Source organism: Ranitomeya imitator, chromosome 5 (genome assembly GCF_032444005.1).
Source record: "Ranitomeya imitator isolate aRanImi1 chromosome 5, aRanImi1.pri, whole genome shotgun sequence".
In the NCBI taxonomy this organism is placed as follows: Eukaryota; Metazoa; Chordata; class Amphibia; order Anura; family Dendrobatidae; genus Ranitomeya; species Ranitomeya imitator.
In genome coordinates this window covers 276,570,392-276,690,332 of record NC_091286.1, presented here as the reverse complement: position 1 = coordinate 276,690,332, position 119,941 = coordinate 276,570,392, and the positions used below count along the sequence as shown (strand labels likewise).

Here is a 119,941-nt window from a genome sequence, read left to right as displayed (position 1 = left end):
GTCTGAGGATGGAAAGCCGAGGAAAAAGACAAGTCAATGCCCATCCTACCACAAAAGGCTCGCCAAAACCTCGAAACAAACTGGGAACCTCTGTCAGAAACGATATTCTCTGGAATGCCATGCAAACGAACCACATGCTGGAAGAACAATGGCACCAAATCAGAGGAGGAAGGCAATTTAGACAAGGGTACCAGATGGACCATCTTAGAAAAGCGATCACAGACCACCCAAATGACTGACATCTTTTGAGAAACGGGAAGATCTGAAATAAAATCCATAGAGATATGTGTCCAAGGCCTCTTCGGGACCGGCAAGGGCAAAAGCAACCCACTGGCACGAGAACAGCAGGGCTTAGCCCGAGCACAAATCCCACAGGACTGCACAAAAGTACGCACATCCCGCGACAGAGATGGCCACCAAAAGGATCTAGCCACTAACTCTCTGGTACCAAAGATTCCAGGATGACCAGCCAACACCGAACAATGAACCTCAGAGATAACTTTATTCGTCCACCTATCAGGGACAAACAGTTTCTCCGCTGGACAACGATCAGGTTTATTAGCCTGAAATTTTTGCAGCACCCGCCGCAAATCAGGGGAGATGGCAGACACAATTACTCCTTCCTTGAGGATACCCGCCGGCTCAGATAAACCCGGAGAGTCGGGCACAAAATTCCTAGACAGAGCATCTGCCTTCACATTTTTAGAGCCCGGAAGGTACGAAATCACAAAGTCAAAACGGGCAAAAAACAGCGACCAACGAGCCTGTCTAGGATTCAAACGCTTAGCAGACTCGAGATAAGTCAAGTTCTTATGATCAGTCAGTACCACCACGCGATGCTTAGCTCCTTCAAGCCAATGATGCCACTCCTCGAATGCCCACTTCATGGCCAGCAACTCTCGGTTGCCCACATCATAATTTCGCTCAGCAGGCGAAAACTTTCTGGAAAAAAAAGCGCATGGTTTCATCACTGAGCAATCAGAACCTCTCTGCGACAAAACAGCCCCTGCTCCAATCTCAGAAGCATCAACCTCGACCTGGAACGGAAGAGAAACATCTGGTTGACAACACAGGGGCAGAAGAAAAACGACGCTTCAACTCTTAAAAAGCTTCCACAGCAGCAGAAGACCAATTGACCAAATCAGCACCCTTCTTGGTCAAATCGGTCAATGGTTTGGCAATACTAGAAAAATTGCAGATGAAGCGACGATAAAAATTAGCAAAGCCCAGGAACTTTTGCAGACTTTTCAGAGATGTCGGCTGAGTCCAATCATGGATGGCTTGGACCTTAACAGGATCCATCTCGATAGTAGTAGGGGAAAAGATGAACCCCAAAAATGAAACCTTCTGCACACCAAAGAGACACTTTGATCCCTTCACAAACAAAGAATTAGCACGCAGGACCTGAAAAACCGTTCTGACCTGCTTCACATGAGACTCACAATCATCCGAGAAGATCAAAATGTCATCCAAGTACACAATCAGGAATTTATCCAGGTACTCTCGGAAGATGTCATGCATAAAGGACTGAAACACTGATGGAGCATTGGCAAGTCCGAATGGCATAACTAGATACTCAAAATGACCCTCGGGCTTATTAAATGCAGTTTTCCACTCATCGCCTCGCCTGATTCGCACCAGATTATACGCACCACGAAGATCTATCTTGGTGAACCAACTAGCCCCCTTAATCCGAGCAAACAAATCAGATAACAATGGCAAGGGGTACTGAAATTTAACAGTGATCTTATTAAGAAGGCGGTAATCTATACAAGGTCTCAGCGAACCATCCTTCTTGGCTACAAAAAAAAACCCTGCTCCTAATGGCGACGATGACGGGCGAATATGCCCCTTCTCCAGGGATTCCTTCACATAACTGCGCATAGCGGTGTGCTCAGGCACGGATAAATTAAACAGTCGACCTTTTGGGAATTTACTACCAGGAATCAAATTGATAGCACAATCACAATCCCTATGCGGAGGTAGGGCATCGGACTTGGGCTCATCAAATACATCCCGGTAATCAGACAAGAACTCTGGAACCTCAGAAGGGGTGGATGACGAAATTGACAGAAATGGAACATCACCATGTACCCCCTGACAACCCCAGCTGGACACCGACTTGGATTTCCAATCCAATACTGGATTATGGGCTTGTAGCCATGGCAACCCCAACACGACCACATCATGCAGATTATGCAACACCAGAAAGGGAATAACCTCCTGATGTGCAGGAGCCATGCACATGGTCAGCTGGGTCCAGTATTGAGGCTTATTCTTGGCCAAAGGCGTAGCATCAATTCCTCTCAATGGAATAGGACACTGCAAGGGCTCCAAGAAAAACCCACAACGCTTAGCATATTCCAAGTCCATCAAATTCAGGGCAGCGCCTGAATCCACAAACGCCATGACAGAATACGATGACAAAGAGCAGATCAAGGTAACGGACAGAAGAAATTTTGACTGTACTGTACCAATGGTGGCAGACCTAGCGAACCGCTTAGTGCGCTTAGGACAATCAGAGATAGCATGAGTGGAATCACCACAGTAGAAACACAGCCCATTCAGACGTCTGTGTTCTTGCCGTTCAACTCTGGTCATAGTCCTATCGCACTGCATAGGCTCAGGTTTAATCTCAGGTAATACCGCCAAATGGTGCACAGATTTACGCTCGCGCAAGCGTCGACTGATCTGAATGGCCAAAGACATAGACTCATTCAAACCAGCAGGCATAGGAAATCCCACCATGACATCCTTAAGGGCTTCAGAGAGACCCTTTCTGAATATAGCTGCCAGCGCAGATTCATTCCATTGAGTGAGCACGGACCACTTTCTAAATTTCTGGCAATATACCTCTATCTCATCCTGAGCCTGACAAAGAGCCAGCAAATTTTTTTCTGCCTGATCCACAGAATTAGGCTCATCGTACAGCAATCCAAGCGCCAGGAAAAACGCATCGATATTACTTAATGCAGGATCTCCTGACGCAAGAGAAAATGCCCAGTCCTGAGGGTCGCCACGCAAAAAAGAAATGACGATCCTAACCTGTTGAACTGGGTCACCAGAGGAGCGAGGTTTCAAAGCCAGAAATAGTTTACAATTATTTTTGAAACTCAGAAATTTAGTTCTATCTCCAAAAAACAAATCTGGAATAGGAATTCTCGGTTCTAACAAAGAATTCTGAACCACAAAATCTTGAATATTTTGAACTCTTGCCGTGAGCGGATCCACACATGAAGACAGACCTTTAATGTCCATTGCTACACCTGTGTCCTGAACCACCCAAATGTCTAGGGGAAAAGAAAGGCAAAACACAGTGCAAAGAAAAAAAAATGGTCTCAGAACTTCTTTTTCCCTCTATTGAGAATCATTAGCACTTTGGGCTTCCTGTACTGTTGTGATAGGCAATTCAGTATCACAATGGACATAGCGGTCAGAGCACATACAGTGATCTGACAATAACCCAAAATAATAGAATGAGCTCTGAGACGTGGGAACTCTGCAGACCGCAATCCCTAATCCTCTCCAAACAACACTAGAGGCAGCCGTGGATTGCGCCTAACTCTACCTATGCATCTCGGCACAGCCTGAGAAACTAACTAGCCTGAAGATAGAAAATAAGCCTACCTTGCCTCAGAGAAATACCCCAAAGGAAAAGGCAGCCCCCCACATATAATGACTGTGAGTTAAGATGAAAAGACAAACGTAGGGATGAAATAGATTCAGCAAAGTGAGGCCCGACTTTCTTAACAGAGCGAGGATAGGAAAGATAACTTTGCAGTCTACACAAAACCCTAAATAAAACCACGCAATGGGGGCAAAAAGACCCTCCGTACCGAACTAACGGCACGGAGGTACACCCTTTGCGTCCCAGAGCTTCCAGCAAAACAACTAGACAAGCTGGACAGAAAAAATAGCAAACAAATAGCAAAGAAGAACTTAGCTATGCAGAGCAGCAGGCCACAGGAATGATCCAGGAAAAAACAAGTCCAACACTGGAACATTGACAGGAAGCATGGATCAAAGCATTAGGTGGAGTTAAGTAGAGAAGCACCTAACGACCTCACCAGATCACCTGAGGGAGGAAACTCAGAAGCCGCAGTACCACTTTCCTCCACAAACGGAAGCTCCCAGAGAGAATCAGCCGAAGTACCACTTGTGACCACAGGAGGGAGCTCTGCCACAGAATTCACAACAGGTGACGTCACCGCTCTGCTTTCTGGCCGCTGTGCTCACAGTGAGTGCAGGAAAGCACAGCGCCGAGGGACAGACAGCCGAAGGTAAGTATGAAGCGTTTGTTTTTTTTACTTTTAGGATGGTATCCAGGGTAAACATCGGGTTACTAAGCGTGGCCCTTAGTAACCCGATGTTTACCCTGGTTACCAGCGAAGACATCGCTGAATCGGTGTCACACACGCCGATTCAGCGATGTCAGCGGGAGAGCCAGCGACCAAAGAAAGTGCTGGCCCTCTAGCCCTGACCAACGACATCACAGCAGGATTCTGATCGCTGCTGCGTGTCACACTGAACGATATCGCTAGCCAGGACGCTGCAACGTCACGGATCGCTAGCGATATCGTTTAGTGTGAAGGTACCTTTAGTCAGGTGTGGAGATTTTTTGTAAACTCTGCGTGGATTTTTGTAGTGTTTTATACTGACCGCACAGTATTCCATCCTGTCCTATCTATTTAGCTAGACTGGCCTCCTGTGCTCATCCTGGTTTCATTCTGTGTATGTCTTTTCCCTCTCCACTCACAGTCATTATTTGTGGGGGGCTAAACTATCCTTTGGGGATTTTCTCTGAGGCAAGATAGTTTTCCTGCTTCTTTCTTTAGGGGTAGTTAGCTCTTAGGCTGTGACGAGATGCCTGGGGAGAGTTAGGTGCATCCCACGGCTGCTTCTAGTGTTGTGTTTAGCTTAGGGACTGCGGTCAGTACAGTTACCACGTCCTTCAGAGCTCGTTCCATGTTGCTCCTAGACCACCGTATCATAACACAGTACATAGCAAGCAGCCTTTCTGGCGACTAATTACCCTAGGTGCAGTACCTAGTCTGACCTGAGGGTGAGGGGGCGCCAGAGAGCTGCAAATTTTCAAGCGGAACTGTAAAGTGGGATATACATAAATCCCTGCAGTTCATAGTATATTGAAGAGCAGTGGCATACCTAAAATAAGCCCCTAATGTAAACTAAGAGGTCAATAGCTTTGTGTGTGTTTTTCATCACATTGTAGCAGTGGAGGGATAACTAAGATAAGCCCCCCTGCACATGTAATAGCCGTCTGTTGGCCTAAAGTCACCCCAATCCGTGACGTATAGGTGACGGTCACGGTGTGAATCGTGACATATTGGTGGCAAGGTGGTGGGATCTTAGAGCATTAGTGATTTGGTTTGAGTGATCATTCCTCTCACTAAAAACTTCTTGCGAGAACTCTGCGCAAATAAGTTTGGAGAATGAACTCAGTGTTTAGTAGTCCTGAGACAATTGTGTGTACTGGTAATTATTCCCCTACCCTTCTCTTTGTTTTTCTATCATATCTTTTATTTTGCAACCATGGCTGCCAAAGGAGAAGCCTGGTACGCCCAGCAGAAGGACACTCTTGATGGGGTATGCACGTACCATGGCCTGAACTCCCAGGGCAAGTCCAAGGCTCAAATGGTCGCTGAACTTGTGCAATTTGAAGCAGACCAAGCCAGGCCACAGAAACCAGAGGCTGCAGAAGCCAGCACAAGCAAACATGGTGCTGCAGCAGAGGTGCAACCACTGAATGCCGGCCCTATTAGCAATCAGGGCGAATTGGACCCCCACCTGCTGGCGGTCTTGGAACTACTCCCTGCCGATGACCGTGTTGGACATCTGCAGCTGATCCAGCAATACCATGAGAGAGCCGAGCGCCAAGCCCAGCGAGAACATGAACGGGAGATGCTCCGGCAGGGGGTGATGCCCTCCACCGCCCGGAGCCGTCAGCCCAGCAGCGCTCAGATACCGAAGCCCCGGCCCGATCACTTTCCTGTTATGGAAAAGGACGTGTACTTGGACACTTTTCTGCGGGCCTTCGAGAAAGCCTGCACACAGTACCAGCTACCTGCAGAAGAATGGGCATGATACCTGACCCCAGGGCTGAGAGGCAAAGCTCTGGAGGCGTTTGCTGCCCTCCATCAAGAACAAGATGGTGACTATGAGGCCATCAAGCAGGCCCTGATAACAAAGTACCAGCTTACACCTGAGGTTTACCATAGAAAGTTCCGGAACCTGCAACAAGCCCACACGACAGTTACAGTGATGTGTTGCATGGACTCAGGACCCACTTTAACCAGTGGATCCAAGGACTGTCAGTGACCACCTTTGAGCAGCTGGGAGACCTGATGATCAAAGACCAGTTCTTACATCTTTGCCCAGCTGAGGTGCGACAGTTCGTGATGGACAGAGAACCCAAAGACGTGACAAAAGCATATACAAATACAAAATACATATACAAAAATCCCTGCAGTTCCTGGTATATTGAAGAGCAGTGGGATACATAAAATAAGCCCCAGCTGTAAACTTAGAGGTCAATAGCCTTGTGTGTGTTTTTTCATCACATTGTAGCAGTGGAGGGATAACTAAGATAAGCCCCCCTGCACATGTGATAGCCGTCTGTTGGCCTAAAGTCACCCCGATCCGTGACGTAGGGGTGACGGTCACGGTGTGAATCGTGACACTAGGTGTAAAGCACTTCTCTGTATCCAGCAGCATGCAGTTCCCATTTTTCAGCCTGCCTCCTTTCAGATACTATTGAAAAACTTCCTCAGTCACCCATTACATACAATGAATAGAAGACAAGAAGAAAGCCAGAAACTTGGCATATATTGGACACTGCATATTATTACTTATTTTTAGAGCACCAGTACATACAAAATACAAATACATTAAAATGAGCAAACTAACAAAACAGTGGAAACACTACAAATGCATGTGCATTTTTAACTATAGATTTTCATTATCTCAAGAGGCATAGCTAGGGTTTCAACTTAGGGGGAGGGGGGGGGGCGAAACACCTGAGTGGGCCCCTAGCCAGCTAACCCTGATTACAGTTACAGTTGCGCACTCTAATTGTGAATATAGTGAAACCTCAGAATATGATCGCGCTGTTATTGAAAATAAATATATATACAAAAACGAACATTGATTTTACCTCCATATTGTGACAATATGCAACTTTGATGGTCGCAATACTCTGAGTGCCCCTATAACAATACAGTAATGCCCACTTTACATTTAATAATGTCCCCTAAGTTCCCTCATGTACTGCTCCATTATACACAGTATGGTGAGCTCAAAGCTTCCATATACACAGTATGATGATTCTATAACTCCCCGAAACACCGTCTGATGTTCTCACTGCTCCCCTTTACACATTATACAATGTGTTCCAAATGATTATGCAAATTGGATTTAAGTGTCATAAAGATTTAATTGTTTTGTTTTTCAAATAAACTTGTGGATGGTATTGTGTCTCAGGGCTCAATAGATAACTGAAATCAATCTTAAAACACATGTGATAATTAGTTTTCCAGGTGATTCTAATTAAAGGAAAACTACTTAAAAATGATGTTCGACATTATTAAGCAGGCCAAAGTTTTCAAGCAATATGAGAAATAAAAAGGATCTCTCTGCTGCTGAAAAGCGTTAAATAGTGCAATGCCTTGGACTAGGCATGAAAAAATTAGATACTTCACAAAAACTTTGTGATCATCATACTGTAAAGAGATTTGTGACTGAAACAGAGCACAGACAGAATTCATGCAGATAAAGGCATTATGAGGAAGGTTTCTGCCAGATAAATTCATTGAATTAAGAGAGCAGCTGCCAAAATACCATTACAAAGCAGCAAACAGTAATTTGAAGCTGCTGGTGCCTCTGGAGTCCCCCGAACCTCAAGGTGTATGATCCTTCAAAGGCTTGCTGTGGTGCATTAATCTACTATTCGGCCACCCCTAAACAGTGTTCATGAGCAGAAACGGTTGCAGTGGGCCCAAACATACATGAAGACTAATTTTCAAACAGTCTTGTTTACTGATGAGTGTCGAGCAACCCTGGATGGTCCAGATGAATGGAGTAGTGGATAGTTGGTGGATGGCCACCATGTCGCAACAAGGCTGAGACGTCAGCAAGGAGGTGGAGAAATCATGTTTTGGGCCGGAATCATGGGGAAACAGCTGGTGGGGCCCTTTAAGGTTCCTGAAGATGTGAAAATGACCTCTGCAAAGTATATAGTTTCTGACTGACAACTTTCTTCCATTGTCTAAAAGCAGAAACGTGCCTTCAGGAGCAAAATCATCTTCATGCATGACAATGCATCATCTTATGCTGCAAAGAATACCTCTGAGTTATTGGCTGCTATGGGTATAAAAGGAGATAAACTCATGGTGTGGCTACCATCTTCCCCTGACCTCAACCCTATAGAAAATCTTTGGAGTATCATCCAGCACAAGATCTATGAGGGTGGGAGGCAGTTCACATCAAAACAGCAGCTCTGGGAAGCTATTCTGACTTCATGCAAAGACATACAAGAAGAAACTCTCCAAAAACTCAAGAATGCAAGAATTGTGAAGGTGATATCAAAGAAGGGGTCCTATGTTAACATGTAACTTGGCCTGTTAGGATGTTTTGGAGTTAAATAGCTTTTTTGTTCAGTGAATGTGAATGTGCTGCAAATTCCACAAATAAGCATTTTCAGTTCTTTTAAACATATCAAATGTATAGAAATTCTACTGTGCCTTATAATTTGGAACAGTGCATTTTGAGTTTTTATTCATTTTGGAGATTATACTGTTATCATTGGGAGGTTTCTTCAATAAAATTTGATGTATACTCTAACGGGTGATGACTTATTAGACTGACTGTCATTTGCACCGACCATTTAGGAAAATCCGAGAAAAATGTAATCTGCATAATAATTTGGAACACAGTGTAATGCTGACAAAGCTCCACTATAGAAAGTATAATGCCCCCCAGAGCTCCCCTATATACAGTGTAATGGGCAAACAGCTCCCATATGCACAGTATGCCTTTGCAATTCCCTATACACAGTATGATGGGGCCACAGCTTCCTTATACACAGTATGGTGGGTCCACAGCTCCCTTATAAACAGTATGATGGGCCCTCAGCTTCCGTCAAACAGTATTATGTCCCTCACAGTTCTCCTGTACACAGTATGATGGAGCCACAGCTTCCTTATACACAGTATGATGGGCCCGCAGCTACCGTATACACAGTATGATGGGCCCGCAGCTTCCTTATACACAGTATCATGGGCCCCAGGGCTGTGGAGTCGGAGTCGTAGAGTCGGAGTTAGTTTTGGTTGGAGTCGGAAGAAATGTATCGACTCCCGCATTAAAAAAAATGTATTAATATTTCAGAATTGAACTTTCATATGAATTTTATAAATGTTACTCAAATATATATGTTCTATCAAACTATGAACAATGATAAGCAGTTCTGCTGGAGATAGAGACATTTCTTACTTCTTGTGTGTCACTGTTCTCCACTGCCCTTATCTAATCTTATACTTGGTTAACCTCATGCTGCCCCAACCCCCCTACTTACAATGTATGAAACAAAGTGAAAATGTGTTGCAAATTCTTAGTAGTAAAGCTCCTCCTCTAGACTAGATGTTTGGTGTGCGTCTTCCAAGCATCTCACAGCTGCTACTCAGAAGAGGAAGACTGTAAGAAGTATTATCCTTTCAACGAACTTTGCATCAGTTAACTGTGAGTACATGAGGAATAACAGTATTACTAACCACTATATCAGTTGTACGACCTGGCAATAATTTTGTACAATTGTTTTTAGGAAAAACAATTGTCATTTGGATTGTGAATGCAGAATTAAAAACCTGAGAATGTCAAAGAAGCGTCACAAGATAGAAAACATTATGTCTGTCAGTGTATGACAAATGATCCAGACGAAGACAAATGCTGTGAAGCCAAGATCAGTGCATATTCAGGCAAAGATAAAAATGCTCCTACCAGAGCTTCTAATCTAAAGAGACATTTACAGCACTTTCATCCAGAAGTACTGAAAGCAGTGGATGAGAAAGACTGCATCCAAAGCAATGAACCAGTGCCCAGCTCTTCCAGCCAAACAAAGGAGCAGAGAACTTTGCTGCCATCAGTTGCAAGATATTTTGTCAGTGACAAGGTTACTGTGACAATGACAGTAGATACATTTAAAACAGATCATAGAGCTTGTTGTAAAGGATAGTGTGCCTATTTCATTATTTTCACGACCAGCATTTATGTGTCTGAATGGGGAAATGGCCCACAAGCTTGGTGTTTCTCTGGAGAGAGAGAGTATTAGAAAATTAGTAATCGAAGAAGCTTTTAAACAAAAGGAAGAACTTAAAACTCTCAAGGGATGCTTTATGTTTCTTAAAATGGATGCCTGCACACGTCACAGAGTGAACTATTTTGCCATCAATGTCCGATTTGTTTGTGACAAAAATGAAATAGTTACCAAGACATTGGCAGTATAGGTACCTTCACACATAACGATATCGTTAACGATATTGTTGCTTTTTGTGACGTAGCAACGATATCATTAAGGAAATCGTTATGTGTGACAGCGACCAACGATCAGGCCCCTGCTGGGAGATCGTTGGTCGCTGAACAAAGTCCAGAACTTTATTTCGTCTCTGGATCTCCCGTGGACATGTCTTCACTGGTAACCGGGGTAAACATCGGGTAACTAAGCGCAGGGCCGCGCTTAGTAACCCGATGTTTACCCTGGTTACCAGCGTAAAAGTAAAAAAAAACAAACACTACATACTTACCTACCGCTGTCTGTCCCCGGCGCTGTGCTCTGCACTCCTCCTGCACTGGCTGTGAGCGTCGGTCAGCCGGAAAGCAGAGCGGTGACGTCACCGCTCTGTTTTCCGGCCGCTGTGCTCACAGCCAGTACAGGAGGAGTGCAGAGAAGCAAAGCGCCGGGGACAGACAGCGGTAGGTAAGTATGTAGTGTTTGTTTTTTTTTACTTTTACGCTGGTAACCAGGGTAAACATCGGGTTACTAAGCGCGGCCCTGCGCTTAGTAACCCGATGTTTACCCTGGTTACCCGGGGACTTCGGGATCGTTGGTCGCTGGAGAGCTGTCTCTGTGACAGCTCTCCAGCGACGCTGCAGCGATCCGGATCGTTGTCGGTATCGCTGCAGCGTCGCTTAATGTGAAGGGGCCTTAAAAGACACCAAATCTCATCACACCAGTGAGTTTCTCCAGGTCTTGGTGGAAAAGGTTCTGCAAGACTATGAACTTAAAAAAGAGCAAGTTCTTTCTGTCGTAACTGACAATGCTTCAAATATAAGTACTATTAAGCTAATGAATGAGAGTAATGATGGTGACCAGCAGCTAGAAGAACATTCTTGGTCCACAGACACAGAAATGTTTGACAGCTGGCTATAAGAGACAGTCTGCAAGAAGGACATGCTGCTGCACTGATTGGCAAGGTGAGAAAATTCGCTACTGTTGCCAGAACCACTAAAGTTGACTCAATTTTCAAGAGACGTGCTGGAAAAGGGGCAATTATTGATCAAGCCACACGATGGGGCAGTACTTACTTAATGATTCAGCGCTTAGTTGAACTGAAAACCTTTCTTGTAGACATGGCTAACCCTCAACTGACGCTAAAAGAAAGTCAGTGGAATCAGGTGACTGAGCTGGAAAAATTGCTAGAGCACCAATTTACAGTGAGTAAAGAATTAACCCTGCTGTTCTGTTCGGGTCATAGTGACCCGAACAGACTTTTTGCGGCCCTGTAGATTTTTTTCTGTAAGTCTCTAAAACTTGAGACTCCTTGACTTTTCCTCATTTGGGGGGACCTACCTATGAGTATTTTTTTTTTTTTGTTTACTTTTTGCTACACGCAAAAAGTTACACTTGTCGTGTTCGGGTCATAGTGACCCGACATCGTTTTTTACAGCTGTGAGGCCATATTTTCAGTGAAATAAAGGAGTTATAACCTCAGTTGGGTCTATTTATTGCATCTACAATTGTATGTCATTTGATTTATTTTCTAAATTATTTCAATGGGGTCGTACACACGCTCTACCGGGGGTATGCATTGAGATCTGCGCACCATAAAAATGGCTTTATATTGATTATTTTTGGTGCGCAGTCTATTCTAAAATGTAGAGTGCATCCGGAGAGATCACTAGGTGTGCACTACACATGTATATTATGCGCAGAATGGACTGCTCAGAACGCGCTGTCTAAGACGTTTTTTTTTGTAAAGCTGAGCTGTAAAGTCTTGCAAATAATTTTTTTTTGCTAAGTAAGTCTGTCTTCTTGGCTTATCTGCTTGTTTTCAGAAGGGTTCTTATCTTCTCTGCTCTTATCAGTACACATATGCTAGCCCAGACATGTTACCTTTCAGTTTCTTTGGAGAGCAGCTGTGTGCTTCTACCCCCATGGCCTCTTCCAGCATCAAAATAAAAAGATGCAGCTATTGCCCTTCTACTTGTGACAAGACGAGTATAACATGTTCTGGCTGTAAAACATTTCTATACAAAAATCATGTGTATTGTTTTTCATGCAAGAATCCGTACATTTATATGATCATGTAAATATATTCACATTGTAATGTTTATTATCTTTAATTTTTTTATCACAAAATGTTTGATTTGATAGTTTGTAAAAAAAACAAAAAAAAAAAACAATGTGTAGTTTTCTATTTTCGTTTTGCTCATTGGATAGATCTGTTTTTTCAGAATAAAAACAAAAAAAAAAAAGATTTCTAGTTCATTTTTCTTTTTTTTTTTACTACCAAACATGTTCACAAACAGTCTAGTAAGCAAAAAGTATAAAAAAAATGGAGTTAGAGTGTCTAAAATCAAGGTTTAATAAGCCGGGTCATAGTGACCCGGAACACTACAAGTGTATAGTAAATGCGAACAAAACAGCAGGGTTAAAAGCAGAGGACTTAACTCCAGGTATTTTCTTAAAGGAGTGGAAGAACCTGATGTTTCGCCTGTCCCAAAGAGGAGGGTTAATTGCAAGTGACATTGCTACATCAATGAAACGGAGAGAGGAGCTACTATTACAAAATAACATTCTTTTGGCAGCTGTTTATGTAGACCCAATGCATCGGATTCTTCTAGATGATCAACAGCTAACTAAAGGAAAAGAAGCTCTGTTTGAAATAGCAGTAAGGATGAAAGGGTTGCCGAACAGTCAGGAGGAACAAGAAGAATTTGGTCGTCCTGCCACATCTTCACCCTCATCAACTGATGAATAATTTAATTTCGAAAAATATTTGGATCACAAGGACCGTGCAAAGCGATCCCGCATAGAAGAGTCATCCCCATCAAAGAACACAGCAAGTACATTTCAGCAGAATTTTTCATGTGCACTAAAAGAAATTGAGAAATTTGACCGTTCATCAAAAATAACAGTGCAACAAGCGATTCCTCTGTATCCTGACATTGTCAGAGATGTTGCCCGAGTGGTTACTGCTTTGCCACCAACACAAGTTAGTGTAGAGAGGTTGTTCTCTGCTCTCAAAATAATTAGATCAGATTTGAGGGCATCCATGAAGAAGGATCTGACAGAGGCAATACTTTTTCTGAGGACAAATTTATAGATTTCTTCTTATTAACTGCATAACAGTGTTTATTGCATATTTACTTACAAGAGTTTAGAAAAGTTTATAAAAGTTATTTGCTATATTCTAATTGTACTCTAATAAATATAGTTTTTGCTCTAAGTGGTCTGATTACTTATATGATGGTGAGAAACTGAATAAGCACGATGTTAATATTTGACAACAGTAAATTTATTGTTACAAATTGGCCATTTATGAAGGAGTCGGAACCTGATAAAATCCAGGAGTCGGAGTCGCAACTGTGGCTTACCGACTCCACAGCCCTGCCTGCAGGAGATACCTCCTCTTAGCCCCTGTATACATCCTCCTGCAGGAGATACCTCCTCTCTGCCCCATATACATCTTCCTGCAGGAGATACCTCCTCTTAGCCTCCTGCAGTAGATACCTCCACTTAGCCCCCATATACATCCTCCTGCAGGAGATACCTCCTCTTAGCCCCCATATACATCCTTCTGTAGGAGATACCTCCTCTTAGCCTCCTTATACAGCCTCCTACAATAGATACCTCCTCTCAGCCCCCATATACATCCTCCTGCAGGAGATACCTCCTCTTATCCCCCGTATACAGCCTCCTCCAGTAGATACCTCCTCTTATCCCCCGTATACAGCCTCCTGCAGTAGATACCTCCTCTTAGCCCCCGTATACATCCTCCTGCAGCCGATACCTCCTCTTATCCCCCGTATACAGCCTCCTGCAGTAGATACCTCCTCTTATCCCCCGTATACAGCCTCCTGCAGTCGATACCTCCTCTTATCCCCCGTATACAGCCTCCTGCAGTAGATACCTCCTCTTAGCCCCTGTATACATCCTCCTGCAGGAGATACCTCCTCTTAATCTTTCTCTTTTTTAATAATCTTTTTATTTTTATATAGCGCTAACATATTCCGCAGCGCTTTACACACACATTACCATGGCTGTCCTGTTATGACCTGGTGGTTAGGAGCACCCAACACGACCTGATGTGGGAGCTCTGCTGACCGCAGGCCCTAATCCTATCACAACAACTAGAAATAGCCGTGGAGCGTTCCTGACTCTCCCTAGACGCCTCTTCACAGCCTAAGAGCTAGCTAGCCCTAGAGATAGAAAATAAAGCCTACCTAGCCTCAGAGAAATTCCCCAAAGGAAAAGGCAGCCCCCCACATATATTGACTGTGAGTAAAGATGAAAGTCACAAACGCAGAAATGAAACAGGTTTCAGCAAAGGGAGGCCAGACTTACTAAACAGACAGAGGATAGGAAAGGTATCTTTGCGGTCAGCACAAAAAACTACAAAAGACCACGCAGAGTGTGCAAAAAGACCTCCGAACCGACTAACGGTGCGGAGATGCCACACTGCATCCCAGAGCTTCCAGCTAGCAAGACAAAATCATGATAACCAGCTGGACAAGGAAACAATGAACAAATAATAACTATCAGGAACTTAGCTTCTGCTGGAGGAGACAGGTCACCAGAAAGATCCAAGAGCTTACTGAACCAATGCAGGAACATTGACAGCTGGCATGGAGTAACGATCTGAGTGGAGTTAAATAGAGCAGCCAACCAAAGGATAAACCTCGTCACCTGTGTAAGGAACCTCAGAAGCAGCAGCTTCACTCACAGCCACCAGAGGCAGTCCATGGACAGAACTCACTGAAGTACCATTCACGACCACAGGAGGGAGTTCGACAACAGAATTCACAACACTGTCCCCAATGGGGCTCACAATCTAAATTCCCTATCAGTATGTCTTTGGAATGTGGGAGGAAACCGGAGTACCCGGAGGAAACCCACGTAAACACAGATAGAACATACTTAGCCCCCATATACATCCTCCAGCAGGAGATACCTCCTCTTAGCCTCCTTATACAGCCTCCAGCAGGAGATACCTCCTCTTATCCCCGTATACAGCCTCATGCAGGAGATACCTCTTCTTAGCCCCCCGTATACAGCCTCCTGCAGGAGATACCTCTTCTTAGCCCCCGTATACAGCCTCCTGCAGGATACCTCCTCTTAGCCTCCTGCAGGAGATACCTCCTCTTAGCCCCTGTATACAGCCTCCTGCAGGAGATACCTCCTCTTAGCCCCGTATACAGCCTCCTGCAGGAGATACCGCCTCTTAGCCCCCGTATACAGCCTCCTGCAGTAGATACCTCCTCTTAGCCCCCCGTATACAGCCTCCTGCAGGAGATACCTCTTCTTAGCCCCCGTATACAGCCTCCTGCAGGATACCTCCTCTTAGCCTCCTGCAGGAGATACCTCCTCTTAGCCCCTGTATACAGCCTCCTGCAGGAGATACCTTCTCTGAGTCACCTTATACAGGCTCCTGCAGGAGATACCTCCTCTTAGCCCCCCGTATACAGCCTCCTGCAGGAGATACCGTCCCTTAGCCCCCGTATACAGCCTCCTGCAGTAGATACTTCCTCTTAGCCCCTGTATACAGCCTCCTGCAGGAGATACCTCCTCTTAGCCCTTGTATACAGCCTCCTGCAGGAGATACCTTCTCTTATCCCCCGTATACAGCTTCCTGCATGATACCTCCTCTTAGCCCCCGTATACAGCATCCTGCAGGAGATACCTCCTCTTAGCCCCTGTATACAGCATCCTGCAGGAGATACCTCCTCTTAGCCCCTGTATACAGCCTCCTGAAGGAGATACCTCCTCTTAGCCCTTGTATACAGCCTCCTGCAGGAGATACCTCCTCTTAGCCCCTGTATACAGCCTCCTGGAGTAGATACCTCCTCTTAGCCCCTGTATACTGCCTCCTGCAGGAGATACCTCCTCTTAGCCCCTGTATACAGCCTCCTGCAGGAGATACCTCCTCTTAGCCCCCGTTTACAGCCTCCTGCAGTAGATACCTCCTCTTATCCCCTGTATACAGCCTCCTGCAGTAGATACCTCCTCTTACCCCTTGTATACAGCCTCCTGCATGAGATACCTCCTCTTACCCCTTGTATACAGCCTCCTGCAGGAGATACCTCCTCTTAGGCTCCTTATACAGCCTCCTGCAGGAGATGCCTCCTCTTAGGCTCCTTATACAGTCTCCTGCAGTAGATACCTCCTCTTAGCCCCGTATACAGCCTCCTGCAGGAGATACCTCCTCTTAGCCCCCGTATACAGCCTCCTGCAGTAGATACCTCCTCTTATCCCCGCATACATCCTCCTGCAGGAGATACCTCCTCTTAGCCCCCGTATACATCCTCCTGCAGTAGATACCTCCTCTTAGCCCCTGTATACATCCTCCTGCAGTAGATACCTCCTCTTACCCCCTGTATACAGCCTCCTGCAGGAGATACCTCCTCTTAGCCCCCGTATACATCCTGCTGCAGTAGATACCTCCTCTTAGCCCCTGTATACATCCTTCTGCAGTAGATACCTCCTCTTACCCCCTGTATAAATCCTCCTGCAGTAGATACCTCCTCTTACCCCCTGTATACAGCCTCCTGCAGGAGATACCTCCTCTTAGCCCCTGTATACATTCTCCTGCAGTAGATACCTCCTCTTACCCCCTGTATACAGCCTCCTGCAGGAGATACCTCCTCTTACCCCTTGTATACAGCCTCCTGCAGGAGATACCTCCTCTTAGGCTCCTTATACAGTCTCCTGCAGTAGATACCTCCTCTTATCCCCTGTATACAGCCTCCTGCAGGAGATGCCTCCTCTTAGGCTCCTTATACAGTCTCCTGCAGTAGATACCTCCTCTTAGCCCCCGTATACAGCCTCCTGCAGGAGATACCTCCTCTTATCCCCGTATACATCCTCCTGCAGGAGATACCTCCTCTTAGCCCCAGTATACAGCCTCCTGCAGGAGATACCTCCTCTTACCCCCTGTATACAGCCTCCTGCAGTAGATACCTCCTCTTAGCCCCTGTATACAGCATCCTGCAGTAGATACCTCCTCTTAGCCCCTGTATACAGCCTCCTGCATGATACCTCCTCTTAGCCCCTGTATACAGCATCCTGCAGTAGATACCTCCTCTTAGCCCCTGTATACAGCATCCTGCAGTAGATACCTCCTCTTAGCCCCTGAATACAGCCTCCTGCAGTAGATACCTCCTCTTAGCCCCTGTATACAGCCTCCTGCATGAGATACCTCCTCTTAGCCCCTGTATACAGCATTCTGCAGTAGATACCTCCTCTTAGCCCCTGTATACAGCATCCTGCAGTAGATACCTCCTCTTAGCCCCTGTATACAGCCTCCTGCATGATACCTCCTCTTAGCCCCTGTATACAGCATCCTGCAGTAGATACCTCCTCTTAGCCCCTGTATACAGCATCCTGCAGTAGATACCTCCTCTTAGCCCCTGTATACAGCCTCCTGCAGTAGATACCTCCTCTTAGCCCCTGTATACAGCCTCCTGCATGAGATACCTCCTCTTAGCCCCTGTATACAGCATCCTGCAGTAGATACCTCCTCTTAGCCCCTGTATACAGCATTCTGCAGTAGATACCTCCTCTTAGCCCCTGTATACAGCATTCTGCAGTAGATACCTCCTCTTAGCCCCTGTATACAGCATCCTGCAGTAGATACCTCCTCTTAGCCCCTGTATACAGCCTCCTGCAGTAGATACCTCCTCTTAGCCCCTGTATACAGCCTCCTGCATGAGATACCTCCTCTTAGCCCCTGTATACAGCATTCTGCAGTAGATACCTCCTCTTAGCCCCTGTATACAGCCTCCTGCAGTAGATACCTCCTCTTAGCCCCTGTATACAGCCTCCTGCAGGAGATACCTCCTCTTACCCCTTGTATACAGCCTCCTGCAGTAGATACCTCCTCTTACCCCTTGTATACAGCCTCCTGTTGTAGTTCACCCTTTTCAGGACCATTATACAATCTCCTGTAGTAAATCACTCCTAAGCCCGTTTGCAGCCCTGTCCAAATCTCCCCTCTATTCACCACCACTGCAACTGTGTCCTCTCCTTCTCTGGAGCTGAACGCTGTAACGCTGTAACATGAAGCTCCGCCCCTTCCCCTGACATCATTCTTTCCAGCAGCAACTTCACTCTACGTGAGACTGAGTTGTTCATTAGCCAACCACAACATGGTCGCCTACTGAGGGAAAGTTCCGTACAGTGTCTTACTATTTATACGTCACATATGGGCGTGTCGCCACTTTACTATTGCCCCAGTAGAACGCCGGATGGAGGTTCTGTACGGAAAATCGTCACTTATGGGCGCGCTTACAGTGTAGAGGAGAAAAGAAACTGAAAAGTGAAGGGGTTTCTGCTGCCTTCCGTATGTGTGTACCGGCATTAGCGCAGGTAACCGCCTGATACTGATTATTATTATTATTGTTTATTTATACTGACAATAATGAAGTAATGTATGAGACCTGGGCACTGCATGGCGTATATATATATATCAACCAAAAAGATAAATAGAAATGGATGGCACTAGAGCGACATAATGTAAGCAGGACTTAAAGCGGAATCCCAAATTGCCAGGTGTCACGCATGCTGGGGGTAGTGGTGCTCTGCACGATAATCAAGCATGAAGAGTTCATATAAGCAGTAGAAAAGAAATCTGCGGCACTCACCCCAATTGTAGCAGTGAAGACGTGAAACTTTAATGGAGAAAATACATCAATATTACATCCATCTGGACATAAGGTAAGCAGGAGGGTGCGGTAATGGAGCTTGGACTAAGTTGTCCAAGCTCCATTACCGCACCCTCCTGCTTACCTTATGTCCAGATGGATGTAATATTGATGTATTTTCTCCATTAAAGTTTCACGTCTTCACTGCTACAATTGGGGTGAGTGCCGCAGATTTCTTTTCTACTGCATATATATATATACTAGCTGAAGAGCCCGGCGTTGCCTGGGCATAGTAAATATCTGTGGTTAGTTATAGCACGTCACTTCTCTTATTTTCCCATCACGCCTCTCATTTTCCCCACTCACACCTCTCATTTTCTCCCTCACTCCTCTCATTCCCCCCTAACACTTGTCATTTCAACCTCACATCTGTCATTTTCTGATCACTCCACTATTTTTCCTCACTCCTCTCATTTTGCACTCACACCTTTTCATTCTCACCTCACACCTCTCATTTTCACCTCATCACCTCAGTATATACATGTTTGTCATCTCCCTTATATATAGTATACATCTGTATGTCATCTCCTGTATATAGTATATACCTGTATGTCATCTCCCCTGTATATAGTATATACCTGCTGTGTGTCATCTCCCCTATATATAGTATATACCTGAATGTCATCTCCTTCTATATATAGTATATACCTGAATGTCATCTCCTCCTGTTTATAGTATATACCTGTGTGTCATCTCACCTGTATATAGTATATATCTGTTTGTCATCTCCTCCTGTATATAGTATATACCTGCATGTCATCTTCTATATATAGCATATACCTGTATGTCATCTCCTCCTGTATATAGTATATACCTGTGTGTCATCTCCCCTGTATATAGTATATATCTGTGTGTCATCTCCTCCTGTATATAGTATATACCTGCATGTCATCTTCTATATATAGCATATACCTGTATGTCATCTCCTCCTGTATATAGTATATACCTGTATGTCATCTCCTCCTGTATATATATGTACCTGTATATCATCTCCTCCTCTATATAGTATATACCTGTGTGTCATCTCTCCTGTATATAGTATATATCTGTGTGTCATCTCACCTGTATATAGTATATACCTATGTGTCATCTCCTCCTGTATTAGACCTCGTTCACACGTTATTTGCTCAGTATTTTTACCTCAGTATTTGTAAGCTAAATTGGCAGCCTGATAAATCCCCAGCCAACAGGAAGCCCTCCCCCTGGCAGTATATATTAGCTCACACATACACATAATAGACAAGTCATGTGACTGACAGCTGCCGTATTTCCTATATGGTACATTTGTTGTAGTTTGTCTGCTTATTAATCAGATTTTTATTTTTGAAGGATAATACCAGACTTGTGTGTGTTTTAGGGCGAGTTTCGTTTGTCAATTTGTGTGTGTTGAGTTGCGTGTGGCGACATGCATGTTGCGACTTTTGTGAGATGAGTTTTGAGTGGCAACATGCGTGTAGCAACTTTTTGTGTGTCGAGTTGCATGTGACAGGTTAGTGTAGCAAGTTGTGTGGAGCAAGTTTTGCGCATGGCGAGTTTTGCGCGTGGCGAGTTTTATGTGTGGTGCCTTTTGAGTATGTGCAAGTTTTGTGTGAGGCAACTTTTGCATGTGTTGCAACTTTTGTGCATGTGGCAATTTTTCCGCGTGTGCAAGTTTTGCGTGTGGCGAGTTTTCCATGAGGTGAGTTTTGCACTTGTGGCGAGTTTTGCAAGAACCTAGTTTTTGCATGTGGCGAGTTCTGCACGTGGCGAGTTTTGAGTGGCGACTTTTGTGTTTCAATTTTTATGTGGCGAGGTTGGTGTATTTGTGGTGAAATGTGTGCTGAGGGTAATATGTGTTCAAGCACATGGTAGTGTGTGGCGCATTTTGTGTGTGTTCATATCCCCGTGTGTGGTGAGTATCCCATGTCGGGGTCCCACCTTAGCAACTGTACGGTATATACTCTTTGGCGCCATCGCTCTCATTCTTTAAGTCCCCCTTGTTCACATCTGGCAGCTGTCAATTTGCCTCCAACACTTTTCCTTTAATTTTTTCCCATTATGTAGATAGGGGCAAAATTGTTTGGTGAATTGGAAAGCGCAGGGTTAAAATTTCACCTCACAACATAGCCTATGACGCTCTCGGGGTCCAGACGTGTGACTGTGCAAAATTTTGTGGCTGTAGCTGCGACGCCTCCAACACTTTTCCTTTCACTTTTTTCCCCATTATGTAGATAGGGGCAAAATTGTTTGGTGAATTGGAACGCGCGGGGTTAAAATTTCGCCTTACAACCATAACCTAACTGGCTTAGTGATAAAAAGCAGAGGGTGGTTATAAATGGTATAGTCTCTAACTGGGTCGCTGTGACCAGTGGGGTACCGCAGGGGTCAGTATTGGGACCTGTTCTCTTCAACATATTCATTAATGATCTGGTAGAAGGTTTACACAGTAAAATATCGATATTTGCAGATGATACAAAACTATGTAAAGCAGTTAATACAAGAGAAGATAGTATTCTGCTACAGATGGATCTGGATAAGTTGGAAACTTGGGCTGAAAGGTGGCAGATGAGGTTTAACAATGATAAATGTAAGGTTATACACATGGGAAGAGGGAATCAATATCACCATTACACACTGAACGGGAAACCACTGGGTAAATCTGACAGGGAGAAGGACTTGGGGATCCTAGTTAATGATAAACTTACCTGGAGCAGCCAGTGCCAGGCAGCAGCTGCCAAGGCAAACAGGATCATGGGGTGCATTAAAAGAGATCTGGATACACATGATGAGAGCATTATACTGCCTCTGTACAAATCCCTAGTTAGACCGCACATGGAGTACTGTGTCCAGTTTTGGGCACCGGTGCTCAGGAAGGATATAATGGAACTAGAGAGAGTACAAAGGAGGGCAACAAAATTAATAAAGGGGATGGGAGAACTACAATACCCAGATAGATTAGCGAAATTAGGATTATTTAGTCTAGAAAAAAGACGACTGAGGGGCGATCTAATAACCATGTATAAGTATATAAGGGGACAATACAAATATCTCGCTGAGGATCTGTTTATACCAAGGAAGGTGACGGGCACAAGGGGGCATTCTTTGCGTCTGGAGGAGAGAAGGTTTTTCCACCAACATAGAAGAGGATTCTTTACTGTTAGGGCAGTGAGAATCTGGAATTGCTTGCCTGAGGAGGTGGTGATGGCGAACTCAGTCGAGGGGTTCAAGAGAGGCATGGATGTCTTCCTGGAGCAGAACAATATTGTATCATACAATTATTAGGTTCTGTAGAAGGACGTAGATCTGGGTATTTATTATGATGGAATATAGGCTGAACTGGATGGACAAATGTCTTTTTTCGGCCTTACTAACTATGTTACTATGTTACTATGACGCTCTCAGGGTCCCGACGTGTGACTGTGCAAAATTTTGTGGCTGTAGCTTCGACGCCTCCAACACTTTTCCTTTCACTTTTTTCCCCATTATGTAGATAGGGGCAAAATTGTTTGGTGAATTGGAACGCGCGGGGTTAAAATTTCACCTTACAACATAGCCTATGACGCTCTCGGGGTCCAGACGTGTGACTGTGCAAAATTTTGTGGCTGTAGCTGCGACGGTGCAGATGCCAATCCCGGACATACACACACACACACACACACACACACACACACACACACACACACACACACACACACACACACACACACATTCAGCTTTATATATTAGATATAGAGGATACTATCTTGTTACCTACAGTTGTGTCTGCCGTTCCCTATATGTATTTCTGTATATAGAGGATACTATCTTGCTATCTACAGTTGTGTCTGCCATTCCTATATATATTTCTGTATATAGAGGACACTATCTTGTTACCTACAGTTGTGTCTGCCATTCCCTATATATATTTCTGTATATAGAGGATAGTATCTTGTTATCTACAGTTGTCTGCCATTCTCTATATATATTTCTGTATATAGAGGATACGATCTTGTTATCTACAGTTGTGTCTGCCATTCCCTATATGTATTTCTGTATATAGAGGATACTATCTTGTTATCTACAGTTGTCTGCCATTCCCTATATATATATACTAGCTGAAGAGCCCGGCGTTGCCTGGGCATAATAAATATCTGTGGTTAGTTATAGCACGTCACTTCTCTTATTTTCCCATCCCGCCTCTCATTTTCCCAATCACATCTCTCATTTTCTCCCTCACATCTCTCATTTTCTCCCTCACTCCTCTCATTCCCCCCTAACACTTGTCATTTCAACCTCACATGTGTCATTTTCTGATCACTCCATTATTTTTCATCACTCCTCTCATTTTGCACTCACACCTTTTCATTTTCACCTCACACCTCTCATTATCACCTCAGTATATACATGTTTGTCATCTCCCTTATATATAGTATACATCTGTATGTCATCTCCTGTATATAGTATATACCTGTATGTCATCTCCCCTGTATATATTATATACCTGCTGTGTGTCATCTCCCCTATATATAGTATATACCTGAATGTCATCTCCTTCTATATATAGTATATACCTGTATGTCATCTCCTCCTGTATATAGTATATACCTGTGTGTCATCTCCCCTGTATATAGTATATATCTGTGTGTCATCTCCTCCTGTATATAGTATATACCTGCATGTCATCTTCTATATATAGCATATACCTGTATGTCATCTCCTCCTGTATATAGTATATACCTGTAGGTCATCTGCTCCTGTATATAGTATATAACTGTGTATCATCTCCTCCTGTATATAGTATATACCTGTATGTCATCTCCTCCTGTATATATATGTACCTGTATGTCATCTCCTCCTCTATATAGTATATACCTGTGTGTCATCTCTCCTGTTTATAGTATATACCTGTGTGTCATCTCCTCCTGTATTAGACCTCGTTCACACGTTATTTGCTCAGTATTTTTACCTCAGTATTTGTAAGCTAAATTGGCAGCCTGATAAATCCCCAGCCAGCAGGAAGCCCTCCCCCTGGCAGTATATATTAGCTCACACATACACATAATAGACAGGTCATGTGACTGACAGCTGCCGTATTTCCTTTATGGTACATTTGTTGTAGTTTGTCTGCTTATTAATCAGATTTTTATTTTTGAAGGATAAGACCAGACTTGTGTGTGTTTTAGGGCGAGTTTCGTTTGTCAAGTTGTGTGTGTTGAGTTGCATGTGGCGACATGTATGTAGCGACTTTTGTGAGATGAGTTGTGTGTGGCAACATGCGTGTAGCAACTTTTTGTGTGTCGAGTTGCATGTGACAGGTTAGTGTAGCAACTTGTGTGCAGCAAGTTTTGCGCATGGCGAGTTTTGCACGTGGCGAGTTTTGTGTGGTGCCTTTTGAGTATGTGCAAGTTTTGTGTGAAGAAATTTTGCATGTGTTGCAACTTTTGTGCATGTGGCAATTTTTGCGCATGTGCAAGTTATCCATGAGGTGAGTTTTGCACTTGTGGCGAGTTTTGCAAGAGCCTAGTTTTTGCATGTGGCGAGTTCTGCGCGTGGCGAGTTTTGAGCGGCGACTTTTGTGTTTCGACTTTTATGTGGCGAGGTTGGAGAATGTGTGGTGAAATGTGTGCTGAGGGTGATATGTGTTCAAGCACGTGGAAGTGTGTGGCGCATTTTGTGTGTGTGTTCATATCCCCGTGTGTGGTGAGTATCCCATGTCGGGGCCCCACCTTAGCAACTGTACGGTATATACTCTTTGGCGCCATCGCTCTCACTCTTTACGTCCCCCTTGTTCACATCTGGCAGCTGTCAATTTGCCTCCAACACTTTTCCTTTAATTTTTTCCCATTATGTAGATAGGGGCAAAATTGTTTGGTGAATTGGAATGCGTGGGGTTAAAATTTCACCTCACAACATAGCCTATGACGCTCTCGGGGTCCAGATGTGTGACTGTGCAAAATTTTGTGGCTGTAGCTTCAACGCCTCCAACACTTTTCCTTTCACTTTTTTCCCCATTATGTAGATAGGGGCAAAATTGTTTGGTGAATTGGAACGCGCGGGGTTAAAATTTCACCTCACAATATAGCCTATGACGCTCTCGGGGTCCAGACGTGTGACTGTGCAAAATTTTGTGGCTGTAGCTACGACGGTGCAGATGCCAATCCCGGACATACATACACACATACACACATTCAGCTTTATATAGTAGATATATATATATATATATATATATATATATATATATATATATATAGTGGGCTCCCGGGAATGTGTCATGTGGGGGCTTCTCTGAGGGTTAGTTTACCTCCCTACACTGCACAGAATGCTGCCACCATAGCTCACTGGTATCTGTACATGGCGGATATTTGGAGATATTTATTTTTTTCTTCATTTGGGCCAACTGCAGACTTGAGACCCCGCAATGCAGCTGTCGCGACGTCCCGCCACCATTGTGCTTACGCCACCTCAAGAACGATGGCTGCGCGGTTCATTTTTGCATTTGCTCCTTTTTTCCTCCAGGTTTTTTTTTTTTTGTCTTTTTATGTCTTATTCTTCCAATTTGTACATTTTCTAATATTTTTTTTATTTGTGCTTTGTTTTTTAATCATTGCCATGGTGCGTAGAGTTTGCCGTTTCCAGACATTTTTGTCTGATTCATCAATTTTTAGTTGATATGTACCCCGGTGCCCCCCACTCCTCTAGGGGGGTTTGATGTACCCATTTGAGTTTTTTTGTGCAAATTTTGTGACTGTGCTAAAAATTAGAAAAAAAAAGCTGGAGACAAAACGACAGAGAATGTTTTATTTTAAGCTAAATTCTTGAAAAACATTCTCCCTTTTGAAGAGTTTGGAACAAAAAAAAGTCAAGAAATACCGCGAGACCCAAAAAGTCCCTGCTGGATTGCTCCAGTGTTTGCTGGGCAGGCCAGAGGTCACTTCTCAATGCAAGTGTATGAGAGGCAGAACGAGGCCTATAGACTTGTGTTGAGAGCTTGTGACCGTTACCTCTGACTTCCGGTCAGTCACAAGATGGTGGTGCATGGCCAGAGCGGCATCGGGAACAGGAGAAGACAGCGTCTGGTACATAGGGGCAGGGAACATGGCTTAGTGATACCAATCCAGCCCAAGAATAAAACAAATATTCTGGCACTGTGCTTTCTGTCATTTTGACCTCAAACCTGTGGGGTTGTAAGTCCTCACCCTACATCTTCCTTCAGTCTCCTGGAACATTCATTTTATAAACATTGAATGTTATAGCAGATTGTCCAATCCAGAAACTAGCAGCACCAAAGGGGTCTCAGCTCTGTGCAGGCCTTTAACATTGGGATATCTGTTTTGACATTATAAACTTCATCGATGTGATCTTCTCATAAGTTATAAGGAGCTGAAGATCATTTTCATTGGAGTAGCCTTTTAGAGGGACAGCTCCGCTAAATGAAAAGCTTTTAGTGGACATCCTTGGATCCAGTTATGTCCACTTGCACCTTTGACTTCAAAACCATTTCAATTTCACAAGTCCATTTTTTTTCGGTACCTGAGATGTCAGTGTCTGTGTGTGCAACACCTGTGGTATACATATGGCAACCGTGTGCTGCGTCAGTACCACACAGACAGCAACCCAAGAAGCAGCGGTACAGTTAGCGCTGTTCCCCGGTGCCAGGTGCTGAAGATGGCTCTCATCATTCTCCCCTGCTATGCTGGCGAGCAGGGGAGAATGATGAGTTATATTCAACTGAAAGATAAGATCAAAACACGGCAACACTCACCGGTCCTGTGATGCCAAGCTTGTCTTTATTAAAGCTTGTGTCGACATAAATCTTCACGGCACGGGGGAGTACGATGGAGTGAGGAGTGAACAGACGAGGACGACAGCTGTTTCACGCCCGATCGATGGACCTGTAGAAGCGCAAACAGCTGTCGTCCTCGTCTGTTCACTCCTCACTCCATCGTACTCCCCCGTGCCGTGAAGATTTATGTCGACACAAGCTTTAATAAAGACAAGCTTTGTATCACAGGACCGGTGAGTGTTGCCGTATTTTGCTCTTATCTTTCGGATGTCTTCACTGTTGATTTACACGCGAGCACCTCCCGTGAGTGCCAGATTCCTGACACACTGACACACAGATTTATGTGGTCTTCTAAAGGCTGTGCTGCTTGCTTTTTTTTTCTTTTTTTAAAGTTATATTCAACTGATGACAGTAACGGCAGGCTGCCACTAATAACAGCGAGTACAGGTGATTAGTGGCGTTGGCTTTTATAGGGATCACCTGATGATAAATCCCCTTTATAGTGTTTGTTCTCCTCCACAGGAGCAGGTTTGGGCTCCACTACAGGATCACACCTCTCTTCCACCTCAGTTTACTGCTTGTCGGCGGACTTTGTGATCCTGATAATTGACAGTTTTGACCAGTGGCATTGATGCGCCACCGGCTCATTCTGAGGACTTTCCAATATTTCACGCAGAGTGAAAGGTCTAGAACTAGTTGGCAGCAGGCAGTAAATGATAAAACTACTTCCTTCCCCCATTTTTATGAAGAAGAGGCAAGACTGGAGGCGTTTTCAAACTTGTTTTGTAAGCACTTCGGACTTTTGACCATTTGTGATGTTGAGAGAAGCCCTTTAACCCCTTCACGCCGCGGCCCTTTTTTGTTTTTGTGTTTTCGTTTTTCGCTCCCCTCCTTCCCAGAGCCATAACTTTTTTTTTTTTTTTTCCCGTCAATATGGCCATGTGAGGGGTTATATTTTGTGGGACGAGTTCTACTTTTGAACGACATCATTGGTTTCACCATGTTTTTGTTTGGCTTTTTTTGCTAGCTTCACTAAATGCTAAAACTGACCAGATATTATGATTCTCCAGGTCATTACGAGTTCATACACTCAATACTGACCTACGAAGCTATCCACAACCTGTCTCCTCCATATATCTCTGAACTAATCTCCCGATATCTTCCCTGTTGTGAATTCTGTTTTCGAACTCCCTCCTGTGGTCATGAATGGTACTTCGGCGAGTTCTGTCCATGGACTCCCTCTGGTGGCTGTGAGTGGAGCTGCTGCTTCTGAGGTTCCTTCCACAGGTGACGTAGTTTATTCTTTGGCTGGCAGTTCTATTTAACTCCACTCAGATCATTACTCTAGGCCAGCTGTCAATGTTCTAGTACTGGTTCAGTTCGGTCTTGGATCTTTCTGGTGACCTGTCTACTCCAGCAGAAGCTAAGTCCCTGCTAGTTTATTATTTGTTCATTGTTTTCTTGTCGAGCTTGCTATCATGATTTTGTCTTGCTAGCTGGATGCTCTGGGATGCAGAGTGGCACCTCCGCACCGTGAGTCGGTGCGGAGGTCTTTTTGCACACTCTGCGTGTTTTTTTTGTAGTTTTTTGTGCTGACCGCAAAGATACCTTTTCTATCCTCAGTCTCTTTAGTAAGTCTGGCCTCCCTTTGCTGAAACCTGTTTCATCTCGGTGTTTGTGACTTTCATCTTAACTCACAGTCAATATGTGTGGGGGGCAGCCTTTTCCTTTGGGGAATTTCTCTGAGGCAAGGTAGGCTTTATTTTCTATCTTTAGGGCTAGTTAGCTCTTAGGCTGTGAAGAGGCGTCTAGGTCGTGTTAGGAGCGCTCCACGGCTATTTCTAGTTGTGTGATAGGATTAGGGGTTGCGGTCAGCAGAGTTCCCACTTCCCACAGCTTGTCCTGTTTGAGTTTAACCATCAGGTCGTTCCGGGTGCTCTTAACCACCAGGTCCATAACACTTCCCTCAAGTGATCTCCGGTCCTCCCAAGACCTCCTTCTCTCCTCCACACTTATTCGCTCCTCACCCAACCGCCTCCAAGACTTCTCCCGAATATCCCCCATCCTCTGGAATTCTTTGCCCCAACACGTCCGACTATCAACCACATTCGGATCCTTCAGACGGAACCTGAAAACCCATCTCTTCAGGAAAGCCTACAGCCTGCACGGACTCCGCTGCCTCCTCATCACTACCGAAGCTACCACCTCATGAACACTGGAGCTCCTGCAGCCCTCAACCTATTGTCTCCATCCCCACCATCCTGTAGAATGTAAGCCCGCAAGAGCAGGGTCCTCGCCCCTCTGTACCAGTCCGTCATTGTTAGTTTGTTTACTATAAGTGATATCTGTAACTTGCATGTAACCCCTTCTCATGTAAAGCACCAAGGAATCAATGGTGCTATATAAATAATAATAATAGACACCTAACATGTCTAGGTTATTTTTTATCTAAGTGGTGAAAAAAAATTCTAAACTTTGCTAAAAAACAAAACAAAAACAAAAAACGTTTTTTTCCAATACCCATAGCGTCTCCATTTTTCGTGTCTGGGGTCAGGTGAGGGCTTATTTTTTGCTTGCCGAGATGACGTTTTTAATGATACCACTTTTGTGCAGATACTGTCTTTTGATCGCTCATTATTGCATTTTAATGCAATGTCGTGGCAACCTAAAAAAACATAATTCTGGGGTTTCAAATTTTTTTTCTCCCTACGCCATTTAGCTATCAGGTTAATGTTTTTTTTCACTGATAGATTGGGTGACTCTGAACGCGGCGATACCAAATATGTGTAGGTTTGATTTTTTTTTTATTGTTTTATTTTGGATGGGGCGAAAGGAGGGTGATTTAAACTTTTATTATTTTTTTTTTCATATTTTTTAAAAACATTTTTTTTTTAAATCTTGCCATGCTTCAATAACCTCCATGGGAGGCTAGAAGCTGGCATAGCCTGATCGGCTCTGCTACATAGCAGCGATCATCAGATCGCTGCTATGTAGCTGAAATTCAGGCTTGCTATGAGCGCCCACCAAAGGGTGGCGCTCGCAGCAAGCTTGCATCAGTAACCATAGAGGTATCAAGGACCTCTATGGTTACCATCCTGATGCATCGCCAACCCCCGATCATGTGACGGGGTCGGCGATGCGCTCATTTTCCAGCCGCGCGTTCAGCGTTTGTCAGCGGCATTTAACAGGTTAATAGCGGCAGGTGAATCGCGATTTCACCCGCCGCTATTGCGCGCACATTTCAGTTGTACAAAACAGACACGACATGCGCAGTACATGTACGGGGCATGTCGGGAAGGGGTTAAAAGAAGCTTCCATATGTCATGGATACAATGTTGGCTGGCAGAATGGCTCATTTCAATACCTAAGGCCTCTTTCACACTTCAGTTGTTTGGCGTCAGTCACTACCGACATAGTGACGGATTGACGGATCCGTCACAATTGTTGAGAAAACGGTTCTAACGGATCCGTTTTTTTGACGGATCCGTTACTTGGGGGTTGTCTGGGAAAAGTAGATACTTTTCGGAGCATGCGCAATTGAAAAAACGGATTGGGGCGACGGATCCGCTGAAAAAACGGTTGCGGCGGATCCGTCGTCCATAGGCTGTCGCGATCCGCCATTTCGGCGTTGACAAAAAACGTTTCAATGTCCGTCTATTTTCAGAAAACGTCCGCCAAATTTCGACGGATCCGTTGCATGGCGGATGGAACGGACGACCATCCGTCACAATCCGTCGCTAATGCAAGTCTATGGGAAAATAACGGATCCGTCAAAAAAAATGACGGATCCGTTATTTGAGGAAAATGGCGGTTTTAGACTGACGCCAAACAACTGAAGTGTGAAAGAGGCCTAAGGCTCCCCCTTCTGTGCAGTACCTGGTAGTGAACCTAAACAATGTACAGATCTGTTCTTCATCCGGAGGTGAATGCAGCTGATCAGTGGGGGTGCTAGGTGTTCAAACCCCCCAAAAATATTGATGACCTATCAATGTGATTGATCATTTTATATTTAGGATTTATTCTTTCCCTATAGTAGCCACAGAGATACAGTACCGCTCATTGCAGTAATAATTTCTGTGTATTGTGGTGGCCTGGCCTGTGAATGTTGGTGTGGTCTTGAAAAAATAAAGAGCAGAGTACTACCATAATATGCACACCACAGCAATAATAGTATAAGAAAAAAATCCACTTTATTGGTACATAGTTAAAACTTAATTAAAACAAACACATCACTTACCATCCCGGGCAAATATCATCACCCCCAGAATTTGGTGTGGTCTTGACAAATACCAGGAGCCAAGTAGGGGATTTTCTGTTTTAATTTCTGTATCATTTGTGAAGTTTTCATCATTTGTCCATCGTTATCTGAATTATAAATTAGAAGAGACGTTGAAGCCCACGACAGCAGGTACATTGTACAGGAAAAGTGTCCTTAAATCTCCTGTGTTTTAATCCTTACTTTCTTTTGCCAGATTCAGGAACTTCTATCTACTTGCAACTATTCGGTTTGAGTGTTGACCCGAAGAGTAGCGCTAGCATGCTGGTATGTGACATATGCACACAGGAGGTGTCCACAGAAGATGACATGAAGAGCCATTTAATGGTGGCACACATGGAACAAGACCGTTGCTGTCCATTCTGTGCAGTTACTGGTCTCGCATACGACGACCTGAGCTATCACATTCACACGGCTCATGCAGACACAATGGAGCCATGGAGCAGTGATGAAGAACAGTCTGAAATCCTGAAGGAGAAAAAGTGTTCCACCAGCAGCGCCAACAGTTCATCAGGCCAAGAACTTAGCACAGGAATCCATAGGATAACTCCTGAAGAGTGCAGAGTTCCTCCAGACGCAGAAAAGAAGAACAATAAAAGACAAAGCAGTGGTAAAGAAGAGGACAACCCCAAAAATATCGCCTCTAACTGTACAATGCCAATGTCAGAAGAGCCTTCACCTGGCAGTGCTATTTTTGTAGAAGGCAATGCTCCACCTACAGCATCTGCAACCCACATTGCTGGCGAGGTTGCTGTGGAGTGCCCTTTCTGCTGCAAATCTAAAAACTCTCTAGATAAACTAGAGCTACATGTAAGAACGGAACATGCTGATCTCTTGGCGTCACCCCCTAAAGGTTAGTGTGATTTTATGTATAGTGTTACTAGAAAATGTGGTGGTTTCATAAACTCTTCTAGATGAGTGTATGAAATGTATGTCATTTTTTTGAATATCCATCCATATTCCATCGATGTGTCTTCTGTATGTCCGTTTTTTTCACATTCATGTGGAATCCATTTTTTTTACATCAGCAGTGACTAAATTTTGCATTACCTAATGCAGTTTCCTATGTTAATACTTGCAATATATCCATTAAAATCAGATTGAATATTGATGATCAGTATTGAATCCTTTTTGTTGTTTCTGCACCCGTAGACTTGAATGGGCGAGTCTTATCCAAAATAGTGCACGCTGTGATTTATTTAGTCACACGAATGGTATCAGTGTAAAAAAAGATAATCTGTTACCTGAACAGCCCTATTGAATAACATGTGATATCCAGCTTTAACGTGGACGGCACATGTTTGTATAATGCATACGTTCGTATAATACACTCAAATGAACGAGCCCTAAAACCTTGATACAAGTAGTTTGGTTTGATCTATATCAGGTAAAGCTGAATGACTGCCTTATAGCAGCTATAGGGACAATTCCAAATATACACATTTTTGTATGAATTATCCATTTGTTTTGGTAGTGGAAATAATATTTTATTATTATATTCTCACATGTTAGCAGAAAAATGCATTAGCAATCATGATTTTTACATGATACTGGACCTCTGATAGTTACTTCAAGTGAATCTGTCAGTATCATTAACCCTTCTAAGCCGTCTATATGGGCATGCAAATCATAGGAAACTGAACATATTTATACCTTTTATATCTACGATCCAATGTCTCATTGCAGAGGAATCCACGTTTTTCTTACATGTCAGTTAACTGTTCAGAGTTTTGGGCCAGACACTGATCTGCATGAGAATCTGCCTCCAGAGCTTATTTTATATAAATGGGTCATTCCCAGTGGGAGACATGTAACTAACACAAGACAGTAGAATTGAACTTTGTCTCCTTACAAACACATTTGCTGCAGTTCTCATAGCTCTGCTGTATTGCAACCTGCAGATGTGTCAGGTATAATAACACACAGCTCTGCAGTGAGATCAGGAGAGCAGACACATCACACTGGCAACTCCCCTTTCATATAAAATAAGCTCTGGAGGCAGATTCTCATGCAGATCAGTGGACATCCCATAGATCTTAACAGCTCATTTACATGGAAGAAAAACGCGGATTTCTGTAGAATAAGACATCAGATCACAGATGCCAGTAGTATCTAGCCTCCTAAACTGTGTATATGGGCATATAGATCATAGGAAGCTGAATAAAATACCTTTCATTTTGTTCAGCCTCCTATGACCTACATGTCCATATAGACCGTGTAGGAGGCTTGATCCTACTTACCTATTTCCTTAAGACAGTGACCCGTTCTCTGAAAAGACCACATACATATTTCACCATTTATTTGTGGCTTCCTCGCTATTTAATACATAGTGGCCCATCTTTGAAAAGAGCACCCACATGCCACTTCACCACTTCAGTGCCATATTTGGAAAGTTATGTGCTCTACATACATTAGTGTATGTGCTTGTATCTTATTTTCTCTTCGCCACGACAGCACCCACTGAGAGAGGGGATCCGCCCCTAGGAACAGGAAACCCTACGGAGAGATAAAAGGGGCGGTCCCCCTCGCTCCCACAGTTTGGTTTCCTGTTCCTAAGGGAACTCAATGGAGAAGAGGATACCTAGCCTGGATGCCGCCTGTGCGGTTTACCTGAGAGGATGGCAGGGGCTCCAGTGCTGGAAGCAGCGTCGGGGGTCCTGGCTTCAGTTTCCCCCCTCCGCTGGCAGGCTCCGTGAGGCCAGGGCTCCAGGTCGCATGGGTCACGGGCAGGAGGACGCATCGGTCGAGCCTGCGGCAGAAGATTATACCCGAACTGCGGCGCCGCTGCTGGCGGTAATTGCGGGGGTATTGCTGCCATTTTTTCGCTCCCCTGGACGCCGGATACATGCATCCAGTGTGGGAGCAGAGGAGAGATGACGTCGGGCAGTGCGGCACGAGATCCAAGATGGCCGCGACCCGGAAGTGGTGAGTACTTCCGGGTTCAACAGGAAGAACATGGCGGCCCCCATGTAAAAAGGACGCCGGCGCTGCATTCCGGCGTCCAAAATGGATTCACCGAGAGAGCCTGCGGTACTTTCGCTAGAGGTTACCACTGTCGCCCCTCGTAGCCATGCCAGCAGCAGCAGCCGCTCTAGGCAGAGCGGATCGTCCAAAAGAAAGCCACCTGCACCTGTGTCTCCTCCTCAGCCGGTACCTGATCGGTCAGCTTCTGGGTGAGTGTGCATCTACCCCACTAGCCTGATTATTGTCCCTCTCCCTTTATATAGGCAAAAAGGAAGGAAAAAGCGAAACACAAGCAGTGTGCGTTATGTATCCAGCCCCTTCCGGATAGTTACACTAAAAGGCTATGTGATTCATGTATAAAATCAACGTTACGTGAGGAAGCCTCAGTTAAATCAGAGGATATAAGGGCCATGATTAGGGAAGAATTACGAGCCCTACAAAGCATTGACAGAGAGCCACGTATTAAGGAGAAAAGAGGATACGTTTCACCTGTATCCAATCAGGCCTCTGAGTTAGAGGATACAAACTCAGATAGATCGCAGCAGGAGGTATCCTCAGATGAGGATCAGGATACGTGCTTCCCCACAGACAGCATTGACAATCTGGTGAGATCAGTTTGCAATACCATGGGCATAGAAGATCCTAAAGTCCCTAAAACACAGCAAGACATTATGTTTGCTGGCCTATCCGAAAAGAAGAGACCCTCTTTTCCGGTAATAACGGCAGTAAAAAGTTTGATCAAAAAAGAGTGGGAAAGCCAGGGGCAGAGGGGGTTACCACCATCCTCAAAGAGACGCTACCCCTTTAATGATGAAGAATTCACAACATGGTCAAAAGCCCCAAAAGTAGACGCAGCTGTGGCGTCTACATCAAAAAGATCCTTACTGCCTGTAGAGGATTCAGGCTCGTTACAAGATCCTCTAGATCGCAAAGCCGATTCGCTCCTTAAAAGAGCATGGGAGACTTCTGCAGGAGCTTTTAAACCGGCAATCTCAGCCACATGCACCGCAAGATCCATGCTTGTTTGGCTGAGTGACTTGGAAGAAGGGCTGAAAGGAGGTCTCTCTCGAGAAAAATTATTGTCCTCTATACCCATAATTAGAGGTGCCACAGCCTTTCTAGCGGACTCATCTGCCGACTCTATACGCCTGGCAGCCAAGTCGGCAGGATTAACTAATGCAGCACGTAGGGCCCTATGGCTTAAGGGCTGGAAGGGTGACCCTCAGACCAAGTCTAAGTTATGCAGCCTCCCATGTCAGGGTGAGTACCTGTTTGGTACCAAACTGGATGAGATCTTAACTAAAGCAGGAGAAAGGAAGAAAGGCTTTCCAAATAGTAATAATTACGTTCCATTTTATAGGAGAGCGTTCCGAAAGCCCGCATTTAATAAAAGGAAGGAGTTTAAGAACCAGGATCGCTGGGCCACAAGAGACACAAAACAAAGGGGTGCGTTCTTTGGGAAGCGCCCTTTCAAGTTTGAAGAAAAACCCCGTTAGGACAGATCTACCTGTGGGAGGCATATTGTCCTCCTTCGCTAATCAATGGCGGGCCATAACAGCAAATATTTGGGCAAATAACCTTATTTCCTTTGGGTTACAATTAAAATTTTCCCGAGTCCCTCCGGACTCATTTCTATTGACTTCATTAAAGTCTCAGTTACAACAAGAGGCATTGGAGCAGGAGGTAATAAATCTCCTAGCTAAGGGAGTCTTGGTGGAGGTTCCATTCCTACAGGAGGGAAAGGGATTCTATTCCCCGTTATTTTTAATCCCTAAACCAGATGGGACATTCAGAACTATTATTAATCTTAAAAAATTAAACATCTACCGTATATACTCGAGTATAAGCCGAGATTTTCAGCCCATTTTTTTGGGCTGAAAGTCCCCCTCTCGGCTTATACTCGAGTCATATACCCGGGTGTCAGCAGGGGAGGGAGAGTGGGGGCTGTGTAATCATACTTACCTGCTCCCAGCGCGGTCCCTGCAGTCCCTGGCTTCTCCGGCGCTGCAGATTCTTCCTGCACTGAGCGGTCACATGGCACCGCTCATTACAGGAATGAATAGGCAGCTCCACCCCCATAGGGGAGGAGCCGCATATTCATTGCTGTAAATGATCGGTGCCATGTGACCGCTCAATTACAGGAAGAAGCTGCAGCGCCGGAGAAGCCAGGGACTGCAGGGACCGCGCCGCAGCAGGTAAGGGGAGCGCAGCGCTATAATTACCTGCTCCTCGCTCCGGCTCCGTCTGCAGCGTCCTCTAGCAGTGACGCTCAGGTTAGAGGGCGCTGTGACGTAGTCAGTGCGCGCCCTCTGCTGAGCGTCAGTGCTGGAGACGGAGCCGCACGAGGAGCAGGTAATTATTGAAAGCGCCGGCGTCCTGAGAAGAGAGGTGAGTATGTGATTTTTTTTTTTTTTATGGCAGCACCAGCAGCATTCTAAGGAGCACCTATGGGGCCATAAAGGTGCAGAGCATATAAGGGGCACAGCATTATAAAGAGCACCTATGGGGCCATAAAGGTGCAGAGCATATAAGGGGCACAGCATTATAAGGAGCACCTATGGGGCCATAAAGGTGCAGAGCATAAATGGGGCACAGCATTATAAGGAGCACCTATGGGGCCATAAAGGCGCAGAGCATATATGGGGCACAGCATTATAAGGAGCACCTATGGGGCCATAAAGGTGCAGAGCATATATGGGGCACAGCATTATAAGGAGCATCTATGGGGCCATAAAGGTGCAGAGCATATATGGGGCACAGCATTATAAGGAGCACCTATGGGGCCATAAAGGTGCAGAGCATATATGGGGCACAGCATTATAAGGAGCATCTATGGGGCCATAAAGGTGCAGAGCATATATGGGGCACAGCATTATAAGGAGCACCTATGGGGCCATAAAGGTGCAGAGCATATATGGGGCACAGCATTATAAGGAGCACCTATGGGGCCATAAAGGTGCAGAGCATATATGGGGCACAGCATTATAAGGAGCACCTATGGGGCCATAAAGGTGCAGAGCATATATGGGGCACAGCATTATAAGGAGCACCTATGGGGCCATAAAGGTGCAGAGCATATATGGGGCACAGCATTATAAGGAGCATTTATGGGGCCATAATCAAAGGTGCAGAGCATATATGGCACAACATAAGGAGCATTTATGGGGCCATAATCAAAGGTGCAGAGCATATATGGCACAGCATTATAAGGAGCATCTATGGGGCCATAATCAAAGGTGCAGAGCATATATGGCACAGCATTATAAGGAGCATCTATGGGGCCATAATCAACGGTGCAGAGCATTCTATATAGCACAGTTGTATATGGAGCATCTATGAGGCAATAATGAACGGTATGGAGCATCTATTTTTATTTTTGAAATTCACCGGTAAATGCTGCATTTTCTACCCTAGGCTTATACTCGAGTCAATAAGTTTTCCCAGTTTTTTGTGGCAAAATTAGGGGGTCGGCTTATACTCGGGTCGGCTTATACTCGAGTATATACGGTACCTAGAAAATCAAACCTTTAAGATGGAGTCTATCCGGTCCACCATTAAACTCCTGTTTCCCTATTGCTTTATGACAGTTCTCGACCTTAAAGATGCGTATTACCATCTACCTATTTATGCAGAGCATCAACAATATCTACGGGTAGCGATTGTATTGAATGGGTGTGTCCGACACTTTCAGTATACTGCAATGCCTTTTGGGCTATCTATAGCCCCAAGAGTATTCACTAAGCTAATGTCGGAGGTAATGTCATATCTAAGACTAAAAGACACTCTCGTAATTCTCTACTTAGATGATATCTTAGTAGTAGGAAATTCTCCTTCGCAATGTCAACAACGGTTGTGTGATATGATAGCATCTCTGCAAAGATTGGGTTGGATAATAAACTGGGAAAAATCTAGACTTATCCCAACAACTCGGCAAATTTTCCTGGGGATTATATTAGATTCTTCAAGCCAGAAATGTTTCCTTCCGGAAAATAAACAGATAACAGTTAGGAATAAAGTTCAGTCGGTAATAGATAAACCCCTAATTTCTTTGAGAGAAGGCATGTCCCTTCTTGGCTCCTTCACGTCATGTATTCCAGCGGTTCCATGGGCCCAATTTCACTCGATGCATTTACAGTATACAATTTTACATGAAGAAGAAAAATCTCATGGGCATTTAAATATTAAAATTTCCCTTTCTAATGAAGTAATCCAATCTCTGATATGGTGGCTAGATCCAAAAAACCTGGTCAGTGGAGTCCCCTGGGTAGTTAAACCCTCAAATATAATATATACTGATGCCAGTCCTACTGGCTGGGGCGCATATTTAAAAGACCATTTAGTCCAAGGATTATGGTCAGTCACGGAGTCAGACGACTCTTCTAATATAAGAGAGCTAAAAGCTATCTATCATGCTCTATGTGAATTCCTTCCGCAGCTACACGGGACACATACCAGAATTCTGTCCGACAACATGACATCAGTCGCCTATATCAATCATCAAGGAGGAACAAGATCAGGAACGCTCATGTCTATAACCGAAGACATTCTAACCCTAGCCGAAGAACATCTTCTGTCCCTGTCAGCGCTACATGTCAGAGGAGTGGACAACTCAAGGGCAGATTTCCTCAGTCGTCATAGCCTCCACCAAGGGGAGTGGGTCCTAAATCATCAAATTTTCAAAATGATAACTATGAAATGGGGTACACCCGAGATAGATCTCTTCGCCACAAGACAAAACCGACAACTAAAAAGATTCGCTTCAATGTTCCGGGCCGACAATCCCGACATTCTCGATGCCCTTCAGACTCCTTGGACATTTCAGAAAGCATACGCTTTTCCTCCTCTAATTCTGCTACCAACAGTAATCAGGAAGATAAGGGAGGACCGGGCAAATATAATCCTGATTGCCCCATTTTGGCCAAAAAGACCATGGTTTTCCCTGCTCAGAGCCATGTCCATCTCGGATCCGTGGATCCTCCCGGAGGATCAGGATCTTCTTTCCCAGGGGCCTTTCAACCACCCTCATGTGAAGGGACTAAGGTTGACAGCCTGGAATTTGAGAGGCAGCTGTTAAAACTAAGAGGCTTCTCCGATAGTGTAATTAATACCTTGTTGACAAGTAGAAAAAGATCCACTACTGACATATATGTGAGAGTGTGGAGGAAATTTCTAGATCTCTATCCATCAGCGTTGTCTAGTGAAATTCCCGTCTCCACTATTCTAGAATTTCTTCAAAAAGGACGTGACCTAGGCCTTTCAGTTAATACTCTGAAGGTACAAGTTTCTGCTCTAGGGGCCTTGTATAGTCACAATGTTGCGGGTAATAGATGGATAGCTAGATTTATTTCAGCTTGTCAGAGATCAGAGCCAGTTCAGATTCCCCAGATGCCTCCTTGGGATATTAATTTGGTCCTGGAAGCCTTAACAGGTCATCCATTTGAGCCTCTAGACTCAGCTCACATTAAATATATTTCACTTAAGACTGTTCTTCTTGTCGCGCTAGTATCGGCAAGAAGGGTAAGTGACATACAGGCGCTATCTGTAGATCCTCCCTTTATGTCAATTTTTCCAGATAGAATTGTCCTGAAGACAGACCCTTCCTACCTTCCTAAAATGTGTACAAAATTTCATAGATCTCAAGAGATCCTTCTTCCTTCTTTCTATAATAATCCTACAAACCAGGAGGAAGAGAAATACCATACTTTAGATGTGAGAAGGGCTATAATAGCTTATCTGGATAGGACTAGCGCCTGGAGGAAGAGCAGGGCTCTCTTTGTTTCCTTCCAGGGTCAAAGGAAAGGATCGGGTATAACAAAAGGCACACTATCCCGATGGATTCGGGAGGCGATATACCTGGCCTATTCATCTAAAGGGGAGAATCCACCTGAGACTGTGAAGGCACATTCCACCCGGGCGATAGCATCATCCTGGGCTGAACGAGCAGAGGTTCCTATAGAACTCATATGTAAGGCCGCAACCTGGTCTTCTCCTTCTACCTTCTATAGTCACTATAGATTAGATTTATCTGCCTCCACTGACTTGTGTTTCGGTAGATCCGTTCTTAATACGATAATCCCCCCCAAATAACTATCTCTGAAAGTCTCTCAGTGGGTGCTGTCGTGGCAAAGAGAAAACACCGGATTACGTACCGGTAATGCTCTTTTATAGAGCCACGACAGCACCCCTTCACTTCCCTCCCATTTACATATATTAGTGTACATATGAGCACTGTTAAGGGTGGTGGATTCTTGTACTTATACGTAGTTAAATTATAATGAATGATGATAAAGAATTGTCTACTAAAACTGGTGGGCGGTTCCTCGCAATCTCTGTAACCCAAACTGTGGGAGCGAGGGGGACCGCCCCTTTTATCTCTCCGTAGGGTTTCCTGTTCCTAGGGGCGGATCCCCTCTCTCAGTGGGTGCTGTCGTGGCTCTATAAAAGAGCATTACCGGTACGTAATCCGGTGTTTTGCTAAGGCTTTATTACCACAGACCTTATTTTTCACATTAGTGACAAAGGACCTGGTTTTGCCCTGTTTTTCTCATAGGCAAGAAAAGAATGGAGGTTTCCAAAGCTTCTCATTGCAACCACGGACAAAGTAACAGCATTTGAAGGACAACAGTGTTCTGTCATATTAATTTTTTTTTCACTGACCCGTTCACTTGAATTGGCTACATGTGACTGCAAATCAGACAATAGTGTATAGCTGACTTTTTTTCTTTAACCCTTACATAAGACGAGAAACAGTGTGAATAAGGCCATAATTGGGTTAACTGTCCATAACATGTGCAGATGATAACAAGAAAGTTATCAGGGCTGGTTTAAGCTGAGTTCCCACCATGCATTTTTAGTGAGTTTTTGACTGCATATTTTCACAGCCTCAAGAAAGCACCGTCTTACAGTCATAGCAATTTCCCTCGTGAGTACGCAGAGTTTTATGTCCAGAAATGCATCAGCGGAAAATCTGCAGTTAAACGCATATGCATTTCCTCAGTGGACATGCTTTAAGTAGACACATAATCTGCACGTGACTGTATCAATCAAGCCAAAGCCAATTCCAGGAAGTATCAAAAATAAAGCAACTTTATTTAAACCATGACATACCAACTAGAGACAAAAAACGCATGTGCGGTGCAGAAAATCTGCAGCATGAAAAGCTTTCCTGAAGCTCATCATGGGAACATAGGCTTAAAGACCATTTTCCAATAATCAGGAGTGACTTCTCTTCTGAAACCCTGTTTAGTTGATTATCAGTCTGGGGCTTTGAGATTGCTATGTACAGGTCCTCACTAATGCTTATGATTACAGCTGTGGTATTTTAGGGACTTTTCTCACTACTAGATAAAAAAAAAATGTCTGATTGTGAAATGTTGCTTCCTTTAGGAAGCGCCAACCAGGAATATGAATGCCCCATGTGTTCTTTGGTGTGTGCCAATAGTACCATTCTACAAGAACATGTGAATCTGCACTTGGAGGAAAACTATGATACAGGTATGTGGTTTTTCCAGCTTTACTACGAGGACTGCCAAGTGTCCTCTCCTTTCACTTTATCTTCTTAAACAGTTGCTGCAAAAAATGTCTGATTAAAAGCAATTTTTCACTTACCGTATATACTCGAGTATAAGCCGACCCGAGTATAATCCGACCCCCCTAATTTTGCCACAAAAAACTGGGAAAACTTATTGACTCGAGTATAAGCCTAGGGTAGGAAATGCAGCAGCTACCGGTGAGTTTCAAAAATAAAAATAGATGCTCCATACCGTTCATTATTGCCCCATAGATGCTCCATATAAAGTTGTGCCCCATATATAATGCTCTGCACTGTTCATTATGGCCCCATAGATACTCCATATAAAGCTGTGCCATATAGAATGCTCTGCACCGTTTATTATGGCCCCATAGATGCTCCACATAAAGCTGTGCCCCATATATAATGATCTGCACCATTCATTATGGCCCCATAGATACTCCATATAAAGCTGGGCCATATATAATGCTCTGCACCATTCATTATGGCCCCATAGATGCTCCATATAAAGCTGTGCCACATATAATGCTGCATACTGTTCATTATTGCCCCATAGAAAGCTGTGCCATATAGAATGCTCTGCACCGTTCATTATGGCCCCATAGATGCCCCATAGAAAGCTGTGCAATATATAATGCTCTGCACCGTTCATTATGGCCCCATAGATGCTCCACATAAAGCTGGGCCATATATAATGCTCTGCACCGTTCATTATGGTCCCATAGATGCTCCATATAAAGCTGGGCCATATATAATGCTCTGCACCGTTCATTATGGCCCCATAGATGCTCCACATAAAGCTGGGCCATATATAATGCACTGCACCGTTCAGTATGGCCCCATAGATGCTCCACATAAAGCTGTGCCCCATATATAATGCTCTGCACCGTTCAGTATGGCCCCATAGATGCTCCACATAAAGCTGTGCCCCATATATAATGCTCTGCACCGTTCAGTATGGCCCCATAGATGCTCCACATAAAGATGTGCAATATATAATGCTCTGCACCGTTCATTATGGCCCTATAGATACTCCATATAAAGCTGGGCAATATATAATGCTCTGCAGTAGGGTTGAGCGAAACGGGTCGGCCATTTTCAGAAGTCGCCGACTTTTGGCAAAGCAAGGCGCGTCCGAGGGTGAGTATATACCTAATAGGAATATACTCACCCTCGGACGTGCCCTGCTTCTTTCCGGCAGCCTTCCTTCCTAAGAATCAGCACTTGCTGGACCTTGTGGTGACGTCGCGGCTTGTGATTGGTCGCGCGAGCGGTCACGCGACCAATCACAAGCCGCGACGTCACCGCAAGGTCCTGCAAGCGCTGATTCGAAGGAAGGAAGGTTCCCGGTTAGTACCAGGGCGCGTCCGAGGGTGAGTATAGCAATATTTTTTATTTTAATTCTTTATTTTACACTTAAATATGGATCGCAGGGCCTGAAGGAGAGTTTCCTCTCCTTCAGACCCTGGGAACCATTGGAAACCCAATGCACTGCATTGGGTTTCGAGTTTCGGCCGACCCCGACTTTTTTATAGGATCGGCCGATTTCACTCGACCCGACTTTTGAAAAAGTCGGGTTTCGTGAAACCCGACCCTATCCTATAAAAGTAAAAGTCGCTCAACCCTGCTCTGCACCGTTCATTATGGCCCCATAGATGCTTCACATAAAGCTGGGCCATATATAATGCTCTGCACCGTTCATTATGGCCCCATAGATGCTCCACATAAAGCTGTGCCACATATAATGCTGCATACTGTTCATTATTGCCCCATAGATGCTCCATAGAAAGCTGTGCCATATAGAATGCTCTGCACCGTTCATTATGGCCCCATAGATGCCCCATAGTAAGCTGTGCAATATATAATGCTCTGCACCGTTCAGTATGGCCCCATAGATGCTCCACATAAAGATGTGCAATATATAATGCTCTGCACCGTTCATTATGGCCCCATAGATGCCCCATAGAAAGCTGTGCCATATAGAATGCTCTGCACCGTTCATCATTGCCCCATAGAAAGCTGTGCCATATAGAATGCTCTGGACCGTTCATTATGGCCCCATAGATGCCCCATAGAAAGCTGTGCCATATAGAATGCTCTGCACCGTTCATCATTGCCCCATAGAAAGCTGTGCCATATAGAATGCTCTGCACCGTTCATCATTGCCCCATAGAAAGTTGTGCCATATAGAATGCTCTGGACCGTTCATTATGGCCCCATAGATGCTCCTTAGAAAGCTGTGCCATATAGAATGCTCTGCACCGTTCATCATTGCCCCACAGAAAGCTGTGCCATATAGAATGCTCTGCACCGTTCATTATGGCCCCATAGATGCTTCACATAAAGCTGGGCCATATATAATGCTCTGCACCGTTCATTATGGCCCCATAGATGCTCCACATAAAGCTGTGCCACATATAATGCTGCATACTGTTCATTATTGCCCCATAGATGCTCCATAGAAAGCTGTGCCATATAGAATGCTCTGCACCGTTCATTATGGCCCCATAGATGCCCCATAGTAAGCTGTGCAATATATAATGCTCTGCACCGTTCAGTATGGCCCCATAGATGCTCCACATAAAGATGTGCAATATATAATGCTCTGCACCGTTCATTATGGCCCCATAGATGCCCCATAGAAAGCTGTGCCATATAGAATGCTCTGCACCGTTCATCATTGCCCCATAGAAAGCTGTGCCATATAGAATGCTCTGGACCGTTCATTATGGCCCCATAGATGCCCCATAGAAAGCTGTGCCATATAGAATGCTCTGCACCGTTCATCATTGCCCCATAGAAAGCTGTGCCATATAGAATGCTCTGGACCGTTCATTATGGCCCCATAGATGCTCCATAGAAAGCTGTGCCATATAGAATGCTCTGCACCGTTCATTATGGCCCCATAGATGCCCCATAGAAAGCTGTGCCATATAGAATGCTCTGCACCGTTCATTATTGCCCCATAGAAAACTGTGCCATATAGAATGCTCTGCACCGTTCATCATGGCCCCATAGAAAGCTGTGCAATATATAATGCTGCTGCTGCACTAAAAATAAAAAAAAATCACATACTCACCTCTCTTTGCTCAGGACGCCGGCGCTTGCAATATTTACCTGCTCCTCGTGCGGCTCCATCTCCAGCACTGACACTCAGCAGAGGGCGTCCGGCGCGCACTGACCACGTCATTGCGCCCTCTGACCTGAGCGTCACTGCCAGAGGACGCTGGAGACGTAGCCACACTGGAACAAGGAGCAGGTAAATATCGCGCAGCGCTCCCCTCCCCGTATACTTACCTGCTCCCTGCGCGGTCCCTGCAGTCCCTGCTTCTCCCGGCGCTGCATTTTCTTGCTGTATTGAGCGGTCACAGTTACTGATCATTACAGAAATGAATATGCGGCTCCACCCCTATGGGAGGTGGAGCCGCATATTCATTACTTTAATGAGCGGTACCATGTTGTAACAACTCTGCTGGCATCACAGCATGGCCTCACATCTCTCACACAATCTTACCCACTGCTCCAGGCCATGATGTGGTTTCTGTTTCATGCCAGCTCCATGTTCTGTGTCTGCTCTGTGCATGCTTCATGGCTATGTGTATAGGGGGCCGGCGCCTGAACTCTCTGGTTCTTATAGGAATCAGGTGCATCTGTCTAATCAGTTTCTGACCAATTATCAAGAGGCCTCCTGTATATAGTGCAGCTCCACCCTGTGGTCTGGGCCTGTGCAATGTGTTAGCTAAGTTAGTGTTTAGCTGCTGAGTTTGCCTGGCCTTGCTCTGAGTTACTCCCTCTCTGGAGGCTTTTCTCTGTGCTATTGCCTTGATCTTGTAGTCCGCCCTCCAGAAGGCAGAATATCCTGGTCCCTGTGTCTTTGTCCCTGTGTCTTGTTCCATTGCCTTGTCTGTACTTTGTCTTTTCTCGGTCTCCTTGTCTGTGGCTTCCTTCCCTGCTTTGTCTTTCCTTGTGTTCTCAGTCTGCTTACACTCCGCACTCTTGCGGCTCTGCACTCAGTCCTTGCTTCGCACTCTCTGGCTTTGCTCTATGGCTCCGCTCTTTGCGGTTCTATCTGGCTCCGCTCTTTGCGGTTCTATCTGGCTCCGCCTCCTGTGTTTCTGCACTTGGCTCCGTCTCTGCTCTTGGCGTTACCTCCAGCGTCTCCGCTCTTGGCGTTACCTCCAGCGTCTCCGCTCTTGGCGTTACCTCCAGCGTCTCCGCTCTTGGCCCCGCCTCCAGCGTCTCCGCTCTTGGCCCCGCCTCCAGCGTCTCCACTCTTGGCCCCGCCTCCAGCGTCTCCGCTCTTGGCTCCGCCTCCAGCGTCTCCGCTCTTGGCTCCGCCTCCAGCGCCTCCGCTCTTGGCCCCGCCTCCAGCGTCTCTGCTCTTGGCTCCGCCTCCAGCGTCTCTGCTCTTGGCTCCGCCTCCAGCATCTCCGCTCTTGGCTCCGCCTCCAGCATCTCCGCTCTGTGGCTCCGCTCTTTGCGGTTCTATATGGCTCCACCTCCTGTGTTTCTGCACTTGGCTCCGTCTCCGCTCTTGGCCCCGCCTCCAGCGTCTCCGCTCTTGGCCCCGCCTCCAGCGTCTCCGCTCTTGGCCCCGCCTCCAGCGTCTCCGCTCTTGGCCCCGCCTCCAGCATCTCCGCTCTTGACCCCGCCTCCAGCGTCTCCGCTCTTGGCCCCGCCTCCAGCGTCTCCGCTCTTGGCTCCGCCTCCAGCGTCTCCGCCCTTGGCTCTGCCTTCTCTTTCTCTTCTCTTTGCTCCACCTTCTACTCGTACTCAGCCTCCTGCGTTTCTGTTCTTGGTTCTAGCTCTTGTGCTTTCACTCTGCATCCGCTCTTGCGGTCTTTCTCTACTTGTTACTTAGTCCTCCTGTCTGAACACCTCCAGTGTGAACAGGCCCCTACCTGTTCCTTCATATACTACATCAACCAGTCCTGTGTTCTCTGCCGTGCCTCCCAATCCTGTGTTCCTGACAGTCCTGCCGTTCCTGCCCTGCCTTCCAGTCCTGTGTTCCTGCTGTCCTAGCCAGTCGTGGCCGCCTGCTCGCCAGTGTCTGTTGTACCTGTCTGCCTGCCTGTGTCCCTGCCGTGCCCGCCTGTCAGCCAGTGTGCCAGCCGTGCCCGCTCCGTTCCTTAGTGGGATCAGCAGCCACAGCCAGACATCACCCTGGAGTGGCACCTGGTAGCTTCCTATTGCACAAGTCTGACCTCACCATCAGAGGCTCCAGCGAACACCTAGGAAGCTGCTTAGTTACGCCCCTTCCAGGGAAGTTTGGTCTGTGGTCCAGTGTGGCCACACCCCCGTATGCCCGCGCCAACCAGTCTGGGTGCGTGCGTGACAGTTTGCACAGGCCATGGTCCCCGCTGAGTCCCATGTGCCTTCGCTCTCGGAGCAAGATGAACTCTCTCCTTGCCAGTATTGGCCTCCGAGGAAAATGTTTACCCAGTCTGAAAGCCAGTCCTTCACTGCTCCATCCCCAGTTGTCATCTCTAATGAGCTGTTTGATCGACTTCAAGCCTGCGCTCCTAATGACGAATCCAAGCCAGCAGATCCTCCATGCTACTATGGGGACCCAAAGCAATGTCGTGTGTTCCTGGAGCGGTGCTTGCGTTATTTCAAGTGGCATGCTCCCCAATTCCCCACTGACTGGTTGAAAGTAAGTTTCTTAATGGCCTACCTTAGAGGAGATGCTTTGATGTGGTGCGACCCCCTTTGGGAAGCAGGGGACCCCATCATCTCGAATCTGCCGGCCTTCCTGGTGGCCTTCTGTAAAGCCTTCGATGAGCCAAGTACTGCATCTCCTGAAAAGTCTTCCCCTTCAAGCTCACAGAGACGGTCCAGACGAAAGAAACCTGTAGGTAAACCGTCACTTCCATCCCTGACCGTGCAAGACTCATCTGTTCCACAACCCGCCAAAACGGCCACCCGAGCAAGATCCAAGAGGTCTAATAAAAGGGGTCTGGCAAATCTGCAGCCTGAATCTGGTGCTGAGATTGAAATACGGTATCCCTGTGGTTGTAAAGAACATTCAGATTGTCTTTGACCTGTGAAGCCTGTACTCCAAAACCCTGGGCCAGTAGGAGAGGCTGCCCCTGGCGAGAGTACTTCCTCTCCGTCAAAGTTAATGACGGTTTCTCTGCCTTCTGGGAGCTTTGGTGTGTTTAAGCTGCCTATCATTCGGAGTCAGTGTATAGTCTCCGTTCTACAGCTCCAGAACCCGGTGTGGGCGTTGCCTGATAATGGCCGAGCCCTGCTAAAGAGCAGTCTAGTCCTGCAAGGACAACTACAGCTCCAAGTTGGAGCCTTATCCACGAAGAAGTTTGTTTTCCGTATGCTGTCTGTTATGGCCATGGGTCATTCTGAGCCAAGGACTCTACCACCAGCTCTGGTCAAGAGTTCCAGTAAAGTGCTTCGTTTCAACTTACCCAGTCTTGAGGAGTGTCTGGTTCCCATGCGTCAAAGACACTCAGCAGTGTCATCTTCTTCAGCTGGTCTGCTAGTCGTTTAGTCAAGATGTGCTGACGTCACTGAAGATGGGGAAACGGTGACGATGTCTCCACACATCTCCAATGACTATACCAGTAAACAGTTAGTCGTCGAGTCAAGGTGTGCTGACGTCACTGAAGATGGGGAAACGGTGATGATGTCTCCACACATCTCCAGCGACTATACCAGTAAACAGTTAGTCGTCGAGTCAAAGTGTGCTAACGTCACTGAAGATGGGGAAGCGGTGACTATCTCTCCACACATCTCCCACGACTATTCCTGTAATCCTTTCCTAGGAACAACCCCGCCGTTTGGACGATTTCTTCTGGATAACGGGCAGAAGATGGTTGCTATGTGGATACCTTCTGCGTCCTTGTGGCCGGCTGGTGAAGATTTTAAAACAGAAGTTTGTTCACCTCAATTTTTCTCTGACCCGGTGGAGATGTTTTTCTCCTCTCTCATCTCTAATGACTTTTCTTGTGTTCCGTATCTAAGAACATCTCTGCTACCTGTCGGGCAAAAGTTGAATCCTATGAGAAGGCTTCCAGTTTCCATGTGTCCGGCTGTTGAAGATTTTAAGACAGCAGCATTCAATTCCCTGTTACCTGTCTACCTGAAGGAGGTGGTCCAGCTCATTGTGGAAGCTAACCCTGTTGAGCACCAAGAGACTTTGTTTTATGAGATTCCTGGTGACCCGCCTGCCTTATTCTACCCTGAAGATGTCATGTTGGCCTGGACTATGTGTGCTCCTATCCTTCTTCTACAAGTTATTCTGGCGGGCTTGAAGAAGAGGGGCCGTAAAGGGGGGGTACTGTAACAACTCTGCTGGCATCACAGCATGGCCTCACATCTCTCACACAATCTTACCCACTGCTCCAGGCCATGATGTGGTTTCTGTTTCATGCCAGCTCCATGTTCTGTGTCTCTGCTCTGTGCATGCTTCATGGCTATGTGTATAGGGGGCCGGCGCCTGAACTCTCTGGTTCTTATAGGAATCAGGTGCATCTGTCTAATCAGTTCCTGACCAATTATCAAGAGGCCTCCTGTATATAGTGCAGCTCCACCCTGTGGTCTGGGCCTGTGCAATGTGTTAGCTCAGTTAGTGTTTAGCTGCTGAGTTTGCCTGGCCTTGCTCTGAGTTACTCCCTCTCTGGAGGCTTTTCTCTGTGCTATTGCCTTGTTCTTGTAGTCTGCCCTCCAGGAGGCAGAATATCCTGGTCCCTGTGTCTTTGTCCCTGTGTCTTGTTCCATTGCCTTGTCTGTACTTTGTCTTTTCTCGGTCTCCTTGTCTGTGGCTTCCTTCCCTGCTTTGTCTTTCCTTGTGTTCTCAGTCTGCTTACACTCCGCACTCTTGCGGCTCTGCACTCAGTCCTTGCTTCGCACTCTCTGGCTTTGCTCTGTGGCTCCGCTCTTTGCGGTTCTATCTGGCTCCGCTCTTTGCGGTTCCATCTGGCTCCGCCTCCTGTGTTTCTGCACTTGGCTCCGTCTCTGCTCTTGGCGTTACCTCCAGCGTCTCTGCTCTTGGCGTTGGCGAGAAACAACGTCATTAGGGAGGCACACTTTGTGTGCGTAGTATTGATGCTTGTGGGCGTACATCAGCTTTTACTCTGAACTTCCAGTGAGCTGCACGAGAAGACGGAGACGTACATGTGGAGAAACAACATCATTAGGGAGGCACACTTTGTGTGCGTAGTATTGATGCTTGTGGGCGTACATCAGCTTTTACTCTGAACTTCCGGTGAGCTGCATGAGGAGACGGAGAAGTACATGGGGAGAAACAACGTCATTAGGGAGGCACACTTTGTGTGCGTAGTATTGATGCTTGTGTGCGTACATCAGCTTTTACTCTGAACTTCCAGTGAGCTGCACAAGGAGACACACTTGGGGAATCCCAGAAGAGATAAAGGTGGACTTTCTGACTTTCGGGCTCTCTAGGGTTATGTGGATTAACCCTTAACAAGTAGGTCTTTATTTAAAGCATAGACAAGAGCGGCGGCAGACCGCAGGATGATATTGAACAAGGAGGTTGTTTATCCCTTGTGAGGGAAACATCTCCCCTCTCCCCCAAATTGGCAACTTATTTATTTAACCTTCCTCCCTTGATGACTTGAAAAAATGAAACGCGTTGGGAGGCCACGGGGATAAAAATTCTGAGGCACTTATATTCCAATAGTGGGTTCTTAATTGTACGGGGCTGAGTTATAACCATTTCCCCACATTTTTTTGGGATCGATTTGAGGCATCTGTGTGGAACCGTCCGTGAGAGACCAAGTGAAATCATTGCACACTATCTGGGTGAGACTGTTCCAATACCTCAGCATATGTCCTTCTATGTTTATGGCTGTCATGTATTATGTGATACCTATTCACTATACCTAGACTGTGCTGGTTGTTGAGAATATAGATGAATAGCTGCATGAGGCCAAAGGTCAATGCTTTATTATTGCTCAAATTGTAAGCTTCTATGAGTCCGGTGACTCTGAAGTGCATTTGAGTAGTTTTGGATACACCTATGAGGAACAGACATGTAGTCTAGGTGTATATATTAGTATCATTTGTAGTTTTTGTAATTTATGTTTGTCCTGTTCTTGTCTGTAAGGTTTTGAAATACTATTATTAACCCCTTCCCGACCTTTGACGCCACGTAGGCGTCATGAAAGTCGGTGCCAATCCGACCCATGACGCCTATGCGGCGTCATGGAAAGATCGCGTCCCTGCAGACCGGGTGAAAGGGTTAACTCCCATTTCACCCGATCTGCAGGGACAGGGGGAGTGGTAGTTTAGCCCAGGGGGGGTGGCTTCACCCCCTCGTGGCTACGATCGCTCTGATTGGCTGTTGAAAGTGAAACTGCCAATCAGAGCGATTTGTAATATTTCACCCATTATAACGGGTGAAATATTACAATCCAGCCATGGCCGATGCTGCAATATCATCGGCCATGGCTGGAAATACTAGTGTGCCCCCACACCACCCCTCCGATCGCCCCCCCACCCCCCCGATCTGGCCGGTACACTGCTCCGGCTCCCCTCCGTCCAGTGCTCCGCTCCCCCCGTGCTCGTGTCCGCTCCCCCCGTGCTCCAATCACCCCCCCGTGCTCCAATCACCCCCCCTGCACTCCGATCCACCCCCCCCCCCGTGCTCCGTTCCACCCCCCGTGCTCCATTCCAGCCCCCCCGTGCTCCGTTCCACGCCCCCCGCGCTCCGTTCCACCCCTCCCGCGCTCCGATTCCCCCCCCCCGTGCTCCGATCCCCCCCCCCCGTGCTCCGATCCCCCCCCCCGTGGTCCCCCCCCACCCTATCATACTTACCGATCCAGCCGTGGTCCCGTCCGTCTTCTCCCGGGCGCCGCCATCTTCCAAAATGGCGGGCGCATGCGCAGTGCGCCCGCCGAATCTGGCGGCCGGCAGATTCGTTCCAAAGTGCATTTTGATCACTGAGATATAATCTATCTCAGTGATCAAAATAAAAAAAATAATAAATGACCCCCCCCTTTGTCACCCCCATAGGTAGGGACAATAAAAAAATAAAGAAATTTTTTTTTTTCCACTAATGTTAGAATAGGGTTAGGGTTAGGGGTAGGGTTAGGGGTAGGGTTAGGGTTAGGGGTAGGGTTAGGGGTAGGGTTAGGGGTAGGGTTAGGGGTAGGGGTAGGGTTAGGGGTAGGGTTAGGGCTAGGGTTAGGGTTAGGAATGTGCACACGTATTCTGGTCCTCTGCGGATTTTTCCGCTGCGGATTTGATAAATCCGCAGTGCTAAACCGCTGCGGATTTATGGCGGATTTACCGCGTTTTTTTCTGCGCATTTCACTGCGGTTTTACAATTGCGATTTTCTATTGGAGCAGTTGTAAAACCGCTGCGGAATCCGCACAAAGAAGTGACATGCTGCGGAATGTAAACCGCTGCGTTTCCGTGCAGTTTTTCCGCAGCATGTGTACAGCGATTTTTGTTTACCATAGGTTTACATTGAACTGTACACTCATGGGAAACTGCTGCGGATCCGCAGCGTTTTCCGCAGCGTGTGCACATACCTTTAGAATTAGGCTATGTGCACACGGTGCTGATTTGGCTGCGGATTCGCAGCAGTGTTCCATCAGGTTTACAGTACCATGTAAACATATGAAAAACCAAATCCGCTGTGCCCATGGTGCGGAAAATACCGCGCGGGAACGCTGCGTTGTATTTTCCGCAGCATGTCAATTCTTTGTGCGGATTCCGCGGCGTTTTACACCTGTTCCTCAATAGGAATCCGCAGGTGAAATCCGCACAAAAAACACTGGAAATCCGCGGAAAATCCGCAGGTAAAACACAGTGCCTTTTACCCGCAGATTTTTCAAAAATGGTGCGGAAATATCTCACACGAATCCGCAACGTGGGCACATAGCCTTAGGGTTAGGGTTAGGGTTGGAATTAGGGTTGTGGTTAGGGTTAGGGGTGTGTTGGGGTTAGTGTTGTGGTTAGGGGTGTGTTGGGGTTAGGGTTGTGATTAGGATTATGGCTACAGTTGGGATTAGGGTTAGGGGTGTGTTGGGGTTAGTGTTGGAGGTAGAATTGAGGGGTTACCACTGTTTAGGCACATCAGGGGTCTCCAAACGCAACATGGCGCCACCATTGATTCCAGCCAATGTCGTATTCAAAAAGTCAAATGGTGCTCCCTCACTTCCGAGCCCTGACGTGTGCCCAAACAGTGGTTTACCCCCACATATGGGGTACCAGCATACTCAGGACAAACTGCGCAACAATTACTGGGGTCCAATTTCTCCTGTTACCCTTGTGAATCTAAAAAAATGCTTGCTAAAACATAATTTTTGAGGAAAGAAAAATGATTTTTTATTTTCACGGCTCTGCATTATAAACTTCTATGAAGCACTTGGGGGTTCAAAGTGCTCACCACACATCTAGATAAGTTCCTTTCAGGGTCTAGTTTCCAAAATGGGGTCACTTGTGGGGGGTTTCTACTGTTTAGGCACATCAGGGGCTCTGCAAACGCAACGTGACGCCCGCAGAGCATTCCATCAAAGTCTGCATTTCAAAACGTCACTACTTCAATTCCAAGCCCCGGCATGTGCCCAAACAGTAGTTTACCCCCACATATGGGGTATCACCGTACTCAGGAGAAACTGGACAACAAATATTGGGGTCAAATTTCTCCTGTTACCCTTGGGAAAATTAAAAAATTCTGGACTAAATAATTATTTTTGAGGAAAGAAAACGTATTTATTATTTTCACGGCTCTGCATTATAAACTTCTATGAAGCACTTGGGGGTTCAAAGTGCTCACCACACATCTAGATAAGTTCCTTTGGGGGTCTAGTTTCCAAAATGGGGTCACTTGTGGGGGGTTTCTACTGTTAAGCCACATCAGGGGCTCTGCAAACGCAACGTGACGCCCACAGAGCATTCCATCAAAGTCTGCATTTCAAAACGTCACTACTTCACTTCCGAGCCCCGGCATGTGCCCAAACAGTGATTTACCCCCACATATGGGGTATCAGCGTACTCAGGAGAAACTGGACAACAACTTTTGGGGTCAAATTTCTCCTGTTACCCTTGGGAAAATAAAAAATTGCAGGCTAAAAGATCATTTTTGAGAAAATAATTTTTTTTTTTATTTTCATGGCTCTGCGTTATAAACTTCTGTGAAGCACTTGGGGGTTCAAAGTCCTCACCACACATCTAGATTAGTTCCTTTGGGGGTCTAGTTTCTAAAATGGTGTCATTTCTGGGGGATCTCCAATGTTTAGGCACACAGGGGCTCTCCAAACGTGACATGGTGTCCGCTAATGATTGGAGCTAATTTTCCATTTAAAAAGCCAAATGGCGTGCCATCCCTTCCGAGCCCTGCCGTGCGCCCAAACAGTGGTTTACCCCCACATATGGGGTATCAGCGTACTCAGGACAAACTGGACAACAATATTTGGGGTCCAATTTCTCCTATTATCCTTGGCAAAATAGGAAATTCCAGGCTAAAAAATCATTTTTGAGGAAAGAAAAATTATTTTTTATTTTCATGGCTCTGCGTTATAAACTTCTGTGAAGCACCTGGGGGTTTAAAGTGCTCAATATGCATCTAGATAAGTTCCCTGGGGGGTCTAGTTTCCAAAATGGGGTCACTTGTGCGGGAGCTCCAATGTTTAGGCACACAGGGGCTCTCCAAACGCGACATGGTGTCCGCTAACAATTGGAGCTAATTTTCCATTCAAAAAGTCAAATGGCGCGCCTTCTCTTCCGAGCCCTGCCGAGTGCCCAAACAGTGGTTTACCCCCACATATGAGGTATCGGCGTACTCGGGAGAAATTGCCCAACAAATTTTATGATCCATTTTATCCTACTGCCCATGTGAAAATGAAAAAATTGAGGTGAAAAGAATTTTTTTGTGAAAAAAAATTACTTTTTCATTTTTACAGATCAATTTGTGAAGCACCTGAGGGTTTAAAGTGCTCACTAGGCATCTAAATTAGTTCCTTGGGGGGTCTAGTTTCCAAAATGGGGTCACTTGTGGGGGAGCGCCAATGTTTAGGCACACAGGAGCTATCCAAACGCGACATGGTGTCCGCTAACGATGGAAATAATTTTTCATTCAAAAAGTCAAATGGCGCTCCTTCCCTTCCGAGCCTTACCATGTGCCCAAACAGTGGTTTACCTCCACATGTGAGGTATTGGTGTACTCAGGAGAAATTGCCCAACACATTTTAGGATCCATTTTATCCTGTTGCCCATGTGAAAATGAAAAAATTGAGGCTAAAAGAATTTTTTTGTGAAAAAAAAGTACTTTTTCATTTTTACGGATCAATTTGTGAAGCACCTGGGGGTTCAAAGTGCTCACTATGCATCTAGATAAGTTCCTTGGGGCGTCTAGTTTCCAAAATGGGGTCACTTGTGGGGGAGCTCCAATTTTTAGGCACACGGGGGCTCTCCAAACGTGACATGGTGTCCGCTAAAGAGTGGAGCCAATTTTTGATTCAAAAAGTCAAATGGCGCTCCTTCCCTTCCAAGCCCTGCCGTGCGCCAAAACAGTGATTTACCCCCACATATGAGGTATCAGCGTACTCAGGACAAATTGGACAACAACTTTCGTGGTTCAGTTTCTCCTTTTACCATTGGGAAAATAAAAAAATTGTTGCTAAAAGATAATTTTTGTGACTAAAAAGTTAAATGTTCATTTTTTCCTTCCATGTTGCTTCTGCTGCTGTGAAGCACTTGAAGGGTTAATAAACTTCTTGAATGTGGTTTTCAGTACCTTGAGGGGTGCAGTTTTTAGAATGGTGTCACTTTTGGGTATTTTCAGCCAAATAGACCCCTCAAACTGACTTCAAATGTGAGGTGGTCCCTAAAAAAAATGGTTTTGTAAATTTCGTTGGAAAAATGAGAAATCGCTGGTCAAATTTTAACCCTTATAACTTCCTAACAAAAAAAAATTTTGTTTCCAAAATTGTGCTGATGTAAAGTAAACATGTGGGAAATGTTATTTATTAACTATTTTGTGTCACATATCTCTCTGGTTTAACAGAATAAAAATTCAAAATGTGAAAATTGCGAAATTTTCAAAATTTTCGCCAAATTTCCGTGTTTATCACAAATAAATGCAGAATTTATTGACCTAAATTTACCACTAACATGAAGCCCAATATGTCACGAAAAAACAATCTCAGAACCGCTAGGATCCGTTGAAGCGTTCCTGAGTTATTACCTCATAAAGGGACACTGGTCAGAATTGCAAAAAACGGCAAGGTCTTTAAGGTCAAAATAGGCTGGGTCTTGAAGGGGTTAAAAGCTAAATTTTAATCAATTTGGTATCAGATCTACCTTGCTGCTTACTAATTTTTGGGATTGGTAGAATTTTTTCCTTTATAGGCTATAAAGTGATCATAAATCACACCCTGACAGTCCACACACCCCGGTTATGTAACATGCTGCCACCACTCATCAAATACACAGGGTGATGAGTCCCCAAAATATGCTACTCTCTGACAATCGAAAAAGGTCACACATTTTCTGAAAGGATATGGATTCTTAGAGCGTAGAGGAATCAAGCTTAAAATCTTTAATATAAAAATATACAGACACTTCTCACAAAATTAGAATATCATCAAAAGGTTAATTTATTTCAGTTCTTCAATACAAAAAGTGAAACTCATACATAGTGTTATTACAAACATAGTGATATCTTTCAAGTGCTTATTTCTGTTAATGATTATGGCCAAAAAATGTGCCTGGAATAGGTTACGTCCCCACAATCGGGAATAGCAGTGTTTTGGACCCAGGGTATTTTCACTTCGTCCAAAATACTGCGTTCTAATTGCGGCACTTGTTTGTCAGTACATGCGGATTTACTGCATGTAATGACATTCAATTGCTCAAAATCTGCAGCGGAGACTACAGAAATTTACATGCTGCGGCTCGTAAACCCGCACTGCAGATGAGTTTACGCAGCGTTAAGTCAAAGCACAGTAGGCATGAGATTTATAGAAATCCCATCCACTGCGTTTGTATTGTAGAACGCAGCGTTTTGGATGCAGTGCTATTACGCTGAGTCCAAAATGCTGCTATTCCTGATCGTGGGAACACAGCCTTAAAGTAAATGCAAATATTAAAAATATTATTTTTATTAGATTAGAAATCGACTATATATCCAACATGGCAGACAGAAAGATAAATAGTCGGTGAGCCACAAGGAAAATCCTCAAAGTGAGAAGGCACCAATTTAATGTCCAATCACTATATTGCACAATGTAGGCTTTATATGTAAATCCTAAATAGTGTAAGAGAAATTTAAGCATTAAAGTAGTCTAAAGGTGTATATAGATGGGCTGAAATGCACCTTAATGAGCACCAAATGGCTACATACAAGTCTATCATTTTGCTAATCTGTCATCCAATACTGATGAGAACAGAATGCTCACTAATATGATCATTCTCTCCGCAAACAGCATCATGTTATCGACAGCAACTCACTTGTTTATGATGGGAAGTCTGCTGCTGATAATGCTAATGATGATTTTTTTCTCCATTAAAGTTACAATGTTTCTATCTTTTTTTGGATCATTGCTGGCATCTTTACATGGAAATGTGTGCGAGCATTCTTACAATCGATCGTTTGATGATTACCTTATCCAACAATTTGCAAGTTCGTTGTGTGTAATTGAGGCGTGCATTTCTTTTCTGTCCCCCTCCTATTCAGGGTTCATTTATTGTTAACTAGATATGTAATAGGTGTTAAACTGCTGGGTTTTTACTTATGTTTGGAAACTTTTGTGGTAATCGTGACATTTATTTTTTTACAGTTAAGATCACTAGTGATGCAGTGTTAGCCAGGCAGCTTCAGGCTGAAGAAGATAGGAGGAGAAGAGTCAAGGAGTCGGAGCGAGAGAAAGCAGAATTCCAGAAATTACAGGTACTTGGGGCTGAGAGACTGCACCGCCCCACTGTAAAGGCGGGAAAGAAAAAAAAAAAATGGAGATTGGCATTTTTTCAGCACAGATCTATCCCTCGCCCACTATACACTGAAACAGTCTATTAACATTGATAAACAGTTTTAATGTGCAAGTCAAGTTAGACCTTTGGTGAACAAACAGTTATCGAACAGAAACTCGAACAGCGGAATTTTAAGCAACGACTCGAACACCACCTAAAACAGCTCGAATTTGAAATTGGCTTACAGTTCGACTCGAGCACCGCTCATCTCTAATTATAACCAATAAACATTATTTTGTTACTTTATTAGCTTTTTTGGATTTTTTTGGTCAATTTCTCTCTTCTTTTGTTTTTTCAAGATCAGCAGGGGCCTGACCACTTCAAGCCTGAGCACCACTAGCATGCTCAGGCACATGTCATCAAAGCACCCAACTAGGTGGGCCGAATGCCTGTCTGCGGGTTACACTACTGCCTCTTCTTCTGTGCTACTTGCTTGCCAATCCCCTGTCCATGATGCAGGCGCGGATGCATTCAGCCCTTCCCCTGTCGTTGCACATTCGCAAGCATCAACAGCAACCACCTCCATTTCCTTGTCTAAACACAGTGCTCAGCTGTCCCTATCCCGAACCTTGGAACACAAGCGAAACTACCCAGCAACCCACCGACAGGCCCAAACACTAAACGGGCACGTTTCCCTGGAAGTGTTGCCGTTTAGGCTTGTGGACACTGAGACTTTCCGTATCCTCAATGCGGCAGCTCTCCCTCGATACTCAGTCCCCAGACGCCACGTTTTTTTCCTGGTGTGCTGTCCCCGACTTGCACCAGCATGTGTCCCATATTATCAGCCCTGCCCTGACCTATGCAATTACTGGGAAGGTCCACTTAATGACTGAGTAAACCTAATGGAAGCCAGGACTGGGTCGGACTCTGCATTGGCACATGTGGTGCCCTAGTTCCTAGTCAAGGATTGTGGGCCCTAGTTCCATCAGGGTCTCCTCCACCTCCTACTCCAGTTCCTGCACCCTGTCCTCCTCCTCATCCTCCATCTCTGAGTTGTCATTTTATATCATTCGCAAGCTGGAAACACTGTTGAGGTGGAGCTGAACAGACTGAAACTAATTTGTTTAGATGACAAACAGCACACCGCCACAGAGTTGTTGAAAGTTCTAACAGACCAGACAGATCTGGGCTCTCATCTCTTAACCAACAACCAGGCATGGTCCGTGTGATAATGGCCATAACCTGGTGGCGGCTCTGAATCTTGGCAAGCTCGCACACATACCTTGACTGGCCCATGTGCTCAACTTAGTGGTTCAGCAGTTTCTGAAAACCTAACCATATTTGCCTGATTTTTTTGTGTAGGCATGCCGACTGTGCGCCCATTTCTGCAGTCAGCTACAGCTGCTGCCGGATTGACCGTGCTACAGCAGCGCTTTCAATTAACAGCTCACCAACTGGTTTACGAACACCAGCTACAACATGCCAGTCGGTATTTCAGTCAGCTTCCACACATAGCAAGCGATGAGTGGGCATGGATGTCTGGCATCTGTTAAGCTCGCCAAAGCTTTGCAGAATCAACCAAGATGCTGAGCAGCGATGACACCATAATCAGTGTAACCATCCCGCTTGTGTGCCTACTCAAACACTCGCTGCTCACAATTAAAGAGTAAGCTTTGCATGTGGACTAGGTGGAGATTGAGGAAGAAAGTACTACCCAGTCCAGTCTCATCTCAGTGTGGATTGGGTAATAATGAGAACAAGGAGGAACAGGATATGGTTGCCTATGCTACAGAGGGTACTACCCACACCAGCTTCATCCTGTCTTTTCAATGTGTATGGGCTGAAGAGAAGGAAGAGATGGAGAGTCATCCTCCTGGTGAGGACAGGGAAGTCTTGTGGGGAGTCTGGCTCACATGACTTAATTTGTCCTGCTGCCTTTCCCATGACCCTTGCTTTATATTCATTTTGGCCAACACTGATTACTGGTTGTTCACCATTCTCAATCCACATTACAAGGAGAACTTTCCATCTTACCTTCCTGCGGTGGAGAGCCCTAGTAAAATACCAGAAGGCCATAGTCATACAATTATTAAAAAAATTCCATTCTGACAATGCTGGAGGTAGGGGTCATAAATCCTCAGGCAACCAAGGAGGAGAGACACACACCAGGCCCAACAGAGGCAGCAGCACAATATCAAAAGTCTAGGACAGTTTCATTAGACCCTCCCAGCGCCCAGGCGCTGATGCGTGGGGTAGTTTGACAAGGCGGGAAAAGTTTTTGAAGATGGTGAAGGAATATCTAGCCAACTGTATCAGCGTTCGCCATGTTTTCTCTGTGACATACAACTATTGGGTTTCCAAGCTGGACTCGTGGCATGAATTTGCCCTCTACTACTTGGAGGTGCTGACCTGCCGTGTCATTAGCGTTTTGTCAGTGGGTTTTTAGTGCCACCGGGGAAATAACTGATATGCGCATCCGCCTCTCAACTGAAAATGCTGACAGGCTGACTCTTACCAAAATGAACAAGATAGGGATTTGCCCAGACTTCTCAACCCCACCAGATAACAGCAGCAGAACATAAAGCCAATTCAAATGTAGGGCCCTCACTCCAAATTTTTAGAGCGTCACTATAGTCCCCCTCTCCAAATATTTACTTCATTATGCGTCACTTTTTCCAAATATTTAGGTAATTATGCGGCAAATTTTTAGAGGGTCATTATAGTCATTCCAAATTTTTAGAGGGTCATCATCTAGAGCTCTTTCAAAATTTTTGTCTTCCAGGATGTATTGCAGTCCTTCCTACTAATTTTTAGCAGCCATTGCACTTAGTACATAGGCTTTATGAATCTAGGACTCCCACTACCTACAATTTTAACAGAATGTGTATGACGCCCTTCTTTGTCTAATACAGGGTGCATCAAAGTCCCTCTTCCTTCTAATTTTTGGCAGTTCTTGGATTGTTCGCATAGTCTTTGTGAGCTTGAGTCCCTCCTTCATAAATTAAACAGGATGTGTCTGAGCATGTCATACACAGTACATGCGTGGATAAGGTAGTTAAATGGTAAAATTAGATATACTAGTGACTACCAATGAGTGTAGTTTTATTTCCCCCTCTACTATGTTATCCACTGTAGTCATAGGCGACGGGGAAATTCGGTGAGAGATGGCCCGGTTATTTAGGGGTGGAGGAAACTTTTTGTTTTCTCTTTATTTTTGCTTTATCATGTACAGGAAAGAATGTTTCCTAACCTTTTTCCTGTAAAATCTTCGGTTTTGTATGTTTCATTGTCACTTCGTAAAAGTGGAGTAATACTCTGACATCATTGTTTCCAGCAGCGACCTGGGAGTAAGAGATGCATCCATCCAACTTCCCATGCTGATCCCATTCCATTTGAGTGCTGTTTTCATCAATTTCAGGAATTTTTCTGCCCTCCTGTTAGTCTTCTACAAAAATGGTCAAGGTTCTCATTGACTTCCATTATCCCCTTTCTGCCATTAGACGTACTATTGCGTCCATGTGGGGTGGGCTTTACTTCCCAAGGACGCAATAGTACGTCATATGCGATCGGCAGCGCTCACGGGGGGAGCGCCGCCGATCGCGGCCGGGTGTCAGCTGTTTATCGCAGCTGACATCCGGCACTATGTGCCAGGAGCGGTCACGGACCGCCCCCGGCACATTAACCCCCGGCACACCGCGATCAAAGATGATCGCGATGTGCCGGCGGTGCAGGGAAGCACCGCGCAGGGAGGGGGCTCCCTGCGGGCTTCCCTGAGCCCCCCGCAGCAACGCGATGTGATCGCGTTGCTGCGAGGGTCTCACCTCCCTCCCTGCTCCCTCCAGCCCCGGATCCAAGATGGCCGCGGATCCGGGTCCTGCAGGGAGGGAGGTGGCTTCACAGAGCCTGCTCAGAGCAGGCACTGTGAAGCAGCCTGCACTCCTATCAGATCAGTGATCTGACAGAGTGCTGTGCAAACTGTCAGATCACTGATCTGTGATGTCCCCCCCTGGGACAAAGTAAAAAAGTAAAAAAAAAAAATTTCAAATGTGTAAAAAAAAATAAAAAAAAATATTCCAAAATAATGAAAAAAAAAATAAAAATATTATTCCCATAAATACATTTCTTTATCTAAATAAATAAAAAAAAACAATAAAAGTACACATATTTAGTATCGCCGCGTCAGTAACGGCCCGACCTATAAAACTGGCCCACTAGTTAACCCCTTCAGTAAACACCGTAAGAAAAAAAAAAAAAAAACGAGGCAAAAAACAACGCTTTATTATCATACCGCCGAACAAAAAGTGGAATAACACGCGATCAAAAAGACAGATATAACTAACCATGGTACCGCTGAAAACGTCATCTTGTCCCGCAAAAAACGAGCTGCCATATAGCATCATCAGCAAAAAATTAAAAAAGTTATAGTCCTGAGAATAAAGCGATGCAAAAATAATTATTTTTTCTATAAAATAGTTTTTATCGTATAAAAGCGCCAAAACATAAAAAAATGATATAAATGAGGTGTCGCTGTAATCGTACTGACCCGAAGAATAAAACTGCTTCATCAATTTTACCAAACGCGGAACGGTATAAACGCCTCCCCCAAAAGAAATTCATGAATAGCTGGTTTTTGGTCATTCTGCCTCACAAAAATCGGACTAAAAAGCGATCAAAAAATGTCACGTGCCCGAAAATGTTACCAATAAAAACATCAACTCGTCCCGCAAAAAACAAGACCTCACATGACTCTGTGGACCAAAATATAGAAAAATTATAGCTCTCAAAATGTGGTAACGCAAAAAATATTTTTTGCAATAAAAAGCGTCTTTCAGTGTGTGACGGCTGCCAATCATAAAAATCCGCTAAAAAACCCGCTATAAAAGTAAATCAAACCCCCCCTTCATCACCCCCTTAGTTAGGGAAAAATTAAAAAAATGTATTTATTTCCATTTTCCCATTAGGGCTAGGGTTAGAGTTAGGGCTAGGGTTAGGGTTAGGGCTAGGGTTAGGGCTAGGGTTAGGGCTAGGGTTAGGGTTAGGGTTAGGGCTAGGGTTAGGGCTAGGGTTAGGGTTAGGGCTAGGGTTAGGGCTAGGGTTAGGGCTAGGGTTAGGGCTAGGGCTAGGGTTAGGGTTAGGGCTAGGGTTAGGGCTAGGGTTAGGATTAGGGTTAGGGCTAGGGTTAGGGCTAGGGCTACAGTTTGGGTTGGGGCTAAAGTTACAGTTAGGGTTTAGATTACATTTACGGTTGGGAATAGGGTTGGGATTAGGGTTAGGGGTGTGTCAGGGTTAGAGGTGTGGTTAGGGTTACTGTTGGGATTAGGGTTAGGGATGTGTTTGGATTAGGGTTTCAGTTATAATTGGGGGGTTTCCACTGTTTAGGCACATCAGGGGCTCTCCAAACGCGACATGGCGTCCGATCTCAATTCCAGCCAATTCTGCGTTGAAAAAGTAAAACAGTGCTTCTTCCCTTCCGAGCTCTCCCGTGTGCCCAAACAGGGGTTTACCCCAACATATGGGGTATCAGCGTACTCAGGACAAATAGGACAACAACTTTTGGGGTCCAATTTCTCCTGCTACCCTTGGGAAAATACAAAACTCGGGGCTAAAACATTTTTTGTGGGAAAAAAAAATGATTTTTTATTTTCACGGCTCTGCGTTATAAACTGTAGTGAAACACTTGGGGGTTCAAAGTTCTCACAACACATCTAGATTAGTTCCCTGGGGGGGACTAGTTTCCAATATGGGGTCACTTGTGGGGGGTTTCTACTGTTTAGGTACATTAGGGGTTCTGCAAACGCAATGTGACGTCTGCAGACCATTCCATCTAAGTCTGCATTCCAAATGGCGCTCCTTCCCTTCCGAGCTCTGCCATGCGCTCAAACGTTGGTTTCCCCCAACATACGGGGTATCAGCGTACTCAGGACAAATTGGACAACAACTTTTGGGGTCGAATTTCTCCTCTTACCCTCGGGAAAATACAAAACTGGGGGCTAAAAAATAATTTTTGGGGGAAAGATTTTTTTTTTTAATTTTCACGGCTCTGCGTTACAAACTGTAGTGAAACACTTGGGGGTTCAAAGCTATCACAACACATCTAGATGAGTTCCTTAGGGGGTCTAGTTTTCAAAATGGTGTCACTTGTGGGAGGTTTCTACTGTTTAGGTACATTAGGGGCTCTGCAAATGCAATGTGACACCTGCAGACCATTCCATCTAAGTCCTCATTCTAAATGGAGCTCCTTCTCTTCCGAGCCCTCCCATGCGCCCAAACAGTGGTTCCCCCCCACATATGGGGTATCAGCGCACTCAGGACAAATTGGACAACAAATTGTGGCGTCGAATTTCTCCTGTTACCCTCGGGAAAATACAAAACTGGAGGCTAAAAAATAATTTTTGTGGGAAAAAATTTTTGTTTTATTTTTACGGCTCTCCATTATAAACTTCTGTGAAGCCCTTGGTGGGTCAAAGCGCTCAGCACACATCTAGATAAGTTCCTAAGGGGGTCTACTTTCCAAAATGGTGTCACTTGTGGGGGGTTTCTACTGTTTAGGTACATTAGGGGCTCTGCAAACGCAATGTGACACCTGCAGACCATTCCATCTAAGTCTGCATTCAAATGGCACTCCTTCCCTTCTGAGCCCTCCCATGTGCCCAAACAGTGGTTCCCCCCACATATGGTGTATCATCGCACTCAGGACAAATTGGGCAACAAATTTTGGGGTCCAATTTCTCCTGTTACCCTCAGGAAAATACAAAACTGGGGGCTAAAAAAATAATTTTTGTGGGAAAAATATTTTGTTTTATTTTTACGGCTCTGCATTATAAACTTCTGTGAAGCACTTGGTGGGTCAAAGTGCTCACCACACCGCTAGATAAGTTCCTTAGGGGGTCTACTTTCCAAAATGGTGTCATTTGTGGGGGGTTTCAATGTTTAGGCACATCAGTGGCTCTTCAAACGCAACATGGCGTCCCATCTCAATTCCTGTCAATTTTGCTTTGAAAAGTCAAACGGCGCTCCTTCCCTTCCGAGCTCTCCCATCCACCCAAACAGTGGTTTACCCCCACATATGGGGTATCAGCGTACTCAGGACAAATTGTACAACAACTTTTGGGGTCCAATTTCTTCTCTTACCCTTGGGAAAATAAAAAATTGGGGGCGAAAAGATAATTTTTGTGAAAAAATATGATTTTTTATTTTTACGGTTCTACATTATAAACTTCTGTGAAGCACTTGTTGGGTCAAAGTGCTCACCACACCTCTAGATAAGTTCCTTAGGGGGTCTACTTTCCAAAATGGTGTCACTTGTGGGGGGTTTCAATGTTTAGGCACATCAGTGGCTCTCCAAACGCAACATGGCGTCCCATCTCAATTCCTGTCAATTTTGCATTGAAAAGTCAAACGGCGCTCCTTCCCTTCCGAGCTCTCCCATCCGCCCAAACAGTGGTTTACCCCCACATATGGGCTATCAGCGTACTCAGGACAAATTGTACAACAACTTTTGGGGTCCAATTTCTTCTCTTACCCTTGGGAAAATAAAAAATTGGGGGCGAAAAGATAATTTATGTGAAAAAATATGATTTTTTATTTTTACGGTTCTACATTATAAACTTCTGTGAAGCACTTGTTGGGTCAAAGTGCTCACCACACCTCTAGATAAGTTCCTTAGGGGGTCTACTTTCCAAAATGGTGTCACTTGTGGGGGGTTTCAATGTTTAGGCACATCAGGGGCTCTCCAAACGAAACATGGCGTCCCATCTCAATTCCAGTCAATTTTGCATTGAAAAGTCAAATGGCACTCCTTCGCTTCCGAGCTCTGCCATTCGCCCAAACAGTGGTTTACCCCCACATGTGGGGTATTGGCATACTCAGGACAAATTGTACAACAATGTTTGGGGTCCATTTTCTCCTGTTACCCTTGGCAAAATAAAACAAATTGGAGCTGAATTAAATTTTTTGTGAAAAAAAGTTAAATGTTCATTTTTATTTAAACATTCAAAAAATTCCTGCGAAGCACCAGAAGGGTTAATAAACTTCTTGAATATGGTTTTGAGCACCTTGAGGGGTGTAGTTTTTAGAATGGTGTCACACTTGGGTATTTTCTATCATATAGACCCCTCAAAATGACTTCAAATGAGATGTGGTCCCTAAAATAAAATGGTGTTGTAGAAATGAGAAATTGCTAGTCAACTTTTAACCCTTATAACTCCCTAACAAAAAAAAATTTTGGTTCCAAAATTGTGCTGATGTAAAGTAGACATGTGGAAAATGTTACTTATTAAGTATTTTGTGTGACATATCTCTGTGATTTAATTGCATAAAAATTCAAAGTTGGAAAATTGCGAAATTTTCATAATTTTCGCCAAATTTCCGTTTTTTTCACAAATAAACGCAGGTACTATCAAATAATTTTTACCATTGTCATGAAGTACAATATGTCACGAGAAAACAATGTCAGAATCCATTGAAGCGTTCCAGAGTTATAACCTCATAAAGGGACAGTGGTCAGAATTGTAAAAATTGGCCCGGTCATTAACGTGCAAACCACCCTTGGGGGTAAAGGGGTTAAACTTGTTACTCAAGTCATTCATCACTTGTGTTATTTATTTTTACAATGGTATTGTTTTTTTCATTCGAATACTATTTACACTTTTTTGTATGTTTTTTTTCCCTTCGCTAGAGACAATTTGGCCTAGATAACTCAGGAGGATATCGACAGCAGTCTGTGCAGAATCTAGAAAGGGCGGTTGCGAGAGGACGAATGCATCCTATTGAATTCCACATGCATAAAGCTGAAATGATGGAATCTTTAGCGACTGGTGTAGACGATGGCAGAACAAAGACTTCAGGTTGGTCCTGGTAATTCTGATGTAAGACATTTGAATGGAGTCACAATAATTCTTCCGTAGTCTCATAGACTTTTCTGCTCTCTTACTCAAAAAAAAAAAAAAAATAGTGTTATGCTCCATCTGATTCTGTATCTATGGAGTTCTGCTCCCCTAGAACCACTGCTAATGGGGGTTAATACCTCCATTCACACTGAATCGAGTAAAGCTTATATGCTCTTTCATATGTGACTGAGCCTTGCTGTAGTTGTATTACTTGGTTTTGGGGCACATAAGAAAATGAAGAACACTATGTGATAGTACAAGACTGATATCCTTTATTATATATACGTGACAAGCTGTTTGTAGCACCTACTGTACATTACATGGGTGAATGGTGATGAGTAGGTGGAGGGTGGGAGGGGAGGCTTAGATGGAGGAAAATAGTTGCTGTTAATCAGGAGTTATACAATTTCCCAGGCTATTTTTTAAGGTGGGTGATTTTTTTGCTAGTCCTGAAGAGTAGTCATAGGAGAGGTCCAGTGGTTAACAGTGCGAAGCTTCTTTGGTACAAAGTGGAACGGGGAGTTTTAAAGGGAACCTTGTCAGCAGGATTGTGCTGAGTAACCTATAGTGCCAGGTCGGCGCCGTTGAATTGATGACCTCATTCTTTGTGGTTGTTATTTAATCTTTATTTTCAGTTTTCAGTTAAGGAGATTCTCATGCTCCGGAGCGGCCTGTGGGGGTCTTCATGTAGTGCTCTGATTAGATCTTCATCTGTATGGCTTATGACAAGTCTCTGGTCCCTCAGTGCCTGCCCCCTATTTTACATACTGAACATAATATCATTTGGAAAAAATGTTTTTACATTGATCAGGCGGCGGCGCCTGCCCTGTAACATGATCGTATTTATAATGTCCATGTAATTAGTTTATTTGGTGATATACATGTATTCATAAAAAAAAATATTATTATTTATTATAAATCTCAAAATGGCGCCGGTTACCGCTGTGCAGTAGCATCTATCTGCGATCCGATATACTACTGCGCAGCTGGCATTTTACTAGAGAAAAAAAAATGTGTTTCCACAAAGATGGAGGTGCCTGCATAGTAGCATCTATCAGATCGCCGATAGATGCTACTGCGCAGGCGCCGCCAGCGACATTTTGAGAGAATTTTTTTTTTTCCTGAATACATGTATATCACCAAATAAACTAATTACATGGACATTAGACATGCGATTGTGCTACAGCACAGGTGACAGCGCCCGCTGAATGTGAAATTTTTAAAAAATATATACCGTATATATTATGTAAAATCGGGGGCAGGTCCCTGAGGATCAGTGATGTGTCAGAAGCCATACATATGAATACCTAATCAGAGCACGGCCCAAACAGGCCCGCCCCGGATCTGAAAAGTAAGATTAAACAACAGCCACAAGATGGATTTCATCATTGTAATCAGTATAAAGGCGCCGACCTGACACTGTAGGTTACTGTGCACAATCCTGCTGACAGGTTCCCTTTAAGTTCATAGGTCATCAAGAATATAGTAAGGCTGGGACAGAAGGCCTATGGAGGAGGATGCTGTCATCAGGGGATGGTCAGAATAGACCAACTGACCTGCATGCTACAAAACAAAACTGATGACCACATGTGCTCGTTACTCGAGTTTTCCTAGGGTGCTCGGGTATGCACCGAGTGTCACGGGTGCTCGAGTGACGTGTTCGAGTCTCCGAGGCCACATGTTTCACAGCTGTTAGACAGGTACAAAACGTGCAGGGATTTCCCATGTATATCCAGCAATCCCCTCATGTTTTGTGGCCGTCTTATCTCAGCCGCGAAACATGCGGTTGCGGGGACTCGACCATGTCACTCGACCACCTGTGATACTCGTGCGTACCCAAGCACCCTAGGCAAACATGAGTAACGAGCACTTGCGCTCATCACTAATGAGCACAGGCTAGGGATTATTTGTAATCTGAACCATTCCTCAACATGTCATCTGAAATTTTGTAGGTTAGACGGCCCTGGAGATGCAAAGCTTAACAGGAGCATGCAAAGATGTTTTGGCTGTCAGTTGTAATGATCGATTATGGCAGGTACTCGGGTGGGAAGTAATGTGAGGCCTGTATTGTAACAGGACTAATGAGGTTGTCTCACTAGGACAATCCCTTTTAGAATATGTGGACATTATATAGTGGCCACTATAGAAAATGTCTGGCTAGCTGCAGCTTCTCTGTTGATCTGATCTTATATCACATCTTATCACCATGGTCCATCATTTTATTTTACAATTAACTTGTAGAACATGTCCTTTCAGCTCCGCTATGGATTACTGTACATACATTTGCATACTTGCAGGTTTATGATTTGTCTCTGATCTTCTTTCCTAAGGAGTTTTGGAAGCTTTATGCCGATATTACAGCATTGCTAGCCCTGAAGTGAATCGCGTCTGGCTTTGTTCTCCATTGGACCACTTCAGCAGTTCTGGTGGAGACAAGGGATGGGGCTGCGGCTTTCGGAACTTTCAGATGCTTCTTTCTTCCGTTTTGTTGAGTGATACATACAAGGACTTCTTACAAGGTATTTTACAAGTCCACTACAATAATATAATGCACTGAATTTACAAGGCTGTAAAGTGCATATGTAGGTACAGTAAAGAAATGTTGTTTTTTTTTTTTTGTAGGGAGCCTCATCTCTTTTGCTATGCTGGTTTGTATATTGCTGTGTCTATGAGCGAAGGTGGCTATACACACACACAAAAAAAAAGTTTTTCATCTACCAGGATATCATTTACCTATACATTGAGTAGGTCATCAGCTTAAAAAAAAAAGTTGGGTTCCAAAATCTGGCGCCCCCACTGATCAGCTATTACCAGCTACTGCATTCATATGGATAGGAGCTGATCTGCAGTATCTGTGAGCGGCCACTAATCGGTGTTGGAAGCTGATAACACCTGACCCTGCAGGTGCCCATTGTTGCCCCTTCCCCCCCACAAACTGACATTGCGGCACTATCCTATCAATAGGTCTTCGATATCATAGTAGTGGAGAGGCCCTTTAATAGCTGCACCTGAACCCTATACAAGATCTTATGGAGTTGGTCATATTGTGCATGTGTACTCTAAGGGTAGAGGGGGTCAACTGCTATCGGGCACCTCTGGCATCAGCTTATCTCCATTTAGACTGCTTGTTTTCCCTCCACTCCCCCAACCAATATTTGTTAAATGGACAGCTAATGCACAATGCAAGGCCAGCTGCTTCTCATTGGTTGAATAATGGTGTATCCAGTCTTTACATATAAACTCTTGGGAAATTACAACTTATTTCACCTTTTTGGCCAGATCGACAAAGTGCTAGATAGAGTACCTACAAAGTCTGCTGTGCAATAGCTCATAAGGAAATCCTGATGATAAGCTTAAGCTGTGGCATTTATTGTTCTAGACCATAGGTACATTCCCTGTATCCCTAAGATTCAGGCATTGATTGAAGAAGCTTGGAAAGAAGGTTTTGACCCTCAAGGCGCCTCTCATTTCAATGGCAAACTCCAAGGCACCAGAGCTTGGATTGGGGCATCTGAAATATATTGCCTTTTAACATCTTTGAGGCTAAAGTAAGTGAAATTATTTATAAATGTGAATTTTTTTTTTATCACATATAGAGCACTTTATTTGGATCTAGCGGAAGTTGTAAAAACAATAGAAACTTTTTTTGAACATCTGTTTTGCTGTTTTATAATACTTTAATATTAACGTTATAAAGGAATGTTCAACTTTCATGAAAGGAGGCTCCAAACGCGATGAAATACATAAACCTAAATTAACAAATGCAACATGTACTCCCCCCAAAACAATGTCTCCCTACCAATACTCATGGTTCAGCGTTTTTGTTGCAGTGGTCACGACATGCCAACAGCATGCATGGGACTACGATGAGATAGATCCAGGGGAGGTGAGTACCTCCTGTATTTGTGGTTTTAGGGATTCTACAGCATTTTGCTTCCTCTTTCCTGAAAGTGGGAAACTCCATTAAGATTTATATATATATTTTCTGTACGCCTTTAATGCCTCCTGCTCCTGGAGTAATAAAATAAAGTGCAAATGGTGCTGGTAGCAATATAAACAGTGTATGTAAAGCAGCATTCAGAACACCACAGTTTTAACCCATTAGATCACATACTCTGCTTTCTGTTTTTTAAAAAAGCACTTTATTTTGTTGTATTTTAAAAGCTAAATCCATTAACACCTTTTATGTCTTTTAGCTGTTGCTGCATTCTTAAGAAATCAACATTTTAATTAATCTACAAATGAGGCGTTAGTGCCTGTGCACTTCTCAAGCCTTTGTCTCCCAATGTTGTTTCCCCCCCTAAGAATGAGACATATAAGGCTATGTGCACACGTTGCGGATTAGGCTTAGGAATTTCTGGTGCGGATTCTGCCTCTCCTGGCAGAAAACGCACCTGCGGATTTGTCGCGTTTTTTGTTAGGTTCCGCAGCGTTTTTTGTGTGTTTTTGCTGCGGTTTTCTTGCGGATTTGCTGCGGTTTTTACCCCTGCGGTTTTCTATAATGGAATGGGTACAAAAACGCTGCAGATTCACAAAGTGACATGCTACTTCTTTTAAACCGCAGCTTTTCCGCACTTTTACATTGTACTGTAAGTCAATTGCGGATCTGCAGCGTTTCTGCACCCCAAAAAACGCTGTGGATCCGCAGAGAATCCGCAACTTGTGCACATAGCCTTAGATTGATTGCCGATTTCTTTGCCTGTTGCCTATCCTCACAATGTGAGCTATTAGTCAAGCTAAAGAGGCTGGTGCTAGGTGAAGAAATAATACGGAGAGGCAGAGGCTAGGAAGTGCTTGTCAAGTCCAGAGCACTTAGCGCTTTAACTCATTTACTAATTAGGTACTAATTACTCGGGAGTGCAGTGAAGGTTAGAGATGGATTTAGCTTCCAAATTCCTGCAGACCCATATGTGAGGTTTTAGGGATTGAATTTACTGGCAGATCCCTATTTAGTTTTGAGTGAATGCAGCTTTAGAACCAAAATTTCAGAACATAAATGTTTTACTGTTATTACTTTGCAGGGTAAATTTGTGACAATGTATTTGTTTTCACAGATGTCGAGTACTTGACTTTCACAGACCTAGCAGTCCAACAGGAACGCATCCCCTCTTATTTGAATGGGTACTGAGCTATTATGCATCTGATACTAGAGGAGCTGGTGGGAAGGTAGTGTGCTCATCCAAGCCCGCCATTTACCTTCAGCACCAAGGTAATGTACAGCTGTCTATCAACATGCTCTATGCTCTTCTTCTCATCTAAAAGGATGTCACTAATATATCATGTCTATTTACATTAATGCAAGCTGGAAAGCAATCTAGCAAAGGCACATCCATGCACTTTAACCCCTTAGTGACACAGCCAATTTGGTACTTAATGACCGAGCCAATTTTTACAATTCTGACCACTGTCACTTTATGAGGTTATAACTCTGGAACGCTTCAACGGATCCCGCTGATTCTGAGATTGTTTTTTCGTGACATATTGTACTTCATGTTAGTGGTAACATTTCTTCGATATTACTTGCGATTATTTATGAAAAAAACGGAAATATGGCGAAAATTTTTAAAATTTTGCAATTTTCAAACTTTGTATTTTTATGCCCTTAAATCAGAGAGATATGTCACGAAAAATAGTTAATAAATAACATTTCCCACATGTCTACTTTACATCAGCACAATTTTGGAAACAAAATTTTTTTTTGTTAGGGAGTTATAAGGGTTAACAGTTGACCAGCAATTTCTCATTTTTACAACACCATTTTTTTTTTTAGGGACCACATCACATTTGAAATCATTTTGAGGGGTCTATATGATAGAAAATAATGAAGTGTGACACCATTCTAAAAACTACACCCCTCTAGGGTCTCAAAACCACATTCAAGAAGTTTATTAACCCTTTACGTGCTTCACAGGAACTGAATCAATGTGGAAGGAAAAAATGAACATTTAACTTTTTTTTGCAAACATCTTAATTCAGAACCATTTTTTTTTTTCACAAGTGTAAAAACAGAAATGTAACCATAAATTTTGTTATGCAATTTCTCCTGAATACGCCAATACCCCATATGTGGGGTAAACCACTGTTTGGGCGCACCGCAGAACTTGGAAGTGAAGGAGCGCCGTTTGACTTTCTTTATCGCCTCTCATTGGGGGACACAGGAACCATGGGTGTATGCTGCTGCCACTAGGAGGCTGACACTATGCAAATAAAAAAGTTAGCTCCTCCTCTGCAGTGTACACCCCACCGACTGGCATTATACTCTTCAGTTTAGCTTAGTGTCAGTAGGAGGTGGACACGGGTCTTTCATTAGACCCTTATCTACCTCAATGTGCGTCGTTTCTTTTCAGGTTTCCCAGAAGGATACAGGGTGAACAGTCACACCTGTAGTCCCACAATGCGGACTATGAGTACGGCGTGTACTGCCACCCCGTATCCTCATAGATCCCTCACCAGGACCAAGATCCTAGCACACAAGCGTGCTCAGAAGTCCGGTCCTGGCTCCGTCCCCCACCCACTCGCCCACCAGAGCCTGTCGGTTGGAGGAGACGAGGACGTCCATCATAGCTCCCTGGACGTCTGATATCTTCACCAGTTTGAGGTTAGTAACAGACGGCGTGGGATGTTTAGGTGAGTATTCCTGCTCCCCTTCCTCTGGGTCCTTCTCGGGAGGCATGGTAGGAGCCGTGTCTCCTTCGCGCGGCGGCCCCTTTGGACAGCCACGCTGCTCCCCCGCACTGTCTGGGCGACCACACTACCCTTTTTGCTGCGGCCACTCCTGTTCCCGAGTGGCGCGGCGGTCCTTCTGGCTGTCGCGCTGAATTTTACTGCGGCCGCTCCTTCCTCTCTGGCACAGCAGCGCGGACGTCTCCTCGCGCGGCGGCCGCGCTGCTTCCCCCCGCACTGTCTCGGCAGCCGCACAGTCCCTTTTTGCTGCGGACGCTCCTTTACCCGAGTGGCGCGGCGACCCTTCTAGCCGTGCTTAATTTTACTATGGCCGCTTCTTCCTCTCTGGCGCGGCGGCCGCGCTGCCCCTCTTTGCTGTGGCCGCGCTGCCCCTTTTTGCTGCGGCCGCTCCTTGCTCTGGGTGGCGCGGCAGCCCTATTGGCACCTACGCTGGTTTTTTGCAGCGGCCGCTCCTCTCTCTGGCGCGCACACAGCCGCGCCATTTTCCACCGGCGACCGCGCTCTTTCTGTGGGGCCGTTGCAGCGGGCCTGCAGGCAGCCGCGCTGCCTTTTTTCTGTCCTGGCGCGGCCTTCTTGCGGGCGGCCGCGCCGCTTCCTGGCTGCACGTCCGCCGCTGCGGCCCTCTCCGGCGGCCGCCGGCTTCTAATTTAGGCCCCGGTTTCTCCTGGGGCCTACTTCCGGCCATGACTCCGCCCACTTCCTTCTCTCCATCGGGCGGGCTTTTCTCCCGCCCGACTGATTCTTTTCGGCGCATTGGGGGACACAGCAGGCGGTCCTGACATGGCGGTTAGCCCCGCCCACTTTCCCTGCGCCCCCAAGTTTTGTTTTTCGGCGCCAGGAACGCCTTGCTCCACTCTTTGTGGCTGCAGTTGGTCCTGGACTGAAGGTGCCAAACAGCAGTGTCCCAGAAGTCTGCTGTCTGTCTGCATTTCTACGTTAAGGATCATCGCTGAGGTGCATCTTCTATCAAGATCCTCCTCTTGGCAGCTATGCAGCTTTTCTGTCCGAAGATCGCTCCGCCTGTCGTGAGTAGCTCTGCTCTGCAGACGGACACTTTCCTCTACCCTTCTGTCCCCTAACCTTCTAGTATTTCTGCCACACTTTGCGTTGTCATCTCTCTGTCAGACCTGTAGCAACCCCCGCCCAGGACCCTCCCGCTGTTTTGCTACAGAGCGAAAACTCCGCTCCAGCCTGGGTTTCCTCTCTATCACAGTCCATAGCGGATCTAACACAGGTGTCTAAAACCCTTGTGTCTGTGGTTGATAGGTTGCCCCTGCAGACCCCCGCAGTAGCCAACGGGTCGCAGGAGGCTCCATCTGAGCCTTCCGTTATAGGCCGCAAAAGGTCCAGACAGGAACGCTGGTCTGAGTCCTCTTTCAGTTCCATCTCGCCCCACGGTCCTTCTCTGCGGTCGGCTGTCCTCCCTGAGTCAGGCGAGGCTTTCTCTGATGCGCCTTCATAGGTCGGCGCTGGAGTTGAACCAAATTTATAGCATGGGGGATATGGTTCAGAACCTCATTGGAGCGATAAATCAGACCTGTGGCATCAAAGCTTCCGCTACGGAACCCGCAGGCCAGGCGGTTTCGTTTAAACGGGCTAAACCACCTTCAAAGGCTTTTCGCTCCTCACCCTGATTTAGAGGAAATCATGATGAGAGAAGGAGAGAATCCAGCTGGACGCTTTCAGAGAGGAAAGCGCCTTGTCGTTTTTATATCCCTTTTCTCCGGAGCTCATTGCTAATTGGATTTCTCCCTCGGTGGATCCTCGGGTTTCCAGGCTGTCGAAAGACCAATACTGTCCTTCCTCTATCTGGCGGAGCATCTCTGAAGGATTCTAATGATAATCATAGAATCCTTTGCGAAGTATCCAAGTGGGCCAAACAGCTCCGTCAGGGCATCCCGGATGGGGCTCCACTTGGACAGCTAGCTGAGCTTGCCAGACAGATTTCTCTTGCAGGTGAATACCTGGCCTCCGCTTCCCTGGATGCCGCGTCCTGTGCGACTCAGGCTTCCAGCAATGCTGTTCCCTTCCGTCGGACCGTTGGCTCAAGGCCTGGCAGGCGGATTTGTCTTCCAAAAAAAAAAAAAAAAAAAAAGTCCCTTACCAGCTGGTCTTTTTTTCTGGGTTCACGCAGCAGAGGCCACAGGCACGTCAAGAGAAGAAGAGGGTATTTTGTTTAGACCCACTCCTTCTTAGCGTTCTCGCTACTCCCAAAGTGGATCCTCCAGGTCTAGGACTGGAAGATCCACCTCGGCATGACTCTCTGCAAGACTCCAGCCCAACTCCCAGGCTGGGCGGCCGTCTTCTCTTTTTCTGGGACGTCTAATTTTCCGCAGTAGACGCATGGGTCAGGGAAGTTGTATCCTCGGGATACAAGATAGAGTTCGTTTCACGATCCCGGGATCGTTTCTTCAAATCCCGTCCTCAAGAGATCCCGCTCTAGTTCCGGGTTTCTTCGCAGCCATCGCTTCTCTTCTCAAAGCCGGGGTAATCGTTTCCGTCCCAGAAAAAGAACGGTTCACGGGTTTCTACTCGAACCTCTTTGTGTACCGAAAAAAAAAGACGGCAAGGTTCGCCCCATTCTGGACCTTTTATTGCTGAACAGGAGAGTTCGTCTGAGACACTTCAGGATGGAATCCCTTCGTTCAGTAATTGCTTCCATGGAAGCTCAGGAATTTCTGTGCTCAATAGACATCCAGGACGCCTACCTCCATGTCCCGATATTTCCCGGATATCACCGTTTCCTGCACTTTGCAGTGCTCCGGGAACATTTTCAGTTCGTCGCCCTGCCATTTCGCCTCGCAACCGCTCCAAGGGTGTTCACGAAGATCATGGCGGCACTGATGGCCATCACGAGAGTCAGAGGCCTGGTCCTATTGCCATACCTCGACGACATCCTCATCAAGGCTCCGTCCTTTTCTCATGCTCACGAAAGCCTGTCCATTGTTCTCGACACCTTAGCCCATTTCGGGTGGCTGGTCAACCGGAAGAAGTCCTGCCTTATTCCTTCTCAGCGCATCATCTTTCTGGGCATGCTCTTCGACACTCGTCAGACCAGAGTCTTCCTTCCCAAAGACAAGAGATCCACCCTTTGTCGGGACATACGCTTGCTCCAGGGTCCTCGGCCTCCCTCCCTCCGATCGGCCGTGAAGGTTCTGGGGAGGATGGTAGCTACATTGGAAGCGATTCCCTTCGCCCAATTTCATTCGCGACCCATTCAGCTAGCCATTCTGTCTCAACGGGACAGGTCTGCCTTCTCCCTGGATCGGCCGACCCGACTCTCTTCTCGGGTCAAACGGCCTCTCAACTGGTGGCTGACGTCACCTCTCTTCTCCCAGGGCAAGTACTTCCTTCCAGTTCCTTCCTGTTCGGCTGGGGTGCGGTTTTTCGCCACCTGACAGTCCAGGGCCGTTGGTCGTCGCAGGAGTCATCTCTGACAATCAATGTCTTCGAAATTCGGGCCATCTTTCTGTCCCTCCGCCCCTGGGAAAGGATTCTCAAGGGCCTGCCAGTCCGGATCCAGTCGGACAACGCCACGGCTGTGGCATATGTCAACCATCAGGGGAGGACACGGAGCTCCTTGGCCCTTGCTGAGGTATCAAAGATCCTCCTTTGGGCAGGGGCAACAGTTCCGGTGATATCCGCAGTGCATATTCCCGGCGTGGACAACTGGGCCGCCGACTTCCTCAGCCGCGAGGGCCTCGCGGCAGGGGAATGGTCCTTGCATCCGGAGGTCTTCCATCAGATTTGTCTTCGATGGGGGACTCCGGACGTGGATCTCACGGCGTCTCGAATGAACAGGAAGGTTCCGCAGTTCGTCTCCAGGTCTCGCGATCCTCTCGCAGTGGGCGTCGACGCTCTGGCCATCCCTTGGTCACAGTTTGTGCTGCCCTACCTGTTCCCACCCCTTCCATTACTTCCCAAACTGTTGAAGAAGATCAAAGCGGAAGGGGTGCCAGTCATCTTGATCGCCCCGGGTTGGCCCAGGAGAGCTTGGTTCGCGGAGCTCGTCAACCTTCTCGCGGACGCTCCCTGGCGCCTTCCAGACAGGCCCGATCTGCTGTCTCGGTGTCCGTTCTGCCACCCGAATTCTCGGTCGCTCAGTTTAACGGCGTGGCTGTTGAGACCGCGGTTCTAAGAGCGTCCGGCCTTTCGGACCGGGTAATTCACACCATGATTCAGGCTCGGAAGCCTTCGTCTTCCAGGATCTACTACCGTACCTGGAAGGCTTACTTCCGTTGGTGCGAGTCCAACCGTGTTCCATCCATGTCCTTTTCTCTGCCTTCTCTTTTGGCCTTCCTTCAGGCAGGACTGGATTCGGGCCTGGCTCTTAGCTCCCTGAAGAGCCAGGTTTCTGCGCTTTCCATCCTTTTTCAGAAGACTTTAGCTTCTCGGCCACAGGTTAAGACCTTCCTTCAAGGAGTAGCCCACGCTGTCCCGCCGTACAGGGCCTCTGTGGATGCATGGGGTTTAAACCTGGTACTGGACGTTCTGAGGGTTTCTTCCTTTGAGCTCCTTAGGGAGATTTCTCTATCAGTTCTATCTTGGAAGGTGACTTTTCTTGTGGCCATCGCGTCTATTCGCCGCGTTTCCAAGATGGCGGCCCTGTCTTGCCGTCCTCCGTTTTTGGTCATTCACCAGGACAAGGTGGTCTTCCGGCTCCCACCTTCCTTTTTTCCTAAGGTGTTTTCCTCCTTCCGCCTCAACGAGGACATCGTTCTCCCTTCCTTTTGTCCAGCTCCGACTCATCCTCTGGAGCGATCGTTGAACAAGCTGGACCTCGTCAGGGCAGTGAGGATCTACCTGGATAGAACCTCCATTTTCCGGAAGACGGATTCCCTTTTCGTCATTCCTGATGGCATGCGCAGAGGCCAACCGGCTTCCGAGGCGACTATTGCTCGATGGATCAGAATGGCAATTTTGGAGGCTTACCGGGTCAAGAACAGAGTGCCCCCTACTGGGATTAAGGCTCACTCTACCCGGGCAGTCGGCGCCTCCTGGGCGGTGCGCCACAGGGCTTCCGCCCTACAGCTTTGCAAAGCGGCAACTTGGTCTTCCTTCCACATGTTCGCCAAATTGTACAAGGTCCATACCTACGCATCGGCGGACGCCAGCCTAGGCAGAAGGATCCTGCAGGCGGCAGTGGTGAGTCCTCTGACCTGATGGAAGTCTGTTTTCCCGCCCTAGGGACTGCTTTGGGACGTCCCATGGTTCCTGTGTCCCCCAATGAGAGGCGATAAAGAAAACAGGATTTTTGGTTGCTTACCGTAAAATCTGTTTCTTGAAGCCTCCATTGGGGGACACAGCTCCCTCCCAATGTTTCTGTTATATGTTATATGACTGTTCTCACGTTTACAGTTCTCATGTTTGTGGTTATGGTTTTTCAACCTTGTTCATTATCTCCTACTGCTTTCTCACTAACTGAAGAGTATAATGCCAGTCGGTGGGGTGTACACTGCAGAGGAGGAGCTAACTTTTTTATTTGCATAGTGTCAGCCTCCTAGTGGCAGCAGCATACACCCATGGTTCCTGTGTCCCCCAATGGAGGCTTCAAGAAACAGATTTTACGGTAAGCAACCAAAAATCCTGTTTTTTCAATGCAGAATTGGCTGGAATTGAGATCGGACGCCATGTCACGTTTAGAGAGTCCCTGATGTGCCTTAACAGTGGAAACTCCCCACAAGTGACACCATTTTGGAAACTAGACCCCTAATGTAGAGCCGTGAAAATAAAAAATCGCTTTTGTTTACACAAAAATGATCTTTTCGCCCACAAATTCTTATTTTCATAAGGGTAACAGGAGAAATTAGACCACAAAAGTTGTTGTGCGATTTCTCCTGAATACGTCGATACCCCATATGTGAGGGTAAACCACTGTTTGGGCGCACCGCAGAGCTTGGAAGAGAAGGAGAGCCCCTGATGTGCCTTAACAGTGGAAACCCCCCACAAGTGACACCATTTTGGAAACTAGACCCCTTAAGGAACTTATCTAGATGTGTGGTGAGCACTTTGAACCCCCATGTGCTTCACAGAAGTTTATAACGTAGAGCCGTGAAAATAAAAAATCGCATTTTTACCCTTCGCCACGACAGCACCCCACATGAGAGAGAGGGATCCGCCCATAGGAACAGGAAACCTACAGAATAAAAGGAGGCGGTCCCCTCTCCTCCTCAGTTTAGATTTCCTGTTCCTATGGGAATCCCAGGACTCACCTACAGAAGAGGATCCCTGGGCCATGCACCCGCCTGCGTCAGTCTCTGTAAGGAACGGCAGGGGCTGCAGTTCCAGAAGCAGCGGCGGGGGAGCCACTGTTTGCAGCCTCCCCCCTCGTCTGATCGATGGCCATGGTCCGGGTTCGGTGCCTCTGGTCCGCCCGGCTCCATGAGGACGCGCGCTTTTTATCAGCAGCCGCCGCATGGTGAGAAGGAGCGGCGCGTCTAACCCGGAAGTCACTGGAGCACTTCCGGGTTAGGTCCGGGGAGGCAGGAGACTCGGCGCCACATTTAAAAATCCAGCGCTAGCGTCGGCCGGTGTGTGTGTAAGTATGGCTTCACCGGCCGATGTAGTACACTTGCCTGCAACAGAGCGCTCTCCCAGTAAGGAGACAAGCGCCAGAAGCAGCGCTAAAAGTGGGGATCGATCTCCGGAAAAGCGATCTCAGGAGAAACGATCTGCCACCAAACAGAGGGATCTTTCATCAAACAATCCGCCTCCAGAACCGGTACCTGTCAGCTTCACTGGGTGAGTTGTTGAAAAAGTCTCTTCCCATATGCTGATATATGCTCCTCCTGTATCCCCTCTAGAATAAGAAAAGGACACATAAATCCAAACACAAAGAATGTGCTTTATGTTTGCAACCCCTCCCGGACTCATATACAAAGAGGTTATGCTCAGAATGCATTATATTGACCTTACGGCAGGAGAATGTAATGACTCCGTCTGACGTCAGAGCCATTATCCGCGAAGAGATGCAGGGTTTGGCGCATGCAGGTAGCACCAGTACCTGACAGCCAAGCAGGTCCCAATCTCCAGCAAGCTCGGAGTCGGAATATAAATCCTCAGAGGGAGATGAAACTCAGCCGAGTTCATCCGAAAATGAAGGGGAACTGTGTCTGCCCAATAGCAGCGTTGACAACTTAGTAAAAGCTGTTAGAAATACGATGGGGTGCCCAGACGAGAAAGGGAAGAAGTCGGCTCAAGACATTATGTTTGCGGGGTTAGGACAAAAAAAGCGTAGATCCTTCCCCGTCATACCCACAATTAAAGAACTAGTTAAAAAGGAGTGGGAAAAACAACATACAAGGGGATTCTTGCCATCATCTGCCAAAAGACGCTATCCCTTCAGCGATGAAGAGCTAAATTCTTGGTCAAAAATACGAAAAGTTGATGCCGCAGTAGCCTCAACTTCCAAACAATCAGTCTTGCCTGTGGAAGACTCAGGGACTCTAGCTGACCCATTAGACCGGAAAGCAGAAGCCTTACTTAAAAGGTCATGGAAGGCCAACACAGGGGCGTTCAGGCCAGCTATTTCTGGTACCTGTACTGCAAGGTCATTGCTAGTGTGGACAGAGCAGCTGGAGGAGCAAATTAGAGGTGGATCTTCAAGAAGTGCAATCTTATCGAAAATCCCTCTAATGAAAGAGGCAGTAGCGTTCCTAGCTGATGCCTCTGTGGATTCGCTACGCCTAGCAGCCAGGTCAGCCGGCCTAGTAAACACAGCCCGGCGAGCACTCTGGTTAAAAAACTGGAAAGGGGACGCCCAGGCCAAAGCAAAACGTTGTGCACTCCCCTGCCGGGGTGAGTTCCTGTTCGGGAAAACGCTAGATGAGCTTTTAAATAAAGCAGGAGAGCGGAAGAAGGGTTTCCCTAACCAATATCTTCCATCTTACAGGAGAGCCTTCAGAAGACGCCCCTTTACCAGGAACAGGCCTACTGAGCAAAGGGAGCGCTGGGAAACAAAGGACCCAAAACCAAAAGGTGCTCTGTTTACCGGATCCTATAACCCAAAACGTAACAAGTACCGCTAACTATGAAGTGGGCGGGAGATTAAAATATTTCCTTTCCAAATGGGAGCAAATAACATCCAGTTATTGGATTCTGGACATTATTAAGTATGGAATAAAGCTAGAATTTGAGAGAATCCCTTGGGATTCCTTTATAATAACATCTCCAGGGGGACAGGAACAACAAAAGGCTCTAGAATCCGAGATTCTATCTCTCCTATCTAAAAAAGTATTGATAGAGGTGCCCCGAGATCAAGAGGGAAGGGGCTTCTATTCCCCTTTGTTCTTGATCAATAAGCCAGATGGTTCATTTAGAACCATCATAAATCTCAAAAGATTAAATTCCTTTCTACGTAACCATACTTTCAAAATGGAATCTATTAGTTCTGCCATCAAACTTTTGTCCCCTAGGTGTGTCATGGCTGGGATAGACCTAAAAGATGCCTACTATCATCTTCCCATGCATACCGAACATCAGCAGTACCTAAGAGTAGCAGTCATCCTGGCGGGACAGGTTCGTCACTTTCAATATGTAGCAATGCCCTTTGGGCTTTCAATGGCTCCACGCATCTTCACGAAAGTGATATTAGAAGTGATGGCTTATCTACGCCAACAGGACACTTTGATAATACCCTACCTGGATGATTTTCTGGTGGTAGGAGATTCTATATCTCAATGTAAAATGCGATTATCTAACACAATCTCGTCCCTACAGGAGTTGGGCTGGATCGTCAACTTCCAAAAGTCCAGACTGAACCCAGACACCGTTCAGATATTTCTAGGGATTCAGCTAAACTCCGTAAGTCAAAAAAGCTTCCTCCCGCATTCTAAAAAAGTAACCATTCAGTCAAAGGTGTCAAAGGCAATAAAAAATCCCCATATGACTCTAAGAAAAGCTATGTCCTTATTAGGATCATTATCTTCATGTATTCCAGCTGTACCGTGGGCTCATTTTCATACCCGTCAGTTACAGTATGAAGTTTTATCAGTCCAGGGGAAGAAGCGACATCTGGAGAGTAAACTAACTCTTTCCAAGAATGTCATAGAATCCCTATCATGGTGGCTAGATATGGGACACCTTTCAGAAGGTGTACCTTGGATAGTAGACCCGTCTAAAATAATTACTACCGACGCCAGCCCTACCGGGTGGGATGCACATATGGAGGATTATGTGGTCCAAGACACCTGGAATCAGGCAGAGTTGTCATGTTCTTCCAATTGGAAGGAATTAAGAGCGGTGGAAAATGCCTTAAATCATTTTCTTCCACAGATCCAAGGAGCGCATGTAAGAGTTTTCTCGGACAATTCTACCGCAGTGGCCTATGTAAACCATCAGGGTGGTACAAGGTCAGGAAGACTGATGACCATAGCAGGAGAGATCTTCCAATTGGCAGAGACTCATCTTGCATCCTTAACAGCCCTGCATATAAGCGGGGTGGAAAATATCAAAGCAGACTATCTCAGTCGAAACAGGCTATGCCAGAGAGAATGGACCCTAAACAGAGACATATTCAGAGCAATAACAAGATCATGGGGTACACCTCAAATAGATCTGTTTGCCACAAGAGGCAACAGTCAGGTAAAAAGATTCGCTTCTCTGAACTTCGGGGATCATCCAGACATGTTGGACTCTCTACACCATCCCTGGAAGTTCAAACTGGCGTACGCCTTTCCTCCAATGTCTCTGATTCCACTAGTGATCAGGAAGATCAGGAGAGAACAAGCGAGGGTAATCCTAATCGTACCCTTTTGGCCAAAGAGACCATGGTTCTCTTGTCTCCAGAGCATGTGTCTATGCGACCCATGGATTCTTCCATCAGACAAACTACTGTTCCAGGGGCCCTTCTTCCACCCGCAAGTGAAAGGACTTCACTTGACGGCGTGGAATTTGAGCGGCAGTTACTAAGCTCAAGGGGATTCTCAGAACAATTAGTAAATACCCTGCTACTAAGTAGAAAAAGATCTACCACCCTAATATATAGTAGGGTCTGGAAAAAATTCTTAAACTTTTATACGATACCATTCACTAGACAAGTTCCAGTGACATCTATTCTAGAGTTCCTACAAAAAGGCAGATAATTAGGTTTATCAGTAAACACCTTGAGAGTCCAGGTCTCAGCATTAGGAGCTCTATATGGTTGTAATATAGCAGCTGATAGATGGGTCTCCAGATTTATTAAGTCTTGTGAACGGAGTAATCCGGTTCATATTCCCCGTCTACCCCCAAGGGATTTAAATTTAGTACTGGAATCCTTAACTGACTCCCCGTTTGAACCACTAGATTCTATCGGGCAGCACGGTGGCTCAGTGGATAGCACTGCAGCCTTGCAGCGCTGGAGTCCTGGGTTCAAATCCCACCTTGGACACCATCTGCAAAGAGTTTGTATGTTCTCCCCGTGTTTGTGTGGGTTTCCTCCGGGCACTCCGGTTTCCTCCCACATTCAAAGACATACTGATAGGGAATTTAGATTGTGAGCCCCATCGGGGACAGTGATGATAATGTGTGCAAAAATTGTAAAGCGCTGCGGTTAGCGCTATATAAAAATAAAGATTATTATTATTATTATTATACCTCTAAATGTTCTAACGTATAAAGTAGCCCTATTGGTAGCCCTAACCTCAGCTAGGAGGGTTAGTGACATCCAGGCCCTATCAGTGGACCCACCTTTCTTGCTAGTATTTCAAGATCGTATAGTCCTAAAACCTGATCCCTCATACCTCCCTAAGGTAGCATCCACCTATCACAGATCTCAGGAGATATTTCTCCCTTCCTTTTTTGATTCTCCTGTAACCCCAGAACAACATAAATTCCACACCTTAGATGTCAGAAGAGCCATCCTGACTTATATAGAGAGGTCTCAGACATGGAGGCAGAGTAGGGCTCTGTTTATCTCCTTTCAGGGCAGCAAGAAAGGACGTGGGGTTACAAGAGCTACCATATCTCGATGGATCAGAGAGGCAATCTGTTTGGCGTATACGTCAAAGGGTGAAGTTCCTCCAGTGGGCATAAAGGCACATTCAACTCGGGCCATGGCTTCCTCTTGGGCGGAGCAGGCGGATGTACCAATCCATTTGATATGTAAGGCCGCAACTTGGTCTACACCTTCTACCTTCTACAACCATTATAGACTTGATCTATCCACATCTTCTGATCTAACCTTTGGTAGAGCTGTTCTTAGTACAGTAATCCCACCCAGATAATGACTCTCTGAAAATCTCTCATGTGGGGTGCTGTCGTGGCGAAGGGTAAAAAGCCGAATTACTTACGGTAATACTCTTTTAATGAGTCCACGACAGCACCCATTTACAACCCTCCCTAGTTTTACACAGCTCTTTCTCTTAAGTTCACAAATAATGGTTGTATAGAGTTTAAGAAATTAATATTGCTGAATAAGAATTAATACTAAATCTTTTTGCGGTTCCCTTTTTATACTCTGTAAACTAAACTGAGGAGGAGAGGGGACCGCCTCCTTTTATTCTGTAGGTTTCCTGTTCCTATGGGCGGATCCCTCTCTCTCATGTGGGGTGCTGTCGTGGACTCATTAAAAGAGTATTACCGTAAGTAATTCAGCTTTTTTCTACAAAAAATGATATTTTTGCCCCCAAATTTTTATTTTCACAAGGATAACAGGAGAAATTAGACCACAAAAGTTGTTGTGCGATTTCTCCTGAGTACGTCGATACCCAATATGTGGGGGTAAACCACTGATTGGGCGCACCGCAGAGCTTGAAAGAGAAGGAGTGCCGTTTTATTTTTTCAATGTAGAATTGTCTGGAATTGAGATCGGACGCCATGTCGCGTTTGGAGAGCCCCTGATGTGCCTAAACAGTAGAAATCCCCCACAAGTGACCCCATTTTGGAAACTAGACCCCCCATGGAACTTATCTAGATGTGTGGTGAGAACTTTGAATGCCCAAGTGCTTCACAGAAGTTTATAATGCAGAGTCGTGAAAATAAAAAATATTTTTTTTCCACAAAAAAGATATTGTAGCCCCCAAGTTTTTATTTTCACAGGGGTAACAAGAGAAATTGGACCCCAAAAGTTGGTGTCCAATTTGTCCTGAGTATGCTGGTACCCCATATGTGGGGGTAAACCACTGTTTGGGCGCACGGCAGAGCTCAGAAGGAAGGAGCGCCGTTTTGGAATGCAGACTTTGATAGAATGGTCTGCGGGCGTTATGTTGCGTTTGCAGAGCCCCTGATGTACCTAAACAGTAGTAACCCCCCACAAGTGACCCCGTTTTGGAAACTAGACCCCCCAAGGAACTTATATAGATGTGTGGTGAGAACTTTGAATGCCCAAGTGCTTCACAGAAGTTTATAATGCAGTCATAAAAATAAAAAAATATTATTTTTTCCACAAAAAAGATTTTGTAGCCCCCAAGTTTTTATTTTCACAAGGGTAACAGGAGAAATTGGACCCCAGAAGTTGTTGTCCAATTTATCTAGAGTACGCTGATGCCCCATATGTGGGGGTAACCCACTGTTTGGGCGCACGGCAGAGCTCAGAAGGGAGGGAGCACCATTTGACTTTTTGAGCGCAAAATTGGCTGTCGTGTTTGGAGACCCCCTGATGTACCTAAACAGTGGAAACCCCCCAATTCTAGCTCCAACCCTAACCCCAACACACCCCTAACCCTAATCCCAACCTGATCCATAATCCTAATCACTAACCCTAACGATAATCACAACCCTTACCCCAAAACAACCCTAATGTCAACCCTAACCATAACCCTAATCAAAACCCTAAATCCAACACACCCCTAATCCTAATCTCAACCCTAACCTCAAACCTAACCATAATCCCAATACACCCCTAATCACAACCCTAACCTTAACCCTAATCCCAAACCTAACCCTTATCCCAAGCGTAACCCTAATGCCAACCCTAATACCAACCCTAATCCAAACCCTAACCCTAATCCCAACTCTAACCCTAACTTTAGCCCCAACCCTAGCCCTAACTTTAGCCCCAACCCTAACCCTAGCCCTAAGGCTACTTTCACACTTGCGTTGTTTGGCATCCGTCGCAATCCATCGTTTTGGACAAGAAACGGATCCTGCAAATGTGCCCGCAGGATGCATTTTTGCCCATAGACTTGTATTGCCGACGGATCGTGACGGATGGCCACACGTCGCGTCCGTCGTGCACTGGATCAGTTGTGTTTTGGCGGACCGTCAGCACAAAAAAACGTTCAATGTAACGTTTTTTTGTACGTCGCATCCGCCATTTCTGACCGCGCATGCGTGGCCGTAACTCCGCCCCCTCCTCCCCAGGACATAGATTGGGCAGCGGATGCGTTGAAAAATTACATCCGCTGCCCACGTTGTGCACAATTTCCACAACGTGCGTCGGTATGTCGGGCCGACACATTGCGACGGCCCCGTACCGACGTAAGTGTGAAAGAAGCCTAACCCTAAATTTAGCCCCAACCCTAACCCTAAACTTAGCCCCAACCCTAACCCTTAATTTAGCCCTAACCCTAACCCTAATTTTAGCCCCAACTGCTGTTCTCCGGCCGGCCGGCAGATGGAGACAGATGGCGGGCGCACTGCGCATGCGCCCGCCATTTTCTTTTCGCTGGCGGCCAGGAGGAGCAGCAGGAGGACCCAGGGACACAGGTAAGTATGATAGGGTCCCTGAATCCCCCTATTTCTCTGTCCTCTAATGTGCGATCACATCAGAGGACAGAGAATTACACTTTGCTTTTTTTTTTTCTTTTGCGGTCACCGGTAAACAGTTAATTACCGGCGATCGCAAAACAGGGGTTGGTAAAACCGACCCCGATCATGTTCTTTGGGGTCTCGGCTACCCCCGGCAGCTGAGACCCCAAAGATTCTCCCGGGGCCGGCCGGCGGGCGAACTGCGCATGCGCCCGCCATTTTGAAGATGGCGGCGCCCACCGGGAGCCACGAGGAGCACCGGGGGAGATAGGTAAGTATCGGGGACCCCTTTTCTCTGTCCTCCGATGTGCTCGCACATCGGAGGACAGAGAAATCGCGTGTGTTTTTTTTTTTTTTTTTTGCGATCGCCGGTAAACGGTTAATTACCGGCGATCGCAAATGCGGGGTCGGTAAAAAACCCCCCGAATCATGTTCTCTGGGGTCTCGGCTACCCCCGGCAGCCGAGACCCCAGAGAAAATCCGACTCTGGGGGGCGCTATTTACTTTTTCCACAGCGCCGTTAATTAACGGCGCTGTGGTTAAAGTACCCTTAGCGGCCGCCGTTAAAAGGCGTATCGGCGGTCGCTAAAGGGTTAAATAGTTGGCCAGTCCTGCTGAAATTGGCAGGTGTTGCTGATATTCATTTAGGTCACGTGCACGTGTTCAGTATTTTGGTGAATTTTTTACATTAGTATTTGTAAGATAAAACCAGGAGTGAAGAAAAAACTTTTTTTCCTGAACGAATCTGCGTGTGAAAATATTGCATGTACTAATTTCTTCCATAAATCAGATGAGACTCATCCATTCAAGTCTATGAATACACAAAAATAAATATGATGCTGTACTGAGCCACAATATAGCATCTGATTTTTACGGATACATTACATTTATATATATTGTAGATTGTAAGCTCTCACGAGCAGGGTCGTCTTATTGTGCTTTAATTATTGTATTGTTAACGTTGTTACTTATGACTTTTGTGTTTGAAACTGTTAAACTGTAAAGCGCTGCGGAATATGTTGGCGCTATATAAATAAAGATTATTATTATTATTATTATATAACATAGGGAACTCTAAACTGTCCTGTAAATGATTAACCCCTTTACCCCCAAAGGTGGTTTGCACGTTGATGACTGGGCCAATTTTTACAATTCTGACCACTGTCCCTTTATGAGGTTATAACTCTGGAACGCTTGAACGGATCCCGGTGATTCTGACATTTTCTTGTGACGTATTGTACTTCATGATAGTGGTAAACTTTCTTTGATATTACTTGCATTTATTTGTGCAAAAAAAAACGGAAATTTTGGTGAAAAGTTTGAAAATTTCGCAGTTTTACAACTTTGAATTTTCATGTCCTTAAATCACAGAGACATGTCACACAAAATAGTTACCGTATATACTCGAGTGTAAGCCGACCCGAGTATAAGCCGACCCCCCTAATTTTGCCACAAAAAACTGGGAAAACTTATTGACTCGAGTATAAGCCTAGGGTGGAAATGCAGTAGCTACCGGTGAATTTCAAAAATAAAAATAGATAATTATTTCCCCATAGCTGTGCCATACAGTGCTCTGCACCGTTCATATTTCCCCATAGCTGTGCCCCATATACAGTGCTCTGCACCGTTCACTGTGCCCCATAGATGTGCCATATACGGTGCTCTGCACCGTTCACTGTGCCCCATAGATGTGCCATATACGGTGCCCTGCACCGTTCACTGTGCCCCATAGATGTGCCATATACGGTGCTCTGCACCGTTCACTGTGCCCCATAGATGTGCCATATACGGTGCCCTGCACCGTTCACTGTGCCCCATAGATGTGCCATATACGGTGCTCTGCACCGTTCACTGTGCCCCATAGATGTGCCATATACGGTGCTCTGCACCGTTCACTGTGCCCCATAGATGTGCCATATACGGTGCCCTGCACCGTTCATTGTGCCCCATAGATGTGCCATATACGGTGCTCTGCACCGTTCACTGTGCCCCATAGATGTGCCATATACGGTGCTCTGCACCGTTCACTGTGCCCCATAGATGTGCCATATACGGTGCTCTGCACCGTTCACTGTGCCCCATAGATGTGCCATATACGGTGCTCTGCACCGTTCACTGTGCCCCATAGATGTGCCATATACGGTGCCCTGCACCGTTCACTGTGCCCCATAGATGTGCCATATACGGTGCCCTGCACCGTTCACTGTGCCCCATAGATGTGCCATATACGGTGCTCTGCACCGTTCACTGTGCCCCATAGATGTGCCATATACGGTGCCCTGCACCGTTCACTGTGCCCCATAGATGTGCCATATACGGTGCCCTGCACCGTTCACTGTGCCCCATAGATGTGCCATATACGGTGCTCTGCACCGTTCACTGTGCCCCATAGATGTGCCATATACGGTGCCCTGCACCGTTCACTGTGCCCCATAGATGTGCCATATACGGTGCTCTGCACCGTTCACTGTGCCCCATAGATGTGCCATATACGGTGCCCTGCACCGTTCACTGTGCCCCATAGATGTGCCATATACGGTGCCCTGCACCGTTCACTGTGCCCCATAGATGTGCCATATACGGTGCTCCGCACCGTTCACTGTGCCCCATAGATGTGCCATATACGGTGCTCTGCACCGTTCACTGTGCCCCATAGATGTGCCATATACGGTGCCCTGCACCGTTCACTGTGCCCCATAGATGTGCCATATACGGTGCTCCGCACCGTTCACTGTGCCCCATAGATGTGCCATATACGGTGCTCTGCACCGTTCACTGTGCCCCATAGATGTGCCATATACGGTGCTCCGCACCGTTCACTGTGCCCCATAGATGTGCCATATACGGTGCTCTGCACCGTTCACTGTGCCCCATAGATGTGCCATATACGGTGCCCTGCACCGTTCACTGTGCCCCATAGATGTGCCATATACGGTGCTCCGCACCGTTCACTGTGCCCCATAGATGTGCCATATACGGTGCTCCGCACCGTTCACTGTGCCCCATAGATGTGCCATATACGGTGCCCTGCACCGTTCACTGTGCCCCATAGATGTGCCATATACGGTGCTCTGCACCATTCACTGTGCCCCATAGATGTGCCATATACGGTGCCCTGCACCGTTCACTGTGCCCCATATATGTGCCATATACGGTGCTCTGCACCGTTCACTGTGCCCCATAGATGTGCCATATACGGTGCTCCGCACCGTTCACTGTGCCCCATAGATGTGCCATATACGGTGCCCTGCACCGTTCACTGTGCCCCATAGATGTGCCATATACGGTGCCCTGCACCGTTCACTGTGCCCCATAGATGTGCCATATACGGTGCTCCGCACCGTTCACTGTGCCCCATAGATGTGCCATATACGGTGCTCTGCACCGTTCACTGTGCCCCATAGATGTGCCATATACGGTGCTCCGCACCGTTCACTGTGCCCCATAGATGTGCCATATACGGTGCTCTGCACCGTTCACTGTGCCCCATAGATGTGCCATATACGGTGCCCTGCACCGTTCACTGTGCCCCATAGATGTGCCATATACGGTGCTCCGCACCGTTCACTGTGCCCCATAGATGTGCCATATACGGTGCTCCGCACCGTTCACTGTGCCCCATAGATGTGCCATATACGGTGCCCTGCACCGTTCACTGTGCCCCATAGATGTGCCATATACGGTGCTCTGCACCATTCACTGTGCCCCATAGATGTGCCATATACGGTGCCCTGCACCGTTCACTGTGCCCCATATATGTGCCATATACGGTGCCCTGCACCGTTCACTGTGCCCCATAGATGTGCCATATACGGTGCCCTGCACCGTTCACTGTGCCCCATAGATGTGCCATATACGGTGCTCTTCACCGTTCATTGTGCCCCATAGCTGTGCCATATACGGTGCTCTGCACCGTTCACTGTGCCCCATAGATGCTCCACATAAATCTCTGCTGCCGCTGCTGCTGCTGCAATAAAAAAAAAAAACCACATACTCACCTCCCTTGATTGCAGCTCCCGGCGTCTCGTTCCGGCGCCTCCATCTTCCCGGCGTCTCTGTTCTGACTGATCAGGCAGAGGTTGCCGCGCACACTATATGCGTCATCGCGCCCCCTGCCTGAACAGTCAGAGCGCAGACGCCGGGAAGATGGAGGCGCCGGCCGGGAAGATGGAGCGACGCTCGGCGGCTGGAACGAGGACAGGTGAATATGCTATACTTACCTAGTCCTGGCGATCCTCGCGCTGTCCCTCTGCCTGGTCTTCGGTGCCGCAGCTTCTTTCTCTATCAGCGGTCACCGGCACCGCTGATTAGAGGAATGAATAGGCGGCTCCGCCCCTATGGGAGGTGGAGCCGCTTATTCATTTCTGTAATGAGCGGTCCCACGTGACTGCTGAAGAGGGGAAGAAGCTGCAGCACAGAAGACCGTGGGACGGCAGGGACAGCGCGAGGATCGCTGGGACTAGGTAAGTATACCTCAGCGCCCTCACCCGCCGACCCTGCCACCCACCTTGACTCGAGTATAAGCCGAGAGGGGCACTTTCAGCCCAAAATTTTGGGCTGAAAATCTCGGCTTATACTCGAGTATATACGGTAATAAGTAACATTTCCCACATGTCTACTTTACATCAGCACAATTTTGGAACCAAAATTTATTTTGTTAGGGAGTTATAAGGGTTAAAAGTTGACCAGCGATTTCTCATTTTTACAACACCATTTATTTTTAGGGACAACATCACATTTTAAGTCACTTTGAGGGGTCTATATGATAAAAAATACCAAAAAGTGACACCATCCTAAAAACTGCACCCCTCAAGGTGCTGAAAACCATATTCAAGAAGTTTATTAACCCTTCAGGTGTTTCACAGGAATTTTTGGAATGTTTTAAAAAAATGAACATTTTAACTTTTTTCACAAAAAATTTACTTCAGATCCAATTTGTTTTATTTTACCAAGGGTAACAGGAGAAAATGGACCCCAAAAGTTGTTGTACAGTTTGTCCTCAGTACACCACTGTTTGGGCGCATGGCAGAGCTCCGAAGGGAAGGAGCGCCATTTGACTTTTTCAATGCAGAATTGGCTGGAATTGAGATCAGACGCCATGTTGTGTTTGGAGAGCCCCTGATGTGCCTAAACAGTGGAAACCCCCCACAAGTGACCCCATTTTGGAACCTAGACCACCTAAGGAACTTATCTAGATGTGTGGTGTGCACTTGTTTCACTAAAGTTTATAATAATACATCCATGAGAAGTAATAAATCATTTTTTTCCCACAAAAATTATCTTTTATTCAGACTCCCATGACAGCACCACGAGAGAGGGGATCCGACCCTCCAGGAACAGGAACCCTACAGATACAAAAAGGCGGCACCTCTCCCACGTATCAGTTGTATTTTCATTTGGCTTACGCTTTCCCACCATTGAACCTGTTGCCTCTAGTGGTGAGGAAAATCAGGGAGGATGGGGAAAGAGTTATACTGATTGCCCCGTTCTGGCCCAGGGGGAGCGGGTTCGTATGGCTCAGGACAATGTCGGTAGATGATCCCTGGGTATTTCCAGACATCCCGAACTTGCTTTACCAAGGTCTGATCAGCCATCCACAAGTGAAGGGACTCCATTTAACTGCATAGAGTTTGAGCGGTCGTTGTTAAAAGACCGAGTTTTCTCCCCGAATTTAGTAGATACCCTTCTTAAGAGTAGGAAACTGATCACATCTAAGATCTACTCTAGAACTTGGAAGAAGTTCCTGGCCATATCAGACTTCGACATAAAAGAGGGGGTGCTGATACGCCAGATCTTAGAATTTCTGCAAAAGGGATTGGAATTAAATCTTTCCCCGAGTACACTAAAGGTACAGGTCTCAGCCCTGGGAGCCCTGTTCTCTTGTAATATTGCCAACAATTATTGGGTTTCGAGGTTTATTAAGGCTGTTGGTAGAGCTAGTCCCATACATAAGAGTATGACAGTTCCATGGGATCTTAATCTAGTAACATAACATAGTAACATAGTTAGTAAGGCCGAAAAAAGACATTTGTCCATCCAGTTCAGCCTATATTCCATCATAATAAATCCCCAGATCTACGTCCTTCTACAGAACCTAATAATTGTATGATACAATATTGTTCTGCTCCAGGAAGACATCCAGGCCTCTCTTGAACCCCTCGACTGAGTTCGCCATCACCACCTCCTCAGGCAAGCAATTCCAGATTCTCACTGCCCTAACAGTAAAGAATCCTCTTCTATGTTGGTGGAAAAACCTTCTCTCCTCCAGACGCAAAGAATGCCCCCTTGTGCCCGTCACCTTCCTTGGTATAAACAGATCCTCAGCGAGATATTTGTATTGTCCCCTTATATACTTATACATGGTTATTAGATCGCCCCTCAGTCGTCTTTTTTCTAGACTAAATAATCCTAATTTCGCTAATCTATCTGGGTATTGTAGTTCTCCCATCCCCTTTATTAATTTTGTTGCCCTCCTTTGTACTCTCTCTAGTTCCATTATATCCTTCCTGAGCACCGGTGCCCAAAACTGGACACAGTACTCCATGTGCGGTCTAACTAGGGATTTGTACAGAGGCAGTATAATGCTCTCATCATGTGTATCCAGACCTCTTTTAATGCACCCCATGATCCTGTTTGCCTTGGCAGCTGCTGCCTGGCACTGGCTGCTCCAGGTAAGTTTATCATTAACTAGGATCCCCAAGTCCTTCTCCCTGTCAGATTTACCCAGTGGTTTCCCGTTCAGTGTGTAATGGTGATATTGATTCCCTCTTCCCATGTGTATAACCTTACATTTATCATTGTTAAACCTCATCTGCCACCTTTCAGCCCAAGTTTCCAACTTATCCAGATCCATCTGTAGCAGAATACTATCTTCTCTTGTATTAACTGCTTTACATAGTTTTGTATCATCTGCAAATATCGATATTTTACTGTGTAAACCTTCTACCAGATCATTAATGAATATGTTGAAGAGAACAGGTCCCAATACTGACCCCTGCGGTACCCCACTGGTCACAGCGACCCAGTTAGAGACTATACCATTTATAACCACCCTCTGCTTTCTATCACTAAGCCAGTTACTAACCCATTTACACACATTTTCCCCCAGACCAAGCATTCTCATTTTGTGTACCAACCTCTTGTGCGGCACGGTATCAAACGCTTTGGAAAAATCGAGATATACCACGTCCAATGACTCACCGTGGTCCAGTCTATAGCTTACCTCTTCATAAAAACTGATTAGATTGGTTTGACAGGAGCGATTTCTCATAAACCCATGCTGATATGGAGTTAAACAGTTATTCTCATTGAGATAATCCAGAATAACATCCCTCAGAAACCCTTCAAATATTTTACCAACAATAGAGGTTAGACTTACTGGCCTATAATTTCCAGGTTCACTTTTAGAGCTCTTTTTGAATATTGGCACCACATTTGCTATGCGCCAGTCCTGCGGAACAGACCCTGTCGCTATAGAGTCCCTAAAAATAAGAAATAATGGTTTATCTATTACATTACTTAGTTCTCTTAGTACTCGTGGGTGTATGCCATCCGGACCCGGAGATTTATCTATTTTAATCTTATTTAGCCGGTTTCGCACCTCTTCTTGGGTTAGATTGGTGACTCTTAATATAGGGTTTTCATTGTTTCTTGGGATTTCACCTAGCATTTGATTTTCCACCGTGAATACCGTGGAGAAGAAGGTGTTTAATATGTTAGCTTTTTCCTCGTCATCTACAACCATTCTTTCCTCACTATTTTTTAAGGGGCCTACATTTTCAGTTTTTATTCTTTTACTATTGATATAGTTGAAGAACAGTTTGGGATTAGTTTTACTCTCCTTAGCAATGTGCTTCTCTGTTTCCTTTTTGGCAGCTTTAATTAGTTTTTTAGATAAAGTATTTTTCTCCCTATAGTTTTTTAGAGCTTCAATGGTGCCATCCTGCTTTAGTAGTGCAAATGCTTTCTTTTTACTGTTAATTGCCTGTCTTACTTCTTTGTTTAGCCACATTGGGTTTTTCCTATTTCTAGTCCTTTTATTCCCACAAGGTATAAACCGCTTACACTGCCTATTTAGGATGTTCTTAAACATTTCCCATTTATTATCTGTATTCTCATTTCTGAGGATATTGTCCCAGTCTACCAGATTAAGGGCATCTCTAAGCTGTTCAAACTTTGCCTTCCTAAAGTTCAATGTTTTTGTGACTCCCTGACAAGTCCCCCTAGTGAAAGACAGGTGAAACTGCACAATATTGTGGTCGCTATTTCCTAAATGCCCAACCACCTGCAGATTTGTTATTCTGTCAGGTCTATTAGATAGTATTAGGTCTAAAAGTGCTGCTCCTCTGGTTGGATTCTGCACCAATTGTGAAAGATAATTTTTCTTGGTTATTAGCAGAAACCTGTTGCCTTTATGGGTTTCACAGGTTTCTGTTTCCCAGTTAATATCCGGGTAGTTAAAGTCCCCCATAACCAGGACCTCATTATGGGTTGCAGCTTCATCTATCTGCTTTAGAAGTAGACTTTCCATGCTTTCTGTTATATTTGGGGGTTTGTAACAGACCCCAATGAGAATTTTGTTACCATTTTTCCCTCCATGAATTTCAACCCATATGGACTCGACATCCTCATTCCCTTCGCTAATATCCTCCCTTAAAGTGGACTTTAGACAAGACTTTACATAGAGACAAACCCCTCCTCCTCTCCGATTTTTACGATCCTTTCTAAACAGACTGTAACCCTGTAAGTTAACTGCCCAGTCATAGCTTTCATCTAACCATGTCTCGGTTATTCCCACTATGTCAAAGTTACCTGTAGATATTTCTGCTTCTAGTTCTTCCATCTTGTTTGTCAGGCTTCTGGCGTTTGCGAGCATGCAGTTTAGAGGATTTTGTTTTGTTCCAATCTCCTCACTGTGGATTGTTTTAGAAATGTTCTTACCTCCCTTCTGAGTATGTTTTCCTGGGTCGTCTTTGTTCGAGTCTAATGTTTTTCTTCCCGTCCCCTTTTCTTCTAGTTTAACGCCCTCCTGATGAGTGTAGCGAGTCTTCTGGCGAATGTGTGTTTCCCAGGTTTGTTGAGGTGTAGTCCGTCTCTGGCGAGGAGTCCATCATACCAGTAATTCACACCGTGGTCCAGGAATCCAAATCCTTGTTGTCTGCACCATCGTCTTAGCCAGTTGTTTGCATCAAGGATCCTGTTCCATCTCCTGGTGCCATGCCCATCTACTGGAAGGATAGAAGAAAAAACTACCTGTGCATCCAGTTCCTTTACTTTCTTCCCCAACTCTTCAAAGTCCTTGCAGATTGTCGGTAGGTCCTTCCTTGCCGTGTCATTGGTGCCAACATGTATCAGAAGAAATGGGTGGACGTCCTTGGAGCTGAAGAGCTTTGGTATCCTATCGGTCACATCCTTGATCATCGCACCTGGAAGGCAGCATACTTCTCTTGCAGTTATGTCCGGTCTGCAAATGGCTGCTTCTGTGCCTCTCAGTAGTGAGTCTCCCACCACCACCACTCTTCGTTGCTTCTTGGCTGTACTTTTTGCTGTCACTTGTTGCTGTGTGCCCTTTTCTTTTTTGCTTGCTGGTATTGCTTCATTCTTAGGTGTGCCATCTTCATCCTCTACAAAGATTTGATATCGGTTCTTCAGTTGTGTGGTTGGTGATTTCTCCATGGTCTTCTTGCTTCTTTTGGTCACATGCTTCCACTCATCTGCTTTTGGAGGTTCTCTGACACTTTTTGCACCTTCTGTGACCAGTAGAGATGCTTCTGTTCTGTCTAGAAAGTCTTCATTCTCTTTGATGAGTTTCAAAGTTGCTATTCTTTCTTCCAGACCCCGCACCTTTTCTTCTAAAAGGGCCACTAGTCTACACTTCTGACAGGTGAAATTGGATTCTTCTTCTGGTCGATCTGTGAACATGTAGCACATGCTGCAGCTCACCATGTAGGTTGTCACATCTGCCATGTTGCTCCTAGATCCTGCTGACTTGCTGTGTGTTTTCCTTCTTGTGTAATCTACTCAGCCAAGCTCTCTTGCAATAATGTCCTACAGGCAAAATTACGGCGCGCGGTTTGGTGATGCTTTCGAAGCAGCTGGTCCCGGCTGTACCCAACGATCTTCTAGCTTCGGGAGACTTCGCTTCTCCCAGAAGGCACCTGGAATATGCAAATTAGCCTCCTGAAGCTTGAATCCCTGGTTTGGTGATGCTTTCGAAGCAGCTGGTCCTTTCATCTTTTACAAAAGAACCCTTCGAACCCCTACAATACAGAGTTCTTGCAGGATAGGTTGGTCCTCAGGCCGGACCCAGCCTACTTGCCGAAAGTAACATCCCATTTCCACCGGTCTCAGGAAATAGTTCTATCATCATTTCTCCCTAATCTTTCTAACTCTAAATAAGAGGAACTCAATACAGTAGATGTCAGAAGATGTCTTCTGCAATATTTCTCAGTCACTGATACTTGGAAGAGAGATAATGCCCTATTCTTATTTTTTCAAGGTCTTAAGGTACCGTCACACTAGACGATATCGCTAGCGATCCGTGACGTTGCAGCGTCCTGGCTAGCGATATCGTCCAGTGTGACAGGCAGCAGCGATCAGGCCCCTGCTGTGATATCGCTGGTCGGGGAAGAAAGTCCAGAACTTTGTTTCGTCGCTGGCTCTCCCGCTGACATCGCTGAATCGGCGTGTGTGATGCCGATTCAGCGATGTCTTCGCTGGTAACCAGGGTAAACATCGGGTTACTAAGCGCAGGGCCGCGCTTAGTAACCCGATGTTTACCCTGGTTACCAGCGTTAAAGTAAAAAAAACAACCACTACATACTTACCTACTGCTGTCTGTCCCCGGCACTCAGCTTCTCTGCACTCCTCCTGCTCTGGCTGTGAGCACAGCGGCCGGAAAGCACAGCGGTGACGTCACCGCTCTGCTTTCCGGCTGCCCGGCGCTCGCAGCCAGAGCAGGAGGAGTGCAGAGAAGCTGAGCGCCGGGGAAAGACAGTGGTAGGTAAGTATGTAGTGTTTGTTTTTTTTACTTTAACGATGGTAACCAGAGTAAACATCGGGTTACTAAGCGCGGCCCTGCGCTTAGTAACCCGATGTTTACCCTGGTTACCGGCATCGTTGGTCGCTGGAGAGCTGTCTGTGTGACAGCTCTCCAGCGACCAAACAGCGACGCTGCAGCGATCCGGATCGTTGTCGGTATCGCTGCAGCGTCGCTTAGTGTGACGGTACCTTTAGGAAAGGGTTTAGAGTATCAAGATGCACACTAGCTAGATGGATTAGGGAGGCTATCTCTCTGGCTTATACAGCAGGTGGGGGTCCAGCTCCGCAGAATCTGAGGGCGCGTTCCACCCGGGCCATGGCATCATTCTGGGCGGAAAGATCTGAAGTATCAATCGAACAAATATGTAAGGCGGCCACATGGTCATCCCCTTTCACCTTTTTTAAACACTATCAATTGGAATTGGGGTGCTCCTCAGAGCCCACCTTCGGGTTAAGGGTGCTGCAGGCTATAGTCCCTCCCTAAGGTAGCTTATATCTCTGTAAATCTCTCGTGGTGCTGTCATGGGAGTCCGAATAAAGCATTGAGCTACTTACCGGTAGCGGCATTTTTCGGGAGAGAGGTGCCGCCCTTTTATATCTGTAGGTTTCCTGTTCCTGAAGTGTGGATCTCCTCTCTCGTGATGCTGTCATGGGCCTCCGAAAAGCGCCACTGCCGGTAAGTAGCTGAATGCTTTCGTCCCCAATTTTTTATTTTCCCAAGTGTTAACAGGAGAAATTGGACCCGAAAAGTTGTTGTGCAATTTGTCCTGAGTACACTGATACCCCATATGTGGGGGGGAACCACCGTTTGGGCGCATGGCAGAGCTTGGAAGGGAAGGAGTGCCATTTTGGAATGCAAACTTTGATGGAATGGTCTGCGGGCATCACGTTGCATTTGCAGAGCCCCTGATGTACCTAAACCGTAGAAATCCTCCACAAGTGACCCCATATTGGAAACTAGATTCTCCAAGGAACTTATCTAGATGTGTTGTGAGAACTTTGAACCCCCAAGTGTTTCACTAAAGTTAATTATAACGCAGAGCCGGGAAAATAAAAAATAATTTTTTTTCCCACAAAAATGATTTTAGCCCCCAAATTATTATTTTTCCAAGGGTAACAGGAGAAATTGGACCGTAAAAGCTGTTGTCCAATTTGTCCTGAGTACGCGGATACCCCATATGTGGGGATAAACCACGGTTTGGGCGCATATCGGGGCTCAGAAGGGAAGAAGTGGCGTTTTGGAATGCAGACTTTGATTGAATGGTCTGCGGGCATCACGTTGCGTTTGCAGAGCCCTTGATGTGCCTAAACAGTGGAAACCCCCCAATTCTAACTCCAACCCTAACCCCAACACACTCCTAACCATAACCCTAACCACACCCCTAACCCGAACACACCCCTTAATCCTAACCCCAACACACCCCTAACCCAAATCACAACCATAACCCTGACACACCCCTAACCCAACTGTAAACGTAATCCAAACTCTAGCCCCAACCCTAACTTTAGCCCCATCCCTAACAGTAATGGGAAAATGGAAATAAATACATTGTTTTTATTTTATTATTTTTCCCTAAGGCGGTGATAAAGGGGGGTTTGATTTATTTATAGCTGGTTTTTATGTTTGGCAGCTGTCACACACTAAAAGATGCTTTTTATTGCAAAAAATAGTTTTTGCGTCACCACGTTTTGAGAGCTATAATTTTTCCATATTTTGGTCCACAGAGTCATGTGATGTGATGTTTTTTGCGGGACGAGTTGACGTTTTTATTGGTAACATTTTCGGTCACATGACATTTTTTGATCGCTTCTTATTCCGATTTTTGTTAAGCAGAATGAACAAAAACCAGCAATTCATGAATTTCTTTTTTTTTTTTGGGGGGGGGGGGGGGGGTGGAGCGTTTATACCGTTCCGCATTTGGTAAAAGCAGTTTTATTCCTCGGGTCAGTACAATTAGAGCGATACCTCATTTATATCATTTTTTTAATGTTTTGATGCTTTTATACAATAAAAACTATTTTGTATAAAAAAAAAAAAAGAAAATTATTCTTGCATCCCTTTATTCTGAGGGCTATAACTTTTTTTTTTTTTTTCGCTGATGATGCTGTAAGGCAGCTCGTTTTTTGCGGGACAAGATGACGTTTTTAGCAGTACCATGTTTATTTATATCCATCTTTTTACTCGCGTGTTATTCCACTTTTTGTTCGGCGGTATGATGATAACGCATTGTTTTTTTGCCTCGTTTTTTATTCATTTTTTTAACGGTGTTCACTGAAGGGGTTAACTAGTAGGACAGTGTTATAGGTCGAGTCGCTATGGATGTGGCGATACTAAATATGTGTACTTTTATTGTTTTGTTTTATTTACATAAAGAAATGTATTTATTGGAACAATATTTATATTTTTTTTTTCTTTATTTAGGATTTTTTTTTAATATTTTTATACAGTGTAATATTATATTTTTTTTACTTTTTTTACATTGTCCCAGGGTGGGACATCCCTATACAGTGTCAGATCGCTGATCTGACACTTTGCACAGCACTGTGTCAGATCAACGATCTGACAGGCAGTGCAGGAGGCTTGCCCCCCCCCGTGGCCATCTTAGATCCGGGGCCTGCAGGTAGGAGAACGAAGGAGACCCTCGGAACACTGCAATCCACATCTCGTTGTTCTGAGGGTCTCAGGGAAGCACGCAGGGAGCCCCCTCCCTGTGCGATGCTTCCCTATGCCATTGGAACGCTGCTGCGATCATGTTTGATCGCAGTGTTCCAGGGATTAATGTGCTGGGAGCGGTCCTTGACTGCTCCTGGCACATAGTGCCGGATGTTAGCTGTGATAATCAGCTGACACCTGGCCGCGATCGGCTGGGCTCCCCCCGTGAGCGTGGCTGATCGCATATGATGTACTATCCTGTCTGTGCTCATACGGGCCCAGGCCACCTCGACGGGATAGTACATCAATGTCAGAAAGGGGTTAATAGCTGCTGTAAAAAAAAAAAAATGGATTGTATACGGATTGAAAAATATCATCTGAGTTTTCTGGATGAAACTCTGAACTATTTTTTTGAACGCTTGTGTGAACCTACCCCCGAGTTAAGATGACATGAGGCATAAGACGACACTCAAAACATTGCCTGCCACACATTACTATTATAGAATTGTATGACTATTGGCCCACTGCAGATGTGCTGAGCTTGGACATTTCGGCCAACCGTAATGTGTGGGGTTGCATATTTTTTTGCTGTTATAGCCAGGCCTTTTATTGAAAAATTTTCCATAAAGGGGTAAACTGTTTAAAACTCGTTTACATACACTATATTTAAGAAATACATTTTGTATAAAAACATTAGCTTTTCCGTAAAAAAAAAAAGTTCATTGCTTTCTTCTAGAGCAAAGGAGTGCAGCCTAATAAAGACCACCCCGCCACCCAGGTTTGCCATGCAGGTCTCATTGGGTATGTGTCATCAGAAAATGACCTATTATTTAACCCTGACATTTGACATACCTACATGTCATGGTTGGGAAGGGGTTCTCGGTTGATGACATACAGCTACATCATGGCGATCACGCGGCGACTGTGTCCGGAACTCATAGCCACAGGGGGTTTTACTTTCCCCAGTAACTGCAATAGCTGTCATTGACTGCTCAATTCTGAACAGCCAATCACGGTGAATTCAATGTTTCGGCAAATAGAATTTGCTGAAACATTGATGTTCAGCTATGATCAGTGCTCTAACAGCACCGATCATAGGCTGGTGCTAAAAAACAGCAGCGTCAGCAGTCGGACAATGACATCTGATCGCACCAATCAGTGAGCAGGAACGCAGTCTGGCCTCTCAGTGACCTCTCTGCACCGCCTCTTTGCACATCACTACTCAACATTCGTGCTCACTTTTGGCCAGGACCTTTTTTTTATCACCCCTTTGCACCACTTCTGTGCGTGCGTTCTGCAGCCGCTGATCACTGTTCAGTGACGCACATTACTGATTGGCATACTGTTTTTTTTTTTTTGGAGGGCTTTTTTCTTTCAAAAAGTGTAAAAAAAATAAAATAAATAAAATAATTAAAACTTGAATATAAAAAATTTAGATTAGTTGAAAGGGCTAGATTAGGCTACTTTCACACATCAGGTTTTTGCCGTCAGGCTCAAACCGGCAAATTTTGAAAAAAATGAGAGAGAGCGAGAGACCCCCAGAATGGAAAATGCATGCTTAGTTTAAAAAAAATGGAATCCGTCACCGGATTCCATCATTTGACGGATCCGGCACCATAGGGTCCCATTATAGCAAACGCTGGATGGCGCCTTCGCTGTCTGTTTTTTCGACAGACACAAAAAATGTTTTTATGTCCGTTTTCTCTGGCTGCCGGAAAACGAATTTTCGACGGATCCGGCAAAAAACGCATGAAACGTGAGGCCATCCGTCGCTAATACAACTTGAAGACACAAAAGAGCATAGTAAAACCAAAAACACTCAGTTTCCAAAAAATCACAGTAATCCGCAAGTCCTAGTAAAAAGATGTAAAAAACAGGGTGTTTGGTTGATACGTTTTTTGCAAAAAATGTATACTAAGATCATCTGTATGTTACCTGTGTGAACAGGGTTCAGAGAGGAAATGTCCATGTGGACATGCTGAGTGGAACAGCTTTTGTGCAGATAGCCCACAAGGAGTGGTGGGTAACTCCCCAGTCTTGTAGACACAAGAGAACAATTTTGGAAACAGGTACACATGGGCTACTTGCACAGTGAACAAGTCTGTAGGAACATGACTGCTCTATATGGGTATACCTTGACGTTTGGTGGTCAGCGCTCATAGCAAGTCTGCAATTCTGCTGCATAAAGGTGACATCACCTCTATGTAGCAGAGGCGATCGAGTAGTGCATGCTTCTAGCCTCCCATGGAGGCTATTGAAGCATGCCAAAATAAAATAAAAAAAAGTTTAAAAATATAAAATATATATATATATATATATATATATATATATATATATATATATATATATATATATATATATATAAGTTCAAATCACCCCCCTTTCGTCCTAATCAAAATAAAACAATAATCAAAATCAAACCTACACATTTGGTATCGCCGCTTTCAGAATCGGACGATCTATCAATAAAAAAAATGATTGACCTGATCGCTAAGCGGCTTGGCGAGAAAAAAAATCAAAACGCCCAAATTACATTTTTTTGGTCGCCGTGACATTGCATTAAAATGCAATAACGGGCGATCAAAGAACGTATCTGCACCAAAATGGTATCATTAAAAACGTCAGCTCGGCACGCAAAAAATAAGCAGTCACCCGACCCTAGATCACGAAAAATAGAGACGCTACATTTATCAGAAAAATTGCTCCTTTTTTTTTTTTAAACAAAGTTTGGAATCTTTTTTTCCCCACTTAGATAAAAAATAACCTAGACATGTTTGGTGTCTATGAACTCGTACTGACCAGGAGAATCATAATGGCAGGTCAGTTTTAGCATTTAGTGAACATAGCAAAAAAGCCAAACAAAAAAACAAGTGTGAGATTGCACTTTTTTTTTGCAATTTCATCACACTTGAAATTTTTTTCCCAGTTCCTGTTACACGACATGGTAAAACCAATGGTATCGTTCAAAAGTACAACTCGTCCCGCAAAAAAATAAGCCCATACATGGCCATATTGAAAAAAAGTTATGGCCCTGGAAAGAGGGGGGTGTGAAAAACGAAAAAATGTAAATAGCTCCGGGGGTGAAGGGGTTAAGGGCATAAAAATGAAAAGTTTAAGCATTTACAAAATTTTCAACAGAATTCCAGTTTTTTCCCCACAAACATAAAAATTTTGGACCTAAATTTACCAATAAAATGAAGCACAATGTGTCACAAAAAACAGTCTCAGAATCAGTGAGATCCGTTGAAGCGTTTGAGTGATTACCCCAAAAAAGTGACACTGGTCAGAATTGTAAAATTTGGCCTTTTTGCCTGGTTAGGAAGGTGAAAACAGGCTTGGGGTGAAGGGGTTAAATCTTGTTTTCCAGGCCGTTTCTACGGACAGCACCATGGAGATAGTCCTTCCTTGACCTATAGCGAGCCAGGATCACAGGTCTTAGCCCCTCCCTCCTTCACCCTCCAGTGTTTTTCCTGTCCATACAGAGGGGATAGTTGTATGAGCGATTGCTCTTAGAGTAAAGAGAGCCTGTGGCGCTTCGTTTTATGGACTCAGTGGAATCTGGGGGGACTCGGCCTTCCCTTCCCCCTATAATGCGGTCCGTGGCTGACACCTCTCTGAGAGAGATCCCTCAGCCAACAGCCAGCCTGTGCATCATCGGCAGTAATGCAACATTCCTGATGTGATGCCGCTTTCCTTCATGGTGGTCTCTCGGCAATACCAGCTCCCCCTGTTCTTCTAGCGGGTGTTGAGCCAGCACAGGTAAGTGCATGGTGGACTGTTGTGTTGATGGCCTAGGGCTCTGGGCTGATGCTAGCCTCATGCCTTTGTGCCGAAGCTGGGCCTAGAGACTCGTGCTGAGGTTTGATTTCACATATACGCAGCTAGGCCTTGGTCCTCTAGGCCAGTGATTTTCAACCTTTTTTGAGCCGCGGCACACTTTTTATACTTAAAAAATCCCGAGGCACACCACCAACCAAAATGGCACAAAATGGTGCGTCCAGGTTTGAGATGAAAGTCTGCAGTCATTCTATGTGACTGCAGGCTTCTGAATTCTCACAGCGCAAGCACTGCACACTTTCAGGATTCTCCCTTGCCGGTGGCCAGAGTGGACGGTCATGACAGCACAAGTATGTGATTTGGATACTTCTGGCCACATTCTAACTAGACGTGTCCGGCCTCAGTCAATTCATTTTCATTGAATGAGGCCACACATGTCTAGTCAGCACGTGACCGCATGTATGTAAATCACCAACATCAGAGAATTATGATAGCAGTGTGCACTGTGAGAATTCAGAAGTCTGCAGTCACATAGTATGACTGCAGACTCATCACAACCTTGGACATCCCCTTTAATGTTCCTAACAAATAAAAATGAGAATTAGTATCACAAAAAAAACACATTTACATCCAGGTACCTGATAGATGACGTTTGTGGAGTCGCCTCTTTCTTTTCATCTTCACCTTGTCCAGATGCCATGATGACTCTTCTCATCCACCGGCAGAGCTCGTTTCTGCAGACTTCCATCTTCTCCTGTCTTCTGCAGCACATCCCGACACAACACCCTTAAAGATAGATAGCAGTGTTATTATAATGCTCCGGAATAACAATATCTGCCCTAGGCTGAGCCCCTGAGTAAATAATTGCCCCTAACTTTATTCCCAGCACATAATATGACCCTCACTGTCCCTCTTATGGTACATGCCATCCACACTACCCTCTCTCTCTTTTCCATACTTCACACTGCCTTCTCATACGGTGTCCCTCATAGAGAGCCCAGTCTCTCTACTGTGCCCCTTCATTACACTCCTCCTAATTGGCATACTGTCTCCTCCTGGCTGTTACCCTCACACTACTCAGTATCTATTATGTGTCCACTCACACTTTCATCCCCCCATACTGTCTGCACACATTTCTAATAGCCTCCTCCTGTACATCCCCCCCTGCTAACATACCCCTTTGCTCTCTCCATATTTCCTCCTCACACATTCCCCCCTCACACATTCCCCCGACTCCCCATACTGTCCTCACACATCCCATCACCGTTGCTCCCAGTACTGTCAGCACACATTTTTCCCCTCGCTACTGTGTCCACCCCCATGTCCCCACTCACCCCCACAGAATATATCCACTCCCCTTCCGGTAGAATAAATCCATCCCCTTCCACAGAATAAATGCACCCTGCCCCACACATGCTAAATAAATTCCAGCCCCCCCCCCACGTACACACTGAATAAATCCCCCCACACACTGAATAAATCCCCCCCACACACTGAATAAATCCCCCCCCACAGAATAAATCCCCCCCACACACTGAATAAATCCCCCCACACACTGAATAAATCCCCCCCACACACTGAATAAATCCCCCCACACACTGAATAAATCCCCCCACACACTGAATAAATCCCCCCACACTTAATAAATCCCCCCACACGCTGAATAAATCCCCCCCACACACTGAATAAATCCCCCCCCACAGAATAAATCCCCCCCCACACACTGAATAAATTCCCCCCACACACTGAATAAATCCCCCCCACACACTGAATAAATCCCCCCAAACACACTGAATAAATCCCCCCCAAACACACTGAATAAATCCCCCCCACACACTTAATAAATCCCCCCCAAACACACTGAATAAATCCCCCCACACACTGAATAAATCCCCCCACACACTGAATAAATCCCCCCCACACACTGAATAAATCCCCCCCACACACTGAATAAATCCCCCCCACACACTTAATAAATCCCCCCCAAACACACTGAATAAATCCCCCCCAAACACACTGAATAAATCCCCCCAAACACACTGAATAAATCCCCCCACACACTGAATAAATCCCCCCACACACTGAATAAATCCCCCCCACACACTGAATAAATCCCCCCCACACACTGAATAAATCCCCCCCACACACTGAATAAATCCCCCCCACACACTTAATAAATCCCCCCCACACACTTAATAAATCCCCCCACATACTCCCCATAAACCCGCCCCACGCTGAATCTTCGGTGTCTTCAGCTCCACAGCACAGGAGCACTTACCACCAAGTGTCTTCTGTCTCCTGCGCGCCGGATAGTGACGTCAGCAGCGTGATCACATGACTTGATCACGCTGCTGGCGTCGCTCTGACCCAGCAGTCAGAGCCTTAATTGTACTCGCAGCTGGTAGATGTCTGCGAGTACAATTGATCTCCGGGAGCCGGCGCGCTGCAGCTTCTCTGTGCCGGCTGTCAGCTTGACAGTCGGCACAGAGAACAGCTGACTCCCGTTCCCCGCGGCACACCCGACCATGTGTCGCGGCACACTAGTGTGCCGCGGCACACTGGTTGAAAAACACTGCTCTAGGCTATAGTAAGGCCTTATTTCCAGGCTGATTTGACTTCAGTTAGTTGCATATCATGTCTGCACAGGGCCTTATGATTGGGCTTCACAGTGACTTTTGCAAAGTATTTTTCCCATTTTTTGGTTTAATAAACAAGTGCTTCACTGTTCTCTGCAACGTAACTTGGGTACCGGCATCACGTGTCACAACACTGCTCGAGAAGCCCGGAGAGATAGACTGCTGACATCGCAGGAATAGCGCTGGCACAGGAGGGGAGTATAGGCTTTATTATTTTATGCGGGGTAAACATTTTGATCAAGAAGGGGTTGACCTAGTGGTTTACAACCCCTTTAAATATGTGTTTTTCATATGTGGTAAATGTTCAGAAAACTTTTATTTTATATGTGTTCTATTCAATATTTTTGCTATAGGTCACAGCCGAACCATTGTGGGAATTGAAGAACGGAAAAATAAATCCTACTGTCTATTATTATTCGATCCTGGATGTCCATCAGAGTCCATGAAGAGACTGACTAAACAACGCTTGGAGGGTGCTGATTTAAAACACTTGCGCAAATATGCAGGTGGTCTAAAACATAAGCAATACCAGATTGTGGCGGTAGAGGGCATACTCTCCCCAGAAGAAAAGACTGTAAGTATTTCATAATGACCTCTCAGGATTCCAGGAATTAACATTGCAGAAACATTTTTTTCCTAGAACTCTGTGCTGTGCCATTTCTGTTATTCCTCCTAAAATATAATGGGTAACTAGAGGTTTTTATTTCTCTTGCTAATTAGACTTGTTACTAAATAGAGTAAGGCTGCTTGACAGTGTTCACTCCGACCAATGTTATTCAGTAGAGCTGTTCAGATTTCTTTTTTTTTTCCACTACATAAATGTTATTGTGAAAAAAACAAAAAATCTCAGAATGTAGTAGGCTCTTCCATATTTTTTTGGAAAGAGATTTTCCCTTATTAACCGCGACAGACCGGCCAGAAGACTGCATTTCACATACTTCTGCACTGATTATAACCACTTCTCCTTCCTATTAAACGGTGCAGGTTTCTATTAGCAGTGCAAGGGTTAGTGATCAGCTAAGAGTCTCTGAAGCTTTCCTGCTTAGATAATCTCAGCTGTTCAGCATTTATCACTCCCCTCTTCTATATATACTCACCTCTGGCAATTGGATTGCACTGTTAGTCTTAGGCCATGTTCACACGATCCTTTTTTTCATGCGGAATTGCCGCGATTTTCCCGCTGCGGGTCCGCAGCTGTTTTCCATGCAGGGTACATTACATTGTACCCTATGGAAAACAGGAACTGCTGTGCCCACAATGCGGAAAATCAAAAAAAAAAAACGCGCTGAATAGCTGCGGGGAAAAAAGAAGTACCATGTCACTTCTTTTTTCGGAGCCGCAGCGGTTCTGCACCCATTGACCTCCATTGTGAGGTCAAACCCGCAGTAAAACCCGCAGATGAAAAAAATATCTGCGGGTTTTACTGCGGTTTGTGGTGCCGAACCGCTGCAGCAGGAAGTGCGGGGAAGCGGGCGGAAGTGCGTGGGCGGAGTGTGGCTGCCCCCCCGTGCTCTGATCCCGCCCCCCCCCGTGCTCCAATCCCACCGCCCCGTGCTCCGATGCCCCCACCCCAGTGCTCCGATGCCCCCCCCGTGCCCTAATCTCCCCCCCTTATACTTACCCGGCGTCCCGGTGTCCGTCCAGCCGTCTTCTCCCTGGGCACCGCCATCTTGCAAAATGGTGGGCGCATGCGCAGTGCGCCCGCCGAATCTGCCGGCCGGCAGATTCGTTCCAAAGTGCATTTTGATCACTGAGATATAACCTATCTCAGTGATCAAAATAAAAAAAAATAGTAAATGACACCCCCCCCCCCTTTGTCACCCCCATAGGTAGGGACAATAAAAAAAAAATTAAGAATTTTTTTTTTTTTCCCACTAAGGTTAGAATAGGGGTAGGGTTAGGGGTAGGGTTAGGGGTACGGTTAGGGGTAGGGTTAGGGTATTTTCAGCCATTTTAACTGCATAGAAAACTGCATAAAAAAAAGGATCAAAAAAAGGATCAAAAAACGCATCAAAAAAGGACAAAAAAAGGACCAAAAAAAGGACCTGCGTTTTCTGCCAAGAGCTGCAGTTTTTTAAAAAACAGTCCTGAAAAAAAAGGATGGAAATCAGGAACGTCTGAACATACCCTTATACTGCTTTGTGAGGAGTGGAGGAGTCTCACTGTTGCTTTGTTTCAGCTGTGTGCAAATTCTAATCCTCTTCTATTTGGTTTTCCTTCCTTCTCTCCCCGGTCTTTCTCTCTGTTGTCTGCAAGTGTATATTTGTATGCTTGGTATTTTCAATTATCCCTATACGTCCTCCGTAGTTGGTCTGGTTTATTTATCTACATACACTATTACTCCCTTCTTCCCTTGGTGAGGGAGGGGGACAGATATAGGACTGATTCAGGAGTTCAGCATGGCTCTGGCGTCTTCACCATCAGAAGTAATCCATCGAATAGTGCTAGCTAGGGCGCCCCTAACGTTATTGACAGGGAAGGAGCCCTTGGCCTCTGTATTCTGACAATAGAGTTGTGACAGAGAGATTATTTCTCTTTTGGAAAAGTGAGTTTTGGTCTCCTGTCCCAAATTCCAGGAAGAAGGGCTCATATTATATATATATATATATATATATATATATATATATATATATATATATATATATATATATATATATATATATATATATATATATATATATATATATATATATATATATATATATAACCACAAATGTGGAATTAAGAATCAGTGTTAATATAAAAAGGTATACAACAATATCAAGATGGAGACCATGTCGACAATAAGCTTTCATTTTGAGGACTGCTTCAGGTAAGTCCTATATATTAAGAATGCTTATTATCATGTGTCAATGCATGGAGATAATCAAAAATTCCCTGAAAATTGCATTATTACTTAGAGGGAAAATATAAATTCTAGTATCCAGCCTTGCCATTCTCAAGGTTATGTTTCCTTACATGAGAAAATTCTGAAGATTTTTCTAAGGATAAGGAACCACATCTCCAGTCCCCATGAGTTGATCAGGAAGGCAAGGTCTATTCTAGGAAACTTAGCAGGTTGTGTTCCAGCAGTATGGTGGGAACAAGCTCACTCAAGGCCTCTGCAGTCCACGATTTTAAGCCTATGGAACAAAATTTCCACTTTTCAAATGCAAAAATTCTTATCCTCCTGAACCTTCGGCAATAGTTAGATTTCTTATATCCAAACATCATTTTATCAGAGGGAATCCTGTGGACAACCTCCAGCCTTCACATAGATTCTCGAGTGCTGCAGAGCAGTTCATACAAATCCCTCTCTACAAGTTCTTTGAATCTGAAAGAACTGTTAACGGTTGTCATATCCATATTGGTGATTCATATAAGTGGATAACTGTGTGCAGTCGGATTTTCTAAGCCAGCAGATATTGGTCCAGGGTGAGTGATGTTTAAATCAGAGTATAGCCAACAAAATTTTCACACTCTGGGGCAAACCAAGAAAAGACCCATTCGCCCCCAAGCACAACACCGAATCATACCTTTTCTACTCCCTAAATACTCAGAATCATCCATTAGGGATATATACCTTTTGCCAAAATTGGCTTTGGTCTTTGAATTTTGCCTTTCCACAACTTTGTTTCCTTTCAAAGGTTGTAAGGAAAGAGAGAGAAGACAGGGCCAGAATTATTCTAATAGCGCCTTTTTGGCCTAATAAGGCCTGTTTCACATAGATTCTCATCCTTTCCGAGACATTCTGGATCTCCTTTACCAGGAACTTTGGCAACATCTAGAGGTATAATTTCCCTTGATCTAATAATAATGTAGTGGAAGCCAAAGATAACTCCAATAGTGAAAGACCGCTAATAATGAGGCATTGCTCGTCAAAGCTTTTATTATAATCACAAAATTCTAATGACTAAAGGTGTGATTCAGATGAAGCCAACCAGGCGAAATGCCTGTGTCCGCGTGCTCGTCGCTGGGTGTCCTCTGATTCTGACAACTTACACCCGCCACTCAGGTCCCAGCATTTAGAAGGCATGCAGAGGGAGGGAGTCGCCTCTGCTCCCTGATCGGTGCCCCGCGACATCGCGAGCGACCGATCATTGCCATGGTGGTATCGCTGTAATCGTACTGAGCCGAAGAATAAAGCTACCTTTTCAATTTTACCATACACAGAACAACATTAAAAAAATGCCTGAATTGCTGTTTTTTGTTCATCCTGCCTCATGAAAATTGGAATAGAACGCAATAAAAAAATGTCATGTCCGAAAATGGTGGCAATAAAAACGTCAACTCGGCCGGCAAAAAACAAGCTCTGTCAGCTGAAATATAGAAAAATTATAGCTCTTCAACTTAATTTTTGCAAAAAAAAGCGTCTTTTAGTGCATGACATCAAGACAGCAAACATAAAAATCAATAGAAATCAGCTATCGCTGTAACCCGAAGAATAAAGTAGTCTAATTACTTATACCACGCTATGAATGGCGTAAAAAATAAATAAAACCAATTCTTCACCTGCTTTTGATTTGTTCATGCAAAAGGTTTGATTTTGGAGGCTCTCTTTTTCTATCTTGTATAGTGGAGCCCTCCATCCTGGCTGCCTTATCCCCTGATGAGTCCGGATGGGATGAAACGCGGCGGGAGGTGGATTTTACTGTTAACTGTCTTTAATTATTTCAACCCATAATATGCATGACTTTCTAGTGGCTTGGTGCCCACAACTCTACATGAGTGTCTGAAGAATCCTTCCCAGAGGTCCGAACACCAACCTGAATTTGGTGAGACCATTTCAGTCTAGTTATTTGATATGGCTCTGTAATACCCCATTAGGTTTTTCCCCTACATGTCAGTGGTACTGACATGGGTAGTACAGTATAGACAATTGGTGCCCTGATTGAACTTGCTGACTGCGTTGCAGGTCCTTTAGGGATCTAATTATATACACTGCTAAAAAAAAAATAAAGGGAACTCTTAAATGACAGAATAAAACTCCAAGTAAATCAAACTTCTGTGAAATCAAACTGTCCACTTAGGAAGCAACACTGTTTGACAATCAATTTCACATGCTGTTGTGCAGATGGAAGTTATTGGCAATTATCAAGACACACTCAATAAAGGAGTGGTTCTGCAGGTGGGGACCACATCTCAGTACCAATGCTTTATGGCTGATGTTTCGGTCACTTTTGAATGTTGGTTGTGCTTTCACACTCGTGGTAGCATGAGACGGACTCTACAACCCACACAAGTGGCTCAGGTAGTGCAGCTCATCCAGGATAGCACATCAATGCGAGCTGTGGCAAGAAGATTTGCTGTGTCTGTCAGCAGGCCAACCTGCAGGAGGACCGCTACCTCAGCCTTTGTGCAAGGAGGAACAGGAGGAGCACTGCTAGAGCTCTGCAAAATGACCTCCAGCAGGCCACAAATGTGCATGTGTCTGCACAAACGGTTAGAAACCGACTCCATGAGGATTGTCTGAGTGCCCAACATCCACAGATGGGGGTTGTGCTCACAGCCCAACACCATGTGGGACGCTTGGCATTTGCCACAGAACACAGGATTGGCAAATTCGCCACTGGCACCCTGTGCTCTTCACAGATGAAAGTAGGGTTCACACTAAGCACATGTGACAGACGTGACATAGTCTGGAGACGCCGTGGAGAGCGATCTGCTGCCTGCAACATCCTTCAGCATGACCGGTTTGGCAGTGGGTCAGTAATGGTCCAGCGTGGCATTTCTTTGGAGGGCCGTACAGCCCTGCATGTGCTCACCAGAGGTAGCCTGACTGCCATTAGGTACCGAGATGAGATCCTCAGACCCCTTGTGAGACTATATGCTGGTGCGGTTGACCCTGGGTTCCTCCTAATGCAGGAAATGCCAGACCTCATGTGGCTGGAGTGTGTCAGCAGTTCCTGCAAGATGAAGGCATTGAACCTATGGACTGGCCTGCCCGTTCCCCAGACCTGAATCTGATTGAGCACATCTGGGACATCATGTCTCGCACCATCCACCAACGGCACGTTGCACCACAGACTGTCCCAGAGTTGGCGGATGCTTTAGTCCAGGTCTGGGAGGAGATCCCTCAGGAGACTTTCCACCCCCTTGTCAGGAGCATGCCCAGGCATTGTAGGGAGATCACACAACCACGTGGAAGCCACACACACTACTGAGCATCATTTCCTTGTCTTGAGGCATTTCCACTGAAGTTAGATCAGCCTGTAACTTCATTTTCCACTTTGATTTTGAGCCTCATTCCAACTCCAGACCTCCATGGGATATTAGTTGTGATTTACGTTGATCATTTTTAGGTTTTATTGTTCTCAACACATTCCACTTTGTAATGAATAAAGATTTACAACTGGAATATTTCATTCAATGATATCTAGGATGTGGGATTTTAGTGTTCCCTTTGATTTTTGAGCAGTGTATGTTTTGATGTGTCCTGGAACGTTTTAATGAATTATTAAATGCTATGTATACTCCTACTTTTGCGAAGTATCTTCTATCACATTCTGGGATCCCCTTTTTTCTGTTTGTTTTATACTCACCCAGGGGCGGTCCCGCTGCGGTCCGGTCAAATGGGTGTCTCACGTCCGCTCCGGCGCCTCCTATCTTCATTCCATGACGTCCTCTTCTGGTCTTCACGCCGCGGCTCCAGCGCAGGCGTATTTTGTCTGCCCTGTTGAGGGCAGAGCAATGTACTGCAGTGCGCAGGTGCTGGGCCTCTCTGACCTTTCCGGCGCCTGCGCACTGCAGTACTTTTACTCTGCCCTCAACGGGGCCAGAAGAGGACGTCATGGAATGAAGATGGGAGGCGCTGTTCCGGACCTGAGACACCCATCGGAGCAGGACCGCCCCTGGGTGAGTATAATCTAACCTCTTTTTCTCCTCTTTCAGGTAACATCGGCTGCTTATCTACAGCGTTACAGAATGCTGTAGATAAGCCCCTGATGACGGTGAGCTTACCTCCCCATCGATTTTGGGGGTGACAGGTTCCCTTTAAGCCCTGACTCTTGCCCCCTAGATTTTTAATGAGTTCTTTGGGGTTGTAAATAAAATAAGAAAAATAGACACTTATTTCCTAGTTCCTTTACATTGGTTCCACTCCTCCAATATAAGAAAAAATTAGTTCCCTACACATCACAAAAAAATCTTTGAAAATCCAAGCAAGAATTTTTTTTTGACTCTGTAAAAGCACATGTATGAAATGATTTGTAAATAAGCCCTTAGAACATAAGTGTATTGGAACCAGTCAAAAGGTTGTACAGTGATCTTAAAGTGTCATTGCTCACTTCCAGAGCATCTTCGAAAGTCGCCAGATATCCCCTTTTTTTTTTCAATTAAATTTAAATGCATTTTTTTAAATGAAAATTTTAAATGCAGATGTTTGGCAAGCTGCATCAGAATTATTAGGTTTTGAGTTGCTTATAATATTTATTCATCTTTCCATATTTATAGTTCTTGTAGATGAGTCATAAGATACATTTAGTTCTGCTTATGTAGAAAATATACAAAGAAGGTTGCACTCAACGTGTTAAAGCATGTTAATGTGAAATATATAAAATGTGAATAGCAAAAATGGCTTTTGAATATTAGGAAAAAATACATTTAAAATACCTGAGATGCTTTGCACAAAATTTGGCCAAATAATGACTGTCCATCAACCAACGTCAAGGTGGCCTCATGAGTATGATGGGTTCCTATCTATATGAATACCTCTTTTAGGCTGATGTCTGAATGCATGGGTTAATGTGGACGCCTCACTCGTGCCTGCATTTATGGGTTGGCAGGAACAGTAATTGAAATCACCACATGGTGAAAGGCGGAGTGCTCAGTCAGAAAGCTAGCATACAAATAACAAAAAATAGGATTATAAAAACAAGTCTGCTTTCTTCCGGAACCAACAACCTTGTGCATGTGTGGTCTACTATTGCACTTGAACACTGTGAATGGGACTGAGATGCAATATCACAAATGTTCTGCACTGGCTTGTTTGTTTTGTTGTTGTTTTTTTATATTGCGCGTAGTGATACACTGCTTGTACTGACACTGTGATAAATGCTGCAAATCTAACATGCGATTTTTGTATTTCAAGGACCGTTTACAGATGTCAAAAATCTTCCTGGCTGAAAGAATTCCTTAAAGAAAAATTATTCGGCCTTCACACGTGCAATCATTTTACAATGGAACGCTTACTCTAACTGCTGTAAAGGGTCCATTCCTGGGGATAGGGGGTTTCTCCCATTTTCACATGTATAATATTATTAACCGATCTTATTGCAGTATTGTAAATATGGCTCAGGGACTGTAATATATGATGTTAGGTTTTTATAAAGGATTGTAAAATTTAAAGATTAAATCATTAAAAAAAACTACGGAAGAGTGTTTTTATTATAGGTCTACATTAGATAATTTTTTAAGTTATCACTTTGTAGAGGAGTCTGATTGCTGTGCCGTTCAGTGCTGCTTAGAGTTAATTTTGTCCCTGCACTGTTCTGTATTAATGTTAAAGGGGGTTGTCTACTACTAAGACAACCCCCTTCTTGATCAAAATGTTTCTTGTTTGGTCTCTACCTTCAGACAAATCGGAACATGAAGAGGAAGTCCAGGATGCATGTTGATCCCTGGCTTCTTCATGTTCAATTTGTCCAAAGAAGATAGTCATGCCAGCTCTGATTTGGCTCCGGCATCATGTGTCATAACAACGGGTGAGATACCGGGAGAGAGTGACAGTCGACACCGCGGGAACAGTGCCAGCACAGAAGGTGAGTATAAGCGTTATTATGTTATCGGGGCCAACTGAAAGGTAAGAGAAGAAGTTGTCCAAGTAGTAGACAACTTCTTTAACCCCTTTGCGACATGCGCCATACATGTACGGCACATGTCGTGTTCCTCCCTTTGATGTGGGCTCCAGCTCTGAGCCTACATCTTTCTTGGCCCATGCCAGCTGTTTTGAACAGCTGACATGCGCCCCTAACAGCTACGGGTAGAATTGTGATCCACCCGCGGCTGTTAACCAGTTAAATGCCGCTGTCAATCTCTGATAGTGGCATTTAATGTGATTGCGCTGGAAGCACATCACTAATTTTGCTCATCCATGACCCCGTCACATGATTGTGGGTGACCGATGGGTCAGCTTGACAACCAGAGATCTCCAGCAGACCTCTATGGTTGTCATAGCTAGATTGCTATGAGTGCTGCCCAGTGGTCAGCGCTCATAGCAAGTGAACATTTCTGCTACACACAGGCGATCTGATCATTGCCTTTGTATAGCGGAGGTGATCGAGTTATCACAGCTTCTAGTCTCCCATGAGACTATTGAAGCAAGTGAAAAGTTAAAAAAAAAGTTATTAAAAAAAATAAATATATAAAAGTTCAAATCGCCCCCCCATTCGCCCCGTTCAAAATAAAACAAAAAAGAAATACCGTATATGCTCGAGTATAATCCGACCCCCCAATTTTGCAACAAAAAACTGAGAAAACTTATTGACTCGACTATAAGCCTAGGGTGGAAAATGCAGCAGCTACCCGTAAATGTCAAAAATAAAAATAGGTACCAATAAAAGTAAAATTAATTGAGTCATCAGTAGGTTAAGTGTTTTTGAATATTCATATTGAATCATGAGCCCCATATAATGCTCCATACAGTTCATGGGCCCCATAAGATGCTCCATACAAAATACGCCCCATATAATGCTCCATAAAATTTATGATAGACCCCATAAGATGCTCCATATTAAAATATGCCCCATATAATGCTGCACAAATGCTGATTATGGCCCCATAAGATGCTCCATACGGATATTTGGCCCATATAATGCTGCACAAATGCTGATTATGGCCCCATAAGATGCACCATATAAAAATGTACCACATATAATGCTCCATACAGTTCATTATGGCCCCATAAGATGCTCCATATAACAATGTGCCACATATAATGCTCCATGCAGTTCATTATGGCCCCATAAGATGCTCCATATAACAATGTGCCACATGTAATGCTCCATGCAGTTCATTATGGCCCCGTAAGATGCGCCATATACCAATGTGCCACATGTAATGCTCCATACAGTTTATTATGGCCCCATAGAGGCTCCATATAACAATGTGCCACATGTAATGCTCCATTCAGTTCTTCATTATGGCCCCATAGATGCTCCATGTAATGCTGCTGCTGCAATAAAAAAAAATGACATACTCCACCAGGAGCAGGTGAGTATGTGACCGTCGTCGCTCCCCCTCACCCGCTGACCAATCCCCCCCCCCCGCCGACCATGACTCGAGTATAAGCCGAGAGGGGCACTTTCAGACCATTATTCCATTATATGTGTGTGTATATATATGTGTGTGTATATATATGTGTGTGTATATATATGTGTGTGTATATATATGTGTGTGTATATATATGTGTGTGTATATATATGTGTGTGTATATATATATATATATATATATATATATATACACACACATATATATATATGTATATAGTCTCATATATATATGTGTGTGTGTATGTATGTGTATATATATATATATATATATATATATATATATATATATATATACACATGAGACTATATACATATATATGTGTGTGTGTATATATGTATGTATGTATATATATATATATATATGTATATGTGTGTATGTATGTGTATATATATATATATATATATATATATATATATATATATAGATATATAGATATATATATATATATATATATATATAGATATATATAGATATATATATATATAGTGGGGCAAAAAAGTATTTAGTCAGTCAGCAATAGTGCAAGTTCCACCACTTAAAAAGATGAGAGGCGTCTGTAATTTACATCATAGGTAGACCTCAACTATGGGAGACAAACTGAGAAAAAAAAATCCAGAAAATCACATTGTCTGTTTTTTTAACATTTTATTTGCATATTATGGTGGAAAATAAGTATTTGGTCAGGAACAAAATTTCATCTCAATACTTTGTAATATATCCTTTGTTGGCAATGACAGAGGTCAAACGTTTTCTGTAAGTCTTCACAAGGTTGCCACACACTGTTGTTGGTATGTTGGCCCATTCCTCCATGCAGATCTCCTCTAGAGCAGTGATGTTTTTGGCTTTTCGCTTGGCAACACGGACTTTCAACTCCCTCCAAAGGTTTTCTATAGGGTTGAGATCTGGAGACTGGCTAGGCCACTTTAGGACCTTGAAATGCTTCTTACGAAGCCACTCCTTCGTTGCCCTGGCGGTGTGCTTTGGATCATTGTCATGTTGAAAGACCCAGCCACGTTTCATCTTCAATGCCCTTGCTGATGGAAGGAGGTTTGCACTCAAAATCTCACGATACATGGCCCCATTCATTCTTTCATGTACCCGCATCAGTCGTCCTGGCCCCTTTGCAGAGAAACAGCCCCAAAGCATGATGTTTCCACCACCATGCCTTACAGTAGGTATGGTGTTTGATGGATGCAACTCAGTATTCTTTTTCCTCCAAACACGACAAGTTGTGTTTCTACCAAACAGTTCCAGTTTGGTTTCTTCAGACCATAGGACATTCTCCCAAAACTCCTCTGGATCATCCAAATGCTCTATAGCAAATTTCAGACTGGCCCGGACATGTACTGGCTTAAGCAGTGGGACACGTCTGGCACTGCAGGATCTGAGTCCATGGTGGCGTAGTGTGTTACTTATGGTAGGCCTTGTTACATTGGTCCCAGCTCTCTGCAGTTCATTCACTAGGTCCCCCCGTGTGGTTCTGGGATTTTTGCTCACCGTTCTTGTGATCATTCTGACCCCACGGGGTGGGATTTTGCGTGGAGCACCAGATCGAGGGAGATTATCAGTGGTCTTGTATGTGTTCCATTTTCTAATTATTGCTCCCACTGTTGATTTCTTCACTCCAAGCTGGTTGGCTATTGCAGATTCAGTCTTCCCAGCCTGGTGCAGGGCTACAATTTTGTTTCTGGTGTCCTTTGACAGCTCTTTGGTCTTCACCATAGTGGAGTTTGGAGTCAGACTGTTTGAGGGTGTGCACAGGTGTCTTTTTATACTGATAACAAGTTTAAACAGGTGCCATTACTACAGGTAATGAGTGGAGGAAAGAGGAGACTCTTAAAGAAGAAGTTACAGGTCTGTGAGAGCCAGAAATCTTGATTGTTTGTTTCTGACCAAATACTTATTTTCCACCATAATATGCAAATATAATGATTAAAAAAACAGACAATGTCATTTTCTGGGTTTTTTTTTCTCAGTTTGTCTCCCATAGATGAGGTCTACCTATGATGTAAATTACAGACGCCTCTCATCTTTTTAAGTGGTTGAACTTGCACTATTGCTGACTGACTAAATACTTTTATTCGGATTCCCATGACAGCACTACGAGAGAGGGGATCCGCCCTTCAGGAACAGGAAACCTACAGATACAAAAGGGCGGTACCTCTCCCTATGCATCAGTTGGTTTCCTGTTCCTGGAGGGACAGGATCCTACAGATTTCATCTCGTAAGGAGCCCAGGCCGGCCGGTCGAATCTGGTAGCGGGGGGGTCTCCTACCTCGACCGGTGCGGAGAGTCCTTGAGACGCCACGGTGGTCCAGGCTGGATTGCATGTCAGTGGCGTTGGCAGCAGGGAGCAGGGTCCGGAGGATTCCTTGTCTCCAGAAGCCGGCGTTGGTAAGAGTTCTTTCCCCCCCCTGGGTCAGGCGGTGGGGTGCGGTGGTGTGGTTGCGGCGTCGGAAGTGGAGCGCCGTCCGGAGCACTGCTGGGCATTCCCGGCGTCCTGCATCGCTCACTGAGCGTTTCCGGAACGCTGGGGCGCCGGGGGTGGAGCCGGTAGGTGCTTCCGGTTCACGGGTTGACTGCGCATGCGCGGTCATTCCAAAATGGCGGGGCCCATGGTCCGGACGCCGGTTTTTCTGTATTACCACCGCTGACCTCCAGCTGCAGCCTGATCATCAGGGGCCAATGGGGAGCACGCCAGATGGCCTGCTGACCGGAATACAGGGGGAT

At 45.3% G+C, this 119,941-nt stretch overlaps 1 protein-coding gene across 1 annotated transcript; it reads left to right on the top strand.

The window, feature by feature from the left end:
* Positions 1-18,748: 18,748 nt before the first annotated feature.
* Positions 18,749-115,300, top strand: ZUP1 (zinc finger containing ubiquitin peptidase 1). The gene is made up of 10 exons (XM_069726186.1): positions 18,749-18,874; positions 31,423-32,079; positions 41,577-41,684; positions 57,487-57,596; positions 66,294-66,462; positions 68,835-69,023; positions 69,884-70,052; positions 71,559-71,713; positions 107,316-107,536; positions 115,031-115,300. Exons 2-10 carry the CDS (start codon positions 31,488-31,490, stop codon positions 115,076-115,078), a joined length of 1,761 nt encoding a protein of 586 aa, XP_069582287.1. The 5' UTR covers positions 18,749-18,874; positions 31,423-31,487; the 3' UTR covers positions 115,079-115,300.
* The last annotated feature ends 4,641 nt before the right edge of the window (positions 115,301-119,941 follow it).

What these genes read in the sequence shown, in the direction of transcription:
- ZUP1 (XM_069726186.1), top strand. Translation starts at nt 31,488, where the DNA reads ATGCTGGTATGTGACATATGCACACAGGAGGTGTCCACAGAAGATGAC. An exon ending in CATTTACCTTCAGCACCAAG is followed by an intron (nt 71,714 to 107,315) that starts GTAATGTACAGC and finishes TTTTTGCTATAG; the next exon opens with GTCACAGCCGAACCATTGTG. An exon ending in TCTCCCCAGAAGAAAAGACT is followed by an intron (nt 107,537 to 115,030) that starts GTAAGTATTTCA and finishes TTGTATTTCAAG; the next exon opens with GACCGTTTACAGATGTCAAA.